We start from the raw sequence: 106,742 nt of genomic DNA, 5'->3' as shown, positions 1-106,742 counted from the left end.
TGTTAAGCAAGAGAAGTATTATTTTGACAGATTTGCTTGACGCGATCGAGTAATTGTTAAATCAACACGTTGTGTCATACCACCTTGGAGTAGTTGATTCCTGCCGAATTTTACTATTAATCAAAGGAAATCAACTTTTCGTTCTCAATCATAGAATACATAGGAAATATGTGAATCGCAGCAGAATCGATATGAAACTTGTTTGACTGGTTGTTTCATGGGATCTGAACGTAGCATAGGTTCATCCCAGAAGGAGAGTGATGAACAAACGAAGAAAATGTAATGGACAAAAATTATCTGGTTGTCGCAAAAAAATGCCACTTTGAGGAATTGTAGCGTTAGATAGACCCATGTGTGGCAAGACGGGTATAGCTGGGTGTTCTAAACAGCGAGACAATGCGGAGAAAGCCGTGGATCTCATCATTCCTGCTGCGCGAGTTACATTTTCGCCAAAGGTCTGAACTCACCCGTATAGGCAACTCCATCACTCATACAAATCACATGCGCAGCAGTAATAAGGTGAATCAATAAAGAATTAAATAAATACCAATAACGATCAGCAATAAAGAATAATGAATTCAAATGAAGAATAAAAAGATGGCAGCTCTTAAACTTCACGTTTGAAATAATCAAAGATGGTGACGTGAATACAATACGGCATAAGTCGAGCACGTGAAACCGGAAGACCCCCAGCAGTTCCCCAAGGAACAAAAAAAAAAACTAGCTGTAATAGAATCACAGAGAATTTTTCTAGGTTTGTCTTATCTAATGCAAAAGCCATCCTCCGAGACATTATCGCGATCATGGTCACGATCATGCTATATTATAATGGGGGCTTGATCTGTCAGGTGTGTGTATGTGTATGCGTGTATCATTACATCATCAGTCTGTGCTAATTGATGTGAAAGAAAAGAGCTCATACTTTGAATAATATTCCCAAATTGTAGAGGTTTTAAAGAAATACAGGTGTACAATCAAGTTTGAATGTTCTCCAGATGCATAAGTGACGCGTTTAGGAAGAAAACCATCTTCCATCTATTCTTCCAACTTAAATCTTCTATCTATGGTTGAATTTTTAAAGAAGAAAAATTGAAGAGAGCATTGGTAGAAAAAAGTCTGATTTTACTGTAAATGTCGCTACTGTTAGTTTTCATTGGTTGCTGAAATCGAGCGAACCGAACACCACGAAAAGTCTCAAGTCCAGGTTCATCCAGACGTTCAGACTTCTTTGAGAAGTACGACGTGAGTTACATTCGATGTGCAGTATATATTTCGCGTGATTTGGAGCATTGTAGTGAGAAGACAATTTTGAGCGCAACGAAAGTCTTCCGAACTTATTCTAGGAGCACACTGTTGTCTGCTCGTTCCAAATCCTTCTTCGAGACGGTGGATGTATCTGAAGAATGAAAGGGTCCGAAGAAGCAGAAATAATAAGGTTAGGAAACAAAGCTTTTGCTTCCTACCCTCCTTATTTCATTAACTTTGTATATTGCAACATTGAGGCCACCGGCATGCAGAATGTTGGTAGGATTTGGGTCACAGATAAATTTGAACTAATGACTTTATTTTTGCCATTTGTTATTCGTGCGACCGGAATGAGGACCAAACAAATTTCGCTTCTAACAGCGCAGGAGAGAGCTTCATCTTCCTGAAGTAATCTGAAATTTGAATGAATTACGAAGCATTTTGACAGTCAGTAGGCAGTTTAGACATGTTTCAATAAGAACTCAACGTGCAAGACATTGGATCGCACTGAAGGGATTAAAAAAAGTAAAATGTTCACTATAATACACGCGTTGAATGAAATACGTATTGATTTGAAGAGATATTGGCACACAATTCTTCCGTGATTGATTGGAAAGTACTAAAATAAATTACATTAAAATATAATATAAATGAATAATAATATTCTCATAGCCTGTTATAATAATAAGAGTTAATGTATAATACAAATAAATAATAATAATACTCTCATAACCTGTTTAACGATCATAATTTAAAAAGTTCTTACATGAATACCCTGTCAATCCACTTACAATGTGGACAGTGAAAAGAAAAAAATTCCAAGTGAAAAGTAATCCGGCGGGCGTATTATGTGTAGAAGAACTTTTTGGATAACAGAGCTCGCTCGGACTACTCAATTATGTCCAAGAAAATACTAACACCCTCTAAGCTTTCAGTGTTTAAGAAAGCTTTTAACAGATTCCTTAAGCAAGCAAGTGATTAGAGGCTTCTTCATTTCTATTCAATAACCTATGTATGCACGTTGCTGGTGTTATTTGTGCTACTTGTTCATTGTATACTGCATTCGTAAACGCATGAATTGTCATATAAAGAATAAATAAATAACAAATAATACGGTATCTTTAGTATATTACTATTCGTGGATATTAAAGGCATCACCCCACAAATCTGAGGTGGTACGGATTTCAGGTGGAGTATTCGTATACGGGATCGTAGATTATGGAGAGAAGGGTGATTCCGTCCACTTCTTCCTATTTGCCGTAAGAAACGCCCCGGGAGGTACGGCTTCGAGCGTTCTGGCTCGCTATTTTCTTCAAGGAGTTCGATTGGGGTGCGCCAGCCTTGTGCACACGCCGCATCTTCCGGGCCGTTATTTTACGGCAATTAGGAAAAAATGGACGGAATCACCCCCATCTTCATAATCTACGATCCCGTATACGAATACTTTACCTGAAATCCGTACCACCTCAGATTCGTGGGGTGATGCCGTTAAAGACAGTATCGTGAGTGACAGTATGGTGCTTACCGAAATTCGTGGTACGTTGAAACAGGAAGCTCAGTACAGTTGCTATAAAACGGATTTCTTTCCTAAATTAAAAAAAAAATTCTCAAGGTAATTATTTGAGTCAGATCACCCAAGAATCAGCAAAGTTTGAGACGTTAACAAATCACTTTTGCTAACAACAACGCAAACCTGTGGAATCTACTCTTCTGATCTACTGATAAGTACACTCTTTTAGCACAAAAAGTAGACATCGACGGGAAAGTAGCGATTCTGCCCTCTGTTTGGATTTCGATTCATTGTTTTCTGAAATAAAAAAAGTGGAATGTCATAAAAGAACTATTGGCGATCCGACCATCAAATCTTCTCTCAGCAACGAATTCCAAACTGGAACAAAAAGAACAAATGTACGGTTTCTTCCATTTACTACCAGATCTTCTTGAGTTCTATTATTTAGCGAGACCATTTTTTTAAATATAAATTTGAAACTATTAGAAGTGAAAGTCGCTTAATAAAATCAAATAAGTCACAAATGTCGCAAAGTAGCAGAGTTTCCATTTCAGGCGAACAACTAATCTATAAATGTTTGTGTGATGTTTACGTTTATCTATGGTGAGAATAGCTGTCGATGCTTGGTTTTACAAATATGTAGATGCACTGGAATCGTGTGAATGGAAAGAATGACTCGCAGTAAAAATAATTTCTACTCTCTCTGCACACTCATCACTACATATCAATCACAGCTTACACGTATAGATGCCATGATGTTCGCTAGTAACGAAGAAAGAATTGAAGAATAACTTTATGTACGTAAATGTTTTTAAAAATATTGCAACCTGCCATATGATATTTCTATAGAGCTTTTTGCTTGTTCACACTTTCTGCGCTTCTATCTTATATTTTGCAGCTCACCTCAAATCAAACACGACACTTAATCCCTTAAGAACTTCTCCAATCAATTTTCTTTAATATCTTTTATTTCCCTCCAGGAGCATTTACTGCTGCTCCAACGCTCCCATTTTCGCTCTCTCTGGATCTCCACAATGTCTGTTATCGATACTGTGTTTCGCTGTTTATCACTTGCGCAGTGTCCTCATTCTTCGATTCTCTCCTTCGCTCCGAGATGTCTCCAATTCGCGTATTACATCCGCGATCACCATAACATACATGAACTTATACACTCCTTCACATGTTTCACTGTTCTCATTCAACGATTTTTCTATTCTTATTTTGCAGAAACATGCCAGAAAACTCTTTTCTATGTTTTTTGTAAACATACTCTGAAATTCGCCACTTCTTGCTGTATTTTACATTTCATCATGAAAACCTTTCTTGCTGTATTTTAGCATACATAATGACATTGATCAATGCCATAGGAAACAAGAGAAGTAAATGTCTTTCATTTTTAGCTTTTTTTTTAGCTGCGATACTTTTTGTCAAAGTTGAGTAGCATTCTGTAAACATTTTCGAGCAACTTAACTCAGGTAAAGGAGATCAGTACGGAATAGTAGTCTAGCAGATTAGGCGTTTTTTTTTTGTCTCAGTGTAGAACTTAAGCAATCCATTGAGAAATCCTTGTAGTACTAAAACAAGGCGCATAAGCGCTGTTCGAAACTTTTCCGAAGACCTAAACGCCACTAGATTCATACCATCATTTATATCCAACTCATTTCTCCGGCGCAACATTTTGGGCGATTGTATCGAGAATGTCGTCTCTGACCGATTTTTAATTGGAAGAAAACGGATCACATATGTATCCTTGAATAAACAACAAAAAAAAGCAGATAGACGGAGAACAGCGAAAATTTAGGAGGCACTATTGCAAATCACTTCTTATTCAAGAAATGAACATTTTTGGTTGTTCTCGTTCAAAAGAAAACTATGAAAATGTAGCAGATGTAGCCGTTTAGTCTTTATTTGACTCCAATTTCGGATAAGTCCCTCATTTATATTCTAATCCACCTATTTCGGCGGAGATTGTTCGGTTTTCCAGATAAGTGTGTGATCGTACTGAGAAATTGAAAGCAAGACGAATATTTCATCCGCATAAATCTATTCGAAATGAGTTCAGGATTATTCAGCGAGAATTTTGCAGATTTACTCTCCTTTCACAAGATAAATATTTACATATCTCTCTACATTATGTACAATAAGTCCAAACAGTTTCCATAAGGATCCAAAGCTTCTCTGAACAGCTATGAACATATCCAAACAAATTTTCAACTCTCAAGGTTAAATAAAACATTTGAACCTCAGAATTTAAAAGGAGTGCGTAACAACCGCTCTAACAGAAGAAAACAGCACAAAAATTAAATCTTCACCTGTCCGACATTGCTGTTGCAGGATTCGTTGCAGGACATTATTATGATAGTTAGAGGATTAGCAAATTTGAAATTCCTTTCGGTCCGTGCTGCGTTGGACTTCGATGACCAGAAAAATTGCCAACCCAGGGGAAGGTCAAGGAAATGTGCTTAATTTGTTTGTTCTTCTGCAGTTTTTCCGTACATCGATGGCCTGTTCGTTTGCTGTCAATGCCGATCCTTCACTATGAAGGTTAAATGGCAGATGTGCCCGATGATTCTCTGCTATTGATTTGTGATAAAAAGTTCCATTGAATATCTGAATCTTTTGCACTTACTCCACTCGGAAAACTTCTTGCCGCCTCGTTAAAACTTTTTATTAAGCTAATTAACATTCACTGGAATTCAATCGCATTTTTCCCAGGCTCTTTAATGTGTTCCTGATGTATCACTGCTATTTACACGATAAATTACTGACCGTGTCTTATCACTCGTCTCATTCCTTTCTGTCGTACGATATTCTCTTTCGGACATTCCAGGGATCACGAATCATTCCATCATTCTTGTTTCACGTTGAATAAAAAAGATGGGCTTGCGCTTTATCCTTACTATCTGCCTTGCCGACCTCCTGTTTCGTTTTCTTCTTCGTTGAAAATAGTCTGTACATAGAGGACGTCGGCTGCATTAATTTTCAACAAAATGAGCAGAGGACTATTAATAGTTGTAAATTATAATACTTCAAATTCTTCTGCAAATTCTTTCTCAAGATTTAAGTTTGTATTACATTAAGGAAAATCTATATCACGCTAAAGAGAAAGAAGATTCTGGCCGTGATTTTGCTAAGATTGTCGATCTTAAAGGCAACATGCTACGAATCTGGCGTGGTAAGGGAATCCACAGAAAAAGCCAGAGATGGGGCTGTAGATTGGGAGAGTTAGCCAAAAGAACAAAATTTTGTCTCACTCATCCATACTGACCACAGAAACATTTATAAATCATAACGAAAGTATTCCAGTGCAATAAAAAGCGTTCTTTCCAGACCACACAGCTTTTTGCATTTGAGTCTGCAGAAAGATGATCAACTTACATTTTCTAGAATGGGTGAACCTGACGGTCACTGGCCGAATGGCAAAGGGGAGGGAGCTAGCAAACAATTTCAGCCCAAAAAGTATAAAGACGGAGGACAGGAATGGCGAAAGGAAAGAAAAGAGGTTTGAAAGAACATGTGATTTGAATATGTTGCCACTTTTTTAAAATTAAAAATACCAACTGAGAAAACATAAATAGTGACAGGATGGTGTGGTACATATTTGCTGCCTTAGTGCCTTTCGCTTAGAAGAGAAAATAAGTGTAAAAATGCTCCAGAAGTAGTTAGTGGAATTCGTGAATATTCCCGCGTGCACTGTGGGGAACAAAAAAAAAGTTTCGCTATGCAAAATGCGACGAAAGATTGATGACTGTAAAAATTCTCTCCACGAGTTTTTCAGCGCCTTACTCGCTCCCCATTAAATTTCTCAAATAAAAAAAAAACTTCTGTAGTTTCTGAAATTTCAGATTCAGAAGAAGGCGACTACTTCGAAAAGTTAGACAAAATAAAGTGACATTAATAATCTTTGTTCTCTACTCTACTTAAAGCGAAAAGAAAGGATTTGCTATGATTCAAGTAAAGTCAGCCTCTTGCACTTAAACTTTTTCTGTCGTCTCATTGCTCTGTTGGTGTTGTTAGAGTCTTGAGCTAAAAACCACAGCAAGATGATGATTACACAGTTAATTATAGGAGAATCCACACTGATAGAATCTAGCGTGACCGTACAGATAAATTAAGTGCAATCTCTCGTTTCTCTTTATAATAAGGAATTGCCTTTCACCATATTCTCAACGACAGGAAAGATCAAAGTCGCATCCCTTGCGTATTCATCTTAGAGAATCCGAAAGCTTATGCGAGAATTCAATTTTTTAAATTTATACCACTTTCATATTCGTACTACTTACACTGATTATCGAATTTTTAAAGATAAGTAGCCAATTTTGCACTAGTCCAAAAGTTTGTTGCAGCTGTTCCAAGTATTCTCGAAATTTATTTGTTCTGTTTGAGAAAATCACCACTGCCTTTTTTTCGTGTTTTTTCATGAGCAGAATAGAAGCTTTTTTTAAGTGATCGAGCGGGAGTGGAAGGGTTCGGTGGAGTGACCTTTGAGGACTCACTTAAACATTGTCTCATCATCATTAAAAAGAGAATTCGTGTAGTAATTATTAGCAAAGTTTTTATTTCTAAGAGAGCCTAGAAACAGCAATAACCTTTCAGCACTTTGTACGCATTTGATCTTTAGAAAATAGCATTATCTATAAATTCTTTTGTGAATTTTATTATTTTTTGATTGACGATTCTGTAATAAATCACCGAAATGCACATTACTAACAGAAATTTACGCGATCTGCATTTATACCCATACATAACTCGTATTCTGACTGCTGGCGTATTCTCGCCATAACCGGTTCGCTATTCAGCGAGTATTCGCTGACAGTATAATGAGCAATCGCTTTTCACCAAACTGCCAGTATAAGGGAAAGGATCTCGATTAAACCCGAAGACTTTGCGCAGTCATTTTAGAACGTCAAAAACCCCTGTGAAATTTTTGTAACATTTTGTAACATGTAGCTCGTACCATGGTTATACCTACACACACGTTTACTATCGAATCTTCCGCCGGATCCTGGTCACCTCTATCACTTCTCCTACGGTCAACTTTCGATTTCTTGAGTGGGCACCTGTCGGATTTCTGCATGTCACTTTTGTGTACAAGGATTGTTCAGTGATTTTTCTGAAGTTGAAAAATAAAAGGAAGCCTGAGCTTCCTTTTCGTTTTTTTTACTTATTTTCTGTGGAGAAATTCGCAGAAAATAATGAGTAAGAGGTCCTCTTTATCCGTTCATTTTGGTCATTTAACAGGTCGTTTTGCATCTTGTCGACTCCAATTGTTAACAGTTTTTGCTGCACAGAAAACGGAAATATTTTTCTTATCTAGTTCCCGCTTTTCTTGGCAAACGTAACCGTCAAAGTAGATAAGAACTCCGAATTCTCCCTTGAAAGTGCATGAAGCAGAATACTTCTGGAATCACACTTTAGGGACATAGGGTGTTCGATGATGCTGATCGGACTTTCTTCCTGCTCACAGAGGTCACAGCAAGAAAAACTTAATGTACAGCATTGGCTGAGAAGCAGTGTGTCAATGCTTTTTTCCCTTTTGCTTTCACGTTTGATCCCCAGCCCGCTGGCCCGCTGTTGTAAAACTTCAAGGAATCTTATGAACAGAGAAATGCAAAGAGTAGTTTACTTTAGGTGAATTGAAAGTTCTTATTTACGTCGACGAATATAAACCAAAAAAAAGTTCACTACTAGTGCCTTCGTGCTAGTGGATGAAACCTAATGCTGCATTTCGTAGTTACCTGGATTCGATTCTTTCAGAAACTATTCTCCCCGCATGATTGACCTCCATTGGTTGTATTTCCGTTCCTTAAAAACAAAGGTGCCGGTGTAGTTGAGTTGATTTTTGAAGTTTCGCAGTGGAACGTCCAGTTGAATTTTCGCAAGAATTTCCGCCGCGAGTGCACAGTTGATGGATCGGACCTCACTGTGGCCAGCCAAGCGTTTCACCTCTACGAAGTCGATAAAGTGGTACCTGACCAGTTTGGATGGATAAAAGCACAGACTCGATAGACCGTCGAGCCCACCTCATGTCATCCTACAGGCTAAACTTCAAACAATTCTGAATTGAAGTGAACGCGTCGGCGAGTCCCAGGCGGAGGCGGACCACTCTGTGACAGAATAGCCCCACTAAGAATAACTAGGATGCTGGCCGCATGTGACGTTGTAGATAAAAATCCGCGAAGCTCTGATCGTTTGCCACGGCTCATCTTTACTTTTCATTTTTGTAAAATTTAATCTTTATTCAAGTTGTCTATCAACCTCTGCGAGTCACAGTGTCGGATAACACGATAGGATCGTGGTAACTATACAGAAAGGAGCTTTTTTTAATGACATTGTCTGTAATGAGCTACGAGGAGAGCAGCCGCGTTGGAGCGTCTCATAGCATTTAGATGTTCTTAAGTGCGGACACGAAGTGGTCGTCCTGTTTCGCCGTTGTATTTTTCCCCAGATGTTTGGGACAAAACTAAACAAACTATATCTGGAGACCATGCAGTCGCCTTCCTTGCAGAATGGGCAAACTACGCGTTTTTGAGTAAGGCACAAGCGACCGTACATTCTATTGGAAATTAACTACTTCCTAAGATTTTTTTTTTGGGGGGGAGGGGGGGAAGGGTACTTCAGCAACTGTTTTATGGTCCTCGAGGCCGCATTGTACCCAATTTACCGATATCTCTCTGGCCAGGTCGTCGGATATAAGAGACAAACAGAAATTGATCCTTACGAGTCATCCGTTGCTGTAAATTCTCGCTGTGCAGTAAGATTTTACCAGTCATTATGAGAAGATTCAAAGGAGGAAACTTCTGCGCTACTCGATCTTGGCATGTTTATCCGCTTAACCATAGTGCCTCAAAAAATACCAACGAATGAAAGAGCGAAAAAAAAAACAGGAAAAAAGGAGCGCGGAAGGAGGAAAAGACATAAAAAACTGTCCCATCCTAGCTTTAACCTCATTCTCTAGTAAAATGCGAATTGATCTTTCTTTCGTGGCTCTGAATTCACTGCTGTGCTGAGTCACCTCGGATAAGTGTATGTCCTGAGTTTTATTTCCGACTAAGTCATTGACGTGGATTCACAGTCAGAAATGTGCATGTGTTAGGAAGCGGAAGCGATAGTAAAGACTTTCCAGAATACACTATAGGTATGAACGGATCGTTTTCGAGCAATTGCGGTCCAGAGTTGCTTTCACTTCTCTGGCACGACGCGAACAAAAATCGCGGACCGCAAATTCGCAAGCTAGATATTTTTTACTGCAAATTTTTCCGCTAACGGGAAGCAACCCTCCCCCCCCCCCTAGGAAGTGTATAAAATATTGTAGTGTTGCAGCAGAATTTGCAGGCAAGAATTTACAGGAGTCAACATAACATTAATGTGTTAGATTACCATTGAGATCTACTTACTTCCTCTCATTGAATTGTGTTGGTATCTTTTAGGGCACCACACAACCGATTTACGGATTCACACCATTCAAAACAAATTCTCTCAGCAGAGCAACAACTCCGCTAGCTCCAAGTATGTGAAGATCTCTATGGAAATTTAAGCGTTCTCATAGAAGTTTCTTCTTTGCAGTTTCCGAGCAGAGTTCACAGAGTGGGACCTTGCGCCCAACAGGTAAATCGAATCCGTTCGTGTACCCTAATCAGCCTCCTACGCGAAATGGCTTTCAAGTACACGGTAAGATAAGACGTCACATTTTTCATCATTTGCAAATCAAATTTTCTCTCGCGAATGTCCTTTTCATCTTCTTGATCGTTCTTGATTGTTCCTTACAGAACAAGGATAAAAAAAGGGAAACCACGTTTTCCTCTTTCTTGTTTCAAATACATAGAAGTACAAATTTCTTCTGTATATTCATTTGGAACATCAAAAATCTATATAAAACTGAAATGACACAGAGTTATCTTGTGGAAACTAGTGGGATCGCTTATATAAATAGTTAAAAATTACTTTTGTGCATTTTGTAGCTCGGTCCGGGAGAGAACTGATAGAATTAGCTAGAATTTTCTAGTCGGACAGTGAAGATAGGTAGTATACAGAGCGATTTAATCAATCCAGGATACTGTTCCTTCGTCTAACATCAATTCTTCCGCAATTTTCCTTCTATCTTTGTTCAAGGAAGCTGGCTTCAGATTGTTCACTGTACACGCTGCTTCCGTTTCAATTAGTCTATCGCTGTAGTGACATGAGGGGGTTCATGCCCTTACACCTATGAAAAGGAACTTACCACGACGACGTGGTGAGTGAAAATCCGCGGGAAAAGCTGGAGATGGAGTTGAACAATGCGGGATCCGAGGGGGTTCCTCCCATTTCTATCTAATCTTCCTAAAAAAACGGCGTGAGAACCGCTTTAGTTCCTACAAGGAACGTCCTCTATGTATACGTTCTAGTCCCCTCAGCAATCTATTCAATCTATTCACTGGTTTCACTTGAAGGGGATGTCGACGTGAACTCCCTGGTTTTCGACCGCTGCGCAGACGGATGCGGCGCGTTAGAACTGAAATCGTCGGTAAGAATACAGTTTTTCACGTCGATTAAAGGAATGATGAGCGTAACTACTTTGGATCCCGCGATCTACAACCTCATCTCTAGCTTTTCCCGTGGATTCCATCACCACAAGGTATCCGTGCTATGCTGCTTTTAACTATCGGAAAAAAAAACAGCAGAGGAGACAAAGGTCTGGTATGTGTGGGTTGCGGAGACATGTTAGAAATGAGGTTAGACGTCCGGTCTGCTCGTAGACGTTTTCGTCTCACTAATAAAATAAGCTCTCAGAATGTAACTTTCTGTGCAGCAACATATGATAAGGAAACTTTCACCGTGTGAGAACATAAAATCAAGTGAAATTTCTCGTTGGTTCTCGGAAGAGACGGAGACACGAAACCATCGATTAGGTAGGTACTTTTATGGAAGAATGGCACCAAGAAAGCACAAACTTGCATGTTTATTTTTGATCCAGTCCGCCCTCGCAAATGAAGTTTGACCGCATTTGACCGCTGGAAAGTAAGCCGTTCTCAAAACAGAAACCCATTGTTGAAGTAAAAGAGAGCCAATGTTTTCCAAGAAGGAAATTAACATCCCATTCATTTGTTGTTTTTTGAAATATTACAAGTCCCAACTGTTGCGAGCCGTTCTGCTCAAATTTTTAAGCTCTAGATAAAATTACTGAAGCTTTTGACAGTAAAAAGTGTTTGCCATTTTCTTATCTTAAAATGTGAGATGACATGTACAATGAAATATGGGATTGTATAGATGTGAGATAACAGTTCTCAAAAGTCGTAGGATCAGACAATTTTCAAAATTTAAAACAAAGATGTTCCCCAGAAAAACAGAGACGTAGTGTTAAAAATTTCTTATTTGATGCTATAGTGCTCTGTTGTACAGTAACCGCGGAAATTTTTTTCCCATGAAACAAAAGTGTTGTCGAAAATCAAAAATTCTCCGATAATTTCTCGCGCTGTCTTTTCTAGCTGGGTAAGAGTCTTTTAATCAGCTTGAAATGTGCCACTTAACCAATTTCTGAAATTTTCAAAACTTTCTGCAATACCTATGGGACCAAAATGTCCGTGAAAGTGCCCGTCTAATTTACGAATATTTCACCTTAACCTCATTTTTCTTGCATTTCATTTGGACTAAAAGCTATTTGTTCTGAGGCACAATTATCTTAAAGACTGGTCCCCTAATTTGTAGCCGGTGGCAAATTAGAAAATATGCAACAAGTTTTGTAAAGGTTTTTGAAGATTCCGGGTAAGCTATCTAGATAAATTCCGTCATCACAAGTCGATTGATGTCAACGTGTAATAATACAGAGGAAAATGAACTAAGTTAAGGAGAAAAAACGTGAAAATCCGGTTTTTTTTTCGTTTTCTGACCAAGGATTTTTCTTCCGATTTTTTTCCGACTGTTGTAGTGCAGGTGCTTTTCTTCCAGAATAGCAGTCTACAATAGGAGTGGTGATAAACGTCACTAACGGATGAATAAATCTTTCCAGCAGTGTTTTTCATAACACGGTGAGATTAGGGAAAATTAATAAGTAAAATATTCTGGAAAGCAGTGCTGGTAATCTGTGCAAACTTTTACCTGTCCTCTTCGGAACCTCTCCCATTCGCAGAAGTTTTACTTTTTTTTCCGCGAAACATTTGTCGATATCGCAATTGAAGTCGGCCATGGAGAAGACATTTATGGTTTCAAACTTCTCGGACCATAAACTTCCATGCGTTCATTGCCTCCCTCTATTAAGCAGCGGTAAGATGGGGATCTGAGTTTCAATCTTCCTTCTCCAATTTATGTTTTTGCTGTGCACACTGACTAACTGCGGGATTCTTCTCCGGTCACATTCTTCAAAATTTCTTGGGAGCTCCAACACTAATGGAAAAATCTTTGATTTCTACGTTTTTAAAAGGAAGTTATACGGTTCACAACTCCACTGAGGCCGCACATTATTAACACTTTTGTACCATTTTCATTTTTTCTCATTGTACCTGGTTTTTTCCAGAACTACCTCAATACCATTCAACTCCGAAAGCAACTCACAATACACTCATTCGACCGGAAAGTGCCATACCAATGTCGAGAGAACAGAAACTTACATGGGGTCGATGCAAGTGCTTCATAATCTTACATTTTTTCTATTCTTTTACTATCAGTTTCAGTGCCACCTCAAGCAGGTTTTCGTTCTGTTTCTGCGATGGGTCAACAGATACGTCCTCCCAGTAGACAAAGTGACACCGGCATTGCACAATGTGAGTTTAATCCGCAGTTTTCTTCGTAGATATCGCGGACACTACGTAAACTACGTAAGTAAGTGATAACGTCACAGTTAACAAATCCTTGGAATTTTGAGGAAAATAGTGAACTAGCGTGAATCGAATGCTAAGTTCGTGGGGTTTGTCTGACTTGTTTTCTCTTTGTCTTTTTTTTGATACGTTCCCCCGTCGTTGTTTTGAAGCACATCTTAAATTTAGCGGTTTTCAAGATTACAGCAAAACGCCCACTAATGTCTCAGACGATTCAAATCTCCAATTCTTGTTGATCACATTTGAAAAGACAAATCGCAATAGTTTCTTTTTCTAAGGGGAAGATTTGATCGTCTCCGTTTACAGCAGTATCCACGCGTTCTATAAATGCGACAGAACGGCTACTTGCTGAGCCTCGCAATATTTTTAAAATCAGTTATGTGTACTATTTATTACTTTTCTCCCATAGTTCTCCCATAGATTATCCCTTAGATCCCATAGTGATATTCGCTTCTGTGAAGTCTCCTCTAGCATAGCTCAATTACTTACTCATTTCAATGAAGAAATCTCTCCTTGAAAAAATATGCTTGGACTCTGGTTCTTCTGTTGAGTGAACGAGTTTCTTCTTCTCACTTCGGACTCTTTTCAAAGTATCTGCTTCAAGAAATATTCATTTTTGTTTTTTTTCTGGATTCCTTTGGGGTGGCAAACAACTTTTTAAATTTTTTTCCATGATTGCATGGAACGTAAGTCTTTCGGGGATATGGTTCGCGATGTATTGATCCTGGCTGAAGCATATCTTAGAATCGGTACAGGAATGGGTTAAAAATCTAGCGCTTCTAGTGCCACTCCAGTTTGGATCCCTCTTTGTAACCTAACTAATGTGCTTACTTTTTACAATGTTTCTTAAGCAAAGGCTATTAGTGGCTTAGAAATCCTGGATGCTTGCGGCTTGAAATCACAAGGATTTATGTACTTTAAAGGTTAATATCTAAAAAAACAAAAGTTAATGGTGTGTGTTTTTAGTGGAGTATTCCAGTCTACCTTTTCTGTTTGACTTCTCTGTGATGAAAAGTTGAAGATATGTTCAAGAAAAAAGGTTAGGGTTTAGCTGAAAGCATTCTGAAACGGTCCGTGCTTCCAACATTAGCGAGTAGTTGTGGAAGTTGAGCCCATTGTGTGTGAATGTATCAAAATGTTTTCGTCCTTCGTCGTTTGTTTCCCAAAGTGAGTTCGTCATTATATGCGCGACATCCCGTTCGGAGGGAGTTCTCAACAATTTCCAAGTGTTGCCTTTTCTTCTTCTTATCCGCGAAACTAGATTTTTTTGTCGCATTGTTGAAATGTTGAAAGAGCACAGGTCGTAGTGTCAATGATGTTCCCAGAGTCGCTTTAAACTCCGTTTTCATTTTTCCAACCTTTTCTTCACTTTTCTCTATTCTTCCCCTTTTTTGCTTAACTGTAAAAGAACCATCATCTTATAAAAGTTTTATTCTACATTTATCTGTTGAGTAAAAACTACGCAGATCTCTACTGTACGATCGCCTTCTCCTTGCATATAAGGTTTCTCCTATTTAGTAGTTTTTCATCGTATTCTTTGAACGTTCTTACAGTGCGTCCGAAATCTGGACAATCAACAATAAGATACCCTTTCAGTCAAATTTTCTATCAATTTCAAATTTTCATTCTAGCAAAAAGGGCTGTAGTAATCTATGGGGGGATGCTTTAGGTAAAAATTGAAAAAATGAGTTGGGACTATTCTCAAATAAGAGTAGTTGATAGCCGCTGAAAAATTTCTCTACTTCAACAAAAAGAAAACTTAGGAGATGAAAAAGGTACAAAAAAAAAATGGAAAAGAGACGGTCTGTCCGCAAACGAGGAATTCTGGATAAATCGCTAAACAAAGATACGAATAAGGCTTTATTTCAGCAGTATCTATCTTCCATTGAACGATTTGGTTAGAGCAACATTGTGAAAAAAGGGAAGCAGCAGCAATAAATCAATAAATTGGACAAAAATCTCCTTTCTAAAAACTCTTAAGACCAGGAAAACAAAATGAAACACACCAAAATGGAACCTTACGGCAATACTTTGAAGTGGACTCGACTGACAGTTTATCCCTTCTGAGTTCTCTCTTTATATTGTGAATAATTGCAGCACATCTGCAAGGAACCAGTTTGAGGTGGAAATGGTCTTTCTTTGAATCTATAAATACAGTTTAGCTAAAACAACAAAGCGAAAAAGAAAAAGACCTACCTGTCTTTGCCTTCACTTCATTTTTGCAATGATTATTTCACATTTTCTGATGTCGTCAGTCGTTTCTGAGATTTCTATGGTTGGTCAATCAATAATAACTTCGCTTCTCTCAAAAAAAAAAATTGTGGGACTATTTTTCTTTTGAGAAAAAGGCCTCCACTCAATATTTCTGCAGCGGTTTTGTAAGTAGGATATTTCGGTGTTTTTCATATCGTAATATCGAAAGTGATTTAGAATTTTGTCTGGAAAACATTTCTGTGCGAGATATAGTATCGGAATCGTTCTTTTTAGGTTGCTTCCGAATTGAAAGGGGGAATATGCGACATTTTCCTCATTTTAAGTGACGTTAAACACCGGAATAGACTGCTTCTTTTCATTTCGAGACCGTTCAGGCGTTGGATCGCGATATCAGTCATACTGTACACTTCCGCGACCTGAAGAGGTTGACGCGGAGACGCTCAGTGAGATGCATTCCAATCTTCATGCATTTTATGGACCCACAATACCAAAGGTATCCCTTCTCCTGTGGATTTTTTCCCTTCAGGCAGAACTTCTTTGCCCCAGGTGGTCTCTCGTCCTCCTTCTGTGGCCACACTTGTGCCCGGCTTAGCGCCTGGGATGGCGTCTGACTTCATTCGCCCGCCTACGGGCTTGCCCGCCGCAACTGTCGCCATGGGTGCTCCTTCGCCAAAAAAACCGACAGAAATTGTCAGTTGGAATACGCTTAGCTTAATATGCAGTATGCAAGTGAGTGAATAAACCCTACTATGCTATTATGATTATATAATAATATTGACTAATTCTAATATTTTCTTAAAACACTAAAGCATATCTTAAGGTATTGTGTTCGTTGGCCATTTTTGGCCTTGGTGTGGGCCGTATGTTACAAGGAGCGAAATGGGCTATTGGTGTCGAACTCGTCTACGCTCTTGTTGTTATGATTGCCGGACTTTCTGGGATTTATTCCGTACGACAACGAAGCTATGCGGCTGCAACTTTCTCTTTCGGTCTCACAACAATCAGCACAATCCTGGCTGTTCCACCGTTTGGACTGGGTTCGGCAGAAATAGATATTTTCTTTTTTTTATTGCTTCCATTCAATGATTACTTCAATTTAGTTACGACATGTTTAGGGATTTTTCCGACCATACCTTGGGCATTCTCGGAGGCAACGCCATCGGTTTGGATTAATCCAAGTGAACCGCTAGAGTTAGACTTGGGTTTGAGCTTGATTGTGCTTATTCAGGTACGACGTAATTTCTTTTCACATTTTGCAGTCAGGTTCTCCAAGAATATGTGGAATTTTTTCTTCAAGACGGTTCTTCTAATTAGACTTTGTGCATGTTTTGGTATTTGTTGGAAGTATCGGTGTTAGTTCCTTTCGTTTCTGTTCTAAAAGTTGAAAGCAGCTCAAAGTATTCAATGTTGAAGTTCCTTATCATTTTTTGATAGTAATCGCTGCTGTTTCTGACATACTTGAACTGAAAATGGCAGCTAACAAAGTGCTGCAGTGTAAGTGCTAAGTTGACTGGTTTTTGATTAGAAATTCTTAGAAGCGAGCAGCGTACAGAAAACTCATATTTTCAAATTAGTTGTCCATAAAGATGGTTGAGATTCCTTCCAAGAAAAGAGATTGTGAAGTGTAATTTGCGGTGCGCATTTGTTCCTCTCCCTTGATTCGATCACTTTCTCACGATCAGGTTCAAGACGTTGTTCGGAGCTTAATCAAAGGGAAAATTTGCGAAAAGTAATAGGAGAAACTGGAAAAAATCTCAGTCTCGATACTAAATCGGGGTGGTTATTTCTTTGAATCGCTCGGAAACATTAATGGTTTACGGTCGTGTACTTATCTTCCAATGTCGAAAGGAAAACGGGAAATGCCCCACTAAATCCAAGAATTGCACAGATCAACGGTATCAAATTGATGCACATACATGACAGGGCAACTCTTTACATGTGTACAGATTATGAGGTGAAAGAGGGTGAACTGGGGCCTTTCGTACGGTAGTAAAAGCGCTCGCTTTGTTGGGCTAATTGCTCGGTTTGTTGCTCTCGATCTACTCCCTTTTCGGATTTCAAGAGGTATGCCACAGATTTCCTGATAATTGCGAACTATGAGCGTGAGAACTGCAACTGCGTCCCAAGAAAATATGCACAGCTGGGAAATCAGGGGAATCTAAAATCAAAAACTCTGCTCCTTAACTTAAGCTAATTTGAAAATGGTTGCTAATACCTTGATTTACTTTTGAAGCAACGTATCACGATTTTGACACGGTGCAGAAACCACAGCGAAAGCCTAGAGTTTGGGCTTTGATTTGCGGAATCCAGCATGATTCATCGTTCCCCAACCGTCGTATCAAACGACGTGGAAACTGCGTTTGTCCCTACGAGGTACGTTTATATGATCCCCTCAGCAGCCTTTTCATTGGTTCACTAATAACTGCGAACTATAAACGCAGGAACTGTGAACGTCCCAAACACTATGCACAAAGAATTTAAAGGCATCACCCCACGAATCTGAGGTGGTGCAGATTTCAGGTGGAGTATTCGTATACGGGATGGGAGACTATGGAGAGGGGAGTGATTCCATCCATTTCTTCCTAATTGCCGTAGAAAACGGCCCGGAAGATGCGGCGCCGCACAAGACTGGCGCGCTCCAATCGAACCTCTTGTACAAAATGGTGCGCCAACACGAATGAAGCCGTATCTTCCGGGCCGTTTTTTTCGGCAATTAGGAAGAAATGGACGGAATCACCCCCCTCTCCGTAGTCTCCCATCCTGTATACGAATACTCCATCTGAAATCTGCACCACCTCAGATTCGTGGGGTGATGCCTTTAAGTGTTTTTTTTTAAGAGGCTGGCAAGTAGGTATCAGTAACCGTCGATCGCTCGCTCGTAGACATACGGGTGGCGAGACGCAACTGATTTCGTGGGGAAAGCACCGTCTTCCATATCGTTTTTTAAGGGGAAAATGAGCGGAGTCACGGTAGCTACCGTAATGCACAGCCCGAACTCTAGGCTTTCCGGACCAGGTCAAAATCGTGATACGCCGCCTTTAACCTGTCATATACTACCAACTCTGCTTTGATCGGAGGAGGACAGAAGGGTGAGAGTGTGAGAAAAATGATGTGAGGCGGACGTGTCGCAGTCATTCGGAAGAACTCATTCAGTGGCAATTCTAGGAATACATAACTCATTCACTACAAAATATGGCCGTCAATTTCGTCTCGTTTTCAAACCACATAGAATTTGAAGGGGGTTGAAATTTGTTTTTTCCAGTTCGTTCTTTCACTGATTCTCTCGATAAGTGGATGCAGATCGGTTGGTGTCTTATGTGGTGTTCTCGAAGAAGTGAAACTTCACCATGATCTTCACTCTGCATTCCATGATATCGACGTACCTCACAAAGCCTAGGAATGAATACTCATCTGAAGTTCTTTCCTATAGTTTGCCGGACTGATTTCAACTTCAAGTTTCATATCGTGCTCCATTTCATTTATCTCATGCGATTCTTTTCTTTTTAATTTTATACCACTCCATGGTGCACTTATCAGTGAGTTCCATTGCGCTGCAATCTGATTACATTGGAGAGTCAAACTTCTAATACAAAGTCACTCATTTGTACAGTTATTGAGATTCGTATCAAGTAAGAAAAAACAAGAAAATTATTCATTTGATATGAATGAGACCTCTTAATTCTTTGCAGCAGATTTTTAACGAAGGTGCCGAAGAGGACAATGAAATTTTTTCCGAACTAATTGGTGCTGCAATAAATCTTTCATCTTTATTTGTTGCTGTATAATCGATAAAACACAAATTATTACCGTTCCCACCACTGAGTTGAAATCAGGTCCTGTAGGGTGATTGTTGAGTTGAAATATGATTCGTGGTCTTTTTTCTTCAGTTATAAAAATACCTTACAAATAAAGAATGTTTTGAATAAAACATTTAAAAGAAAGTCTTTCGCTCTAAAAGATTTCATGTTTTTCATTTTTTTATTGATTCTTTTTTCCACTTAGATCCTTGAGATGGATTATCACAAATAGACAAAAAGGAGCACGTTTGACAATATTTGATTTTTGCATTTAGTTGTCGCTAGGGCTGAGGTAGGGGCAGTGGATGAAGGTAAGTACTTCAAAGTACTGCCAGGTGTCCATCTCTAAATGTCCTATCCTTAAAGAAGATGGAACAATTATCGTAAGTTGGATTTTTTTCTTCATTTTTTAAACATGAAAAGTTGGTAATATCCTCTTCGTTACCGTTTCTGCTCGTCTCAATTGTTCCCAGTCTCTTGCACCAATTATTCAATAGGTTTTTTTCTTCATCTCTAGGCCTTATCTAGGTGTTTTATGACTCGTATGATTTTCTCTGAGCGCAAGAATCATGCGAGCGGCATCAGGGGGTTTCAACAGCTTAATTTAATGTGGAAAGATTGATGGTGTCGAAAATTTTCGGCCTTGTCTAATTGACACTCCAACTGACAGTTTTGATAATCTGGAGAAAGAAAAAAAAATGAAACTAAAAATAAAGATGCAACTATCTTCTAGAGCAGAATATTCCCTATGAAACAATACGTGAAATGTCGTCGGGACTTCTTATTTCCGTATTCACTTCAAAGTTTGAAGAAAAAGGGTACGAATTACTTTTCAACATAAAAGGATACCGGAAAAGCGAAGTACTTCCCACAGTTGAAAAAATCGGAACATATCAAAACCATAAAAACCTTACACTGCAGAAGATAAAATGAGCGTAAACTGTATCACTGATATATTTGAACGTGGACGTAGACATTACTTCCTACACTGCGCGAATTGAGAACAAAACACAAAGAAAATTATGGCGTAATCGTCTCATCATGAAAAATATATCACCACTCTTGCAGTTCCCTCAGCATCATGGACGTTTCCCGAGCTAGGTCCTCTACTTTTGTGAAATTGAACAATGGGTGACCCAAACCCCCACGATCAGGTCTGGAACTCAGAGTTCGTTCGTAAGAACGGAAATAATTGATTAAGGTCAATCCCAAACTACTCCTCAAAAGCTGAGAGATGACGCTCGGAAGAGGCGTAGACACCTTGTTAACGTCAACACCCGACCAATCGTCGCTAGGAAGAGCCCGGGAGAAATTAATCAGAAACACAAAGCCGGGCAGGTGTGAACGGTATCCCAAACGATCTTCCCTTGACCTTGCTCCCTGTCTGTCACTACCACGTGCATTGCTCCTTCGAAATCTTCCCGGTTAAACAAGTTCTCAAAAATCCTGTTTGATGACAACATTCGGGAGTTCCAAAGTGAAATTTCACGCTATGCCTACTGCGATTCTGTGGTTCCAGGATTAATCACTGTTTTTCAAATTAGCATTGTTTTGAGCAAAGTTTCGTCCATTTAGTAGCCATTTTACCATATTTTCTCCTCATTTAATCAACACTTGGTATAATTCTAATGATTTAGTGGACCATAAAATCTTAACAACAAATGCATGTACAAGCCACCGTTAAGATTACGCATATGAATGAGATGAACGTTTGCAATTCAAGCAAATGTTTACAACAATCACTGTTATTACCATCATTATTGTCCAAATATATATTTGTACACATAAAAATATAACACCGGAGATATTCCCCGGATATGAAATTTGGCTAATCGCTGACACGGACTGAAAGTGAACTTGCCGAGGGCAATGAACGCGTGCAAAAATACGAACAGTTAGGGAATACGAAGAAAGGGGACAGAGAGATTCCAAAAAAAAAGACATGAAGCATGGAAAAAAAACTATCTGAAACAGTCATGGAGTAGAAAGAATGAAGAAAACAGATCACAAGCGTTAAAACAAGGTTAGGATATGCGTTTGACTTAGGCAAACTGAATGAGAGACACGTAGCGATGAGCGCAGAAACGGGTGCGCGGCGACGGCGAGCATTCTGCCCAGGACGGCGTCGTCAGCTATCCAGCAGGTGAAAAGAAGAAATCGGGGAAACATACAAGTGCGGCCTATACCTAATCTACAGAAGAAAGCGATAACAATATGGAGTATTGGTGGAGGAACAGAGACAACCTGATGCTCAGGAACCAGTGTTCTCAATCTGTCTTATTAGGGTTTTAACAACCCCACCTACGGGTATTAACGCATCCAACTCCGCTGCTTGTTCGACCGTCAACGGGGTTCTCTGTCGGGCTGCGAGCTTTCGTGGAGACACAACGTCGTCATCGATGAGTGGGAAATCACCCCGAGGTGAATCCACTTCTGCAATTGTTGCCGCTCGATCGCTCAACGGTATACGACCACAACCACCACGTAGCATCTGGAAATCACCGTACTTCGTATTCAATGGGAAATACATTCAAATTCCCAGGTTGATATAGTAGTGTAGATGTGTTTGTTACAGCTCCACATCTGCAATCTGTTACTATCTCAAAAAATCCTCACCTCCGAATCCCCGGACATGTGATACTTCTTCGCTCTTCCACGCTTCATTTGATCTCCTCTGTTGAAGTGACGTTCTTGCCTGAACTTTCTGAGAATGACTTCCAAAAAAAAAAAACACATTAGCCCCGACAATTTTCAAAATTCGCAAAGCAGGTCTTAGCATCATCAGCTCCGGGATTATACCGGCGCGATAAGATTACGGTAACAAGAGTGCTAGAGCGCCATTGTCAAAGGCATCACTTATTTATCAATTATGGCTGACTTGAATGAACTAAATGGATTAATTTATTTGCTTAAAATTATTATATTCTTATTGTCGGTTACTATCTAAGAAAATAAAATCTAGTTGGAATTACTGAAGAAAACCATATTCTGCTTAAAACGGTCAAAACGTTCTGATTTATGTTGCAACACGCAGCATGGAATGCGTCACAGTTTTCAATCTTTCCCAGATGATTGCGCATCACAGCACACAGCTAGTGTCTGCCTTTCACCCCAAGGGTCCCATTGCACATGAATCTGATGTAGATTTATTAGAACCCTGTAAACCTAGCAAGAGATCGCGGATCTTCTTTGTGGCTATTCTACTTTGTGTTTTGTATAATCTGATGAATTGTGAAATTGTGTGCCAATTGTGAAAGGCTAAATGTTCTAACAATAACGTACTCATAAAGTTCTGAAGGCGTAAATGATTCAGCAACGTCTCCGTTCAGCAGCAGATCAATCGATGGATCGCAGAATTCGTCGAGCCTCGTCAAGGATTTCGAACGATTTTTGTACACAGCTTGTTCTCTGTAAGCCATCACTTCTTGCAACGAGTCCTGTTCAGAAGAGTTCGGTGCGACGGCGACAGCTTGCCTAGCCTAAAAAAGTGGGACAATAGGAAGTAATAGGAAAAAGTAGGACGTTGCACTATTGGGAGTGCAGTAATTTTAATATCGAGGTGTGCTACCTGAGTCTTAGGGCTGGCGTTGCCGCAGGATACGAGTTCCTTAAACAACTCGTTGAATGTTTCGTCGATTTCTTCGCATTCAATTCGACGAATGGACGGAGATCGCGTCTGAAAGGCAAAAATTTAAGAGATCAGGCAGATCACATAGATTTGAAACTTTTTTGGTGAAACGGACTTCATTTGTACGATGGAATTTTTTTCTCGTCAGTAGAAGAAAGATTTGTTGGGATTAAAAGAGGTCCACTTGGCCAGTTTTCCCAAGAAAAATTAAGGATAACGAATAAATTATCGGTGGAATAAGCACATAGTTTTTTTATGTTCAAAGCAAAGTTTCTGCTGATAAGTCAGAAAATTGTCTGAGTACATAGAGGGAGAAAAAAGAAAAAAGCAACTACAGAATGTCATTCCAAGGCAATTTTCATACTACACGCAGCTTTTTTTCCATCTCATCGTACGTACCTCACATTTTGGCGGAAGTGCTCTCTTATTTCTTGCCATATGGTAACGACTCCTTGACGAGAGCACCGCCTCCTTCGCGGGTGCACTTTGCGCTCCTTCTAGCGATCCGTCGAAGAAAATTGTGGAGGCAGAAAGTGTCCGTGAAACTGGGACTTTGGAGACAGCAGAGACACGCTGAAATATCGCTTTCTTTGAATTTCACATACAGCTTATTTCAAAGAAGGCTTCGAATACTTTGTCCCAACTTTGGGGCTTTGGATGGTAAGTGGAACTGAGGTCGTAGATAAAGTTTCAAACATACCGCAATTCTCTACGTATGGCAGTAGATTCTCGGCGACATTTGTATTTCAATTAAATCAAAACACTAATTTTCCTCACTGGATACCGGAAAATTTTTATTTTAATGTTCATTTGAATGTTGTCTAAATCGTTTCCCGGAAGAACTTTATGCGTTTTCTGAGAAAGACAATGGTTCCAAGGTCAAAAATCAGTGCGCTGCAACATTTTACTTCGCCTTCCCTCCCGCTAGACCCGACGAATTGAATTCTTCGGCCAAAACTCTTCTCAATTAAAAACATCCAGTCTCAGAACCTTTCTGAGAATCACGCAGTGACTTGGGGAGAAATAAAAGTTCAACCTCCCGAGTCATGTCAAACTGTAAATCCTAGTTCTGGCCGAATTCATCCATACTTCGCATTCAAATACTAATTAACTCCTTATACCTTTCTCCCTGTAACATCCAACCACAGAAATGAGCGTCAGCACGCTGGTTCCAGCAAGTGCTCATTATTCGGAAACAGATCCTATCTGTGGATGAGAAGGTCGCAGTTTTTTTCTTCAGTGAAATCAGTGGGTGGACCTCCAGTTTTCAGACTGGAGAATTCTAACTGAGGAAAGTTATGACCGAACGAATTCTCTCTGATCCTCCCATATTCTAATTAGGGGGTTCGTCTTGAAAAGTCGGTTCCAGCGAATATAACATAATTTAGGATTTCTTGCTGTAAAACTCAAAAACACTACCATTAAAACAAACGAACTCACATTTGAAACTGGTCCGTTGCTCGGTCCAGGAGTTGTGGACATGTGACAAGTACATTTCGGTACCACATCGGGCACTCCAAATAATTTGTAACGTGAAGAATCCGACACCAAGGACGTCTAGAAGAATAAAATGTTTAAGAGGGTTTTTCACTAGTTCTTGAGAGTTGTGCCGAATGAGGACAACTATCTGGGTGGGTGACCTCACTGTGATCTCTGTGGATAGTGTTCTTACCTTGCTCGCTCCGAGTAATCGAGAAGCGGAAAGGCTTCGTCTTCGATTTTGGTCGCTTGTTCCCTTATCCACGCTTTTTCGGCGCTTTTCCAGGTATTTTGGCACGCGTTTGTGGTTTTTCAACGATACTTAAAAGAGATAGAGAGCTAATAGATTAAGCAACAATTCCAGAGAAATTTTTAGAAAACAATAAAGATCCTTACCTTCGGCAAATTCTGGCCTTCCGAATGCTACTCTTTGTGTGTTATCCATGCTGAGCATCAATTGCTTCGTTTTCTCTGGGATTTCGATGCCATAATGATCAAGCATCATTCTTTTTAGTTCAATCATCCATGTCCTCTTCTGATCAGCCGACGACGCCTAAGTGGTTTACTGTAGAGATGGAAAACTCTAGTCTTGAGCTCAAAACAGTTAGAAAAAAATCCCAAGACTCACCAGGAATATATACTGTGTTCGAGGATTATCGAAGGAGAGTACTTGGAATGCAAGTGGCTCTTCTGGATAGATTGACTCGTTTAGCATGAGGTTTGAAGACTGCAAATATATTGAATAGATAAATATAGTAAGCAGGAAAAGTCCTCTGGAACATTTTATCACAAAGTAAGTGGAGAACAGAAATTCATGCGATAATTACCTATAGATGTGAAGAAGTAATCAGATTCGAGAACTAAGTTACATTAGAAACCTTCCGCTGACTAGGTGGTTGATACTGTTCTAGATGATCGTTTGAGGAAACCCCTGTCTATTTTCGCGGAAATTGAGATCGAAATTGAGACCAAATTACAGAAAACATTCACATTTCCGCTTAAGCGCATCTACTCTCAATAAAACAGTTATTAAAAGCTATTGGTTCTGTAACTACTCAGGAAGTGGAAGAGTACTTCTGAGGGAGAGAGCAGTACGCCCAAGTAAGAGCTGTAGGGAAATAGCCATGTATTTTCAACGTAAAGATATTTTAGTGATAGAACTATGCAGCTCAAAACGTGGTAAGCGTGGAAGATGTTGAAGCAGCCGCGCGTCTGCCACAATCCACGGTCTTCCTCTACCCGACGACCATTCCCTTCCCAGTCGATTCTGTCCCAATCGGAAGCGTCTCGAGTGCCAATTGAACTGGCGCTTACTATATTCGCTACAAATTGCTTAGAAAGTTCTCCCTTACATTGAGAATAGTCTGGAAGTCAGCGGAAAGTGCCCTGCTCCGTCCCCATACCCAACATTTCGAGGAAAATAGAGATGAATTACAGTACTAGTACCTACCATAATATAGTCCTTGCAGACGTAGTTAGAATTCCTCTGTTTCACAATCAGCAACATTTCTTCAAAAAGGAACAGAAGTCTGGTGGTCTTCGAGCCAGCTTGACGGAACTGCGCCTCCAACAGCAATTCCCCGTATGCCGACAAATTTGCGGTTTGCTGAAATATTCCAAAGTCAGAGTTTCTGCGACTATTTCTATTCGGACCTCAAAGTAATGGTGTTTCATCTACAAAAACATCAACATTTAAGAATTTTAGTCGACTTTCTTCCATTTCTCACCTTATCGACGGTCCACTTTTGTATGGCAGCCTGTAGTTGTTCAACTCGTTCCGCATGTTCGGCACGTTTCTTTTCGTCGTTTATTCGTGACGCTTGAGATGTCATCACTTCATGAGCACGTTTAACGACCGCAAAATCATCGGGTGGTATGGAACTGGGAAGATGTTTCAGCATATTCTAAAACTTGCCATTAGGAGATTAGGAAACAAGGAATAGCGTTAGGAAACTTCTGCGGGGAAGTTATCGATGTCGCAAATCCATAAACAACATTACGAAATTGGAGGTTTTAGTCCGTTTTGAGCTGTCATATTGTGCTTCTTTCAACGATTAACTTAAGACCTTTATTTGCGTCTCCACAAATTATTTGCTGATCCCCTCTAGAGTACTTTCTCCTTGAACTCTAAGGCAAATTGTGGTATCGAATAAGTTGATGAGCTCTTGAAATGGAGAACGGCACTCTATTTGGATGCGATCAAAGTAATGTCCCCGTTACAGACCAGTTCCACTTCACTACGTCTAATTCAACGTGAGGTTCAGGGTCATACTTTCTTTTGGAAAAAGTGATGCGGTTTCAAAATCTTTTTTCAAAACCACAAACCTCAATAAATAAATGGTACTTCAACACCCTTTGAACGGGTTTGAGAAGATAGGCGCTGAGTGGTAAAGCATGACCGAGTGCAGCTTGACGTTGCGACAGGGCAGCAGCCAGGTGAGGTTGCTGCTGAAGCTGCGAGAGGGTTGCGATCATTCTGGAATTGAACTCGGATCTCTCATGATAATCCAATTAGTCGGAGTCAATTAGTATAACTATATACCGATGGTAATTGGTACAGTACACAATGTAGTCCTCGAATTTGCCCGCACTGTCCACAAAGCAACGACTCATCTGAAAGTTTAAGATCCAGTCAACAAGTTACAAGTTCCCTTCCCAGCGCTTTTAGTGGTGCATTCAAAACCCGATTTAATGGATGGGATGTCCAGAAAACAATCATGCGGCAGAGCCAAGTCAAGAATCCAGACCCTCGGCTGCGCTTACCTTGACGCAGTCCAAGTCGGCCAAATCCAGCTGCTGTAGAAGCTTTCGGTTGAATGCATAGATTCGCTCAATGCATCCGAACAACGATGAAATGTTGTCCAGCGTTACACCAAGTTCATCGCGATGATCGACAAGAAAATTCAGGTAACCCTGAAACGGATGGTCTCGTTGCACTCCCCCGTGGCACTCATTTTCGAATTCATAGGTTTTCAATTACATAAATCCTAGCTTCCGAAAACGGGCTGCATAAATAAAATTGCCCAAACATTTGATTTTGCAGGGATTCTGTAAAGCAAAGGTCGAGCAAACAGAAAGAAATCTCCGTATTTCCTCCTATGTACACCAATACTCATTGCAAAGCGTTATGGCCGTAAGTGAATTGTCAGCAGCCTGCGAAAATTATTGTTTGCCGCGTTTTCCATGGGAAAATTAACGGGATTCAGAGACACCCTACAACTTGGTACTTCTATACTGAAAGCTACTGCATTTTATTGAACAAATTATAGGATTAAGAACTGCTTACCTGAATAACAGCATAGAGATCCTCAACATAACTCTTTTCTGTGTCGAAAAGTTCAATTGCGATGCGATCGACATGCGAAAGGGAACCAGCGGAGAGCAGCGTTGATCTACGCGATGATGAAAGGGATGAGAGCGAGGAGAGACTGAAATTTTAAAGGTGAATTTAAACGTGAAAGAGCAATATGTTCAAATTGGATCATAGAAAAAAAGAGAGAAATCCAGGTGCTTACCTTACAATGCCGCTGTCTCGATTGTTACTGTTATCTTCTCCTCCATCAGAACTACGAAGGGAGGAGCGCGCTGAGCTGTAGCCCGTTGATGACGAGACAAATGATAGTCGTGCGGGATCCTAAACAACCTATCCTATACTGGATGATATTACTGTACTACTCATGAATACTACGCTGTGGCTTGTGAGTACCAAGATAATACTTATGCCGTAGCAGCTGAAAAACGGATCCAGAAAAAAGCACTTCTCGTCAATATATGAGCTTATCGAATATTAAGAACTGACAATATGCTTGAATTTACTTTATTTGCTCATATTTATTCTCATTTATTTCCAGGATATGTGTATGAGTACCGGATCTAGAAAAGTGCACTTTTGTCATGTTGAATTCAGTTTATAGGGGAGTTTGTAATGCAGTCGGTAAGAGGTTTGGTTGTAACTCCACGATCGATGGTACAAAGCCGCCCCGGTACCAACTGAACCCTGTATCCTTTAGAGGTCTCTAAATATATTGTCAGACTTGTCTGAAGGGATAAAAATACTGAAATGGTACATCAGTTGGCCTTCATTCTATAGGCTGGATACGCATTCATAAACCTCGAATGAGTTCTGAACTGACGTGAAACACGTTGATGCATCCTGAAGAGATTGATTAACGCTAACGACTTCGCTATAATCCTTAATGTGCAGATGGAAATGGAAGTAACAACAAAGGATAATGAAGCCTAGAACTTTGCTCAACCGATAATGCTCCTGTAAACGATAAACCAGAATGAAAAAGCGTCTTCAGGGCTTTTACAGGGCATCAGCGTTCATTTCCACGACCATTAGTCGGCCTAGTTCCCCTAATAGTTTTAATCCACGGCCGACGACTACTTACACTACACCAGAGACATCCGTAGTGTTCTATCAACTATTTCGCATCAGACCACAGGCATTCAAAAAGCGCGAATCATTATTAGCCATTACTATACCAGTTTTAGAAAGTACTAAACATAAAACAACATGGATCAAATAAAAATGAAAATGTACAGAGGCAATAAAATAGGTTAGTGGACGCTCACGATCATAAATAGGATAGTAAAGGTCAGATTATGTCTCGTTTCTCCATCGTTGAGATAAATGTACATAGCCCATAGGCGATTTCCGTACAGAACGAAGGAAAAACTTCTATCCACATGATTGTTCTCAACATTGCATGCGAAATTTGGTACGAAAACCCAGTTCTACTCGGATAAAGATTGTATTGGTTCTTTTACTTCACTGCACTCACTCAAAACCTGTCTACTTTGCCCTCTATTTTACATATTTCGAATGTAATGTATGAATGGACCCAGAAACAAAGCTAACCTTTACAACCACAGACTCAAATACGAGTAATGAATTTTTTCATGAATGGGTAGAATTTGAAAATTCAAAAGGGTTTTCTAAGACGAACACATGTTCTCTTTCCAAGCGGTTGTGTAACATTTCACTTTCTGGAAGAAAACTTTTTTCTAAAACTCTTCGTGAGGACGCCTCAAGAGTTTTCCACTTATAGAAATGACAGAAATATTCAGTCTCATATTTTTGTAAAATCGTAAGATGTTTGGTAACATTATGAGCGTCTCCCGAAAAAAGTGAACCACACAAACCTCTTCTGAAAACCGCGCTGATGTCAGTGACGTAGGCGGCATCGCATCAGAAGGACAACTGAAAATTCAGCAAATAATTGCGATGAATGAATTAAGATGATGCACAAAGGAATAATTCGGATTAGGGTAGGGCCGAATCGCGAAATGGACGTAAAACGAGATTCGGTTTGAGTACGGGAAGACGAGAAAAAAGAGGTAACAATGAGCAGCGCCGAACAAGGAGTAAGGAGGTTACACAGCAATGAAAATAAGAAGAGAACACCACTGACGATGCGTCGTTCTGAGTGTGCTTTGTAGGGTAATGGGGAATTACGATCGGAACCTTATATGATTCCGAAACGACAACGCGTTGCTAAAGGACGACGAGAACCTCTTAAAACGAACCAATGTTCTGTAACGAGTCGTCAATGAGGTAAAATGTAAGTCTTGGGAAGTCTCATTAACCTACAGAAGACTTCTTCAGGGATTTCAAACAGGTATAGAACTACTTCGCGGAGAAGATTCTTCCAAAAATGATTAAAAGAAGTCCTCTTTGTCGAGCTGATATGCATGCGAATTGAACAAAAATAAAATAGTTTGGTCTGTGCCAGTAGAATCGTAAATCATGAGAAGATAGTTCTGAAACACGGCCATCTTCTAATCGTAGCATTGTGGATTGCAGTCCTGCAGTAATATTCAATTCGCTAATAAGTTGCGACAGCTGTTAAGTTGTACAATAGTCAGAAAAAAAATCAAGATTATCTTCACCTAATTTACTGTAACTTCAGCTGAATGATGATCACAGAAATCAGATCTTACTCATTCTGAAGTCTTTAACCTAAAGTACCCTCAATTCACTGTATAGAATCTGCTTGAAGAGCACCTCTACAGCGTTAAACTTCATTTCTCGAAATATGGAATGAAAATATAATGCAGAAGAAGAACTTCGGAAATGATAAAAGTAGGTCGACACCCATTATTCATGAGTGTATGAAAAAGTTTCATCGAAGCAATTATCTTATTCTGAAAAGCCTCATTTTCGAACAAAGCGTGGTCTTTCAGCTTATGCAGATGCGAATTCGCAAAGGAGCTGAGAATCTTTGCTTTGCCAGAACCAACCAAAATCGTCACAAAAGTTATATACCCAAATCTCAGGTAACACTTCACAAAGTAACCCAAAGCTGCTTCAAACAATCTCCGAAAGATGATTGCGGTATACTAAAGTAGACAGCTAGGTAACTACATATTCAAACTTAAGGTTTTTGGTCCTCAAACATTTTGGAAGAATGTTAGGTTTTTATCTAGCCATATTCGAAATGTGAGGTCATTAGGAAAAGCGGATCACGTCATGAGTGATGTGCCGTAAAATATCACCTGCTAAATGGAGCTTAAAATAGTGGTCTAAGACGATATTTCAGAGGAAAAAAATGAATAGTAGTATGAGGTAATGTTATCAATCGTGCCCTATCAAAATTTTCTGGCATCAGCTACAATTAAAACTCAAATTTTCCTGAGTACAATCCAGTTTCCATACAAAAAAAAACAAACGTTTCCAAACAAAAGCTAAACCAAATCAACTCCTTACTAACGGAGCTAAGTTTTTTCTACGGACTAAATCTGGATAAATTTATCATCGTGCACAAGAATTAATTCGATACTACATGACAGTAATGGACAATGAAAAATATTCAGTCTCCTGAAATTATCGCCAAATCCACAGCCGGAGACTATACGACTACTAAATTTATATAGGACGCAGCTGATTCTCTATGAAAACAACCTTCATCTTTTGTCGCTCGGACATGTCGGAAGAGACGTAATTTTATTAGGACAACCTTTCAAAGAAAAAAGGGCGCATTTGCCCAAAAACATTGTATGGTTCGTTTCAAGGTGAAATATCTGAAGAGAAAAAGAAAAAGATATTTCTCAGCTGACCCTTACGGTGACCGTTGAAGATGTAACAGCCAGTGTCATGAAGAGAACGATGCAACTGTTATTACGAGATGTTCGTACGAGAAAGAAAAAGCTGAGGCAAACAGAGCATTACTCGTATGAATAAAACGCTCTGATTCGAAGTTACTGTAGTAAGAAAGCTTTTCATTCGCTAAAAGGGGAAATGGAATTTTGCGAAATTTTAGCCTTATTGTGTGAAGCATTCCAGCAGCACAACCTTTCAAAGATCATCCTGAGAGGATATAAAATAAGGTCAGATAGTAAGATAGTAAGTATAGTAGTGTAGTAAGATCAGATCAGATAAGTTGAACCGATAACACAATTTCGAGGTTCTTGAAGTGAACTCAAAAAAAACCTCGATTCACTAGAAAAGCATCGGATGCACCTACTCAGCGTATCGAGGAATTGGCAATAAAAATTAGTTCAATAGTGAAGTATTCCAAATGAGAGCGCGATTAAATGCAAAATTAAGAAAGTACCAGTGGCGAGAAAAAAGAGCCGGACGTGTATGTGTGGAATCAAACAACCATATCGTAATATGGAGCAGTAAATCATCCGTCCGCGCCCGTCCAATGCATGAAACAATAAACGTTAGGAGATAGGTACGATTCCACCTGTAGCAAATTTCCACTTTTAGCTACAGGATCCAAAAGTAGACCGAAGATCTTCTTTGTCGCGTGAATAGGGTCGGATAAATCACGTTCGATTTGACTCTCTCACGCACTAAAGATGGCGAATCCGCCAAAACGTTGACCAACAATGAACGCTTGGCTTCTTGTGTCATAGTCAACTTAAGAGGACACTGTGTTATCACCATGCCGAGGTTTATTGAGTGTCGTACAAGGAAATTTAGCAGAGTTCTCAAAAGATGAAGGAGAAAGAGGGACTTGCTCAGGTAGTTGATTTGTGACTAACGAGATCATTCGAAAGAAGCCGAGCAGTCAAACTATCACCTCCGTGTTGTTACGGAACACACACGAGTCTGAAGAGGTTCGTCGACAAGGTGTTAACAAGTGCGCAAACAAAAAGGCTGCCTGCCTAGCCTGACGCTCCTACTATAAGCGAGCTGCTCACGTGCTTAGAGCACGAGCAACCTGCTCGTGCTTGACGCGAAGGCATTTCACGTTTGTTAACCTTCGCACAAACGTATGAACAAATAAAATCTTTCCAAGGGGATTGTTGCGATTGCACAGGTTCAATGATAGGCTAAGGTGAAAAAAGAGGCCAGGATTTTTTTCATATGAGAGGTTCGTTGAGGTAGGCTTGAAGGACTGTTGTAATCGAAGCCAGTAAAGTACATGTAAACATCAACGGAATCTAGATATAAGCAACGTAGCCTTCAACGCAAAGAACTAAGAGACGAAATCACTAGTCAGGTTACATTCTAAGGGAACAGCTTAAAGAAACTTCATACAATTCAATAATCCACGCTGACTAAGATCCATCAAACTTGTCTGAGGTTGAGGGGGAATTTTTCACAATATGGAGTCAGTGGCATTTCAGGACGCTGTTAATGGTCGCTTTCTCAGAAAGCCTTGTTTCTTGTCGCATCACTGTTTTAGGAGCGAGCGAGAAGTTTTTGCGAAGATCTTGCGGTCAAGTCATTCCATGAGCGCTGAGAAAAGGAGAGCCACCTTAACGGCGCGAACGCAGGCAAATGACGTCAAAGACAGGAGACTGCTTGTATCGTCCTAGACTACAGGATTCGGGGAACAATCGACTGGGGATCGACTTTCAAAAAAAGCTTGGTAGCGAATATAAACCAGGACGCTCGAGTATTCTTCCGCGTCACACCAATCCGAAAAAATGTTCTGACAATGCAGTAAAGAGAAATCTGCAATGAAGTATCCTGCGCGACAGCTACGAGAACTTCGCGGTAATGTGGCCAATCAAGTCTAGACAGGAGGCGCGCGATTCTTGAGGGCTTCCCGCTGCTGAGTGCAGAGTTACGCTTTCAGTGGAGAAATCAAAGGAATTCCCAACTGAAAAACGGAAATCGAAAATGTCTTTTGAACAAACAGCGAAACTCCTCTTCAACGGTTCTTGAAATTGAAAAAAAAACTAAATTCGTTAGAATAGTTATTATTCGAGGTTTGAAAGGAAGGGAAGAGAAAAGATTGAATGTTTTGAAAAAGAACTTTTTTAAAGTTGTGGTATACTTTTTGCGTATGTGATGCTCTTGTGTTTTACAGTGGTTACGGAAAATGTCGCATCGGCGGAAAATTTGTGTTCCGCAGTCAATAGAAAAATTTAATTATTAATGACTTTAAATGATGGAGGAGAAGGAAAAAGAAATGATTAACAGGTTCCGGTTAGAATATAGGCAATTCATCAATTTTGATTGATTTGTGTCGCTCAAATTCTATTTTAACGCATATTTGCATCACCATCTCGTCTTCTTCAAGTGCAGTTTCCAGAATTTAATTTTATCTATGCTTTTTTAATCCAAACAGTTCACTATCAGCTGTTCTGGAAAGGAAACTATTGCGAAATAAACTTAAAAAACATGTCAAGTTCTCTGTGCTTAGAAAAGCAGTGGTAGGTTTCTTGCGGATGTGACGTTCTTGTGTTCCATAGTTGTTACGGAAAACTTTTTCTTCTTACGTCGCGTCATCGGAAAACATGTGTTCCGCTTGTGAAGCAGAAAAATTTTGTTATTAATGACTTCAAGTGATGGCGGAGAAGTACGAAGAAGGAAAACGAAACTTTAAACGATCCACAACAGCATCACAAAGACGAAACGTCACTGATACTTTAGGGGTTTCAAATAAATTATCCTCTTAGTGAAATAAATAACACAGGATTAAAAATGTCAGGAAAAAAGACTGAAACTGACTGAACTGAGAGAACGGGTTGACACGACTGGTTCACAGTTAGACGACTTTGTGAGAGTGCCATACATCACCGCAGTGCATTGTAGAGAGATTAACTCGTACGCTCAGACAGTTCGGTCCACTTTTTATCGATGAAATTTGCTCCCATTAAAAATATGTGTGGTAGAGCAAAACAACCTTAACTTGCAGCGGACAATGTCACCAGATGGACGATGGCTGAAGAGGAACAAGAAATTCGCAAACTGAGGAACTTTGAGGGAGTATTTTGCACGAAGATGAACGCTGTCAATGTTAATAAATACAAGCATTGTAGCAAATATTACAATGGACTTTTTAAGGAGCAGTGTAATGTGCTCAAGATTGCGAATCATGTATGATCGGTTGACCAGCTAGACCAGCTTCAAAGACAAACCCTTTCAAAGCTCGGAATGAGACACGAAGAATACCGTACATTTTTCGCAAAGCGGAAAAATTTTGGAGTCGCGTAAAAGTGACGATGGCTGACAAGGCGCTAGATGGTTTTTACTCCTCAAATTGGTACACTTATCGAAACTCGTCCAAGAAATGAATAGTTTATTGCACTTGATCACCAGTCTCCCACTACTGCTTAAGAAAAATGATTTCATACAGTAAGTGAAGGAGAAGAGGAATGTACGAGAAAATAGCATAGAAAAATTCTAAAAATTGTGGTTAAGAAAACACATTTTCTGAAATTTGCCCATGGATTTAGAAGACCGTGCGCATGAAGTTATTCCAAAACGATTCTATGAAGTGCAATTTTGTATTCATCCACAGGGAACCAGTTTTGAACTGACAAGAACTTAACTACATAGCGTTGAGCCGGTAATGTCGCGTTTTAGCCAATTAAAATCCAGTACCAAATTATGTTCTTATGCCCAATGTTCTTGAAATAAACAAAAACACTCTCGCCATGAATGTAGGAATGAAAAATCGCGAAGTTGAAAGAACATATGCCTTGATGGCGCCATTTTCAAACGGACAATTTTTTGGACGAATATGAGAGTGACGGCCTTACATTATTAGTACTATCCAATACTAGAGTCTTTTTTTTAGGTTGAGAATATCAGAGACAAAAGAAGTACGGCTTCCGGCTTTAATTCAACCGTTTTTTCAGAAAAGATTCTAGAATTATCTTAGTTGTTTTTAAAAGTGTCCTCACGGAGAGAAAGAGCCCAGACCAAAGTGAAAATGATATAAAATGCTACGCATTCGATCAGAAGAAGCTTATAAAGTATCTTAAAGAAAAGAATGCTATTTCTTTACAAAATAAAATAGGAATGCGAAGACCAAACAATCTCAAAGAGTGCCCAAGGAATTCCAACAATGGGAGGAGCTACGGCGGAGGGCGTGGTATGATGTGAGAAAAACTGGCTTGAATAGCACTGGCGAACACACAGCGGCGCTCTGTGCTTCCCATCAGCTGATGACATATGTACATGCCGTCGTAGAATGCCTTTGATCACCACTGAAACAGTTACGCGTCCGTCAAAAACGATGATCAGCAGTGTGGTTCTCGTGGATCAACGCGCTCTTCTGGTTCAGTCTCAGTAGAATAAAAACCTAACGCGGGATGAGTTGAATAGTGACGATCCTACGGCAAATCCTTTCAGGAACCAGATAGATTCGTGAAAACAAACTCCAAAAAAGCGAAATTTAACTTTAAGATTACAGACACAGTTCCGGACGAGGAAATCTCAAAACAACTGAGGTTGTAAAAAAATCCCACCGTTATACTTTCTTATTCATCTCCACTAGATGGATTAGAAGAACATAACCTTAACTGCTTCACTCTCATGAAGATCTCAAAATTAAATGTCTCATCTAAACTTAAAACATACAGGAGGATTTTTGTGGATTTGCAGCGCTACGTAATAGTATACGTTACGCGCGAGTAAAGTACTGCAAAACTCCTTGAGTTGAGTAAATTTCAATTTTCAGTTTCCTTTCGTGTACTCTATAGTAGACATCAAATGTGTTCATCGGCGCGAACGCCCCGCATCTACCAGAATGCATCTTTTCGCCGCCCGGAAGAAAGAAACACACATAGGTACTCTTTTTCCACTCTGCTCCACCGTATAAAGACGAGTGGGAGGAGACTTCTGAGATGATTTGGACCAGACTATAATGAAATTGGGAACGGAAAGGTTATACACTCGTCCTCAAATTGTACAAAATTGACAGCTCATACCTCAATCCGACATAAATTCTCTGACCATGTAATTTTTGAAGTAAAGATTGAGGAGAGAGTAGCTATCATTAATCGAATTCGTTTCTTTCAAGATATTTCTTACCTCGGTGTTTCGGTGAAGATTGCAAAAAGGACAATAAATGAAAGGGTGGGAAAACGAATCACTGAATCAAGCGGAGGATTTGTTCATGAATAATGCAAAAGCACTGAATGCTGGACAAAGACTGTTCGTCTCAAATAACATGAAACTCTTTGAAAAAAAGAGAAATTCTTCTAAGGATTCTATTTCAATGACCTTCGCTTACGGTACATCACAATGGATACGTTTTTTTAGAGCTCCAATCGAGATACATGTTTCTTTGCGGGAGAAAGAGGAAGAAAAGTCCTTAAAATGACCAGGAGAATAACGAACATAAGATAAGAGCTTTCGGCTCGTTACGCGGAAAAATTTCGTCAGCAAAAAGGTCCTGATTCTTAATTGAGTGCTTGACTTCATAGGTTAAAAACAGCTTGTGGAAGAGCAGCGCTATACGAAAATTAGTAACGTCAATGCAGCACTCCGCATAGAAGTTCTTCCATCTCAAACGGAAGTGGCCAATTGCATTCCTTGATGTCAATTGCACAAATAGACTGAAGCAAGAGGTTCGTAAACGCACACAAATTACCCTCTTTTACGACTGCTCTAATCTAAACAACACAATGCTTTTGCATGGAATGCTTCCAGGAAAAAAACGTCATCGTACTATAGCAATCAGCATGGTAGTAGCACATACAGTAAATTCTACATTCGCAAGTTAGTGAGCGTAAGAAAAAGACAAAATTCCGTGACTTCAACAAAAAAAAATAACATTTAAGATAGACAATGGCTGGATCTCTGATTCCGGAATTAAGTGAAAAAGGATAGAAATCTTCGAAAGGAGCGGAAGTCGAACAGCCGTAGCTGTTTTCTCTTCCGAAGCTAAATCTATTCAGACATTTTAATGTGGTGCACCGTACTGGCGGTTTCCGTCAAATGTGGGCGTTTACCCGAAAAGAGAAAGCATTTCACTGTTTAGTGATCAATCATCGACAAGAACGCAGCGGCAGCTCGAAGCCGGTCTGTCCAGCAAAATAAAGCGGTGCCGTAGACGATACGTCATCTTGACGAGTGCCACGGACTTCCTTAAAACTTGGGACATTTGTCCCTGGAAGGGATCCTGCAGAGTGGATCACTATGTCATGGGAGAGTCAAGGAGTTGCTCTCAATGACCGGTTCGATGAGGAATGAGAATGAGCAGTGCACGATCATGCATAGTTAACCGTAGACCTCACGGTCAAGAGTGCGGCGTACGCATAATTGCGCCGAGACTCGCACAATTGCTGTCGAGAACTAGGTCTCGTTGTCATGCTATGAAACTTGTCCAGTTACAGAGGTAATGAGGTTTACGGCAGGAGGAGTGAGGTTGTTGCTCAACGTGATCGGACAGCGACGAGCATCTACAACAATCCGCCGGATCGACCAAAACTGTTGAGTAAGCATTTCCGACGGAGGACGCGTTAAATAAACATCATGCGAAGGAGAAAAACATCAGTTGTAGTTCAGTAGTTCCCTGTCAAAGAGGAAGTTATTCGTGTAAAGCTATCTCAAAGGATCTTTTCATATCCTTGTTGTGTTTTCTAAGAAAACGTCAAGGTATACAAACTCAAATGAAGTTAGGCATCAATTTTTTGGAGATAGAATTTTTCGCTAACATAAAATCAGGACGCTGTTGACTTAGCCTTTAAAAGAATAGAAACGTAAAATATCGCCAAAAAATTGAATTTTGAGTAAATGCGACTGTGTACGGCCACTAATAAGAAGGTCAAATCAGAGTTGAGATTGCATTCGAAATCTTGAGGTAGCGACGACACGGCTGCTACTATGCGAATATCATAGATTTGATACCGATTCTTGCATACTCGAACATTTTGAACGAGTTCTCCGCCTTTTTGAATATTTCGAATAGACGAGTGGCCGAAAAGATGTGAGCGCAGATGTAACAACGCGCTTGAACCTTTACAGGCATAGGTCATATTGGTGGAGTATCCGTATGCTCTACACTACAGTCAGGATGAAATGAACATTCACTTATCGTAAGAAAAGCATCATTTCTTCGGAGGAAATCACTGGAGGAAATTACCGTGAAGGAAATCCCCACGTGCTGCGCTAAAAAAACCGTTGTAGTAGCTATAACTGCAAAACATTTACAGAGCGACGTACACCCTTTCTGTGGTTGTTGCATCAGTAACTTTAAAAAATTCAATCCTTCTGCTCGAATTAGCTTCTGAATTTAATCTAGGAGAGTAAAGGATGCATGAATGGAGTCCACTGGCACTTTTTCGAATTTCCATTTCTCGACCTTCAAAAAATGCTTCAAAAGACCAAACGTCAACGTGTAAGGAGAAACACATAAGTTCCCCCAAAATGAGAAAAATTAAAAAAAAAGGTTCCCAAACTCATACGTTTACAGTCACGAACAAAAGAATGCAGCTCGCAGAACAACCAGGCACTCAACTAGAAGAATGTGTAGCCCGGCGGCAAATTATAATTGAATTACGTGACCTAATGAGATTCAAAGATTAATAGTCGGTATATGCAATGTCGCGCAAATAAATAACAACATAACCCGGCTAGTTGGGAGGAAGAAGGGCAGAAGAAAAAGAGACCTTGGATGATTGCCAAAAAGTGTGTGGGACACATAATGGCACCAGGATGATGGACATACCATACCAGAACCATGCAAATGTGCAAAGATGTGCTGGTTTTCACTTCGACAACACTACGGTGATTCAGCTTTTGTAGTTTGAAGCAAGAACAAAAACCACGTAATACCAATCCTGTGGATACTCATGCGTGCGCTAAAATTACATACAATTATTCATTGTATCGACAGTCCTGCGGTCAGGATCTTCGAACAAAGGCTGAAAAAAGAACGATTCGAAAGTATAACAATTAGAATCAGATGAAAGAACGAATTTTCGCGAACAAAGCTCAGACACGTGGGAGAAAATATGTAGGTCGGAACCAGTAAGCCAGCGATGCTACGAGAAGAGCTGTTAGAAGAAAACCTTTTCTGGAAATTAATACTCGCAAAGCAGAAGACAGAGGAAGAAAAACAGACAACTTGCAGATATCGTCAAGATCCTAAGCGTGCACTTGCGAGAGGAGGGTAAGGATGGCACGCATGTATAGTTCATCTCCTTCACATGACTAAGATTCAGTGATGAAATTATGAAGTTTCGAGAATTTACCGTATATCATAATTCTCATAAGAGTACTGAAGGAGTCATTCCACCCACAAATTCCAGGAAATCACCCAGCAAACATCTAAATATACTTCTGTCCGTACCAAACAACCGTGTTCTTCGATGCAGGACCCGCAAATCGACACATTCGAAGAGGATTCCGCAATTAAAAAGTACGAAGAACAACAACGCCACTCTCATTATTTTCACCCAAAGAAATACACCCTCAAAATATCCCCTATACAACGCTGAGAAAATAAAGATAAATCCAAATCGCTAAGCAAATTTAGTGTCAGCAATTTCTGGAAGACCGAATGAAGAAATACCCGCAATGCTTTTACGCGGATTAGATGAGACTGCTGTTAGAAGTGAAGTGAAATAGTGATGGATGAACCAATCGTCGGAGAGGTGGCTCCACCACACAATTTCAATGCTGGCTTCCCCAATTTTATCGGATTTTCCAAGGGTTCCGCGAAATTCGGAAGCGATGCGTGTGCAACTTGAAATTACGCCCTTCTTCTGGTTGGAAAGTCTCCTCTTCGACTGTATACCTTAACCGCGGACATCTCCTTTGTAAAGTTATTGTAGAGCGTTGCTGCTCTGATTGGTCACATTTTCCGGTTCTAATCATTTGTTTCTGGAGTACTTCCTTTTTTAAGCCACTTGAGCATCGATAGCAGTTCAAAAAAAACATGAGATGCTAAGATAGATCAAAAAGAGGAACGAAGACCTGATATCAGAGGTCAGCTTTTAAAGAGAAAACATAACAGAGGTGGGGGAATCTAATCTGGGCAAGAAAAGACCAAAATCGTGGAAGCCAGACTTCTGAGAATTTTCAGGAGAGGATCCTCAAGTTGGCTGAGAAAAACGGACTCTTTGATTTCTAATCTATCTCGCAGTGATTCTGTACAAACATGAATGATAATCGCAGATTGTTGACGCACTGTGGCCCGAAAATCCTACGGCGCTGGGAAAGCAATGCAAAGGTCACGCAGTGAAACATGTGCATTATCCTGAGCTTGAGGACATTGGTCGAGCGTGAAATCGAGTGAAGTAAATGAAGCGCATGAAATACATACATATGACTACGAATCAGAAGTACCAAATTGCCTTCGAAGACGCTCAAACGACCAACTACGACCGCATAATACACACAGAACATGGTGTGTAGCCGAAACGTGTTCACGTACGGTGGAATCTGCTGCGAAAGCCATGTTGATCGGCTCGGGTTTGCAACGAAATCGCGGCTAAACCGTGGCGAAACAGCCGCCGCCCCGCCGATGACAGTAACAAATCGCGCTAACAACCAACGAAAAATCACAAAATGAAGTTGAGAGAGTTCACGGGACGGATCACCTGACTGAACTGTAAGGCTGAACATTCAAATTTTAATCATTTTCAATGATTGTTTGTTTTGTTATGCTTCTATGCTTTTGTTCTGAAGTGCTGTTTTCAGCGCTCCAGAACAACAGCATAGGTTTTCTAGACGGCTACAGAAGTTTTTAGATCGTAGTTGATCGACTTTTCAAGAGGACCAGTTGTCATTTGAATGATTCGTCCGATGACCAGAACGACAAGCTTTGAGGGCTGCTGGTCGCCGAAGTGCTGGACCGTCGACATCCGATGTGACCGATGATCAAAACTCGATTCGTCATAACAAATGAGGAATCGTGGACAAACCAAAACATACCTTCCAGAACAAGCTCGAAAAGATGGAATGACGATGGAAAAATAATGAAATCAGGAATGAAAGAACAGAATGGCAATGAAAGAAGTTGACAATTTTCAGCAGAATGGCTGTAGAAGTACGACAGGAAAATAGTAAAAGATCGTAGATGTTCTACATTGTGGAGTAATACAAGCGAAGGAACCCATGAGTGGATGAATCTATGTAACTAAATTTGTTATTTCAAGCGACCACAAAATGATACTATCGCCCATTTCTCGGGGTACTTCTTATTAAAATGATGTGTTTGGTTAAATAACCCGACACTCATGCACTCAAATAGATTTTGCATTGCAAATAACAAAAAAAAACAGATATAAAAAAAATTGAGGCAAAAGTTAAAAGGCAGCAACGAGCAGCGCATAGATCTGCACTTCTCTTTTCGTAGAAAAAAACTCCCAGCGAATTCTCGCATTTAACGAGCTTGAGGACGGCAATAATCGGTACCATTAAAAGGATTCGACGGAATGTTTATGTAAATCGAATGCCTTTTCAACGACGACACAGTAGTTGAGGAGATAAAATCAACGGTAACGACCTTCACGAATTATGAACGTACGACTGGAGCACGAGGCGACGAAGCAACGCAAAAAAACAGCACAAGGGATTGCGGGTTCAGAACCATCGTGTGGATTTTGACGTAAATGTCCATAAAATGGTCAACATTGAAACACCAGCACTTAGAACTAGTCAAAACACCAATTCCCCGAAGTTAAAAACAGGATCAAAGGATATGTCATTAAAGAATTAGGTCGGTTAACTGCACAAAAACTCCGGATTCACTGGGAATTGCAGTCCAAGTGAAGTGACATTTAAGGGAAGGGCGGCAATTAAAAAAAACCAATTACAAAGTATAGGATTCTAACAATTCCCTACAATGCCGAAAAACCGTAAAACCTTGAGCTCGTGGGCAAAATAACAAAACTTCGACAAAAGCGATTGAAAAGATATGAGAAATTGAAGTTCGTTTGCATTCTTAGAAAATGAGAACTTTTGAAAGAAGTCAGAACTCTCTTCAAACTGGACATCAACTTTTGAATTCTGACAGTGTTTCAGAGGAAAGGGCAAAGAACTAACATAGTCAAGGTCCCGACCCCGCTTCATAAAACTTCAGAGCTCATTCCGAAAACGAATACAACTTTTAGTACGACACGAATCCTTTGTCGTTACATGAAACCTCAATCCAGCCCGCAAATCGGCGATTTATTGGTGCACGAAAATTGCGTGCTTCCTATTTGAATTGGAAAAGAGGCAGTTAAGAACGTAGCCGTTCACTTACGTCAGATATTCACGAATCGTTTAGTTTGACCTGAAAATAAGCCTCGTTTCTTTCTCTGAAGAGGTATGGAACTACGACTGTCAGCGATGTGACCCCTCATATCGAGAAAAAAAAAACAATGACTTCTGTTCGGTCGTCAGATACGTGAAGAGTTACCAAATTCAGTTCTCTTTGCATATTAGGGGAAGGTAAACACTGAAACTACGATGGCGAGACCACCTGCTACTGAATACACCACGCCTCATCCATGTGTGTGTATGTGTGTGTGCTTGCGGCTGGTATTAATTCGACGCTCCCGAGACTGGTGACCGAACAAATAAACCCGCCTCTATATACGAATTCTCGCTCACAACATCGACTGACGGGAACCGCCGCTTCCACGAACGGTGAGTTGAGGAGATACACTGAGGACTGGTCGTGAGGAGAGCGCTGAGGTGGTAACAACACGAGATTCGAGTCACTTCGCCGTTTCTCGTTTTGCACATTGTAAATTTCTGCGGTTGCGGAACAAGTGATACGCGCAGTTTTTGACGGATTTGATGGATCTCGATGCTTCTCTCCAGGAATCATATGTGCTCAATTTTGGGAAGCAGAGGAAATGGATGCAATAATTCTCGAAACCAACGGAAGGATTGGTTAATCACTTACGTTCATACCGTACTTATTGAGAGAGACATCCATGGACAAATAAAATCGCTATAAACTTTATGATCTGTATCTTACGGAGATTTGAATGTTGCTACTGCTCCTTGACTTTGAAAGAACCCTCACTGCGCAATGAATATTACGAAAAAACGAGAACGTAGCCAGATATACATAGCCGAGTTGAAAAATGGCGACGTGTTGTGCAATTGCACAACCACGCCGAAGTGAGGAGTAGCTAATGCTTTGCTATGGACTGAAAACGTCCGCATATATTAGATATAATCCATTCAGTGCTTTCTGAATCATCTATACCCGTTACGTTGTATCCGTGTGGCTTGGCGATGTGAAAATGTCTGTGCAAACACTTACTGAAATATCAAACAGCGTAAAAGTGCACCACAAAAAAATAGGAGGGAATAATTGACGGATGTTTGCAAAATGCGTCGTAAAAATAAGCTCTGAAAAAACAGTGAAAGAGAAAGTGGAAGAATTGAGGCGAAAAGTGTTCTTCCTCACATCTTGTGAACAAATAAGGAACAAAGGAGGGACACGAGAAGGGATTATTTTAGAGCTCGCGCGAAGCACCAAGTCCGATGTCTAAGAAGTTTCTCACCTTTTCTATTCCTAAGTGGTTAGCTGACATCAGAAATGCTACCAGGGATTTCAGCTCAACATAAAAGTCTCCTTTAAGTCTTTCAAAAATGATATCCAAAGAAAGAGAAGAAACCGTGGATGTAGAGCGAACAGAGTGACAGCGCCTGAAACCGCCCTTTCCAATACATAACAGGTGTTTGATGCAGAATGTTGTGGAAACGGGCAGAGCCGACCGCGAAAATTATCGGCAAAATCTAGGTGGTGTTTTAAATTTCGCGCTTTACGCAACTGCGTACCGCGAGGTCAAGTTTGACGAATGACGGAACGAAAAGCGAGACGTTGTGTCGAGCGATGGGGATTCCGATAAGGAGTTCAAAACTAACCTACCGTTGCAGCTCCATGAGCACCTTGTGAGAGGCAGTCACAAATCCGAATTCGACTGCTCGGTGGAATGAAATGGAGCTAAACGATGCACGTCAGGACTGCCGTGGATGACACGGCTGCTTCATGGCCTCACACGTGGAACTTATTTCGAAACGTCGATAATCCGCTAAGCTCCGGGTTCAGCTATGATGTGGAGCACTTCACACGTTTTTCTGCAGCCACATGGAAAAATCTGGGAAAAGTGAGCTCGGAAAGGTCAGATATTTGCTGTGACTGCTTTATTTTGTATTTTCTGTTACGCGCTAAGCCATAAGCCGCTAAGCCTTTCCGCATAGATCCAACTGAGCAACGAGAGGTACGGATTCGGTGACCTTCCTCAAAACTTATCGCAGAGAATCTCGCGAAAACGCTTATTTTTGCCACTTTTCGCTCCAACCTTGGTTTCAGCTAGGTGGTGGGGAAATATTTCAATTTCACTACCACAACAGCGGCCGATCGCGATCTGTTATCGAACTTAGAGAGATCCATTTCAAACGCAAGATCAGAATCTTTTTTCCTTTCAAAAAAGTAGGATTTGAGGCGAACTGTTGTGAAGGAACACCGTAGATTTTCTTTCTTCTTGGGATGGAGAACGTCGGTTGGGAAATAGAGGAAGGGGTCGGCATTAAACAAGAACATCATCGGTTTCTGCATAGAAAGCAGGAAAAGAGGTGTACAGCTGAGAGAATGTGATTTATGAGCACAGACAGCATCGTTTGCATCCAGCACTAACCATTATTCAAACAGGAAGACCGCTTGTCTTAGGACATCTTCCACCTATTCTAGAAAACTGGCCTTTTTAACAAGCGGACACTCTCCATCAATGACGGCGCTCACTGGCCTGGAAGCGGAAGAAAATGACACGCTTTCATGATTGAGGGATACGGCAAATGAAACTGTTCCATGAAAAAGACTTGTCTTCATTGCACAACCGTTCAGAGTTGATTTTACAGCTATCGGCAAGAGGTGAATTTGCTTCCGATATTACCGCCGTTACAGTCATCACATGCGCACTGTTGAGATTGCCCCGGTGACACGATTGCGGAGCGAATCGAGGAGACTGAAGAGGAAAAGGGACACATCGAATGACCGACGCATTCAAGGACGCCGAAGAGGAACACGAGCGGTCACAAAAGGAAAGAGGGGACCGCGATTGTGGTGGTCGATCTCGATGAATGGACCGAAGTAGCGGCGGTTCCGGTTGCTCGTGGAACTACTTCAAGTGGACTCTGCCAAGTGTGTGTGTGTGCGATTTCTCCACGACTGTGAAGTAGAAGGGCGTCCTGAGTCTTGCACTGCAAAGTTTTTTCTCATAGCGATTTCTTGCGGAAAGAATTTCCTTTCAAGCCTCGGAAATTTAAGCGATTTCTAAAATTGCTTAAGAAAGAAAAAAGCGCCTTTCGCTGACGCAATCATATGAAAAGCCAATTTACGCTGCCCAAAAGTATCCAAAAAAGAAAACCTTTCAAGAGCAAAAACGTCACCAAGGAAAAAGGAAATGCTTTAGAAAAACTGGGTCGAAGGAGTGAGGGACAAAAAGGTATAGAAATCCGCATAAATATCATACAATTTGAGAGCGGAATTAGTAGAGCAATGGGACCCTTTTTTACTGGAAGTTCACTGGGAGATCACTGCGATCTACTCAGGAATGCATCTATTTCCAAATCGCTATGGCTTTATCCCATACTTTTTTCGTTTCCGTGGTAACTATACTCTGAAAAATTATCCGAAACAAACTTTCCACTTGTCAACAAGTGGGAAGAGACGCTTGATTTAGGATTCTCCACAAATTGGTTCTTCACTTTTTGGCTGGTAATGTTGGTAGGATGGAAAGAAATCCAGACTGCCGTGCGAATGTTTGCAAGCATATTTGCCATGGATGATGAAAATAACCGATAGCAGCGGGTCGTGTTATGTAAGAGGATTCAGAGAAGAAGTAAATAAACAGAAGAGAATGGAACTGGAAAAGATCATCTGGAAAAGAATGCTAGAATATGAAACATATACGTTCACTAAAGCGTTCATCTCACAATGTAATGAAACGGAGTTCCTCAAAAAAGCGGGGAAACATGCAAAAATTGACAAATTCCATCTTTTGGTTACCGTTGCCTTCCGAGAAAAGTGAGAGTGTAGAAACTGAATCGGGCGAGGGTTTACTGGGGGTTTACTGGTAGATTTTGGTATTTTCTGCAAACTAGTCGTCACCGAATGTGGTCTGGAACTGACGCGCTTTCGATAGAAGTAGCCACAGGTTAAAATTTCGGTGGAATCAATGTTCTACTCAGGTTTCTCAGAAAAAGAGCGATTACATCCACTATCCCAAAAAAAAGAAATTTTTCAAATGAAAACTTATGCTGGGCACCATCTTCACATTTTCTAACAATTGTCCATTGTGTTTGGCTCTGAATGTTTTAGGTTGGTAGAGGGAATAGAGTTCGTGTCAAGAAGAGAATGAGCTCGGCGTTCCGACAAACGCGTTGCGGTCGCCCGGTTAAACGCATGTGGGGTATTGAAAGAGTCTGTACTTAGATATCCTTAGAGTATTCGAATGCGTCTGCTTTTCTTTTAATTGTGAATTTTCTATTAATAACATCGTGCAAACTAAAGATTAGTTCATAGGAATGGATGGTACAGAGCTCTTGTACCCCCCAGAAGCTACAGATCACTGTGCCTGGAAGTTGAACATATCTATAAAAGCACATCCCTGAAATATTGTTGTGTATTTGTCTCATTTCGTTAATTCCGGAATTTTACGCTCCCGAAATGTCAAAATTGGTGGGGAACAGAAGTTCAAAGTGCGCTTTCAGACATCATTGTGCAAATCTAGAGTGTGATCCATAAGGACGTCTGGTGCTTCTGCATCGCTCGGTTGCAAAAGTGCAGTGCCAGGAAAGAAAAAGACGTATTCAAAGGAAAAAACGATGCGGTACAGCGTAACAATTGTGTGAGGAACACAAATAGTCCACCGTAGTAATAGTGAGGAACGTGGTACAGGTGTACGGATAGAGATAAAGGTCAAAAATAAAAATGATATTACTACCAAATGATAAACATGAGGATTTGTTATCTGATTTGGACAACTGACCTCTTCTCTCGACAGCATAATGAGCAGGATTGGACACGATTGAGAAGCACTGGAGGTGTGATCACCATCGGAGGAGGACTGAATTACAAATATGAGGACGATCGTCGCATGTACGTCTGCCTAGCAAGCATATATTTCACGGATTATGCACGTAAGATCGTACGTACATCAACGAGGTGAATTTGGATGATTCACCCTTGCATGTAGTCACAATTCCACACAACATCAGATGATGTCCTGGCTTCCACCAGACTAAGCATCCCTCATGTATGACTCATTCTTTTGAGAAAATTATCCTCGTGTCTCGGAGCAAACGTCGATCTCACTTCTGTCCTGATTTATGGAGTAGTGAGCAGGACATTTTTCCTCACCATTTCCTCATTTTTGCAAAGTGCCATCTTTTAGTGAACGAAATGAGCAGATTATTAGCAAAGCCGTTTTCCATGCTTTCAGGCATGACACATTCATGGACTATCTAGGAGGCGACAGTAGTAGATTTTTAAAGAAATTTCCTCCTATAAAAAATATCTGACACGAAATAATTCACATGCTAGGTGATCTCACAAATGATGCGAAATCCCAGAGTTCTTTGAAATTTTGTTTCTATCTATTATTATCATTATTTTTATCTTTATTTTTTGAAATTAGAGAAAAGAAATCCGCACAGATCTAAAACGTACTCTTTCTCACTTCCTGCAATTATTTTCATCTTTCTGGGAAGCGTTCTGCTACTTTTTCTCAGACTTCAATTTGAGCAATTGAAAAGACTGATTTATATAACGACCCAGTTTTTGAAGGTGCTCAGAGTCTTCTATTCAATCCTAACATAGCCAATCTCTTTGTGAAGGGGGATGATGAATAACAAGTGAGGGAAGTTTTTTTCTTGGACGAATACATACATAGTCAACGCTGAATGTGTTCAAAAGGATGAGCGGGATGCGACTCCAAGGGTACAGAGTAGAGGAAGTGTTCGCAAAGCATTACAGGCGCGTGCGTTATCTGAGCGTTCACACGGTTGAACATAATAAAATTCATTTTATGTTTCCTTTTCTTTTGCCAAGGAGGTTTTGAGGGAAGTTTAACTGTGGCCGGACGTTTCCACAACTTTTTCTTTATCGAAGACAAGTCTCACCGAGTAGCGGTTCTGGTGAACCATCCCGTTCTTACAGATTGTCAGGCGAAAAAATTAAAAGTCGACTACTGTTAACTCATAGGAGATAATATGTACCTAGCAAACATCTAATATCCTCTCAGTGCACAACAGAAGTTGAAAAATCACGAAAATTGAGCACCCAAATATTTCCTCAAAAGTCCGAATTTTAACTTTATTTCAAACGAACATGCTGGTGCAAATTCTCTTCACAATTAATTCTCTGGATACAAAAAGGAAAGTTATTTCCTTCTACAGCTTGATGCAGATGTGTTGCTGCTCAAGTAACGTATTTTTAAAGGACGGTAACACAAATGGCTTAATCCACCGCCGTCATTCTCTCAGTAGGGAAGTACAAAGCAGATTCTTGAATGCGAAATTGCTATTGTGTTATTTCAAAAAATGACCCATTTTTTCAATGGCGAACAACAATTCTTCCTCGCTTTTTCCTTCATCCAATAATAGGCCTAGTCCTTTTATGGGCTCGATGTTCTCTTCTCCCAAAGAAACAATGAACAGCCATCAACAACAATGATGAGATAAGCTAATGTCAACGTTTTGAGTGATATTAGGAGTTACGAAGAACTGGCAAAACACCAGGATTGAAGACTTGAAAAAAGGACCTTCTTAGATGATAATCCTGTTTTTTGAACAGAGAAGAGTTTTCCTTGGCAACATTGTTCGTCAAAATTCAACGTCAAGGTTATTACGTCACGTCGTCTTACGTCGTATCGAAATATCACATGCAATTTCTGGGCAAGCCCAGAAATTGTGTGTGACATTTGGATCTGACGCAAATAGCAGCGTTCAACGATATAATAATGCTTTTAATATAAAATATAATTTAATTTAATTTAATAATTTGTGGTTTCACAAAGCACGTGCAGAGATGGCTTTGCAAAGACTGCAAAAGTTTCTCCTTCCGAGAAATCAACCGAAAAAAAGCAAGGCACACTTATACAACGACTCTGCGGCGAGGATTTGTGGCGAGAACGAGACCACGATTAATTATTTTCCGACGGGTGGTCGAATTACTCATTATGTACTCGCAATATCTTTGGTTTAAACTCTATTAAATAGCTGAATAACTAATGTGCTGAAGTGTCAGATTTCTTGAAAAATTAGATGTTGTACCGAAATTCTTATGCTGAAGGAAATTAGCTTACTTGATAATGTCCTTTTCTCGTCGACTGCTTTTTCGACGTAAGATTTTACTCCTTTGTGAATGTTGTTGCTGTTGGTCATCCACAACACCGCTTTGCTGCTTCAAAATCTGGATAGATTCGTCAGGAGCCATTATTCTGAAAATAAATAATTACTCAAGAAACGATGTTACAGTTTCTCTCGTAACACTTCTATAATAAAATAAATAATTCTTCTTTAACAACTTTTTTTTCTCAAGCACAATGTCGAAGTCTTTCAGAACAGAACAGGAGGAACGCATCTCGAGTGACTAACGCTTACCGGACGAAGAGGGACCAACCTAAATGGGAACACGGTATCACTGGAAATACGTCTGTAATACCGTGGGTAGGACATGATCCTAGGCTGGATGACGAAGCGGTCGAATTACGTAGGCGCACACTACCGGATGGTAAGAGAGCCTTCTGTGTTGAGAAAACGCCTCAGCGTTTTTCTCCAAACAGCTGCCTCCAACAACGTCAAAAAATGTGTAAAGTTACACGAGATGTTGGGAGTATTGTTGTATTCTGTATGATCATTTTTGCAAGTTGCACTGAGCAAACACTGTTAAACTCGGCTCTTAGCGATTTCTGCAAAATGTCGAAGGTCACGCGGTGAAAGGTAGCGGCGAAGGGAGAGAGAGGAGGGCGAGGGGAGCGACTGTTGCTCTGCAACTCTTCCAGCTTCTACTCCGATAAGGAGAAGATTTCAAAAAAAAATTAAATTCGATTTTCGAGATTAAAGATAGGAGGGAGAGCCCGTGATTGCTTTTGGATGCGTTTACGGTGCGTGATTTAAATGCAGAATCGTATAAGCCCTATGAAATCATCTGTGGAGCATGCAACAGCCCACGTATGGCTTGGTGACATCAACTGATCCATCAAGACCTTCTCTGAGTAACTTTATCGTCATAGACAAATGTGGTACTAATCAGTTATCGACCCGTGAAGGATAGGAGACTTAGTTGTCACAATACGGCATCGAACAATCAGCGGCGAAGGAGTAACGGTGACCTTTTATCAGTGTGCCACATCCATGCTTTTTCGGGAGAAATGCGTGAGACAAATAAACAGAGCTCTTTCGGTAGAAAATGGCAATGTAATTCAGAAGTACTTGAGTTGGAGTCATCAGAGCAGTTGAAGGAATGGATCCACTTTTCCCTGGTTTACGCCAAACTCTCTACTGCTCGGTAATGGCACTTCTCCCTCAGTACTTACTTCACCTCCTCTCCTACCGCTCTCCACTGCCTACCCTCCTCCTCCCTTTCCCCTTCTATGCAGCTCTCTTAAAACATTCCAGGTATTCGGATATGCTGCACAATCAGAAAGTTTACGAAAGTTCATTAGAAAGTTACAGAAGTTTTGTGTTCTACACTGAACCGAATAATCTCTGGCTTTTAGGAAAATATTGAATAAAATACTAGAAACGAGCGAAACAGCAATTACTTCCAGTCGGACAAAACGGAGCACTTTCTCCAACGTGTGGCTATCTTCAGACACTGCAGCTTCCTCCGAAAAAACCCCAAAAAACTACTTCGAAATTCCTAAGAACGGTGATGACCCGCAGGCGCTGAGAGAGTGGTTCATAGCCCATAGGTCAGAAATATCGGACTTAAAAAAGGGGATTCTAGAGGTTTTTGAAAATCGCTGCGCCTAAAGTCGCGAATGATCTGGCTCGGATGCTCAAAGGAAACTATTAAATAAAATGGTTACCATAAATGAGACCACGTTTCTTGCCTGTTTTCCAAAAAAAAAAAAAATTGACTTAAAGAAATCTTTCCAATCGTAAAGGAATTCCAGCGTCTATACATTGCATGTTCCATAATTAAATTCTACTCGATGAACTTCTCCATAAATTAAAGACCGCCTGCGGCACTCACAAAATCCACACGAGTCCTTATCTCCACAAACTCGATTCTCGGGGAGAAATAAAAACAAAACTGGGTAGAGACGGCTGTGCATGTGTGGTTTTCGTGCAACCTTGAGAAATTGCCTCTTCTGTGAGAAAGAAAATAAGCAAACCCTTGGAAAGAAAACAGAAGCAGAAGGAAAAAGAATGAATGTAGGGGAGGAAGAATGAAAAGATAATCGTGAGAAAGAAATAGGAGTTAGTTGTATCACTTCACAGTTTGCTCTGAATATACTATCTAGGATGAGTATAAGGGTATTTTTCGAACTGATTTTTGGTTCCACCTTTAAAGACAAACATTCTCCTGACAGTGAAGAGGGTTTTTTTTCAAACGTTTCAGCAAAAAATTCCGAATTTATCAGAGATTTAATTTATAATAGTAACAATTTATCTTTCGGTGAATTTCTAAGGTTTGTGGTGATAATTTCCCTTCAACAAAAATTAGTCGTTTCCCTCCATGTGAAAATTTGACTACTGTAACATTGTTCGTTAGCACTTCTATTTTATACAAAATAAATATACGGCGCATGAATCGTGCTGGATCGCACACACAGAATTTTATTTCGTAAAACAGCCGTCTCCGAAAAAGCGCTAGGATCTCACACAGCGGATTATAAAAATAGCCGAATAGCCGAATAACCAACAACATTTGAAATTCCACCATTTCGAACGCTTAAAATCCTGTTGTTTCTGCTTTTATGCGTGGTTTTCGAAAAACGAAACAGATTTGAATTATTACATTTCGAGAACTAATCGAAAAGGATGCGAAGAAACAAAAACAAATGGTACTATTTCGGGAATTAAGAGTAGGAAGAGAAGAAAAATCACAATGCGAATAGAAATGGTCTTTTTTATTGAAGCTAAAACTTCAAAAATCGTTCAGAGAGTATAATTCACCTGTAGTTTCTCCTCAGGTTTGTGTGTATGTTACTTCTTCTCCTACGCAATACAGGGGTCCTGGTGAGCAGCCCATTCACAGGAGTGGGAGTAGTGTCCCGTTCGGTGAGTGTCAGCGTGGAATCCGCACTGAGCGCAACACTCGATTCCATGGAACAACTGGAATCAAACAGTCTTGATGGCTTTGATACGCACAATAATGCTTCGCAAACAAAAATTCCCCAGAAATGACGCGCGCGCGCGATTGTGGACGCGTTTGAAAACTGGATTCTATGCACTATGTAACAACTCTGAAGCGATTTAAAACTACGAAAACGGATTTGGAGGATGTGAACGTAAAAGTGCGTTTCCACTGCGATGAGCATTGTTGGAGCGGTCGCGGTGTGTAGAGGAACGGGATGCACCGAAGTGAATGTCACTTTCTGAATCATGTATAAACATAGCGTACGATCTGATGAGCGGTGCCGTTACAAAACCTTCCACTTTATGACGCTGAACTAGCTGTCACCCTGCCCTCGTACAAATTCAGAATTCAGAAAATGCAGTGCAGCTAAAAATTTCTGGTAGAACTAATTAGAAGTTGCTTTTCAATTTTTAAGGTAAACACTAGCGAAAATTCTACCGCGGCACTAAATTATAATTAATGGTCAAAGATAGGGTTTGGAACGTAGTATGGAAGTGTAACGGTGAAATAATAAGATATCTCCTACAAATCCAGAAATCAGAGACCTCAGAAGTTGCCTCGTAGAGTGAACTGAGGGCTCAGAAGCACCGAAGCCTTCAGCTCACTCAACGAGGCATCTCTTAACAAGTGATGGATTGACGACCTGAAACTGGACCGCGCAAAGTAAATGTTATTAAGCATAAAATGGAACAAAAACAGAATAAGGAGAAGTTTTGACGGGTAGTCCTTGAGACTCCACTTTTTAAGGCGTCGTCCTCACCGCGCAGGTGTCAAGAATTGTCTTGTAGGATAAACTGATACGTTGGATGATTTTGATGCCTTTCATTCACAGATACACATCCAGTGTTTCACGTATCTGCTGTGATACAAGCAAACTAAAACCCGAACCATATCCACTAGTGCAAAATCCCAATATCGAAAAATCCTCTAATGCTACTTTGAGCTTGGTTTCTCGACCCTACCCTTAAGCTTACCAACATGACAAAAAGGTCCTAGAATGTGGTGATAACAAACGAAAACCACGTGCATAGTACATATGTACTTGGATTTTTAGATGTCCGATATAAAACGGTGAACGGCGATCGACATAGAAAAAAAAGCCGCAAGCGAATGATTCCACAACGAATGCTTCGTCGCAACAGGACTTTCGAATGTTATCTTGACTCACTGTGTTAGAGGAAATTTCTGAGGAGATCTAGTTCTTTGTTTTATGTTTGACACAAAAGAAATTAGCGCTCATATGCTATGAGGATGATTTCATTCTGCGGTAAACATGGAATCCACGTTGCTGAACGGATTAGACGGAAAGACAAAAGCTACTATTTACTCAACAAGTAGAACAGCGGGGGCTCGTTTCAAATGAGGGTACGTCCTCAAATTTGTTCTCCCCGAGTTATAAACTACAAAGTGCCAGCCAACTTCGGTGCGCACCACAATTACCGCAGGTTCAATAAAAGTTACGACTATCTCCAAGTTTCGGGCTACAACTACTTTTCTAGAGGCCATCTATCTGTAACTTCTAACAGAATGGAAACTGTCAATCGATAAGCTCTCCTGCTCTTGCAACGAAAAATACCGTTACCTAGACATTGTGTCAACGTACTCCTTTACTTCCTGTAAGTTTTCGTAGTCAGACACAGACACATGCTGTCTTTCCTTATCAACGGATGGATCGTCAGGTCGGGTACGATAACCTGAAATGAGCTGATCGAAGGCAACGGTGAAGATTTTTATGTTGCACATATGTGGAGCACAAATATGTATGTAAACACTGTTTTTTAAGAAACCGAAAAACATGCAAAAAAGGCAAAATTTTTCATTCTCAAACTATGAGCCACATTGCAACCACAAATGATACAGTAATGCATTTATTTTCAGAGATTGCTAATGCAATGATAAAAATTTCTATGTGGGTTGAAATATTAGCATCAGAAGTTTAAAAATACATACCTATACGACACCATATGTACTTCTACGGTTCAAAAACCAAAGCTCAGATAGAATCCTACAGTTAAAGAGATTTCTTGGATCATAGAAATTTCTTGAAGCAGATACGTGGGTGCACAGACGTTTTTCTTTTAAGGGATAAATCATGAAACTGGGAATGGGGGGGGGCAAATTGAAAGTTGCGCAAAGCAAATTTACGAGCTTCACCAATAGTTGTTTACATTTGTTAACATTTCAGCTAAGACATCTTCATACAAACTTGCAAACGTAATCATAGTAAGTACAGAAGTATGATGGTTCTTGATTAGGGTCCCAGACGACAAAAGTGATCACTGTGTGGCGACGGTAGGGAACTGCAAAGTGCTGAGAAGTAAGCCGAGGAAGTGGAACAAGTTTTGCTAGGCGGACATTCATTCAGAAAGAAAGAACGCTTATGATCATTCTGTTCTCCCCTTTCCCTCTTCCTCGTTTTTTACTGAGGGCGCCTTGATCACCTATCATTACTCCGCTAACATCTTTTGGATGGTCACTTTGTTGTGCAAAAACATAGTGATGTTGTAAGTAAATAAAAACAAATAAGTACTCTTCAATTCGTCTGTGCAAGGGCATGATTTTCCCAAAATAACCTTGCTGTGCAGGACAGTATGCAAATCACACTGAAACATGCTCAAAAAAATAAAAATTAATGAATATATACTGTGATAATCATGATACTGTAATAATGATAAAAATAGCCTTGTAATAAAAAATATGTGATTAAATTTGGAAAATGATTAAAATTAGATTATCGGTGAAATTAAAACAATAATAATAAATAATAATAAATAATAATAAAACAATAATAAAATAAATAATAATATCGGTAATTAAAAGGGGATGTCCAGACCTATTTAGTTTAATTTTCACGTTTTAAAAATAAGAGCATTTACTCCATAGTCCCATCTAGTCAATGTTTCAAATGGTCATCCAGTAGAGAATAAGAGTTCAACAAAAAAATTAAGCAGGGATGTCCGGACCCATTTAGTTTAATTTTGAGCCACAAAGGAGACAAACGTTCTACAAATCACTTTCATTTCGGGAAAAGCTCAAGGAAACTGCTATCGTTGAATTCACGTTCAGGTCCCTACATAAGACGTAAATTGATCATGTGAGCCAAAGAAAAGCTACGAACTGATGCGAAAGTTGGAGGCAATTATCCAGAACGATTTCTTTCGATTGCGTATTATACACACGATAAAGCTAAGCAAAGTAAAAAAAAACAAAAAAAAAACGAACACATGATAAAGTGGGATTCAAAAATGTCCAACTTAAATCACGTAGTTTACTTTTTTACTACAAAACTACAATGGAATAAATTTGAAAAGTCGAATAAGAAAAGTTATCAGTGTGGTGTACATACGCATATGTAGTAATTCCTCAGCAGTCAGCAGATATACCACCGATTGATGTGAACGGCGAAAAAAAGAAGAACAAGCGAACACGATGTTCTGTCGGAGTGGATGCGGGTTCGTACACTGCGAATATTCGAAAAAAGAGAGATGGAAACCAAAAAATTGGCAATCGTTGGTCGCCGAGCGTAAAATCCCAAAGCTGCTCGGCAGTTGGCAGGTGGTGGCCAGCAGAAATTTCGCCGCAAACCTTTTTTTCTCCTTTAGGGTCTCTGATACTACATTGCTGCCTACAAATTCCTTTCAGAACTATTATCATACTTTCTTAATATTTATTAGTACTATTGATACTCAAAAAGTACTATTGATAAAGAAATGTGTAATCGCAATGGCAAATGTTCTGAATTGTAAGCGATAAGGCGCACCAAATAGTTCGCAGCAACTTTCAAAACACCTTCATCGCTTTCGTGAACGACACCACACGATCGTGGTAAACGTTGCGTTAACGCATTTTTCAGTACGAACTCGTGTGCATAGGTGAAAAAAAGCTCTGACAACAGTGTAACGTACAGAAAACTTTTATTTGTTCACTGAATGTTAAGTTAAAGAAAAACATACGAAAATCCTTGTTGTGCTTCTCCTTTACTGAAAGTTTTTCACGTTTTTGTGGAATGTCGGGTGAAAGGTTTTGAAGATAAGCTTAAGATCAGATTAAAATTACGAGTAAAGATAACAACAATAATAAACTTAAGGATAAGCTTAGGATAAGTTTAAGATAAGTTCTCTAGATATATGATAAAGATATGCACCCACAGCCGTTCATTCAAGAAAAAATGTGCTACCGAACTGCGTCATGTAACCAAAGCAATGAAATAATGTCTTTATCCAGTTTTCGCCTCATACAGAAAATTATTCGTTTCTTTGATCTATATCTATTTGATATATATGTTTATGAAGAAACGATGAGGAAAAAATTAACTAAATAAGTTATCATCTGAGTAAACTTTGAAAAAATCGATTTATAAACTCCACTAACGCACTTAAGTACCGCATCAACCAGACGAGAATTCGCATTTCTTGGTTCCGGCGGTGAATAGGGAGTGCCGTCCAGTTGGTAATGTCAACTATGCGCTGTTGTCCACACACGTGTAACATTAGACTCTCTGGATTCATTACTCGAACACCGCAACCTACGCGATCGTATAATCGCCGCTCGAAGACAGAGAGTACCGAATAACGAGCATAATGACCAGTCGGGATTGCAGATGGCCGCATGAACGTTTTGGAAAGAAATGATGGATCGTTGAGCTTCACAATTACGCTGTGACCACACCACTACATGAAAATTCCTTAGGAAAAATAAATAAAAATGACAAGTAAAACAAATAAAAAATAATCAACATAATAAAAAAATTTGAGCAACTTACATAAAATTAGTCTAGTGACAAAAAAAGAGAAATTTCTGGCGTCATTTATTCGAATGCACCAAAAAATGCATCGTACATGCATCTTACATGGCATGGGAACGTAATGTCGTTTTTCTTACGTCAAATTAAAGTAGTACTAATTTTTAATAGATTTTTGCCCTCAGCAGATGACGTGATCATCTGCAGTATCAATGACACTCGGGCATTTAATAGGGAAATTTTCAATCCTGTATTTATAAAAAAAAGTAAGTGGTTCTTTTGCAAAAGAAACTTGAAGCAGCTATGCGTTAAAACAACATTGCGTATTTTCTTTTAACCCTAACAGAAGAAAGAGAAGCGATAACCGACTGCTATTTCATTTATGATTTCTGAATAAAAGATGATGCTGTTTATATACACTTTTACACTGGGCTTTTATGTTATTCTCCTTATGCGCAGAGCGAAAAATTTCAAATCAGGTCGAAATGTCGAGCTCAAAATTTTATAATGGAACGATTAAGATTTCTACTGCAATTTGAGCAAGCAACTCAACCTAGAAAGGAACCGAATTTATCAGAGCTCTGGACAAACTGAGGATTGCCAAAGATAAGTTGTGCCGAAGATCTTTTGTTAAGATCAACGCAGACGCTCTGGAGCAATCGAAGAGACATGTTATGCACTCCAAATGCCATGTACGGTCAAGATAGAATGAGAATCTCTGGGTTAAGTTCATTTTCTTCAAGTGATCATAAAATGACTCCGAAAAAACTAACGGAAAAAAACCTTTCCAGATGATTTTTTCCTGTTAGGAACACGACTATTGCAGAGAGATTTTTTTCTACTTGCCGTAGAAAAGTCGTATAAAGTATGACTGGGCAAGTCGTTGCCGGCGTGAAGAACAATAAGTCGCTATGCGGCGTAATTTATAGAATGTCCTATTGTTCGGATCATAGAATATGTTCATCAAGGTGCAGTCGGGAATAACTCCACTAGTCTCGGAGTGAGGAAACAAATACACTATGCATAAAGAAGACAGCGATTAAGAGAGAAAAAGGTGAAAAAAGTTATTAGCAACAAGAAGAGAGGTCAATTATGGAACGTGAGTATAGACTAAGTAACATAAAGCAAAGACTATAGATTTTATTGAGGCACTTAAAATATAAAATATAATATTTACGCCCAGAAATAGAGAAAATTCCCCCCGAGCAATACGCACATGTAGATCGCAATAGTCCTATTCACGATCTTTACAACCAGAAAGTAAACTGCGGTCTTTCTGAGCCTTAGAGCGTAAGGTGAAGTAAATTTTAAAGTGTCGTAGTAAATTTTACTACTTTTCCGACCTATTAAACTGGGTAGATTTCTACAGCGACCCCTTTGCATTGGGGATAAGAAATAGCGCTCATGCGATCACTTTTACGCAGCTGCGTCCGTAAACAAGATTTACCTATTTTTATTCGCAATTTTGGTGGCACTAAGGTATGCAAATGAACGAACGAACTATAACCGAATTGGCGCGCGCAATCTTTTACTACGTACGCGCTTCAAGGACACATAGCTATGGATCGCAGATAAAAGTGACGTCTGAAGAAAAGAAGGTTGTTTGTAGCCATAGAAGATTAATTTTCACAATATGAATACATTTCTGTTACGATACAAGGTTTACGTAAATATTTACACGATTGCTTACTTAAGGATTTCTTTAAGTTAAGGAATAACTCATATAATTGTTACGGTGCCTAAGTGAGGTGAATGGAAATGTCGAAGAAGAAGTGAATTGAGAGGAGGATTGTCGGAAGTAGTGACAATAGCAGCAGCGTCTATCCATTTGATAATCAATGAGCAAATGAATAAGTAAACAAATGAGAAATAACTCGAACACAGAGAAAGAAGCAATTATTATTTAGTAAATAAAAGCATCTCGAGCGTATCATTTATCCGCTAGACATCCTTAGAGCAGGCGATAGCTTTTCTTAGTGGGAGACACCACGGAGAGGTCAGACAGTGTTATGGGATTCGCTGGTACTGAGCGGAGAACTGCGAGAAACGGTTGCTGACGACAGCTGGCTGTGCTGAACGAGAACGAGCGTCGCCGCTTCGACGCCACTCGAACAGCAACTCAATTTATGGATGATTCGAAAACGCGATAAGTGTGAACGGCGTACAAACAGTGACGTTAGCGAACCGTAGAAGCACATCAAGATTGGGGAATTCGCCGAGTTTCTGGGCTACTCAAATGCATAGCCCACGAAAAATGCGATGCGCTTGGCCCACTAGAACTTCATACTTATTTCATGACTTCGAAACTCCTTGTTTTCACTAGAAGAAGTCGCGAAAATTTTCCGTAATTACACATTCAATATTTAATTAATTTAATGAAAAAAAAAACCCTTTAACGATGCGCGGCTCACCGGTGAGCCAGACACGTTTCGACGGTAATTTTTTTCTCAAGATGTCCATGTTTCTTTAACGTTACTTGTACTTAATTAGTTTATTATCATCGGATAATATTACAGATAACACAGACAAAGAAAAACGCTTTCATCCACGCGCCAGAACCGCAAAAAAAACGCTGTCGTACATGGGTCAAACTCTGCAAAGTACCATGCTTATGACATAAAAAGGAACTTTTTCCAAGAAAAAAGGAATGAACATGCTCGCTTTACACACAACAGGCACCCGAAGCTGAATTCGTCAAAAAATAATTGTATGACACTTCTATGATGAGAAATATGTTGAAAAAAGGTGCAGTTTCTTCCGCAGAAAACCGTTCTACCTCAGTCGCGATGGTGTGTCAAAGAAGCATACGTAAAAAGCAATCAGTTCCCGAGCGAATACATGGCCTACCAGTTCCAGAAAGTGGAAGAAGTGTGGAAGAAAGTGTGAAACCAACGGAGAAAAACACCAGTTGCTGAATCAGTGAAAGCTGGCGCGAAGAACTCACAATCAATGTGTGATCGGTGGTTTTCTTTCTCATGAGGAAATTGTCACGATGTCCTTCCTTTGTTGCTCCTCTCGCTTTAAGTGCAAGTCGATGGATTTGTAGATAGTCTTGTGTGTGCAAATGTTCGATGTTTGAGAATTGCTCAAATACATACTCCTTTTTTTGTAGGTTTGGACATAACAGCGTTTGTACACATTAAAGGACAAGCAGATGAGAGGTTTCAGCATCACTTAACGTTATTTCACGCTTCATAGGACAATCACGTATAAATAAATAGAATATATAAATTATGAATAGTTGAATATATCTATTTTTAAATGTATATGCACAAGTTTTTTTTTCTGGTTCCAAACATTCACACCTTTTGCGGATTGTTGGTGTCATTTTTGCATAACAAAAAAAGAAGTAATTTGTTATATTTTTTCTCAACAATAAAAAATATATATAGATGCAGGAATCATCCATAAATAGCCTATTCTAACACATAGAACTATGATTAGCAAACAATGTCTATTTAAAACATAGTTCTTTTTCACCCAAAACTATAGAAGCGAAAGGAAAGGAGGGGAATATGCCTGAATGTGTTTGTGGAAGCACGAGGACCTTGCTGGTGAACCGGCAAACCAATAATTCCGGTTTGCTAAATCCGGGAGACCGTAGTAGCGAATTCGCGGCACTGTCGTGGTGGGCTGGCACTGCGGTCGCTAACTCTCAACCGGCGGGTAACGAGGTGACCCAGCAATGGGTTAAGGCTCGGATCGAGTAATAATTGGAGGGCTGCACTTAATCGTGTTACTGTGTACGTTCGCGGCTTCAACTGAGCTCTGTAATTATCATCCTTAAAGGAAATAGAGAATTGGTGGACTCTTAGGAGGGAAAACAAGAGTAAACACTCTTCTGATGTTACCTCTAGAAGAAAGAAAAGGCAAAAATCCATTTTACAGAATGTTCAAACCTAAGGTAAACCTACAACGCTCTTTATCTGCCTTTTACATTCCCAGCAAACATTATTTTTTTTCCTTTTCATTCAAAGACAAGGAAAAGAAAGTTTTTCACTCTGTAATGTAATACAGAGAACGAGAGGCAGTTGAAGGGTCGACCAAACCGTAACCGAGGGAGTGAACGAGTGCGTGGAGACTTGTTTTTCATAGACAAGTAATAGTCGTGAGAAGCGTGCACGTTCTAAAGGAACATTTGTAGGGCACCTCACTGTTCGGAGATTGAACTTCTACCAATCAATGACACGATCTATGTGAGTTCTTACGTTCAAGAAGAAAATCCGTAACGGTCCCAAGTTCTTCTTCCTTCTCTATTTTTGTTCTGGATCAAATCGGTCCAATATTGTTGCATTAGGACAATTTAGCGTGGGCGAATATGTAAATATGTAAATTAATAATAATGTAATATAAAATGAGAAAAAAAATGAGAAAAAATGAGAAAATGGGAGTAATGGAAAGAGGATGAAAGAAAACCTTTTTCATTTAAAGAAAAATCTGCAGAAATTCCGTTTTGACTCTAACATTCTGTCACACGTTTTTTTTTTCATTAGCACACCTTCGGATGTATGTACCTTACTTACTTCGTCTGCCAGTACGTGATTAAAAAGTTGCAATTCAGGAATTTTTTACGACGAAGCAAGAATTATGAAAGGAACTACATAAAAGGATGCTACCCCTCAAAATGACATTGTGGAAGAAATTACCTGAATTTCTAAATTAGTGAATAACCGCATGAGAGTTTTTTTAAAACTATTCATAAAAAATATCTCAGCATTTCAATTAGGATTTGTCTAATACGAAAGAGAGTGCATTACGTACATAGTTATTCTTTTCAGACGAGAACAGGAAACGAAGGAAGTCCACGTGGATGGAGGGATTTATTATAGTCCAAAGGATGCATGTTTTCCTTTGGGATCTACGTAAGAAATGGTTATTTCCGCTTATTTACTCGTCGTAAACAGGAAAGGATCCCGAACTGAACTGATACAATGGAATCGTTCATAACTTTCTGTAGAGTCAGAGTCCTTCATATAATAAATCCTCCAAGTAAAATTACAAATCGTTCGACAGGAGAAACGACTCAGACAGTTTGTTTCTCGTTTTTTTTTTCATAAATCGTCCCACCTTGATCTCTACTCTAATGTCTGAACATCAATAGATACGTGTGAGCGAGCTCTATGGACTTGGCATAATTGAAACTCCTAAAACCTATCAGTCAAAAAATTTTCTTTTTTGTTTGCTTTCTGTTGAAGAGTCAGTTATTTTACTTACTACATATGTTTGCGTAATGAGCAGCAGATTTTATTGGTTGAGTTCCAAATACGACCATTCAAACTACCTTAAACAACCGTTTACAACTCAGTTTCTAGCACTACGAACCAATCATTTCAAGACAAATGGGATTTAATTTGCGCTTGATGCTCCCACGTACATAGGATCTCGTATGCGTTCAAAGATGTAATGTGGAAAGCTTTTCGATGTCATTTTTATTGTGGGAATCATGCCAAGGATTCAGGAACGTGTTCTCAGCATAGCTATGCACATATGTCTACAACGCGGTTATGTCATAGAAAACTGCAGCGCAATCAATTAGTTTTTTTGTGGTAAAAAAAGTTTCATCGGAAGAAAAACGGTAAATGCTAAAGCTGCTCAAAAACTACAATTCTATCAATTTTATCTTCGAAGGTAAGTGACGCTTCAAACGTGACTGAATTACTGAAATAAAATATCTTAGTGGTTCTACTGTAATTCTAAGGCCAAGTATGTGCATATCTCCGAAGAGTTTTTTCAAACCGATTTTCTGGAAACTCATGGCGGAGTGGTGTCCGTTCTCGAACAGTTCAAAGGATAAACAGTCAAAAAACAGCTGAAGATGTACAACAGCAAAGAGCAAGGAATTCCAGAAGTCGTATCACGAAAAGAATGGATTGATGCAATGAATTGTCATATATTGCACATAATTGAGCGATAGATAATTGTAAAATAGTAGACGTAGAAATATTTAAATAGAATAAATGATTTCAAGTGGAAGCTCATGGCAGACTGTATCAGAAATGGTTTAAAAAGGTTTAGCCGTTAACGTGCAATGGAGACGTCAACGGAGCAGAGCGAATAATCCTAAAATATGTGGAATCAGCGCTGACCCTCCCCTTTACAAAGGATGTGAATAATTTCCGCAAATTTTTGAGCCTTTTATTCTCAATCGAGCGATAACCACTCGGAACGTAAGCGATTTCTTAGGATAAGAACTAAACAAAAACGAATAAACAAAACATGATGACACATCCAGAAGACTTGTGATATATGCGTGAGTCATTTGAAAGCTCCAAGAATATCACTTCTGTTCGGACTATTCAAACAAGAATATAGGAATGCGATAATGTGGATGACTTCGGCGAGAGAATATTGAGCGAAAATTTTCCTTTCCTCGTTTTCTCCAGCAAAGTCCTTAGAAGTGATTAATCTATGTGTATGGACACATACATACTTACATGCAATGCTGGCAAAATACCATAACAAAAGTTATAATGAATAAAAATAAATAAAATTACAATGATGATAATTATATCAGAATTGTTCATATGTAAATTGCTACCCTAAATGTTCCCATGCCATAGGTGAAAAATAAAACTGCTGAAGTTGAAAAGTTTTGGAAATTTAGGCAAGTAAAAAGAACCACGTTGTAATCTTTTTAAACTCCTGTAGAAACCATTACAGAAAGTGTAAGATGTCCTTGGTACTTTCCATTTCTTTCCCGAATTCTCCGTTCAAGAATCCAGGAGAACTGCAGATAAAATTAATTGGTATCTCCCAATAAGACCTCAAAAAAAGCAACCCAATTCCGAATCTCGGTCATACCACCAGCCCTCTTCCAACACCTTTTTTTCTGAGAGAGTCCCACATCTCCTGAAGGACGAAGACGTGAGATATTTCTCATGTGAGTGTCTTCCTAAGAAAAAGTGGTTCTACCTGCTAGGAGGAGGTTTTGACGTTTTCGACTTTTAAAAGCTGCGAGGAACGATTTGATGCTTTTCTCTAATGGAATCCAAATAATGAAATCGAAGGTGCACGATGGTTATCAATTTTCCAGTCAAGCAGAAAATATGTGTGAAAATCCTTCTTTTGAAGATTTGGAAAAAAAACCTTTAAGGAACATTTTTCTTGTGTTGCAGTAAATGATTTCTCTATCCAAAGCGGTTCCTCGAAAAAATTAATTCTTCAGGAAAGGTTACTAACCAAAGGATGCCGTTGTGAAATATGTGCGTGTATGGAGCTTAAAGGTGATAAGAAAGACAAATAAAAATAAATTTAAAGCACTAGTAAAATAAGGGCTTATGATGTCTCTGTTCATAGAACGTTAAATGTTACACTTGAACGTACATAAATCATTTATTAAGTTTTTATTGGCTTAAAATGAAGGTGTTTTCCTGAGAGAGGAAATAGCCTTGGACACTTCAGGCAACGCTCTTGGCTTTTTCGGTTTATTCGAAGAAAAGGAATGTGTTAAGAAGAGAGAGTGAACTTACATTGTTTTGCTAAAGCTTTTGGTAGCACAGCGAGCAAAATCAACAGCATGGACAGCAGCAAGTATGTAGTATACAGATGATGAATGATGTTCAGCTGAGTTCAGCCGGTTAACTGGTTGATAAAGTTATGTGTAACCTTTTTGTAAGGAAACAACCCTTCCACATGGAAGAGTCGCTGCGATGGTCAGGTAAACACGTCAAACCCCCGCAGCAGCAGCAGACGAAGGTGAACCGGTGTGAATCGCCCAGATGTTGTGTTTGTGCTCCCACCCACCCCACCATTCCGACATTTAATTATGATTACGGAAGCGAAAAACGATTCCCGGGGACAATGGGGGAAGGCGAACAAACTTCTCAACTCTTGTTAAGCTTTTGAGTGCTTTTCTCTCTTCACCTGGAAAAAAAACAAGTTCACCATTGAATTCTTGGCCGCTTGAACTATGGAGTAACTCTTGACAGAGTATTTCAAGGTTGGTTGCGCTGAACTCAACGGAAGCGAGCAAAACGCCATTGTTATAAGATCACTCTTGTCTTCTGAAAAAAATTTTCCTCTAGATTCTACGTCATTCAGTCGTCAGAACAGATTTCTTATTGCGAGTATATCCAGAAACTCAGAAGCCAAACTGAGGACATAGGCAGATTGTTGTCAGCTACTGCATAAAAATACAAAAAGGTCTCATTAAAGAGACTAAGGAGTAGGCAGACAATTTCAAATAGTTTTTGTCGAAGAAGCACAATCATTGGGTTGATAGATGAGTAATGTATTTTTAAATTTGAACTAACGCACACAAAAAAAAGACTTCAAAGTTATGTAACACGCTTTTTTTAGAGAAGCATTTCCCTCTCCACAAGATACAAGACAGTGTTTTTGCGTTTCCTTCCCGATTTATTTCCTGTAATTTTCAGACCAGCATAATGCATTATTATCCACAACAATCCACAACAACTGCAAAATATTTGAAGCAATAAAAATATAAAATTTCAGCAAAATGATGCAGTATAAAAAGTAGCAAGTAATTAAAAAAACTTCTCATAACTATTTTTGTACTTCAACACCTTCAGGATAAACAGCTCTCTAAAAAAGTCCACACACATAAGTGATCAAAATGAAAAGGAAAAATCTGAATAACAAAGTGTAAAAATGAAGAATGCAATGATGTTCAAAAATGTGGATCGTAACTGCTCAGCTCTACAAGAAATGTAAAAAGCCTCTTTTTCGATTAAAAAAATATCGGAAGTGCGTAACGATCTCTTGGATTTGTTCTATATTCATCGTTTCCTCAGATAAAAGCAGATGAACCGATTGGTTCAAATCCGCCGGGAGCACTGAATGGATGACTAAAGGAATGTGGACGGCTTAACAAAACCTTGTTTCGTGTCCCCTTATGAATTGTAACTGCTCCGCTGTGCAGTATGTAGGTGCAAAAAATATCCTATTCAAAGTGCCATAACTTTTTCAAAGAAGGGAAGCACCAAAATAATTACAATTTCCATGGGATAAAGATACAAAGAGGTGCAGAAGCCTGTAGGGCACAAACAAATTGGGCATACAGACTTTAGAACAGTTTTCGTTACGGAAGAAACGGCTTTATTAAGTTACAACATCGACATAATGAACGTCCGGCTTAACATTTAAATATTTTTTCACCCATACGATACCCAACTTTTTCCCTTTAGAACTAAAGAACAGTAGAGGAACTAAGTGCAAAGAGTTTATGAAGAGAAAAAAGTTGAGGGCGACAGAAGAAGCGACCTCAACCGCTGTTTCTTTACGAATCAGCATCTTTGTTGCGAGGAAATGTTTTGACAGTTCGAGACTCTCAACGAAGTTGAACTTTCGCTTTCGAGCCTTTGAGCTGCCCTATCATCATGCAAACTGTTCGTCCTAAATCTCACAGACAGAAAGTGTAAAAGTATCAGATTGCTCTTTCGCGAGGACAGACGAACTACATCTAGCGATGACGCATTGCGCGACAGCGCATTTATTTTCGGACCCCGGCTGTCCTTCGCCTTTTCATTAATGAGACTGACAAATGTTTCACTGCATAGATCACTGTGTCACGCAGCAAACCCTGAGAAACGAGCCCTATCGCAGACATCCATTCAGGAATCCACTTTTCTCACGTTCCAACATCAGACGCAATTAGAGTAATCGTAAAAAAAGAACTAGGTAAAAGGAAGAATTTCTGAAGAAGCGCAGGACAAAGTAATAAATTTGTCAGGAGGTCTTGTGGTACAATTTCCAATATTTTTCACCGCAGCTGAAGGCTGAAACAAAGAAGTGAATCAAAAACTGCGAGAACACTCACTTCGCTGAAAGTCTGTTGGTGTAGAACACTTCAGTGAAAAAGAAGGCTATGAAAGTCCATACTCCTGAAGCCGAACGCGGAAAGACGATGAATTTTTCAGTGAAATTTGACACGCCAATGAAGAGAAGGCGGAAATTTGCAGTTCATTTTCTTACTTAACTTCCTTTCACTTTTTTAATCACTAAGCACAACTTCAGATGATATGCAGAGGTGATATCGGATGAGTTCCTTCGCAGATTTCCATAATCCTGCACGAAACCCGGCAAGGGCATCCATATGGACAGAAAGTAAAATGCGCCTAATATGCAGCTGCAAATAAAGCCTGTGTTTTCTACTGCTGTCATTTTTTCTCTCAAAAAATTCGTTCGGGATGAAAACTATGTAGGCAAGCCAAGCATTACTAATTCCTTTTTCGCACTGATTTTTATGGATTTTAAAATTCACTCCAATACCAATGAGGTTGTTCGGAAGTTTCCTAATTCTTCTTCAAACTTATTTTCTAGCGAGAAACCCGACCAAAGTTTAGCACAAAGGTCGAAATCCAGCACTAAAAATAATGTTAATAGCACTTTTGGCGCCGCGCCAGTTTTAGAGAGATCTTCGTCTATCAACATTCTTGTTTGTACAGTATAAGAAGCACTTGCATCCGGTAACAGGAACTGGGTTTTCCCGACAATTGCGCTAATTGCCACCTGCTTTTAGGAAAACGTTTTACTGTAATTCCACTGATGAGTACAGAAGGAGATGCAGAAGAAAACGAACGAAAGGCCATCGAAGAACGCGTGCAATCAGGGCGTAACCAGTTCTGCCCAAAAAACGAGGATGACATAAGAGAATTTATTCCTAACTACATGCACGTGCATTGAATTTCATGTCATAAAACAAAGTGAAATTAATTCATCGGAAACATTCTGCCTCACCATCCAAATTTCTTTCCAAGGAATCATTTTGATCTCGTTATAACCAGGCAGGGAGATGTAACGACAGAGGGGAGAAGATTCCAGTCCCGATAACCCTGATAAATTTTAAGAGCAGCGTTCAGGATATAACTATTCAGAATATTTTCGATTTTTGAGTCAACGGTTTAAAGTACCAGCGGGAAGTCGGATAACTCGATCAGAATCCTAAAGTCCGACGGATCCGCTGCAACTCGGACTAGACAAAGCACTTTCACGCTCAGGAAGCGGTGAAACAACTTCCGCTGGGTACAGAATTGCCCTGTCAGACAAAATGATCAATCTATGTGCTCCCTATCCGCTTGATCTCTGGTTTTGTAGGAGATGTCCCGCATATTCGCCATAGTACTTGTAAACTCCTTCATATTTTTCTGTCTTCTACTGTGAGGAGTATAACATAGGAAGTTTCCTAGACACTAACTCTAACGTAAAAAAACGCAAAACATGCCGTTGCAGACGGAAGGAAAACGGACACGTCGGCACGACGGGTGTTGACATAAGATTGCCTTGCCATACGCTGTAGAGGTTACCGGAAGAGTAACACCATTCAAATTGTTCAATGTAAACAGCTCGAAGACGTTGGCGGTGTAGCGCAAAGATAAGGACACTAATAGACTCGCTAAAGGAACGGTTTGTTTGAAGCGAATTGGTATTGGTCATCTTAAAAAGATTACTGCATGAAAACGGAAAAAATTAACCTCATGAGAGAATACGAAGACAGAGAAATGACTTATTAATAATTTTAGTCATCGTCTAGATATTAAAATTTATTATTAAAATTCGTTTATTTTATCAAAATTTTGTCGAAATTTGTTGAAAGAGTTGAATTTATTGAAAGTGAAATTGCAGAGGAGGAGCAGTAATCTTAGTAAAGTAGAATAGAGCAAAGTAATCATAATAAACCAGTCAAATATTTTGAATGATCTTTAGGTTTTCTAAAAATTCTCTTAGCAGTCAATAAAGAAGTACCAATGATGTTCCTTATAAGCATGGAAATGCTCGAAAACAAGCGACGTTCATACTATCCTGGATTGAAAATGATGCTGTGTAGTAGCAAAATTTCCAGATATAATTTGATAAAATACTTAAAACATCAGAGATCAGTGCAGGTAAATGTCGATCACAGACGCCAAGAGGTTTGGGTTTTTTCTTTACAATGAAATTGTAGGAAAAAAAATTGCGGCAGAAAACAGTCGTTCTCTCGTTTTGTTCTTACTTCAAGGTCCCTCGTAGTAAAGAAATTCAGGAAAGAGGAAAGGAGAACCGAGCACAGATTACTTTTGAAGTAAAAGTAAAGTAGGAGTTACATTAAACCTTTGAGTAGTAGGATTTTTAGAACGTGTTAACAATTATCAGATTGATTTTTGGTGCAGATTCCAAAATATGCAAACAGGAGAAAAATTCGATTCTTTTCCTCTGTCTGCAAAATTTTGCGAGGATCGTACAGTTCCACTCCCTCAAACCTCCCTAAACAATATGAGCTGCCCAAAAGTTGTTGATCGTTAGTTAATTAGAGGATATAGTAAAACGGAGAACGGCTCGTAGTTGAAAATGACCCTTTCCGCAAATGTCGAGGGCTGAAAACGGACCAATATGGACGGCGGGAGCCAACAACATGTAGTGATGCTGCTCATCGAGCTCCGCGTACATCCTGCCACCTGACCCTATATCACATATCGCATGCCGGCTCCCGTTGCTGTACTAACGAGGAAACCGATACATCACATTTTGAAAACAATAATAGCCTGCCTTGAAATTCTGCTGGGAAAAGTGAACGAGGCTTGTGAAACAAGTTTCCAGCGAGTTCTCAGGAAGAGCTCATCACTCATCCCCAGAAAAAAGACTACTTTCTGCTTCCTAATGAGAACTTACGACTACTGATCCATTTGTGAGAGATTGTTTCTGAGTTTAAATCCGAAAAAAGCGGTCATTGCGGACACACGATGCTTTCGTTGTAAGCAATAGCTCTTTTCTTCTACATCACCTGGTTTTTGCCCATAATTAAATTATTTCCGGTTTACCAAGATCCTCCCACTACGACGACTTCGAGTTGTAAAAAAACTAACTTAAAAAGAATAACTTAAATTTTTCGATGCACTTTCAAACATATTAATCACTATTAACTTATTTACATTCTTATTTATTGGATGTTCAAAGAAATACGAGAGTAAACACATCATAGGAAGTTTGTAACGAAAACAAAAACAAGAACTACTATCAATTTTTTTTCGCTATATCTGCTCAAAAGCGAAGAAAAAAACAAGGAAGCGAACAAGGGAACGGTATCCAATCCTAAAATGAACGAGAAATAGTCAACGATTGACAGCTGTTTCCAGACCACACGGATTTGCCGGTATGAAACACTAGCAAATAGCAATTAGCTCTCTTCTGTAATTATTTATTTCGGAAAAAAAACATCCATGATTTTCTGCGTCTAACATTAGGACTTCTATGAGCGCTGAACAGTGGAAATATGTCGGGTTTTCGATTGGAGATTGGATTTTTGTTGACTCGACTTGACTTTTTTTTTTGTTGACTTTTTTTTTTACCTTCTAACCCCACACATCCTAATTCCTAAAGGGTATTCCTGAGAAGATTTTATCCTAAAAGGTGGAAACAAGTAACTGCAAGGCGGGTAACCGTGAATACTAGCATGAGTCGCAGTATATCATGCGATCAGCGACAACCATAAATTCAATCTCTGGCAGTTTTAAAGGTAAGATAATTGAATCAGGAAATGGCAGAATGCAAAACTTTACAACATTTCTTACATAAAGCCATCAGGATAAGCAGTACATGAAGGAGAAAGAAAAATCAAAAGAGTTAGAGTGCGAGAAATCAAAATTGTTGGATTTCAGTTCCTAGATTTTTGAAAACCACAGCATTCAGAAGTGGCAGCTATGGTGAGTGATGTAGACAGAACTGTGAACTAGCAAGAATAACGGCAGAAATAATACGTATCTATACGTCTACAGAACAGGCTGCTGTATACGCACGACATCAGCGCTGCATATTCACGCAGAATCCAGAAAAAAGTGACCACTATGCGAGAGAAGGCAAGTGGAACCATAAATGGGAAGGACGTTGGCGGGCGGATGGACGAATGACCGGAAGGAGGTCGGACGGATGCTGACGGAATTCCAAAATAAATGTGGAGGCAAATACGACCAGAAATGCTCGCATTATTGAATGTGTTTCAGTTTTCTTGCTATTTCACGGGAGACACTGTAATAGGTCCGTATAAGGTCCTCAATACGTATATTCTACTAATGACCTCCCACTGAAAAAGAGTTTGCAAAAACGTTTTCTTGAATAGTTCCGGACTGCGCAAAAATTTGTGATTGTCTTCGGAGAAAGACTTTAAGACGGCCAGCTAAACTTGATTCTCCTCTCAGGATTCCTCGAAAGGAATCTCTGCATGCCCTTACGTTTTTTTTTTATTTGCTTTCTTTCCATTTCTGGTTGACTATAAATCGTAAGGGGACTACGCTTACGTCATCCTCCCCATACATGCAATGAAAAAACTGAAACAAGTATTTTTTCAGTTGCTACGTTACAAAGCAAATTACGGTACGTAAGGTTGTCAAGTGGAGCCGACCACAACCGAACTAAACCCTCAAGAAGCGCGCAAAAAAGCAGTCGCTCAGCTTTTTGCGCTCGGCTGTTCAACAAGCACAGAAAAAAACGACGCGCTGCGAATGTCCTCCAAAACGAGATGTTGGGCACATGGCTTCAAGGATCTACGAATGGATTCGGGAGAAAGATAGTCCGAAAAATGGGTGTTTTCATTGTTCGATGAGGAATACACAAAATGCATTGAGAGTCGTTTTGGTTTCTCAGTATAATATATGGAAAAAGTAGCGGTACATGTAGTGGTTATTGGTTCGATACCGCTCTGGTCCAAGCAAACCTTTTATCCCCCGTGGTCAACAAAGTGGTACAAGGCTTGTATTGGAGGAATAAAAACCCTGACTTGGTTAAGTGGATGACGATGCAAATCATTCTAAGGATTCATAAACCCCATACGATTCTGAATTGGAGTCGAACGCGTAATGTGCATCTTATCCAAGTAGAACAGCGACCCTTTATTCTTTATCGCTAAGGTAAAATAATGGGGAGAAATAGAGGAATAGCGGTCTCTCACCGCTTCTTTAACTTTGCCAAATTTTTACTACTCTTTTAAATAAAGTTCTCTCTTAGGGACTTTTACTTCAAGTTAATGGCTTTTCGAAATCTCTTACTACTAAATCACATATGAGAAGGTTCAGCTTAAGAGCAGCTGCTTCATAAACTCAGCACAGTTTTCTTGAAATGGAGCTCACATCCTGTGACAGCCAAAATATCCATAATATGTGCATGTCGGAACAGCCACTAATTCCGGATCTATCACAACAAATCAGCGATTCACATGGACGTGTGAGCATATGTCGACGGTCTTCTGGGAAGAGACCCGCCTAATCCGCCTAATCGACGACTATCTATGCATCGTTCACAGACCACTGCTCAACATTTCGTCTCCGAGCGCAGCAGTATAGTGAGCATAGACGTAGTATAAAGAGTTACTGGTTTTATTTTCTTAAAGGTATCATTCGCGGAAAATTTTTCATGTTGTCTGCTACACAGTAGATAAGATCCAGGATGCAGTGTTGAAGAATGTCAGCAAAACTGTGGAGCGCCGCTTACAAATCCGATAATAAGAGGCTACAAGAGCACCGACGCTTGTCCGTATACTACGTTTAGTTTGCTAGATTCAAAAAAAAATTTATGCCTCAGCAAAAATACATAGAGTTCGTGTGAGGAAATGTTGAATTCTCCAATCGGAAAAAGAGAAAACTGTTGCATTGAAGAGCTAAATTTAAACACTGACTCACTAGTTTTTAAAGCTTCGGTGCTAAAAATGTAAAAGTTATCAGCGGATAGTCAGAAAATGTAGCATGAAGGACACTGGCGGCGATTTTGGGATATAAATAAGTGCCACGACAAAGTAAATAATCACCAAATAATAATATATCGTGGTCACCGCTTTTGCCTTGAATTCTAATGGTATCGACGCCCTTTTCCTTTGATATCTGTTAAAATACAGCTACCTCCACTCAAAAAAGTTTAAAAGTGAAATTATCTGTATGTTGTCCGTATTTTCACTGGAATGATGCGGCGCTGACTCATATCTAAGAATGAGATTCTTCCTCTTTTCCCAATTTTGATGTGAAACATCTCTTGTGAACATCTCAATTTTTGCAAAAAAAAGACCTCAAAAATGAAAAATGTTTAGATATTACTTTAGCGCTGCAAAAACAGGTGACGCTTTTACAAAGTGAAAAGAAGTTATTCACAAATGAAGTGCAACAACATTAACAACGAAAACATGAAAGGTTTCTTCCAAAGAGGATCCAAATATCATCGGTCCCCACATGCAAAAAAAAAAGACGTCGACCCTGAACTAGCAAGAGCAAGTAGGAAGGACTTTTACACTTCTCGTTAACAGCTGCATTCTTTTCACGCCACCATACGAAAATTCGACCAAAACAAGGCGCGGATGAAAACATCAGAAGCATCCAGTGCGAACAAACACAAACAAAACTACACTGCACTGAATCGGAAGAACATTATAATGCAGTAAAGTATGGCAAAACTTTTCTGGATTCAACTGATCCCGAAAAAAAGTTTGGCAAATGATTAAGAAACTTAAGGGAGAGATGGATTGTGAGGCCAAACGCAATTACTCGTACGCATCTCAAGGAAAGGGAGTAGATATGCCTGATCTGACAGTTTTGCACTGGAGCATTAAATGGGCGGGCTCTCCTGCAGAATGGAAGAATATTTCCTATGTTCTGACCTTGTCGACAAAAATCTCGCGTTCAAGTGGCAAAAAAGCCTCTATCCTCGTGAATGAGGCAATTACTTTGAGTAGTGGCTCAGCAGAAAATGGGCGAAGTTGATTTATGCACCGCTAATGAACTTTAAACATAGATTCTAAATTGAAAGAAAGGGCTATTCTGGGAAAAGTCGGTGAGGCGTTAAGTAAACCGTGGATTTTAGCAGGAGTGCGACTATCTAACGATTCCGTAGTAGGCTGTATTTGTTTAGAGAGATAAGAAAAAGAAGGTTCATTAGCAGTAACTTTTCCGATACAATAACAGAGATTCACCGATGCGGAACAGCTCTGCGTCGTCTTGCTTTGCGGTACGGATGATTCGTCCAGGATAAGTGCAAAAAACGGGTGTAAATAAGCGAAGGGGAGAACAATTTGTACTTTTCCGCTAATTCTGGTTCAAACTCCAGCAAAAAATAGACAAGAACTGCTTCGCGTTCTATACTTTGGCAAGATTAAGAAGAATTTAAGAGGAGAAGAGAGGAAAGAAAGAAGGCTCGAAGGATTATGCACAATAAAACAAATACTAGATTTCACTTCCGGATAACTGCCGGCTGACGGTGAACGTTTGTAGAGTTCATTTTTCAGCATCATCGACTAATCTGCGGAATAAAAAACTGAAAAAAACTGAAACCTCGAATACAATACAACAAATATCACAAATAAAAGCCTAGAAAGAAACGTTGACGAAGTCGTTTCGCTCTTGTTGCTCTTGTTCTACAGGCCTGAGTTTTCCTATCGGTGTTTTTGCTAATCTAATTAACCGATTTGTAAAGCGAAGAAGCAACAGCGGCCTTGATTTTCCTTAATGGCTATGGGGATTTTTTCCAGATTTACAACTCTCCCTGATTCAATATTTTTATTTATTAGCTTCGATTTCATTTTAAAGCTCCTTAATATAAAGAAAAAAAAAACTAGATGGATAAAGCTAATGCTCAATGAACAATGAAAATGTCTTTAAATAAAATAAATAACAACTAAATAAATAAAATAATAATAAATAGCAATAATAAATAAATAACTTTGTATTTTCGTGCGAGGAAAGGAATGAATAAAGGTGATGAACGAATTATTGAAGCTTCACATCGCAGTGTTAAAACTTCTTGAGAGTTCAAAAAAGCCATTAAGGGAGAAATTACTCGAAACAAAATAAATATAAAAGGGAAGTCAGCTTCTCATACTAGCTTCTCTTCTTAATACAAAAAAGTCTCAGGGACGTTCCTATCGCACAATGAACCACTGTAACGAACTAACGTAAATTTGCACAAATTTCACTTGCACGACAAAGATCAATGAACTACAAACAAAGTAGGCGGTTACCTGGTGCAGCGAGATCGCGATCGCGATCTTGGTTTCCTGAGAGATAAACGCAGATCACACAAATCGTAGCCGAAACACGGTGACAGTTGTCCGATCGCGCTGTGTTTCGACACGATTTGCGTGTTGATTTTACTGCGCTACGGAACGGTTGTAGGTGCGGCGCAAAAAAAGGTGACATAGGCGCACTTTCACAAATATTCAGCTAACGACCACTCTTAATGTGCGAGCTTCTTTTCGATAAATAAAACTGATTGAGTTTCTGGGGAACCCATGTATGTAGTAGTAGTGGTAAAAAGAAATGTCCAATAAATCCGGTAGCATAAACGGGAAAGGTGAAGAATCTGTGTGCCGGCTAGCTGTGTAGGAATCTATGGCTATCGGCCAAGCGCTCGGGAGTTCCCATGGAACACCTGAGCCATCAACGAGACCATTTGGCTGTCGTTGCACATGCGGGCAGCTGTCCGTGCTTCTGAAGCATTATATAGCGTCGATTATCCGATGGCATGCTCATATGACCGGCGGAGAACCTTTCCGCATCGGTGACATCACGTGTTTTCTGAGGTCATGCTTCTACGATATCATATATCAAGTAAAAAAGAACAAACAATATTTAAAAAAAAAACTAAACAAATTTTCTGATGTACTAGAAAAAATAATTAGATTTAGTATTGTTTATCGGAAATTGTCTTTCAAATAATCATAATCAGCCAAATTTTATCATTTTATTCTGATTAAAGTTGGTAGTTGCAAGCGCTTTCTGCTCAAGAAACAGTACAAAAGATCTTTGATCTATTTTTTTTTGAAATTTCATTTAATTGTTAGGATAAAAACTAACGGACATAAAATGACTTATGCAACACGTCCTAGGCCAAGACTACACGATGATTCATCGGAGAAATTCCTTTCGTTCCGTAAAGTCAGCGAAACGAATATCATCAACAAAGCTGTTCGTATCAGATATCGGTGAAAATTTCAACGACGAACTTAAGTAGCGCAAAAGATGTACAGTGACAAGAATTCCACAACTTCCGATATTTTTTCGCGAAAGGGAACTTCGGATGATATGCTCAACTGGTTGAAAATCTATTGGATCCCCACAGAAGGAAAGAAAATAAGAAAATTGTGAAAGATAGTGAACTTGCAGAAGATAATTCCGAGTAACTACTGAAGATAACAACAAATTGTACTATTGTACATGACTCCTTTCTCGATATCGCTACTATCATTCTTTTGTTTCTTTCTGCCCTTCAGTGTGCGAGTCCTAACTGGAAATCGCTGTCTGAAGAGATAAATTTGAACGATTTCAGAATGAAAGGAGTCAAAATCGCTCAGAGTGAAAAGTTCAGCTTTCTTTGGCAAGTGAAGCCATTTTATGAGGTAGTATTTACAGGATGTTTCTCGCAGCTCTGCTGGGTGTCTGTGGCCAAGAGCTCTATGCACTTCGCATTCGTCCAATTGCACTCAACAAAGATTTCTATAACGTATCCATACGTCGTGTGATGTATCCATGCGTCTTATTTCTAATCTAAGTATGAATATCAGAGTCCACTGCAGAAGAAGAATCTAACACGATTCCAAGCCTTTCGTTCCAGAAAGAAACTCAAGCGAATAAAGCGCTTATAAGTACAGTGACAGTACATCATCGAAGTTTATCCGCGCTGTAATCCAATACTAGACGAGATTTCGATGCCATAATGCTTGCAGTACAAAATGACAATAAAATAAAATAAAATAAATAACAGCATGCTTTCACGAGGTAGAACAGATTTAAAGGCATCACCCCCACGAATCTGGGGAGGTACGGATTTCAGGCGGGTTATGCCTATATGATGTTGTAGATTGCGGGGAAGAAGGTGATTCCCTCCATTTCTTCCTAATTACCACAAAAAAACGTCCCGGAAGGTGCGGCGCATGCACAAGGCAGGCGCGCTCCAATCGAACTCGTTTTAGAAAATAGCGCCCCGGGACGCTCGAACCCAGTATCTTCCGGGCCGTTTTTTTACGGTGATTAGGAAGAAATGAGCGGGATTCATTCCTGCAATCTACGATCCCGTATAGTCTTTGACCATCAGAAATCCATATCACGTTAGATTCGTGGGGTGATGCCTTTAATTGTCCTGAAAATTCCTTGAGACAACAAATACCCAAAGGCATTGGTGGTGCTTTGCCTGAAGGAAAAACTCGAATAGTCAAAAATTGAGGAAGAAGCACTACTCTTCGCGTTTTCTTCCCTTCGTAACATTTCTCTAACTTACTCTCACAATAAAAAAACAAGGGAATAGTCCTACGTCATGATCATAACGACGTGCATTACTTCTAAGCAACAGTTTAATGATGCTGTAAAGAGGGAACGAAAGGAAATTTTCTCGAGCAATGTGTCACGAAGTAGGTGTTACCAACGTCCGTCTGAAATAAATTGAATTCCAACATGCTGTTCGTTCATTCATGTTCAAATTCAACAATCACATTCAATGCGTCACGTAAAATTCGGTGAATGAAATTGAGAAAACTCGGACAGCTCCGCCTCTCCTCTGAGAAGTACGTAAAATCAATATTTTGAACCTGATTATTTAATTTTAAACTTTTAAATTTAATTGGCTCCGTTGATTATTATTCCAACTAAACTACGGAGTGATTTAATGTATTGTCGAGTCGAAACGACATGAAGCACGGCCCAGTTGCGTAAGCGGTTGCGCTCGAAGCGACGCGGTGGAGATAGCGGTTGGAATTGAGGTGGAACCACCACGAAGTGCAACAACGAACGGTGGTAGCAGGGGTGCTCACTCGATCCTAACCGCTGCGTTCCGCCCCACCGATTCGAGCGCAACCGCTTACGAAACTGGACCGTGCTTCTTGCCCTTTTGACTCTACTATAATCTCAGCAAGGAAACACTTACTCTCAAACACCTCAATCCATTAACCACCGTCTAAGGGCTGTGCGTCCGATACATGGGAACGAGCCTTTTTGTTCAGTATAAGGCCTCAGCATTCAGCTAATTTGGGAGGCAGGATATGACCGCCGTCGGTCATTGTTTTAGTACCTTTAGAACCGATTAATATATTATTTTATAATCAAATAATACTCTCATATTATTATGACATATTGGTATAATCAATACAATTTACACAGACTAATATATGTTATCACGCAAAAGTAAAAAAAAAGACAAAATAAAAATAAACAAGATAATTGAATATGATAACAACGGAAATAGTAAATACTGTGAAAAAAACTGGAAATAAACCAAACCGATAAACTATACTAGACGTTGAAAATGGATTCCCTAATGATTTCTTGTTGTCTATGCAGAAGGAAGGATTAGGCGTAATGTGCTAAAGCAAAAATATACACCGGCGCCCAGGATGTCCAACCGTGCGACTGCGACGCAACGCAACGCCCCATTGCGAATTCTGTCGCTACCTGGCACGCATTCACTCTTTCCTCTGCCTTGACCTAATCTAACAAGCATTGCGCTCATCGGGATAAACACATTTGCCGTTGACTATAGGGTAAGGACAATGGGTCCACTGAAAAATCTGGATTGCTAATGCGATTCCGTAGTTCATCGCATAGATGCGACAGGGAAAAGCCGGATCCTCCTCAGGTGAAGGGGATTTAGCTCATGGGGTGCAGCTGAAGTGAAGAGGTTCCTTCCGCCAACCGCCCAAAAGTGAAGGGGTAATTTCGCCAACCGTTTAAAAGTGAAGGATGTCCCTTCCCCAACCGTTCAAAAGTGAAGGAGGTCAGAGCACCGGTTCCTACTATCGCATCTATGGGGCACAGCCATTTCAGAATATGTCTTAACACTTAGAAGACACGGTGGCTAAACGGTGAGCCACACACTTTTCAACAGCTATTTTTCGTAATTTTCTAATTTTTAAGAGGTTTTTACACTTAGCAGGTCTACTATTATTTATTATTATTCTCTTGTTCAAATACAGCTCCTAAACGTCGATTGGCGCGCAAATGCGCAGAAAAAGCACGCGCTGTAGCCAAATGAATAATACATGTATGTATACATATGTTAATGTAACAGAATGTTTTCGTACTAAGTTAATTTACGAAACAGAATACAAACATTTGTTCCAAGCAGAGCAATGGGATCAACATGTTTTTCATAATCGCTGGAAAAAAAAACAGCTAGATTAGTTGCAAACACGAAAATATACGCAAACGCTTAACTAGCTATTCGCGTTACTCATTCAACGTCGTTAAAATCCGGACGAAGTTACAGCCGGTGACATGAAATGAAACATCGTCAGGAATGTCAGAAGCCAAGCGGACGTCTACACGAACATCAAATATCGAGAGAAGGGTACAAACCAAATGTGGGCACTTCAGTGAGAAAGGAGCATTCATCTCAGAATGGCCGCAAAGTTGTTCAAAAAAAAATTTCAAAGAAGTGTGCTTTTCCGAAGCTAACGCAATATGCGTGTACACACTCTTAAAGCAGAGCATTCATGGCTCTACAACTCAAAGTTGCAATTTGTTTTATTAGAGACATTTTTTTAGGAAACAAATTGATCTGACTAATATTAACTCAGCATATTTTCGATAATGTAAGTTTTTTTTTTTAATTTTTCTCCAGTTAGTTTTTTTTCTCCTATCAAAGAATTCTCTCCTGCATAAACAAAGAAAAATCCAAAAGATCGGTTGTACTTGATAGAGAATTCTTTTGTGTCACAGGACAACGACCATTCCACCACGGTTCTGACGCATCATACGAGTTAATCATGATGAGAAAACCTCCACATGTTCTTGGGAAATGTCATGAACATATTTCCTTCTCCACGTTGCATTGTTTACGTTTCATAATTTTTTCATGGGAAATCACAGAGAAATCACAGAAGTCAGAGATGAAAAAGGGGAATTGTACGAACTTCTGAATCTGTCCACCCAGATCTTTGGCACCGGTTAGCTCCACTTTACTGTACGGGAATGAGCACTCCACGACACCATTATTGTTCCAGGCTCTACCATGGATAGGTTTTTCGTGTTTGTATGAACTTCGTTGCAGTACGGCATTAATTTAACTGATATATCATGAATGGAAAAATTCTGAAAGTCTGACGTTTCTAAGAGAAAAGAAATAGGTAAAGCAAAAAAAAGGGAAAGAAAAATGAAAGAAGAGCAAATATGTAAAGAAAAAAGTGAGGCTTTAATTCTTTTTCTTCGAGGAAGAAACTATAGTAGCCTTTTTTTTACCTATTGACTACTGCGCGCTTTTTTGCGTATCTGGTGCAAGGAACTTTTGTATTTCTTTGTCCTATTTGTGTTTAATTTTACTCGAAGGTAACGAGCCCGGTAAGTGCAAAAAGCTTCTTAAAAAATTAAGAAATCGTGTAAAATAACTGTTCGAAAATGTGGAGGTCACCGGTGAGCCGCATTGTCCACGCGAGAAAAAAAAAACGCGGCACACCGTTGAAACGTGGTGTTATCAAAGGGCTAACACATTCTGGAATGGCTGCGATTCCCTGATAATGTGATGTAGTGAAGTAAAGGACGAAATAATCGTTGAAAAGGATTTGGGTATGAGCTATTCATATACTTCCTCCTTGTTACTCTCCTCTTCACACTCCTACTCTTGTACTCGCATTCACTAAATTCATTTTCATGTTTACATTAATTCGTTAACATTAACGGCTATCAAATGCGCGTAGTTCACTTTCGATCAAACTCCTAATTGCGTTTATTGACATTTTTTGGTCTTAAGACTCTGCTTAAAGGCATCACTCCACTCTGGGAATCTGAGTTGGTACGGATTTCAGGTGGAGTATTCTTACAGGGGATAGTAGATTATGGAGAGGGGGGTGATTCCGTCCATTTCTTCCTAATTGCCGTAAAAAACGGCCCGGAAGATACGGGTTCAGGTGTTCTCGCGCAGTATTTTCTACAGGGAGTTCGAGTGGAGCGCGCCAGCCTTGTGCGGCGCCGCATCTTCCGGGGCGTTTTTTATGGCGATTAGGAAGAAATGGATGGAATCACCCTCCTCTCCATAATCTACTATCCCTTATAAGAATACTCCACCTGAAATCTCTACCACGTCAGATTCGTGGGGTGATGGCTTTAAGGAGATCTAACCACAGAGCTATGAGTATTAACCCGAACGTGCGCGTGCAACAATCGCATTCCAATAAAATTTTACGGCGGCTATTGCTACTTCTCGCACCAAGTGATAGATCCACATCAGATTCCTTTAAAATAATCAAAAGGTGTACGAAGGTGTAGGTGAACGAATATTCGACAATCACTAAATGACGCAGTGCTCCTCTTTTTCTAATAGCTTTGATTCAACTTATGTGTAGATGATGGAGGTCCATTTCAGGAAAGCAATTGCTCGATGTTCTTCTTGAGAGCTTTCCCTCAGCAACTTCGATTAATTAGGCATTACTTGTTCACATACATACATTTTATGTTTTTCAATGCAAACCGGCAATTGGACAGGAAGTAGTGAGTACAAGTAACTAAACTTGAATTGTCTGAGAGAACATAATCCTCATCAATCCCTCACCAGGTAGTCGGCATATTGTAAAATGAAGTGGAGAGGCTAAGTGAAGTTATTTTTTTTGGCTGCAAGTACGTCGAAATTAACGGCAAAAAAGAACGCCACATGCATTTTCTTTTTGAGAGCTTAAGATTTTTCTTCGCAAATGAAAGGGTGATCTTTTGGAAATGTTTGGTGTTCTGAAGAAAGCTGTTCAGTTTAGTAATGGATTCCACCTTACGGAGAGCAACGGAAACTTAAGGAACAATCGAACAAGCGTGTTAACCTCATCGTTTATTTTATTTTCTTTTGCTCTTTGAATCAGATGCAAATCTTTTTCTTTTGTCTCGAGAAGTCTATGGTTTACTCTACCAATATACTTTTAACGCATCCACCTACCCCATCCTGAAACTTTCAGACTACCCTGCGACATCTTTCTTCCTAATTTCTTATCAATTTCTGGAAAAAAAATTACCAGAAAGGCCCTCACGTTAAAAAGAACTGGTAGGATTTGAACGCTTGTGCGATACACTACAAACGATCCCCTTAACGTCCACATCTCGGCACATCGATGTCCGTCACATAATTTTGCACGCAACTATTTTTTAGAACGGTTTCTCATCAAAATTCGCTTCGCACATTCTCATCCTGAATGTAAATTAGTCGTTCTGCAAAGAATTGCAGAATTCTGCTTGCTGGTTTTGCAGGCCCTGTTGCCCTATTTGTTCATGTCGACACCTTTTCAAATTTATAGGCTCCTCCAGAAAACTGCGGAGCGCTCATGAGTCATGAAAAAGATTTCTGAAGTGATGAACCAGGAAGGATCAAATCTGCTACGTTTTTTTTTTCATTTACTAAGCCAAACATTATAAACTTATCATCATTCGTGTTCAACTGAGAAAACGCGCTACGGTAAATTTTGGAAGGCTCGACGGAATAGAAATTCTGCGCTAAACATAGAGAGAGCATGCGTTGCACTGTACGCGTCGCGGTCATCCAGCTGAACACAATCGATGCTAACTATATCTGGCTCGTCCTAGGTAGACGCCTCTTAGGTTGAAGAGAATTGGTTAAGAGTAAAGTAAGAGGAAAACAATATGGTAGAAGTTCATGACAAATAGTTAATTAAAAATACAGTAACATCAGTGTGCAGAAGTGTGGATTACCTAGAGGATTTTTCAGGTAGGAAACCTCACATTTTCTCTGGAACAAATGCCCATTCGAAGCTTTCCAAAGTACGTACGATTCCTCACCGTTTATCGACATTGAAGCAGGAAAGTGGGACTTAGATCTGGTTTAATTAGACTATAAAGGATGACCAACCTATTTTTTGCTGTCATCGCCGTCCTTCAACGACTAATTGTGCTTGATTTTGTAAATAAAAGTGCTACCAAATAAAAATATTTAGGTACTAAGGTAGGAAAATTTTCATTTCTCGCACGCAACAACGGGCAGCAAGCGTTAAGGGTAACAGCTAAGGTAAGTGCACGGAAAGTGCACTAATCTTAATTGTTACCGTTAACGTAATAATTCACCGCTGCCTGTTTAGTGCATAAAACATCGGTAAGAGCGGAAATATGCGAGATCGAAGACTTTTCAAGGAATCAGAATGAAATCGCCCAAAAGGCAAAGACCCCGAAATTAATCATCTATAAAAGAATGAAATTAAAAATTTGACACCAAAATATTTCTATGCAGAAATTTGGAGACGCTGAGTAAGAAATTTCCGGATATTTTTGGATCACATTTCTCTCAAACTGTTGTTTAGCTTCGGGAAGATCGCAGTTCATCGCACTTACCTCTTAGTTTGATCGTCGGTTCCTCATCGGTTGGACAACGCTCGATAAGCGATTCGTAATAGGAAAAACGTTTTCGAAACCACGCCATAACAAAATACTAGGACATTTCTAGAAACAATTATGCTGTATTCACGGATGTGACAGTACGATAACACCATGATTAAAAGTTTGAGTTGCGTGAAGTCTTAAAGACGCGGACGGGAATGAAAAATTGAGGTAATAAAAGACGACGACAAGAAAATTGAGTTGTGATTTTCCTTCTTCAGGCGAAAGACTACCGAGCAACGGAGGAACTCTCTACTAAAAATAACATCATAGAACAAACAATGAGGGTAAGGGTTGGCACGTTAGGTTCATGCGCGGCTTAGCGGGTCTCACGCAGCCGCTAAGCTGAATGACTAAGGAGATGAATCAGATAACGGACGGTACGGCTTGGTCGCGTTATAAGGCGCAATGGTTGAGTGAGTTTTCTGTATGAGGAGATAGGATCGCAATCGCCAGAGGGAAATCCATGGGAAAAAGATCGACGAGGTGACATCTATTGTTTGAAATGAAGGAAGAAGGAAGAAGAGAGAGGAATTCAGTGTTCAAGCCTATGCGCACAGAGATCATGATAATGACATCGGAACAACTCGATATCTTTGACGGATTCGTACAGTACAATTTGGTAAGTTCTTGTTCTACTCAAAAAACTTTCGAACAAACACATACTATACAAGAAAATAAGAATTTTTAGCCGCTGAAAACAATTATGAAGAGATGAAATCTGAAAATTAAATAAATAAATCCGAATCACAATATTTTAGCCTGTGTGTAAAGCAGCCTGCTCTGGGTTAGCGTCGTTATAGTTAATGTGTTGCACAATATCTCTACGCAATATTTTCTTCTCAAGACTCGCCTGCAGGAATTTTTGACGATAAAATGTGAAAAAAAAAACAGTGGCTGGTAAGGGCACTAAAATGTCAAAAAGGGTGGTGAACCATGCGCAGTGAAGAAAGCCCCTACAGTATTCTTGTGCGAAAAACAGCTCCAATCAGTCATTGGAATGTTTTAAGTACAATTTAGATGCCGTAGAAATTGAAACCTTCCAGCAAATTAAAGCTTTACGCCACAAATTTGACCTTTTACACTCGATTACCTCCAAAAATCTTTTTTACATTTGCACATCTGTGGAGTACTCGAAAAACCGGTCGACTAACACTTTTGGAATTCCAGCGATATCACTATGGGAGAGGAATTAATTCCAGAAGCGGAACGTTAGCCGCATCAAGGGGTGAAAGAACAACTCGGACTACGCGCTCTAAGCAAGAATTCTAAGAACTAATGGTGCGATTCTACGCCAGAACCTCTGCAGCAGCAGGTTAAATGCACTCAAAACATAATGCGACGACTCTCAGATCCAAATCCATGAAAAGAAGTGGTAAGGCAGAGAGTTAAATGAGCGCCACAAATAGTATTGTTGAAGAACCGAAGTGTGTGACTCCATAATGCCAGCCACTACGAGTGAGCGACAACTCGTCCACTCGCTGACGAAGTGACATGCGTAATGAAAATGTGCTCTCGCCAGACGAGAAGCGGTGATTTTCAGGGAGATCTGTGAAAAGTTGGAGACAACCACGTGAATATCGGGGAAAGTGCAAGATAACCTAATTTCTCTTTCACAAAAATGACCGATGTACTCAGGTTTTCCAGGTATCTCCAAACGAACGGAGAGAAAACGTTAGGTCAGATCTCTGTGCAAGATACATCTTGCAGGTTTTGTTTCATTGGAAACGAGGCCTCAAGAAATTTCTGCACTCACATGAAAGTGGAGATGTAAAAAGTTGCATCTACAATCTTCAAATTTTTCGTTTTCCGTTCTAAACACCAGCGAAAGCGAACCTGAACCGCGTTCGATATAACGGACATACGAAGTGCATTATGGAAACGTTAGAAGTTAGAAACTAGCCAAAAAATAGAATAAGGGAAAAAGAATTCTCCGATTTTTTTAAAAAAATTTTGAACTTGAATTTGAAATTTTTGAATTTTTGAAGAATTTCTGAGAAGGAGAGAAACGAGGACGAGAAGGACATCAAGAATTTCTCTTGGAGACATCTGTTTCAGTTGTGAAATAAATGTGTTGTTAAATACTGTGCAGCGGAGCAAATTCATCGAACATAACCACAGCCTGCGCTAATCCGTATTATTTATTCTTCTCCGAGTGAATATACTTCATTAAGTCTCTTCTAATTGTATTCTCAGCTAAGAAGAAATTGACTGTAATATCGTTAAGTCCATAGTGCAGGCTGTTGAAAGTTCTCTTTTAGAATTACTTTTTAATCCAAATATTATCATTGGGACAATCATCTATACCTGCACACACCCGGTCCTTTACGCTTTCAGAATTTTTAAGGTTTTTTAATCCTCTTTTCTCGGTAACCCAGATCTGAACACGAGAAATTTCATTTTCTTCTTGAATGTATGAGCTACTGTAGAAATTAGAGAATTGAAAGAGCCTCAAATCTCACGAGTTGGAGAGCGCCATGCAGTTATAATAACCAAAAACTATAGGTGAATAACGTCAAAAGAGAAATCTAGTAAATTCTCTCAAAATACCTAAGATCAAATAAAAAAACGAAAATCGATAACAACCGCTGATTCTGCTCCAAAACAGTAGTACACTAAACAATAAAAAATGTTTTGATAGGAAAGGATTGGTAAGGAAACCCCTGTGGCTTCTGCAACGCTGGAGAATTACAATCAAAGTTACCAAAGCTATAAATATACGGGTATAAAAATGCTTCCTAACGTTTGTCGTAAATGAGAATTTAAGACGAAGAATTCCACGACATGAGTTCAGCGTTTCTTTTTTTTCACTTCTCGAAAAAGTGATTGAAGGACAGCAGAGACATGAAAAGAATTTGTTCATCAAAGTGGTTATTGATTCATTGCATTAGTGAAATTCATGCAGTTTAAGAAATGGACCTTTAAGGAAGTTGCTATGACACCCCACTGACAAGACAAATCTGCAGAAAACTCGCAAAATGGGAGGACTTTCCGAGATGGAGAAACATCGCCACCATTTTAAGCATTTCAATTAGAGAGAAGGAATCACTTAGAGAAGCTCTCACTTCAAAAAACTCTACTTCAACCACTTTTTGTTTTATCAGCTCGTAGTCCATAACTGTCCCATTATTGGAACAATAGCCACAAACGGGAAAAGTAGAGATAGAAACTGAGGATGATCAGATGATTGGATGAGGAGAACAACCTCTCGGAATAGGGAAATAAAAGTCATGCTCCAACTTCAACCTATTGAAGATCTCCTCCGGCATTTGCAAGAAGGATATCAAAGTATGGTGAGACCTTCGCATGACCGTAGTTTTAGAAACAAAAAATATTTCTAAATAAACATAATGCGATATGGACGGAATCGATCGTAAATGAAAATCAGCGCGCATGTCATTCCAAACGGCACACATAGATTGTATGAACGGCGAGCTGTAACCTATCACTATCCGACGACTCTGCTATTAAGGTACAATTTGCACAAATCTTCTTTTCAGTGAAACGCAAAAGAAACAGTTAAAACTACCGCAGGTCCTTGAATTAGTAGGGAGCTCCAAGATCCAGCCAGGACCCAAAGCGACGTAGAACACCAGGATTTTTGAGCAGTCTAATTAATTAATCGCTTTATTGCTATAGAAGACACTAGACCTTACACCAAAGCCAATATGCTATCCAAGAGGCATCAACCCCGAGCTTAGAGGGCAGGTTAACATCACGGTAGATCTTAATGACCTCAGATGTACGCAATTTAGTGACGTAAAAAGAATGATTCGCAAGAGGGGTTGATTTATCGTTTCCTATAGGTCGATACACTTTCAGTTCTGGATGGAATTCCTTTTCAACGAAAGGAAATTTTTTCTGAACTTCCAGGACAGCAGATATGCTCGTCTCGGAATCGAGCACATTGGCACCGTTCTAGATCCATTCTAAATCCATCCTACATCCAGTATATCTATTAAACATCATACCATCGAAACATTTTAGCATAGTACTACCGTACGATATTGAAACCGTTCATGCCTTCGAACACTGTCCAGAGTCCTCACAGCGCTTGATTTCATTAAATTCACTACTACAGCTTACTTGTAAATGTATGATTAAGTTCGCTAGTAAAAGTGGAGTGGCAATGCAGAAGAAAATCTATTCTGATGTTATCCGAGGCTTTTCCTAGAATGTGTGCCTAGTCTCGTTAATAGGCTATCAAAGCATAAAATATTTTCTTGACCCAAAATTTTGAATCTGCGCAGAATGTTCTCGATAAACTAACATTACTGTAACGAATTGTTCCTACACCCACGATCAGAACCTTCAATAACTCCTCTACACACTTTTTTGTGAGAGAGATAAATAATTCTCACGCCATCTGAACCGTACCCGCATAATAATGGGACTATGCGGCGGATTGAATACCATATTAGCAAAGAACAGTCAAAAAAGAACGGCCACCAAAAACCAGCGAAGGAAAATTGGAAAATTTTGGAGTGAAAAGCAAATAAGAGCCTAATTGACCCCACTTTCCATCGTTATACCACCACCTAATCTATAAATACATCCTTAGCTTCACATTTAAAATCTACACTAAATCTTCTGGATGTTATACAGCGGTTAGGGCAAGAACTACCCGACACGGATAAGAATCAGCCTAAAATACCCATCTTTCTGGACGAGTCACCATTTCTTCACAGCCTAGTACGCGCTGATTGAAGCGGTAATATTATGCTAAAGTGGATACAAATAGCGAAAATATCCTGGAGAACCTGTCCAGTGATTGTTTCAGACCACTGATTTCAAGGATAGGAATCAGAAAGGGTCAGGCAGAAAAATGTTGTAAAAAAAAGGAGAAACAACACCGTCTTCTGAAGCAATATCTTCTTTTCGCGGCTCCCACCATTAAAAATTAAATCTTTTCGCACATAAAACGTATAGTTGCTGGTTTCAATCGTTATCGTGAACGAATTTGTGGTTTTCCGCTATCTCTGACCAAACAATCCTAGCCAGCAAGCCAGCGACACACCATGCACAAAGACCGTTGTCCCATAGTAAAGGGTAATTTTCGGACATTTGTGGATATTCTAGGTGTGGAAAACTCTGACAATATAATGTGCCGAGAAAATCATGGTGGAATTTCAAACCAATATAGTTAATAAACAACTTTAGACCCGTTAGATTTTTATCTCTGGACCTATGTCCAACAACATGTGTACAGTATTCCAATCAACAACATTCCCCATTTTAAGGAGAAAATTAGAAAAATTCTTTAACCTATTGCATGTGGATTTATAGGTTGTGTATGACAAAACCTGTGGTGAGATTCGCAACTGAGGAGAGGGAAAATGAGGTTGCTGCCCTATAAGCTACGTCAATTTCACAAGACGCTCTTTGATTTCACGTGACTTACATGGTTCTGTTCGTTTTGTTTGGAAATTAAACGAGTTTAAAACCCCTTCCATGACTTCAGCGACGCACCACAGATCCCCGTAGGACAATAACAGTATAAACGTCTGGGGGAAATAAGCCGCAAAAGGCTTCAAGAATAAACACCATAAAGGCTGCGCTTAACAGATGCTGGTGGTCAGTGGTCAACAATCGGCTATGCTAAACGTAGAAAAATCTTTAGATCAGAAAAAAATTCAGGATTAAGGAAGAGTCTTCAGACGACACTTCCGTTATTCAACACCGAGACTCTCAAGAAGAATTTGTAACAATTTATGGATTACAGGGGGCACGTGCGAGTCGCTGAATTTTCCATGGTATTTGTAGGGAAATCTGACAAGCATTTGTGAAAAGTTCTGGTGAATATTTATGGAAGACTCTATCAAACTCTATCAAACACTGAAAGGAAAACCACACAAACGAAACAACTAAATCATTGAGCACAACTGAGTTTCCGGGGCAATATCCATAGAAGGTGCACCTGGATGAGCAATTATAGGGACCAGGTGACCTATTTCAAACATCTAATCCTTCAGATAGGTACATGTGGTTGCTTATCACAAAGGGAATGAGAAAAGAAACTGTGGATAGAGAATGACAGAAAAATGAAGAGGTCACATTTTATGGAATGTTGTTTATATGATGAAACGCACATTTTTCCGTACAAAAAAAAAAACAGATTGACGCTTCAGTGGCGGTCATAGCACAAACCTAACATCATAACAACAATGTGTGTGTGAAGGAGTGCGGGTGATTCACTGGATTGCAGAGTTTTCGAGTGCGTGCCGCAAACCGCATTACTATTGTCATTGAGCAAAAGCGAAGATAATTTCCGGAGCACTTCACTTATCGAAACCACTAGCATCGCAACAGAGAAGTGCTCGTCCTTCGCTTACGATACACCCTGCATTTCTGCACAAACATCAATCCTCGAATTCCTCACGAGAACGCAATTGCACCCGTTTAATTACTTATTTATTTATTTTTTTGTAAAACAGTTTTCACCCTCTATTGACAATTCCAAATGACCAGGAACGAACACGAAAAGCATGGAAAAACACATACAAAAACAGTCCAACATTTAGAAAACCGAAACCTTCGAAGACTCTAAATTCGAAGAAATTTTTGAATTTTAAAGAAAATCTTTAAAAATTACGTAACTAAGTATCTAAAAAACAAAAAAAAACAAAAATGGTCTAGTAATCCGAAAGTGCTTCCGCAAAAGATAGAAATTCAGCGAGATCATGAAGCTTCGGAATACTTTTTTTTCAGAACACATATGAGTTCAATTCATAGGAGGGCGGAATTTATTAGATCTAACCCTTCACCAGACCATAAACTCTTTAGCTATGTAAATAAAGCGAGGTGTGCTTTGGTGAACTAATAATAGTGGATTTTACTTCCAGTACTAAAAACAAAAAGAGAAATCTATTAAAAGTACGTCAGTAAGGTAGTGAAAATTCTTAGACATAGATTTGACCTGTTAGGGTTTTCTTGACCTCTCAGGACCAGCTTACCGCACTCCCCTAAAAATTCAATCACCTTCAAAAAGTTTGTAATCGTTCAACGTTTCACACATGGAGGTTAAAGGATATGATTTTCAACGATACCAAAAGATCCCACTAAAAAGTTTAGGGTGATCCAGAAGCCCATCTGTTCGCCGCTGCCTAATTTATCAGCTTCTCAGCGAGGTTGAGCAATATAACCCTGAGGAGTGCGAATCCCAAATCTCTGCTTTCTCAATATCAAGCAATCCACATATTTTGGCGATGCGATCCATCTATTCAAAACCGAAACCAAAAAACGTGAGGACACGGAACGAGTATCAGCATTCACAACTCATAGTGCGCATAGTAATCAAAAATGCGCGCTGAATGGAACAAAAGGCTTAGCGCAAGAATCAAAGACGAGCCGAAGCGTAGCGTATTAGATTAGGAAATGAAGCGGTCTGAACGAATCGCTAGGGCACTCTGAAGAATCTTCTGCGACCAAGAAGCGATGACAGGATTCTTCTAGGGTGAGCGATGCAGTAGAGATCGGAAGTGACAATTTCTGGGTTTAGAGGAAACGGGCATCGAATTAGTATGCAAATACAAGAAACCAAAACAAATTTCAGTGCATTATAAAGTGTTGACAACTGGCTGCTAACACTAGCAATCATGCCTATGAAATGAAGGAAATTCACTGGAGGAAAATAAGAAGTTCCTAGATAAGTGGCACGTAGATACAAGTTTTTGTAAACTAAGAAACTGGCATTTTCGATTGCTATCGGAGTTTGAGTCAATTTCGATGAGCAGAGTGGGTTTGTGATTCGATGAGAGCGAATCTTCGTTCTGAGATCTGCGTAATTAATTACCGGAAAGATTGTAGAATTCTTCTTTGAAAAAAATTGTTCTCTGATCTTCCAAGAGATACTGTAAAAATAGTTTTGAGTTTGTTCTGAGTTGATAGGAGGTGATTTCGAAATTTACTGGATCGAAAAAATGAATTATGCAAAAAGTATAGAACAGCGGGTGAAATGAAGCAGACACGAGCATGAGAAGAAGGTAAAATGAGAGAATAAAAACAAAACGGATGAATTTACAAACAGCGCAGCTAAGTACACAAACGCATTGAAGTGAGGGCAACTATTGAAAAGATTAAGCACAGTGAAAGGATCAGGATTGCCTCAGTGCAGCCGCCAAAGTTCCAGATAGATCGATAGAATAGCTATTGATTGAGATCGTTTCCACACGATGGTTGTAGCGCAGTTTTCGGATAGCGTAGATCAAATTTCACATGAGAATAGCGCATGTGCATAAGAAAGAGCAGAAAAAATCTTGTTCTGTGACAAGAACACATGCAGGTGGACTAGATTCGATTGAAATTTGCAATAGAACGAGGTGGTCAAGAATCGCCAGGATTATTGCGGACGAACGCGTAGAAATGTCACAATACCCGTAACGAGCGAAGGTAACCTCAATCCATAATACTTCGTGTAGGTTGTTAAATCGTGACTAGACGAATCGGTGAGTAATTAACACGAGATGTGGTAGGAATTACGTTGTGTCGCACTAAGTCGTTCTCCGGACAGGCGTGGATGGGGCTCATCACGAGCAGTGGCTTTGTAGGTCAAAAGTGTGTGTGGTCTCACTGTAACCACCTCGTGGAGGAGTTCACATAAACTTCAGCAGAGAGTTTGTGAATGAAAAGACATTGGAAAAAGTTGTCCTTGGAAGGAATGTGCCGCGAAGTGCTTGTGGAATTATGCTCATGCGATGTGTCGAGGCCACAACACAGGTTGCTCCTTCTAAACCACCATTCACAAAAACCAGCAACCGCTCACACTTCATAGTTTTTTAACACTAACTTTATAAAAAAAACTCTGTAAGTCTGTGAGAAGATAAGTAAGATGCAGTGAAACTTCAGGGTCCATTACCCACAATTGTGAACTCCAAAATAAAGGAATCCGTTGGCATGTTCGGGCAAACTGGCAAGATGACCCGTAGGCCTAATGTTGCTGTTGTTGTTGAAGAGTGTTGGTCGAGAAAAAACCAAACTTATCGATTGATTCCAAACCAAGCGTCAATTGAGATCAAAAAATAAGTATGAGATTTATCCTGCTCCCCTCTGCCGCACTCAGCGTAATCGTTGTGCCAACGCGAAATTCAGGAGTCATCTTCAAGTCCACGGACTGTTAGACCTCGGCCTATGCAAAACAGTTATGGAAGACCTTCAGTGCTTTACCAGGTCAGATGAGGGCCACAGTGCAGAATTCGCAGCAGGGGAGCAAGCTGCTAATAAAAATAAGTTGACTAGAAAAGTAGCAAACACTATCGCCAGTTATTTGTAGCGCCTGTACACCATGAAGAGAAAAAAATTTTTTTAGTAATGAGTAAATGACAACATAAGGAATGTTCAAATAGTGCGTAAAGTATAAAACAGAGAGAAGGCGAGAATATGAATATAAGAAATGTATACGTAAATTAGTTGTGACTTTAATTAAAGGAAGTTTTTCCCAACGGAAAACCGTTGTAAGCCTAACTACACCTTATAATTTCTCAGGTTTTAATACCTAACCTCGTGAGTTTGGGATGGGTTTGATCACTAAATTATCTCGTGTCAGAGTCGTACGCAGGACTAATCTCCGCCCATTCCATTATTTTGCCGCTTTTTCATTATGTTTTTCCCTTATTTATTTGTATTTACAATTGCCACTTCTTTTTAACGCGCCATCGTGAGTAGTAAATAAGTTCTTCGTATCATAAGTACTCATCGGAATCTCCGATGACGCATTCCTTAAATTTCATCGATAGCCTGGGGAGACGGTTGTGAACGTAAATTGCAAGTATTAAGTCAACAAAAAAACGTCCTCAACAAATCTGGAAATCCGTAGGATTAGGAACAGCAGACTGATCATTTTGAGTGACGAAGCAACACATTACACTTCGTAAACGGTTAAATTCAATTTATGGGCTTCTGTTCTACTACTCGTGCTTGTGAGAGGAGTTGCTTTGTCAAAAAGATAATCAGGTTATGGATTTTGACTTAGTCCTTTTCTGGACATGTGCGCCCACAGGCAGGGTTCATCGTTTCCGCTATGCTACCCGCAGTTGTCTTCCTGAACATGAAGTGAAGTTGCCTTCAAAAGAAATCTGTCATCCTACTCTGTCATGATCACGACTGAATTGGAAGCGGTTGTTACCACGTCAGAGTAAAATTTTTTCAAAAAAAATTGACTTTAAAAAAGTTAGCCAAGAGCTAAAAACGTGAACTTCCTCTTGAAATTGAGTGCTGATCGAGCACAATTGGATCGCACGATCTATTTATTTGCATAGTTTATTATGGGTCTGGAATGGCGGAGTGGATGGATCTCGTGCATCGATGCTGGTCAGGCTATTACCACGAACGTGCTAGGGTGCATAGTGATGACAGTTAACATAATGAGATAGGTATATATTTATAAAATTATCTCGACCAACAGTGCTATATTTCAAAAGGTAACGTGAGATGAAGTGAAAATTGCAAATAAGATAGACCTAGAAATAAAATATGCGGTAGTCTTTCCAGAATTAAAAGAATTATCAACTGCAATTAATTACCAGAATTTTCACTGGGTATGAGAGAACATCTGAAGTTGGTGAGTTTCGACATTCAGTGGTTCATTTTTTTATGAGTTGCATTCATCCAGAACCAAAAAATATGAGGAACAGTGGCCTTCCAGGATAGCGCAGGAGAATTGTCAAATTTTCTTTTATGCTAAAGATTGTAAGAACACTGCGGTTGTGAGTAGCACCTTGAGAGAAAGAAAACTACGTCATTTTGTTTCTGGAGGCCGTACAGTGAAAAGGTTTTAAAAATAGTCCATCAAAACGTAAAATTGAATCGGAACAACAGCTACTGGAAAGCGATGCGCAAACAATAACCGAATTCGGCTGTCACTCGAATGTTTTGGACCGTTTGCGGATGGACCATCTGGTCAAATACGGCTGCAGAGCGGATAAATAAGGACACCCCGAGAGGTCAACGCCGTTAAGAGGGTGGTGAGCTGCTCCCTCGGCTCTCTCATCGGCGCAGCTACGTTGAGGTGAAGCTCTGCGAAGATGTTCGCTTCAGATAAGAGATTAAATCCTTGAGAACACCCAAACTGCTAACCAGCGGGTCTCAAAAACACCGCTACCATGCACTAATGTGTAAAATGTGTAGATAATTTAGTTTGTAATTGTATATACAAATTATTCCTGAAAAGTTCTGTTGTAAAATATGTGTTTAACGGAAGTGTTAGGAAACCTGAAGGAAAAGATTTTAGAAAATGGAGTGAAACCTCTGGAAAAGTAAGGTACTATATAAAAAAGGGTGTGAGGCACAGATCTCCTCAAAAGCATGACAGTCTGAAAAAACTAATATTCGAAGGAGAAAAGAAAGCATCAAGAAGCTGAGGCAGAAACACTACGCGAAAAATCCGTGAACTGAAGAGAATCACGCTCAGAAGCCACTATATCGCCATTATTTCCTAGTGTAGGTCGCCCACGGAGCTGAATGCGCTTAGAAAAAGAAGCCACAAGAGCAAGTATGTGCTTCGTGGAAGTATCATATTATGTGAGGACAGCAAATGGCGCAGAAAATAGAATTCTTGCACTATTTTTGCATAATTCTTCTGCACTGCTGCAATTGAATCGTTGGCCCTCCCATTATATGTGAATATGCAGAAGTGACCGCCCCCTTTTCAGCTCCATCACGCAATGACGTAGAAATTCTGGATAGATCAGGATAATCAGAAGTACCTACGTACATACACATATAAACATATGCATATGAGTCGTATCAGTCCAAATAACAAACTGAGGCTCAAAAACCTCAAAACCATTTTATAAACCAGATGAGTACTGTAGTTTGTTCACCGACCGAGATGTTTCCTGTTTGGTGTCGAGAGAGTGCATTTATACATCCAGTACGTTTAATTCTGAAAGAAACACTTCCTATTCACCCCTTCGAGTTCTACATGCTAGGCAGGATTAGCATTTTTCGATGTTCTACTTTCTGTGTGTATTTCAATGTGTTCATGTGCATGTATTATATTTTTAGAGGGTTTTCTCGCTAAGCACTGACAGAGAGAAAAACAGCAGTACCGGCAAAGTTTGGGCAAGTGTGTACGTCGTGGATATCCATAATTTTCCTTTACTTCACTTATTTGCTTTGCTCTTTAATTTCTAATTCTCTTCTTTTGCTAGAAAAAAATAAAGAATAAATCATGTAAAGAGTTGGAAATCTAAACCTCTATAATTATACTTCTAAAAGTCTTTCATATGCTGCTATCCAAATTTCACTTTTAAGCTAACGATACTCGATGCAGATTACTACAGCAAACTTTTCGATTCATTTTAACCCAGAACGGATGGATCCAAAAGAATATGTGCTGTCTGCGAATATGTACGACCTCGAATGAAAATCCAAGGAACCTCTCTTAAACATGCCAGTATCAGTTTGCAAGAACTTCATGATTGCTACACTGATCAATCATCTTCGAAAGAGATCAACAACATAAGAACAGTTCATTGAAATAGATCAAATGGGTGCGCACGATACCTGTGTGAGTCAGCTTTTACGAAAAAAAAAGATATTTCATGAAAATTCATGCCGGTCAAACGTGGTCTGACGGAAGTCATAAGATGAAAACCGTATAGCTTTGCTTCCCTTCTAAACCTCCAGAGTTGAGACAATAAATAAAAAAAATGCATTATTTGGCAATCCTTAACTAATTAATTTATTAAACTTATTAATCAGTACGAAGTTGGAAATGATCTTGAAACTAAATAAACCGCGTAGCTTTTTAGGGGCACTAAAAAGTGACAGTGTGTAATGAGTACTGTCTAAGTTCTATTTCTTGTTTTATGGCATTGTGTTTTCCGTGGTTGTCAAAATAAACAAAAAAGCGAAAAAAAATGCTCGATCGAAAGCGATGGTGGAAATATGTATGTAACAATGGTTTGCAGTCGGTTTTTTCTCCGGACAGCTCACAAATCCAAACGTCACCCATTTTTTTCTCAGCGAATGACTGTATTACGCTTAGCTGACGTTATCGAACAGAGTTTAGTGATGAGTCGTGTAGGATCGTGAAGCATCCTTTTTACAGTTGAAATAACAAAATCACTGATTACATGCGTCTTCTACGCTTTGAGAAACCTTCTATCTCTAATCCAACGAATTTCCGGGCAAGAAAATGTCTTCAACGTCGTCTTTCCCGTAATTCTTACCGAGCCAAGAAAACTAACTTTTTGAAGCAACCTGAGCAACATTTCGATTTTGTATAAACACAAAGAGTAACCCAAGAAACACTACTGTACGGTATGAATGTAAAGTGTGCTTCGAAAGATTTAAAAAAAAATTTCAAAAGGTGTCCGGTTTGATTTAAATTTTGCGTTTATCCTGGACCTAACTCTGCCACCATAATTTGAGCCTCTTCACGATGAAAACAGTTGCAAAACTCTCAATTTTCGAATGAGAAAAAGATGCAATTTTCATTATCATAACGTTGTTTTGTATGTTTTTATCTTACCAATAGTTGCAGTGAATATACGACTTGTCGAAAAATTTCCCCCTTTAGTTCGGATCCTAACATAACAGATCGAATATTTGCGAAAAAAAAGCAAGTGTTCTCCATGATCTGTGATTCAAAATGAATGTGTGCAAATCACCGATGACAGTACACATATATTATACACACGTATATTATGCACATATATAAATGGGACTATTAGGAATTATATCAGTTTCAGGCTGTAATATTTCTCTATATGTTGTTATTTGTAGAAATTTCTAATGAAAAACTAATTAAGAAATTTTTCGTTGGTAACTTGTATTAAAACCTACTTATGGAGAAATATACGCAAACCTTTAACCAACTGCCAAGTTGTTTACTAATCCTCGCCTGCTTCGCCAGCCAGGTGAGTCTCCTCTTGATCTTTGGTTTTTTACCTATGTGCTTCAAGGTCAATCTTATCCAATATAATTATCTTTGGGAAGTGAATTAAATAAGAATAAAACTATCCGTGCCTGCTCTTCCTAACCGTGCTAACTTATGGGATTTGTGCCCAAATTGAAAAAAGAGCACTTCGTGGGATAAGATATGTGCTTAGTCGTTAATGCATTTACAATTATTTAGGTACAATTATTTAATTATTTTGGTCATTTATTTGCAAAGGATAATGCATTTTTTTAGCTGCGCTGGAAAAGAACTCATCACCACTTACTGGCTACTAGAGGACCATTCAACGGCAGCTAGCTAAACATCAAAGTGTCCTTTAATAAAGAGAACTAAATAAAGGATGAGGGGAATAGAATTATGAAAAGGATTTTTCAAATGAACGTTCGACTTGTAAAAGTTTACTATTTCGATTGGCTCGGATTCAGAAAAGGTTCTGTTCATCTTGATTTCAAAAAATAAAGAAAGTACAGAATACCCGCATTTCAGGGGTAATGACTCAGAATATTTTTCATTGCTGTTTTTACTACTGGACAAATTTTTTTACTACATATTAATATAAGATAAGCACACCTGTCCACCAGAACCTTCATATTTATTTTAATTTATGCCGGATGGGTCACTTTATCTGATTTTTGAAAAATCACTGAAGGATTGGTGAGAAGAGATTAGGCTTGTTAACGAAGTAGGATAATAACATAACGAAGTAAAAATTTGTGTGGAGAATTTTTTTCCAATCGACTAGCGGTGGTTCTCAACATCTAACATTTAAGTAACTTGGAACGGATATCAAATTTAATAAGTACAATTTAAAAAAACTAGTGAAAAAATAGCAGAAATTTTCTTCATGGTAATAAAAAGTATAGCCATACTCAGATCGCAGTCCACATTTGATCTTCTGTTGGACGAGTTTTCCTCACCCCAATATATTTTCAGTTGGTTTTTTTTTCTCTTTGAGACATGAGCAAGGACGCATTGTTGGTAGCAAAACGACGCTCTAGTATAAACACGCGAATAACACACAGCCCATAAGAATATCCGCACAAAGGATAAGTATCGATGCTGTGCTTAATACTAGGCAATAGATTTTATAGGTATTGATGAGTAAAAGTCATGAATGTGAATGTCTACTTCTGTATAAGCACGGTATCAGATCTTTCTACGCGATCAAAATCTGTCGCACGCATTCACATTTGGGGTGGTCCACTCATCAGACGGAGGGCAAGAACGGGTGAAGAAATGAAAGAAAAGGAAAAGGAAGAGGGGAAGCTGCGGCCGCTTCCATACTTTTAGAGGAGCCTACGCCTTAAATAACAAAGCAAACCATAATTCTTCAGCTGCGAGTAATAATTGAGGAGCAAGGCAGAATACTAGCAATTCAAGTATGCTTTTTTTTACTTTCCCACTTGAAGCTCCATCTTAGTCCTCTTAAAACAGTTGGAATATTGTTTGTAAACTATATATAACTCGTGAAAGTTAATAATGCTAATAAAACTAATATTTCAGCAGCAGCAAAAACTTTGAATCCGTCTCCTATGCACTCGTTTTTTTTTCTTCTTCTGGTTTTTTTTAATGTTTGAAGGTTGTGGAAGTGGGAGAAGGGCGAGAATAGTAGCAGTGTAATCATTAATAGTATTGTACCACCTGCCCAATGTATGGAAGAAACTTGAAAATTCGAAGAAACTTTTAGCTGTCGTAGAAATTACGGAATAGAAGTAGAAGTATTAAAAGCAGTGGCGAGCTGCGAAACAAACTTTATGATTTCGTCAATGCGCATTTCCCCTCATCGCACAGTCAGTCATTACCCGCACGAGGTCTTGAAATGTTCCAGAAAACTGCTGAAGAAGTTCGTTGTCGCACTTCGTCGAACCTCGTCATTCCGTAGTTATTGGTTTCATCACATGAGCTTCATCAATGTTTGAATCCTAAGAGCTTTTCTGCGTAAGATGGTGGTTTGTTTGCAGCCTGCCGAAGCAGGAATCCCCAAAGGAACCGAAATTCTTGCAAAGAACAGACAGCAAGGGCACAGTCTGGGATTTCCTGTAAGAGGTTAGCTGCTCTCAGGCTTCTTACAATTTCAAGGATTTCACATCCAAGAAAAGGAGTGTATCACGGACAGCTGCTAAACTCTTTCTCAAAAGAAATTTGAGCTCAAATAAATTGGAATCATGTACAGGTAAGGAGATCGTAGAGTGCTTGGGAAGAATAAGACCAGCGAGAGTCACAATCGCTCAGTGGACGAGTGAGTGTTTATTTATGCAACAAGTCAATTCGACACTTCTGAGGTGGTTCTTTTCTAAAATTTTCCTGTATTACAATCAATTATGGTAAAATATATTGGTGATAATTTGTTATAACGAAATATTAATTATTACTATCTATTGTAATATAATTCGTAAGATATGTAGATAACTGTATCTGAATTCAGTAGGCTATAAAGAAATCTCGGAAATAAATTCGCATTGAGAAGCAGAAACAAAGCATCGCAGTCGACAATTTTTACTCTGTGAAATTTGATGATGCTCAAAAAATCACAGTAGGCTAAAAAACGCTTATTGACCACCAACTGAGGGAAATGGGTGGAATTTTCCACTAATTGTTTTTAATAGATCTGCTCTAAGTCTGATTCTAGCAACTCATTACCGTAGATCTCAGCTACAGAGGGATTCCGCAATGCTATCGTCACTTGTTGACGCAGATGAAAAAAACTGGGCACGGAGAACAAATACAAATGAGGCAGTATGGAATGATCAGTGATCTAATGACGCGCATTTGAATTTCGTGGATTATGCGCCGTGAGGTTGCAGTGAAATCTGTAATTGACCTACAGACAGCATTTTTCCTACATAGATTTGTATAGTTGGATACGAGTCATATAAGAATCAAAAAGTTGCTTTTCAATAAAAAAAAAAAGCACCAGAACTATTGTGAAAAGAGGCTTTCACTGTTATAAGACCCATTTTCACGGATTCCGATCGACGAGAGACCACAATGATCAATCGAATAAATTTATTTTGAAGAGTACAAACCGAAAATCACTCAAAAATATTTATGTGACGAAAAAATATTATTTAATATTATTATTTAATAATTTCCTGGTATTAATTTTTTATGAAACCCATCAGTTTTGGGCTACATGAGAACGAGTTTACTTTGTTTGTCTTTTCCGAAGTTTAGGTGAAAAAAAATAAACGAGAACATGTTATGAATGAGATAATGATGGGATTTCGAAGCATTGACGCAAAATTACATTGATTTCTCCAAAAAATTAACTAAACTGAAAGAATTCCTGTGAGAGTTATTAATACCCTCAGAATAAGCACTGCAAGCAACTTATAAAAGTCCGTAGAGATTCAAACAGGCGAATTTTTCTTTGTTGATGCTGAGTCTAGCCGTTGAAGTATTCATTGCTTAAAAAAATAGAATTAAGGTCATTTTTACTAAAGTTTTGGTCTTGTTTATAATTAACTTCTATGTAATGATTCCTAATTGGTTTTCCTAACAATCGTAGCTTTAAATGACCATCTAGGCATGGATAAGAGATCCAAATTCAGACACATTTTGCACTTCGGATGGAAATCCCAAGAACAAAGCAAAAAATCGACATAATCGACAGGTTTGACGCTGAAAGTTAGTGTCAAGTGATGGTTTTGTGTGTTCTCAAAAACGTGAACATGGCTCCGCCATGGCCGCTGAGTAACGTTTCTTCGTAACGCTCGTATTTTCATTCTTTTGTGACCTTCACCTTTTTGTTGGGAGTGCATCGTTTCTGGCCGCCAATTGTCCGGAAGTGATGCTGGGGCCCACTTTCAGAGGCTTTACAAGAGCCAAACGACAGACATAACGATGCTGAAGAAACCGGAAGAGGGTGCTCGCGTTAGTGAAGAAGAAGAGACCAGCTTACAACGTTCCCAGCATACTGAGAACAGCGTAACGACTTAGCGGAAGAGGCTTTGAAGATTCTTCAGACCATTGTTGTGAAAGATAAGGATTTAGTATCACTACTGAATGTAAATATGTATGCCCTTACACAATTAACGACTTGTGCTTTCTAATTTTCGTTGAAAGCAGGTCCAGAACACTACTTTTGAGCTTTAGCATACGGATATCCTGTAGACCGTGTTTCCATAAATGGGTCAAGATATCCTGAAGGTAGTTTTTTTTTCCCGATTTGTGGCGTTAGATGGATGTTTTTCGCATAAACAGCATGCCAAAAAAGGCACGTCGAGCAATCGTTCGGCTTCTCATTATTGCACGTACTTATACTGTTTAATAATAGAGTTTTCCTGATTTGTGATAAAAAGAATAATGCGCTTAAAAGCATATGCCACTACATAATTATCTATTAGTTCCAACAACCTAATTTTTACCAAACTAGAGACTCAATATCAGACCTCAAAACGCTTCGATGGAACTTGCGAGATCATATTTCCTCACAACAAATAAGGCAGCCATTTTTAGTAATCGAATGTAAGTAATACTGGCAGAATTTGTCGGCTACGTATGCAAACTTTTGTTTTTCCGATTTTTTCATTTCCCTTTCTCCAATTTCAATGATGTCTTAGTTTTCAAGAACGTTTAACGCGACGACAAATAAATAATGATCGAATTGATTGAACACGCTTAAAATTGCTACGCGACACTGTCTTTACCATTTATCACCTTGCAGTTTGTTCGATTCCCTATTCGAACAGTTTGTAGGTGTTTTCATCAGGATCTGCTATTATTTTCTCTAAGGTACTGAAACATCGTTGCGAAAAACGAGAACGATCAGATATTCCTCATTATCTGTCCTACAGCAAGAAAGCATACTACGGATTAGTCACATTTTAATTGGATCGCCAATTTGTAACATAAAGCAAAGCGCAGAAAGTTATCATGCTAAATTACCTCCCAACAAAATAGAACGAATTAGGAGAGGAAAAATTGAAAAAAGCAGTTCCGGGCTTCTTTGTTTTTTGTCGGTGATCGCGATTACTGTCTTCAAAGGATTTGGGCGTAATTCGTATACCGTTGCGTTAAATTTCCGTTCTGGTGCGTACCACAAGGAACACGATATTTCGTTGTGGTGCAGACAAATATTAAGAACACTCCCTAGTTTTGCAACAACAAAAAAAAAACGCTCAGGAGTCCTGATGCGAAGAATTCTCCTTGAATTTGGAGTTAATTCGGAAAATGAGAAATTTCAGCAGAAATGCTATGGTGGTAAAATGAACGTACGCAGTGATATGTGTATCGGTTTTTAATTATTGCCTGATTCAATAGGACAAGTCTTGGCATTTCCAGAACCTCCTTTTGGATTTAAATTCGTGAAAATTATTTTTTTAAAGAACGAATAGATTTCTAGCGGAACGAATTTATATTAGCTTGTCAGAGAGATTATAAGCATTAGTCGGTAATCGATGCACACAAGTAAGTACAGCTTTTCACTCATGTTATATTCACACTCAGACTCACCTACGATGAAGAACATCGAGATGTCGTTAGGTCGAGCCTCAAGACGAACCGACCGACGGCGTGAACTTTGCGAGGTGAGATTAACTGCACAAAACGAGGCGCGCTCGCCCGATCTTTTTCGAAATGTTTTTATACGACACCCCGAGGGAGCACGGGGGGAACGGTGTAAAGAAAATCGTTGCGTTCGCTAATCATTCTCTCAGCAAGATTGCAACAATGACGGAAGCGGATAAAAATTCGGAAAGAAATACGCACAACTGTCAGCGGTCATCACTTTTTGTTCACTACAAAGGATACGTCCATCATAGTTCGTTCTTGCAGACGAATATTTTCCTGTTGTTTTTAAGTAAAAGCTACATTTATGATTTAAATGCATGAAAGTGCATGTTACAATGTCGTGGCTGTACAGATCTTTGCATTCCTTTCCTAGGTGCAGACAGAAAGTCACGTACTTGTGACTATCTTCATCATCACATCATTTCCCACTTTTTTAAGGTGATTCTCTCTTCTGTTTTTTTTTTTCTCCCGCTAAGCCTTATCCTCTTTCTCCAGTATTATTTCATCTTTCCTCAGTATTATTTTTCCTGATAAGCTCTAGTATATTTATCGACCATGAAAGGTTAACCTTTCCTTGTTGGTTCGTGGACCCGTACCTCGCTGCTCGCTCACAGCAAGCTGAAGCCTTGGATAATATTTAAACTGATTATCGCAGATCGAATGAGTACGTCACATTTTTATGATATTTTCTTCACATGTTACCAGAGAAATAAATATTCTGAAGTCGACTATTACGCTAGGACAAAGGTTCGGAGAGCGAACACATGATGGATTACGAACACAATGAATGCCGCTCGAAAAATCTCGCGAATGCCTGCCTCGTATCGACCTCGTCACTCAACAACGATCAAATTATTCGTTTCATTCCCGCTTATACGAGGTGACGATATGTATATGATACTGTAGGCAACGACTTTCTCCTGTCATGGTGCTTAGGGTGCTTTTAAACTGCAATGAATTCTTAGAAGCCAGGATTAGGTGGATCTTATTCCTCAAACTTAAAACTGCCCTCTCATTTATAAAAAAAAAACTCGTGCAGATATCAGTTCAGTTTTGTTACAGTGTTCTTCCCACTTTTTGCGCACCTTTACTGCATGTGAATAAATAAATGAACGTAAAGTAAACAAGACATCATAGAGATCAAAACATTGAGTTACTATCGAGACTACATTCCAATCAGGCTTCTCTCAGAGGCACAACTGAACATTATCAGAACTGCGGTTCTGTAGAATGGCGACAATGCTTCCCGTGAGTCATCCCATTTTTTAAGGTGATTCTCTCTTCTGTTTTTTTTTTTCTCCCGCTAAGCCTTATCCTCTTTCTCCAGTATTATTTCATCTTTCCTCAGTATTATTTTTCCTGATAAGCTCTAGTATATTTATCGACCATGAAAGGTTAACCTTTCCTTGTTGGTTCGTGGACCCGTACCTCGCTGCTCGCTCACAGCAAGCTGAAGCCTTGGATAATATTTAAACTGATTATCGCAGATCGAATGAGTACGTCACATTTTTATGATATTTTCTTCACATGTTACCAGAGAAATAAATATTCTGAAGTCGACTATTACGCTAGGACAAAGGTTCGGAGAGCGAACACATGATGGATTACGAACACAATGAATGCCGCTCGAAAAATCTCGCGAATGCCTTCACTAAAATATGCATTAGAACAAAAATAAATCTTCGATTAGAATTGCGGTATATCTTGGTTCACCACGTTTAAATTAGCTGATCACTATTTTCCTGATTTTTCAGGGAAGAAAATTCACATGCACAGTACCATGTGTACAATCGGTGAACAGAATAGCTACTTTGTAACTCTGGATTCTTTAAACCCACATCTATAAACCATCGCTTCCGAAGGAACTCTCATAGGGAAGTTTTGGGAATTTGTGGATGTGAAAAGGCAAAATTAAATGCATAAATTGCATAACAACGGTGACCCCGAAGCCATACCATCCCTTTTACACTGTTCTGACCCATGCTGCTCCTATGGTTACTTCTAGATTTTCTCATATAATTACAAATGTAATTCATAATTAGAATAATAAACTGTCTATCTTTATTATTGCAACCTAAGTAAAGCCCACATCCAACTACAATAGATTTTTTTAAACCTAAAAAAGATTGATTCCTTTAGTTTGTTAGCCAGCAGCTAGAGGCTCATTCAGATTCGTCAAATGCTCCAATTAGGAATGTTTTTGGAGGAAAACAAACAAACAGGATGCTATTTTTAGATTTTAATGTAGGTAAAAACATTGGGACGAAACATACAAACCTGTGTTTTCCACAAATTTGCGCAGCTGGTATGTACATATGTAGCTACAAAGGGAGTACGATGGATTTGGGCCAGAAACGCTCAGCGAAATGAAAAATGAGTTATGCATTAACACAAACCTCAGAGACATTTATACGAATCCCAAAAGTATAACTTGAGCTGGACATAAGAAGTGTCACGACATTTTTGACTCGAAAAAAATTTAAGAAAAAAGCGTGAAGAATCTGAATCCGAAAAGAATAATTTCTAAATTATGACGGATGCAATTAGTCACCGATTATTTTGTCCACCGATAAGCGACGAATGGCTTGCGTAGGCTACCGTAAGCTTAATTGTAACTGAATTGTTAATTTTAAAGGATTATTGGTCTAGTGATAATTGTTTGCTAAAGTAAAGCCATTACGAAACATATCAAACCTCGTTAGCGAATGTTATAGTGAATAAATAGTAGTAAATAAGTTGAATAAATAAATACTGGATATCATCAAATCCTAAGACCACTGGAAATCGAAAAAGCCGTAACAAGAAGAAAAAATATTCCATAGACAAACTGTAAGAGAAAGCATTCTTGAATTGTTTTTTCCAATTTTCTTTGAAAAAAAGAGTATGAAACTACGTGGGAAAAATGGCTAACGCATACGTTTGAGAGAGTTGAAAGAATAAATCATTTACTTTAAATAAACAAAGTGAACTTTGGCAAAAAAATAACAACAGCAGAGGTCCGGAGCGCGAAGTGAAAAAATCTCTCTCAGTTGAACATCCAGAAGTAACGTTGCTTATAAATGCGTCTATTTGGAGGAATATGCACATAACCTAATGATTACGTTCGAGAACTACAAAGAACTGGCTGCCATCGTTACTGGAGAGCTCGTAGTGTCAGATATGCCCGCATAGCAAGTCTATAGAAATAGCTCGATATTATTTCACCAACGGAT

At 39.4% G+C, this 106,742-nt stretch overlaps 2 protein-coding genes across 3 annotated transcripts; one reads left to right on the top strand and one right to left on the bottom strand.

The window, feature by feature from the left end:
• Window positions 1-6,143: 6,143 nt before the first annotated feature.
• Window positions 6,144-19,156, top strand: RB195_015032 (uncharacterized protein; the record flags this gene model as incomplete). Of its 2 annotated transcripts, XM_064205548.1 has the most annotated exons (11): window positions 6,144-6,257; window positions 10,186-10,264; window positions 10,322-10,426; window positions 13,245-13,349; window positions 13,402-13,491; window positions 16,134-16,252; window positions 16,306-16,488; window positions 16,580-16,796; window positions 16,875-16,987; window positions 18,022-18,132; window positions 18,708-18,830. In XM_064205548.1, 11 exons carry the CDS (start codon window positions 6,144-6,146, stop codon window positions 18,828-18,830), a joined length of 1,359 nt encoding a protein of 452 aa, XP_064061430.1. The 2 variants fall into 2 exon arrangements, with proteins under 2 accessions (XP_064061430.1, XP_064061429.1); XM_064205549.1 differs by lacking the exons at window positions 18,022-18,132; window positions 18,708-18,830 and adding an exon at window positions 19,022-19,156.
• Window positions 19,157-21,807: 2,651 nt separating this feature from the next.
• On the bottom strand, window positions 21,808-84,162 carry RB195_015031 (uncharacterized protein; the record flags this gene model as incomplete). Its single annotated transcript, XM_064205547.1, has 22 exons — window positions 21,808-22,047; window positions 22,173-22,251; window positions 22,839-23,035; window positions 23,125-23,232; window positions 23,584-23,757; window positions 24,625-24,741; window positions 24,857-24,984; window positions 25,060-25,216; window positions 25,292-25,390; window positions 26,114-26,269; window positions 26,391-26,567; window positions 26,989-27,139; window positions 27,206-27,276; window positions 27,427-27,576; window positions 27,950-28,091; window positions 28,179-28,297; window positions 29,812-29,869; window positions 47,803-47,880; window positions 50,119-50,253; window positions 52,940-53,098; window positions 54,706-54,817; window positions 84,075-84,162. The coding sequence occupies 22 exons, from the start codon at window positions 84,160-84,162 to the stop codon at window positions 21,808-21,810; spliced, it is 2,895 nt and encodes a 964-aa protein (XP_064061428.1).
• Between the last annotated feature and the right edge of the window lie 22,580 nt (window positions 84,163-106,742).

This window comes from Necator americanus, chromosome V, assembly GCF_031761385.1.
Source record: "Necator americanus strain Aroian chromosome V, whole genome shotgun sequence".
In the NCBI taxonomy this organism is placed as follows: domain Eukaryota; kingdom Metazoa; phylum Nematoda; class Chromadorea; order Rhabditida; family Ancylostomatidae; genus Necator; species Necator americanus.
The sequence above is the reverse complement of the archived record's forward strand: the minus strand, read 5'-3'. Positions and strand labels throughout refer to the sequence as shown.